Genomic DNA, 144,179 nt, shown 5'->3' on the forward strand with positions numbered 1-144,179 from the left:
TAACGCCCAGGCCTCACCCCATACCAAGTAAAATATAATTCCATAAGCCAGTGGCTCTTAGCTCTGGGTGCAGAGTAGTATCACCTGGTAAACTTATAAAACATACCAATGCCAGAACCCCCCCTCTCCAAGATTGCCATTCAATTATCAGGGGTGATGCTTGCGTTGGGTGTTAAACAAACAAACAAAAAAAACTCCTCCATTTCCTTTGTTATTATTTGTGAGTGCACGGCTTCCAAAATCTCAATTAACTTATTGCCCTTTCTGGCCATTTCCTTCTATATTTTCCTTCATGCTCCCAACCCCAGACCCACTAGGATCTCACATCCACTGGTACCTATCATCACACTGGCACAGCCACCACCACCACCACCACCACATACATACATCCCTTTTCACTTTCCTCACTGCATAGCTTAGAGGCCATAGACCATTACAGGCGTGCCTTGGAAGTATCGTGGGTTCCGTTCCCAGTCCACTACCATAAAGTGAGTATTTCAATAAAGTGAATCAAATAAACTTTTTAGTTTCTCAGTGCATATAAAAGTTATATTTACACTACGCTGTAGTCTATTAAGTGTGTAATAGCATTATGTTTTAAAAAAATGACATACACACCTTCATTTAAAAATGATTTATTGCTAACAAGAAATGCTGACCATTATCTGAGCCTTCGGTGCGTCGTAATCATGGATCACAGATTACCATGACAAATCTAGTAATACTGAAAACGTTTGAAATATTGTGAGACTTATCAAAAGACTTATGACATTGAGACACCAAATGAGCAAGTGATGCTGTCGGAAAAATGGTAGACTGGCTCAAGCTAGGGCTGCCGCAAACCTTCAGCTTGTAAAAAAAATAAATAAAAATAAATATAAAAATAAAAATAAAAAAAACTTTAAAAAGCAATATCTGTGAAGATCAATAAAGAAATGCAATACAGCGAGGTAATGCCTGTATCATAAATGCCCCTCTCTTCCTTCTTCTGTGCTTTGAAAAACTCCAAGCTTGATCAAATCCAGTTTCTTTCAGATTCAACTGTAGTCAAACAGCTGGATTTCACTGGAAGAAGACACCAGCCATGTTGACTGGTGACAGGGCTCACTTGGCATTTATGATAGCAGATCTCAAGGGCACCTTCAGTGCTGGCAGGCAGCCCTACAGCCGATGCCCTCCCCAGTCTTGTCCAGCCAGTGAACACTTTTTCCTCACCCTTCAAACCTCAGATACACCTTGGTCTCCACTATGTGCTCTTAGCTGATAACTTGGCTTCTCATTTCACTAAGAAAATAGAAGCGATCCAAAAACCCTGGTCTTCCGTGCGCACCACCAACCTTCCACACGGCCTCTCTCTGTACCCTCATGCTCTGCCTTTCGTCCTGTGATGGTGGATGAATGGTCTGCAGGGCAACCTAAGAACAGCACTCCCTTCCACTTGTTCTCTGGATTTCTTCCTAAGCTGTCACTCGAAGACTTTGTTCTTAGAATGTTCTCCTTTCCTTACGGTATCACTGATTTCCCTTCCATGTGGTTCATTGTGATTGGCACACAACTATGCTATAATATTTTTATTAAAAAATCGCTCTTCTGATTCCACATGCTTTTATAGCTACTAAATCATTTCTTGGCTCTGCTATAAAACAAAACTTGAAAGTGTTTTCTATATTGACTTTCTCCATTGCCCGATCCCCTGTTCTCTCTCAAAATTACTTCTATGAAGCTTCACCTCAACACCCTCCCCAGTCTCCTCTACACTGAAACACTGCCAAGGTCAGCAGTGAGCCTCACGTTGGCGAATCCAATGGTCAAAGTTCAGTCTGCATCTTTCTTGATTTCTGAAAAGCATTTGGCAAAGCTGACCACTGTCCTCTTGAAACATATTTTTCTCTTGGCTTCTGGGAACACAGAATTCTCTTGTTTTATTTTTAGTTCACTATCCTTTATTTTTCAATTACTTGTGCTGGATTCTCCGGTCTTCTAACATCTAAATTGTAGAGGCTTTGGGCCTCTGCACGTATCTCCTCTAGCTACACTTATTCCATAGCTTTTTCATCAAATGGACTTACATACCATTTACAAGCTTGATGACTCCCACATTTATTTCTACAGGCCCAGCCTCTTTCCTGCACTCGACTCCATGTCCAGCCACCCCTGGCTATTGAAGAAACATTTCAATCTTAGCATATCCAAAGCTAAATGCTTTGCTTTTCCCCATAAATATGTTCTTCCCTAGTACTTTCCAAGTTACTTTATGGCCAGATTATTAGTCCAGATGCCCAGATAAAATCTATGGAGACATCACTGACCTTTCCTTCCCCCTGCTCTCCAGATCTAATTCATGAACAAATGCTGCCTATTTTAGCTTCAGAATATATCCCAAATCTCTCATCAGTCAGGCTCAGCTTCAAGCCCTGTGGTTCAAAACAGCTCTATTCCCGCATTAGCATCTCATCCTGAGCAATACTGATGTGGTTTTGGCATCGTGGCTTTGTCATTTCCTCTGTGCTTGGCTTAAGGTGAGTCACATCACCTCTGAAGTAAAATTTCCAGAATTCAAATGTGTATATGCATATGTACATGCATGTATGCATATGTGTATATATGGGCATGTGAAAGATAGATGATGATGATAGATAGATGATAGATAGATAGATGATAGATAGATAGATAGATAGATAGATAGATAGATAGACACATATGGATAGATCCCAGGTATGACTGCTTACCATCTTTATCGTTATCCCTCATATCCAATCCACCATCATCTTTTGCCTAGATAATTGACAAATGCTCTAAATTTGTCTTTCTGCCTCCTCCCCTGTCTGCCTTCAACCTGAGCAGCCTGAGGAATCCTTTTGAGATGTAAGCCCAATCAAATCTTGTCCTGCTCAGATCCCTCCAGTTACTTCCCATCACACCTGGAGTAGCACCCAAAGATTTCATGGTGATCTACACAGCACTTCATGACCTTGGCCTGCCTATCTTTCCTGATCCCTCTTCCCCAGCTACAGAGGCATCTTTTCTGTTCCACTAACTCATCAGGCAAGGCCCTGTCTCAGTGCTTTGCAATGGCTATTCCCTTTGTCTGGAATACCCTTCTGTCATCAGCCTGCATTACTGATGCAGTAATGATGCAGATACCACCTCCCTTTATTAGGATTTCCTTTATGCCAGAGGAGCTGGTGTCAGATTGCAAGAAGCAACTTTGAGCTAATCCATCTCTTCCCATCTCTGCATTCAGTGACATCACGTTGGTAGCCAGAATCATCCACAGTGGGAGTGTTGACACCACAAAAAAGCAAGAGCTACAATTCAGGGCCCCTCCTATTTTTTCACCCTCGGGGCACACAGTGCTATCCAAAATAGTATATCTTTGAGGTCATTACTTGGTTTCCGATTTCTCCCTAACACCCATCTTTAACACTATATTAAAATGAATGTAAATGTTTATTGTTTATTTCCCCCACCAGAACGTAAGTTCCATGATGGCAGGCACTTTGTGAATAATTTTGTTCACCATTATATCCCCAACATTTAGAACAACGCATGGCAGAGTCAATACTCAATTAGTATTTGTTGATTGAACAAATGGTGGACATAATATTTGTACTTTAATGGTTGATATTTGCAAATTGCTTTCAATTATATTGTCAACGCTTTTTACTTATTTCTTTCCTTTCTCTCAGTTTCTATACTCCCAGGAGGGAGTTAATTTTCTTCTCTTCCCAAGATTCAAACATCCTTGGAAGTCAGTTACTGATGAGGATTCTCAAAGCCGGCCTCCTTATCTCTCCAACCAAAGGCTCATGATCTTTGCAACCTCTAACATGACCACATCACTCAGTTTTCTGAGTTCCGTGAGTGGAACTCAGTCACAACCCTTTACGACATAATTCTTTCTATCTATATTCTAATTTCTGTCCCACGAAAAAAATAAAATGGACCTATAAAGAGAAACAAGCAGAGAGGGATGGAGAAGATGGAAAATATTCTATGCAATTAAAAAGATTAGTTTGCTCAATTTGGGGGGGGGAGGGATTGAATTTTGTAGTTAAACCAGCTGTGTTCCTCTTATTTTCCGACATATGCCTCCCCATTTCAATTTTCTGTATCATCGTCTCTGCCTTTCTGGGAAAAGTCCTTCTGTGGTATAGAGTCTTTATTTTAAAAGCCATTGACCTAAAACTGATGCTGCTGAGCTGTTTCTGTTAATGGACTTGATGTAAATGGGGAAGAAAAGTAAGGATACTCACACTACTGGGCTTGAGGCCTCTGTTTCCTTACAGGGGCTCGTAGACAATCAATATAGAGGAGGCCTAAGATGTATTGAGGTAAACAACAAAGCATGTTGGGATTCCCTTGTATCATGTCAGCAGAGCCGGTAATTGCTGAGCTTTTCGGAAATGGACCTGTATCCACGAATGACTGTGCAGTCGTAGAAATTTGATTGTCAGAGGCTAAAATGCAGAGAAGGGCATTGAAATAAATTATTTCATCCTGCCTTCCCACTTTGTTCCAAAAATGGAGACGTAAGAAATTAATCTATTGTGTTTGGTGTAATTTTGTAAATATGAATGGAAAGATTTTTATTAATTTTCATAATTATTTGACAGGAAATGCAAGGGATTCGTTTCCTCTAAACTGGATTGTGAGACAACTAATAAATCGTACTGCCATTGCTTTCTGTCTCCTGTAATCCCTCATACGTCAGGAATGGTCTCAAGATTGAACAGGTGTTTCAATAATAGCCTGGAATTTGCTTTAAAATACATCTCTGAAATGTCTTTTCAAGGGACTTAAAGCTGAGACTCACACTCTAAGGACATCACACTGAAAAGCTGGAGGAGGCCTGCCCCTGGGCCCAGGCGGAGCGGGTGCTAGCCCCCGGGCCCCCCAATACGAGGGCTGAGAAAGCTCTGCTGTCTCCAAGCCCCCCGACCTTGGTAGACTCTGGCTACCTTAAATTCAATAACAGGAGATTTCCCTTGGACTTAACACTCTAAAAATATTCCTTTTTTTAAAAAACAAATTCTTTTTTTTTCTTTTTATTTATGATAGTCGCACAGAGAGAGAGAGAGAGAGAGGGCAGAGACATAGGCAGAGGGAGAAGCAGGCTCCATGCACCGGGGGCCCGACGTGGGATTCGATCCCAGGTCTCCAGGACCACGCCCTGGGCCAAAGGCAGGCGCTAAACCGCTGCGCCACCCAGGGATCCCTCTAAAAATATCTCTAACAGGATAGGTTACGGTCATTCCTTGTGTGTGTCTGTGTGTCTATACGTCTATGTGACTATCGATTTGTGTCTGTGACTGTGTGTGTGTGTATTTTGCGTGTGAGCATGTGTCTCTCCGCACATGCTCAGAAGGAGCTTATCAGAAGGAGTTTTTGATTCAGAAGGAAACCAGAGGAGGGGACCTTGAAGACTTTGAAGTGTGTTTCTGTGTGTGTGTGTGTGTGTGTGTGTGTGTGTAGAGATGTGCCTGTGTGTGTGCATGCTGACGTGTGTGTGCTTTAGGCGTATGTCTGTGAATGTGCATGTATAGTGTGTGTGTGTGTGTGTGTGTGTGTGTGTAAGCATGCACACACGCATGCTGGCTTGTCTGTGCCTTGGTCAGTCCCTTTTCTAGGAGCAGTTTCTGGGCCCCAGAAGAGGAGAGCTTGGGGTCCCCGGCAGTAGAATGTGGGTAAGGAACAAACAGCCTCTAAAAGGAGAAAGGATTTCAGAATGTGGGCCTCGGGAGGCTGGGAAGGGCCGTGTTCCCCACGCAGCTTCTCTGTTTCCTGCCTTTGCCCACATTAGCCCTGACAGGGTCTTTCAGACTTTTTAAATAGCTATTTTCTAAGCTTCGATTTTTAGTTTGATTGACTCTTTCTCCTAAGACTGCAAAGGCCAAACAAATTCAAAATATTCTTTTCGGTGGCTGTGTCTAAATTCAGGTTTCCCTAAATATACTTACTTTGCATTAATTGTCTCTTTAGAGAGAGGCCTTCTCTGACCACCAGACCTCGAACAGCTCCTCGCCCCCTTCCCGCATCCTGCTGCACTTTTCATTCTTCATCAGCATCACTTGATGTTTGGTTTGAATTTTGATAGTTTTGGGAGTCTCTGCCCACCAGCACGTGAGTTCCGTGGAGGAGCCCTGGTGTCGTCTTCTGGGGACAAACTTATTCCAACTTTCCCGCCCAATCCCGAGGGGCCCGGCAAGGCCCAGGGCGTACATCTGGACCAGCAGGGGAGGACTGTTATGGTAGCTCCAGGGCAGCCACTCCAAGGGTCAGGGAGTCTGAGAGGTTTTGCGGGGGCAGGAGGAAGACAGCATGAGGACATCCCAACACGTGCTTGCTCTCTACCACCTAGAGGAGACACTTCGAGAGATCGAAGCACAAAGTAACCTGTTTGATGGTGGTCTCTGCAGACAGGCTCTCTGGAATTGAATACTGATACCTACAGGCTATATGAATGACCTTGGACAGGGTTTTTAGCTTCTCTGCTCCTTAGTTTTTTAATCTGTAAAATGATATAAATATCTGTAAAAAAACAAAGACAAATAACACCTCTATGTGTTCTTAGAAGAGAATGATTTTTATATGTACATAAAGTTATATATATGTAATATATATATATTACATATATGCAGATGGGGCTTGGAATCTATAAGCACTCAACATACGTGCCATCAATGTTGTTGCCATTAATACTATTATTACCACAGCTCAAATCTGTAGTCATGATCCTGCTGCTACTCCCATCATACCCCATAGGCTTCTTGGGCCTGGAGAAATAATTTATTAGCTTTTTAATTCAATTTATGAACTATACTGAGGCTCTATTGTACAAGGTACAGAGCTAAATGCTGTGGAAAAATTGAACATAAAGCAAACATTGCCTGACATCTATTTATGATCCAGTGGGGATGTAAGACATACAAAAATACAAACCCAACCAAAGCAAGGCACCATTTGATAAATATTATAGGAAAGATGCAAACAAAGGGCTCTGGGAAAGACAGAGCACATTCATTGGGGGGTTTGTTTCTGCATTCACACTCAAATTAGGGTGGTAAGAGAGGCCCAACGGGAGGGAAGAGGTGGAAGGAAAGGACATTTCAGAGATAGAGCCACGGATCCTTTACACAGGAGTGTAAAGGAAAGGAAAACAACTGCGTTTTGAGACTGAAAATCTAGGAGGAGGTTAATAGAAAATAAACAGTCGCAACAACAAAGCTGAGAAAACTTGTTTGGGAAGAAAAATGACTCGTACTCCTCCAGATGGGTGCTGGACCCAACATTCATAAACACGTTCTCAACCGAATTTCTGCCTTGGCTGTGTTCTTCCCAACAAGACCATAGAAACATGGGGTCATATTGGTTTCCTATCCACCTCGGCTTTAATGTTCACTCATCATTTTGGCACTGATTTTTCTACTCCGATACTTCTGCCCATGGGGACAGTCATCTATGAGTACATTTTCTCATGGAGAGAGCTAACCATGCTTTGTAGATGAAAAAGCAACTTCTCCCACATTTCTCTCTAGTCAAAGTCAAAGGCATCCATAACCTCGCCAAACCCAAGGCCACAAGGGAGGCATTTTTAAGGCAGTCAAATCATGCTTGCCACAGGTCATTCTTACTATGTGGTAACAGATATTTGTATGGCTGTAATAGAGTAGGGAAAAATGTGTACTCGGTGGCTCAAGTACCTCCATGTCCAACTGCGTCGTGTGCTATTGTTAGTATTTTGGCCTAGAACAGAAAACGTATCGTAGAAATACCAGCTTACTCCTGGGTAAGACACTCAAGTTAACCTTTCTTTGAAAACATTGTTCATCTGGGGACACCTGGGTGGCACAGTCGGTTAAGTGTCCCACTCTCGGGGGAGGGGCAAGATGGCGGAAGAGCAGGGTCCCCAAATCACCTGTCCCCAACAAATTACCTAGATAACCTTCAAACCATCCTGAAAATCTACGAATTCGGCCTGAGATTTAAAGAGAGACCAGCTGGAATGCTACAGTGAGAAGAGTCCGCGCTTCTATCAAGGTAGGAAGACGGGAAAAAGAAATAAAGAAACAAAAGGCCTCCGAGGGGGAGGGGCCCCGGAGGAGCCGGGCTGAGGCCGGGCGAGTGTCCCCAGGACAGGAGAGCCCCGTCCCGGAGGAGCAGGAGCTGCACCAACCTTCCCGGGCGGGCGGAAAGGGGCTCGCAGGGAGTTGGAGCAGGACCCAGGAGGGCGGGGATGCCCTCGGGCTCCCGGGGACACTAACAGACACCTGCGCCCCGGGAGAGTGCGCCGAGCTCCCTAAGGGCTGCAGCGCGCACCGAAGCAGCTCGGAGGGGCTCGGGCGGCGGCTCCGCGGAGGGAGCTGCGGGGCGGGAGCGCGAATCCACCAGCGCAGGCCCCGGAGCACAGGGCGCCGGGACACAGCCCAGGATCCGGCCTCCCCCGGGACAGGCAGAGGCCGGGAGGGCCCAGGACAGCGAGGACGCTCCTGCCCCGAGCTGAGCAGATCAGCGGCCCCGCCCGGAGCCTCCAGGTCCTGCAGACAGAAAGCCGAGAGCCCCGAGCCCCCGTAGTTCCTGCGGAGGCTGAATCCAGGCTTCCAGAGTTGCCATAGCAACTGCTGCTGTTCCTCCTGGGTCCCACGGGGTAAACAACCCCCGCTGAGCCCTGCAGCAGGCAGGGGCAGAGCAGCTCCCCCAAGTGCTAACACCTGAAAATCAGCGCAGCAGGCCCCTCCCCCAGAAGACCAGCTGGACGGACCAGTTCCAGGGGAAGTCAAGGGGACTTAAAGTCTACAGAAATACTACCCCGTGTTTTTTTTTTTTTCTTTTCTTTTTTCTTTTCTTTTTGATTTCTGATTGCTTCCCCCACCCCCCTTTTTTTCACCTTTCTTTCTTTTTCTTTCCCTTTTCTTCTCTTCTTTCCTTTTTCTTTCCTTTTTCTTTTTTCTTTTTCTCTTTTCTTTCCTTCTCTCTCTTTCTCTCCTTTTCCCAATACAACTTGTTTTTGGCCACTCCGCACTGAGCAAAATGACTAGAAGGAAAACCTCACCTCAAAAGAAAGAATCAGAAACAGCCCTCTCTCCCACAGAGCTACAAAATCTGGATTACAATTCAATGTCAGAAAGCCAATTCAGAAGCACCATTATACAGCTACTGGTGGCTCTAGAAAAAAGCATTAAGGACTCACGAGACTTCATGACTGCAGAATTTAGATCCAATCAGGCAGAAATTAAAAATCAACTGAATGAGATGCAATCCAAACTAGAAGTCCTAACGATGAGGGTTAACGAGGTGGAAGAACGAGTGAGTGACATAGAAGACAAGTTAATGGCAAAGAGGGAAACTGAGGAAAAAAGAGATAAACAATTAAAGAACCATGAAGACAGATTAAGGGAAATAAATGACACTCTAAGGAAGAAAAACCTACGTTTAATTGGGGTTCCCGAGGGCGCCGAAAGGGACAGAGGGCCAGAATATGTATTTGAACAAATCCTAGCTGAAAACTTTCCCAATCTGGGAAGGGAAACAGGCATTCAGATCCAGGAAATAGAGAGATCCCCCCCTAAAATCAATAAAAACCGTTCAACACCTCGACATCTAATAGTGAAGCTTGCAAATTCCAAAGATAAAGAGAAGATCCTTAAAGCAGCAAGAGACAAGAAGTCCCTGACTTTCATGGGGAGGAATTATGGCCTCTCCACAGAGACGTGGCAGGCCAGAAAGGGCTGGCAGGATATATTCAGGGTCCTAAATGAGAAGAACATGCAACCAAGAATACTTTATCCAGCAAGGCTCTCATTCAAAATGGAAGGAGAGATAAAGAGCTTCCAAGACAGGCAGGAACTGAAAGAATATGTGACCTCCAAACCAGCTCTGCAAGAAATTTTAAGGGGGACTCTTAAAATTCCCCTTTAAGAAGAAGTTCAGTGGAACAATCCACAAAAACAAGGACTAAATAGATATCATGATGACACTAAACTCATATCTGTCAATAGTAACTCTGAACGTGAACGGGCTTAATGACCCCATCAAAAGGCGCAGGGTTTCAGACTGGATAAAAAAGCAGGACCCATCTATTTGCTGTCTACAAGAGACTCATTTTAGACAGAAGGACACCTACAACCTGAAAATAAAAGGTTGGAGAACCATTTACCATTCAAATGGTTCTCAAAAGAAAGCAGGGTAGCCATCCTTATATCAGATAAACTAAAATTCACTCCGAAGACAGTAGTGAGAGACCAAGAGGGACACTATATCATACTTAAAGGATCTATCCAACAAGAGGACTTAACAATCCTCAATATATATGCCCCGAATGTGGGAGCTGCCAAATACTTAAACGAATTATTAACCAAAGTAAAGAAATACTTAGATAATAATACACTTATACTTGGTGACTTCAATCTAGCTCTCTCTACCCTTGATAGGTCTTCTAAACACAACATCTCCAAAGAAACGAGAGCTTTAAATGATACACTGGACCAGATAGATTTCACAGATATCTACAGAACTTTACATCCAAACTCAACTGAATACACATTCTTCTCAAGTGCACATGGAACTTTTTCCAGAATAGACCACATACTGGGTCACAAATCGGGTCTGAACCGATACCAAAAGATTGGGATCGTCCCCTGCATATTCTCAGACCATAACGCCTTGAAATTAGAACTCAATCACAAGAAGAAGTTTGGAAGGACCTCAAACACGTGGAGGTTAAGGACCATCCTGCTAAAAGATAAAAGGGTCAACCAGGAAATTAAGGAAGAATTAAAAAGATTCATGGAAACTAATGAGAATGAAGATACAACTGTTCAAAATCTTTGGGATGCAGCAAAAGCAGTCCTGAGGGGGAAATACATCGCAATACAAGCATCCATTCAAAAACTGGAAAGAACTCAAATACAAAAGCTAACCTTACACATAAAGGAGCTAGAGAAGAAGCAGCAAATCGACCCGACGCCCGGCAGAAGAAGAGAGTTAATTAAAATTCGAGCAGAACTCAACGAAATTGAGACCAGAAGAACTGTGGAACAGATCAATAGAACCAGGAGTTGGTTCTTTGAAAGAATTAATAAGATAGATAAACCATTAGCCAACCTTATTAAAAAGAAGAGAGAGAAGACTCAAATTAATAAAATCATGAATGAGAAAGGAGAGATCACTACCAACACCAAGGAAATACAAACGATTTTAAAAACATATTATGAACAGCTCTACGCCAATAAATTAGGCAATCTAGAAGAAATGGACGCATTCCTGGAAAGCCACAAACTACCAAAACTGGAGCAGGAAGAAATAGAAAACCTGAACAGGCCAATAACCAGGGAGGAAATTGAGAAGTCATCAAAAACCTCCCAAGACACAAGAGTCCAGGGCCAGATGGCTTCCCAGGGGAATTCTATCAAACGTTTAAAGAAGAAATCATACCTATTCTACTAAAGCTGTTTGGAAAGATAGAAAGAGATGGAGTATTCCCAAATTCATTCTATGAGGCCAGCATCACCTTAATTCCAAAACCAGACAAAGACCCCACCAAAAAGGAGAATTACAGACCAATATCCCTGATGAACATGGATGCAAAAATTCTCAACAAGATACTAGCCAATAGGATCCAACAACACATTAAGAAAATTATTCACCATGACCAAGTAGGATTTATCCCCGGGATGCAAGGCTGGTTCAACACTCGTAAAACAATCAATGTGATTCATCATATCAGCAAGAGAAAAACCAAGAACCATATGATCCTCTCATTAGATGCAGAGAAAGCATTTGACAAAATACAGCATCCATTCCTGATCAAAACTCTTCAGAGTGTAGGGATAGAGGGAACTTTCCTCGATATCTTAAAAGCCATCTACGAAAAGCCCACAGCAAATATCATTCTCAATGGGGAAGCAGTGGGAGCCTTTCCCCTAAGATCAGGAACCAGACAGGGATGTCCACTCTCACCACTGCTATTCAACATAGTATTGGAAGTCCTAGCCTCAGCAATCAGACAACAAAAAGACATTAAAGGCATTCAAATTGGCAAAGAAGAAGTCAAACTCTCCCTCTTTGCCGATGACATGATACTCTACATAGAAAACCCAAAAGCCTCCACCCCAAGATTGCTAGAACTCATACAGCAATTTGGTAGCGTGGCAGGATACAAAATCAATGCCCAGAAATCAATGGCATTCCTATACACTAACAATGAGACTGAAGAAAGAGAAATTAAGGAGTCAATCCCATTTACAATTGCACCCAAACGCATAAGATACCTAGGAATAAACCTAACCAAAGAGGTAAAGGATCTATACCCTAAAAACTATAGAACACTTCTGAAAGAAATTGAGGAAGACACAAAGAGATGGAAAAATATTCCATGCTCATGGATTGGCAGAATTAATATTGTGAAAATGTCAATGCTACCCAGGGCAATTTACACGTTCAATGCAATCCCTATCAAAATACCATGGACTTTTTTCAGAGACTTAGAACAAATTATTTTAAGATTTGTGTGGAATCAGAAAAGACCCTGAATAGCCAGGGGAATTTTAAAAAAGAAAACCATAGCTGGGGGCATCACAATGCCAGATTTCAGGTTGTACTACAAAGCTGTGGTCATCAAGACAGTGTGGTACTGGCACAAAAACAGACACATAGACCAATGGAACAGAATAGAGAATCCAGAAATGGACCCTGAACTTTATGGTCAACTAATATTCGACAAAGGAGGAAAGACGATCCACTGGAAGAAAGACAGTCTCTTCAATAAATGGTGCTGGGAAAATTGGTCATCCACATGCAGAAGAATGAAACTAGACCACTCTCTTGCACCATACACAAAGATAAACTCAAAATGGATGAAAGATTTAAATGTGAGACAAGACTCCATCAAAATCCTAGAGGAGAACACAGGCAACACCCTTTTTGAACTTGGCCACAGTAACTTCTTGCAAGATACATCCACGAAAACAAAAGAAACAAAAGCAAAAATGAACTATTGGGACTTCATCAAGATAAGAAGCTTTTGCACAGCAAAGGATACAGTCAACAAAACTCAAAGACAACCTACAGAATGGGAGAAGATATTTGCAAATAACATATCAGATAAAGGGCTAGTTTCCAAAATCTATAAAGAACTTATTAAACTCAACACCAAAGAAAACAATCCAATCATGAAATGGGCAAAAGACATGAAGAGAAATCTCACAGAGGAAGACATAGACATGGCCAACATGCACATGAGAAAATGCTCTGCATCACTTGCCATCAGGGAAATACAAATCAAAACCACAATGAGATACCACCTCACACCAGTGAGAATGGGGAAAATTAATAAGGCAGGAAACAACAAATGTTGGAGAGGATGTGGAGAAAAGGGAACCCTCTTACACTGTTGGTGGGAATGTGAACTGGTGCAGCCACTCTGGAAAACTGTGTGGAGGTTCCTCAAAGAATTAAAAATAGACCTGCCCTACCACCCAGCAATTGCACTGTTAGGGATTTACCCCGAAGATTCAGATGCAATGAAACGCCGGGGCACCTGCACCCCGATGTTTCTAGCAGCCATGTCCACGATAGCCAAACTGTGGAAGGAGCCTCGGTGCCCATCGAAAGATGAATGGATAAAGAAGATGTGGTTTATGTATACAATGGAATATTACTCAGCCATTAGAAACAACAAATACCCACCATTTGCTTCAACGTGGATGGAACTGGAGGGTATTATGCTGAGTGAAGTAAGTCAATCGGAGAAGGACAAACAGTGTATGTTCTCACTCATTTGGGGAATATGAATAATAGTGAAGGGGAATATAAGGGAAGGGAGAAGAAATGTGTGGGAGATATCAGAAAGGGACACAGAACATAAAGACTTCTAACTCTGGGAAATGAACTAGGGGTGGTGGAAGGGGAGGAGGGCGGGGGGTGGGGGTGAATGGGTGACGGGCACGGAGGGGGACACTTGACGGGATGAGCACTGGGTGTTATTCTGTATGTTGGTAAATTGAACACCAATAAAAATTAATTTATTAAAAAAAAAAAAGAAATGATTAAAAAGAAAAAAAAAAGTGTCCCACTCTCGATTTTGGCTCAGGTCATGACCCCGGGGTGGTGGCATCGAGCTCTGTCTGCTTGTTCCTCTTCCTCTGCTCCTTTCCTCATTCATCCTCTATCTCCCTATAGATCTCTAAATTAAATAAAATAAAGCTTAAAATAAAGTTGTTCATCTGGACTAATAATGTTCATGTCTGAAACAGAACAAAGATCGCACTCCAAAAAAAAAAAAAAAGGACAAAAAGTCACACTGATCTTCTGCATGTACCTTTTGGGCTGTGATTATGGGGTGGGGGCTGTGTGCCAGCACCACAGGATATTAGCTTTAGAGGTAAAGCCTAATCCCACAATTCATAGATCAGAAAATGGAATGGGATGCACAAACAATGATTATTGTTAAGTGACTTACAGGGAGCACTGTGACAACCACCAAGATTTCTTGCACGCTGGAAATATTACTAATGAAAAAAAAGAGAGAAACCTGAAGAAAAGGGAAAGGCAAGGAGGGGAGGGAGGAATAAGGGGACCCATTATACAGAAAGATCTATGCCTAAGTACATTCTTTGCCAGGTGCCGAGCCTGAGCCAGGCTGAGACAAGGAGACCCCAGACCACTGAAGACCTCAGGACGCCTCAGCATGTGCTAGGGCAGGGATTCCCACAAATGGTCTTTGTCTCCCTGTAGAGCAGAGGATGTAAGTTAGGAACACGGGCTCGGTAACGTAATCATTTTTCTACCAACTTTTACAGCAATCCATGTCCCTCTTAAGCTTGCTTTCCTGAATTCATGGACTGGCCTCTATTTCCTGGTTTCACAGTCTTTTCTAAAATTGAAACAGCAAACTGGGAGTTCCTGGGGTATCTCTTAAAGACCTTTTCCACCTCTGAATTAATGGATCTGAGAGAAGTCAAGTCAGGGCTCTCTGTCCTGTGCCCGTAGGAGATTAATGCAGAGGCACACCATTGCCTGTGCAAGCAGAGTTCACCCCTTATTCTTATTCTCCCACCTGACTGCGACTCCTCTTCCCTTCCCTGACCTGTTTGAATGTGGTCTCCAGGATTAGCTTCTGGGGGGTCCCCTCTCTCTCTGCAGAGAAGATCCTTAGCACACCAGGAAGACCGTGGACAAAGGAGGCCATGTCTACATGTAAGCTTCACCAGCGTCCCTGTATGTTTTTCCCAGGACCTCCTCATTAACCTCCAAATGATCATGGACATAAAAACCATGTGCGAAGGTAGGTTGACCCTCTTCGAGGTGCATACGGCAACATAATAGAACACAGCTGTTAAATATCAGTATCTGTAAAGACCAAAGGACCTAACTATTTAGGTATTTGGGAGGTTGGCTATAACCATAGTCTCCTATTATTGAGGAAGACAGAAGTTGCTTTTTCTTTCAGATTAATGCTTTCTAATTCCCAGTCTACTTCAGTGTAATGCACAGGAGATTTTCCGGGATAAATAATTTCTAGAGACATTAACCTACCTTAACATCTCTTCCTGTGATAAAAATGAAACAGCCTATATCTTGACAATGATGTTCTTTTGTTTAAAGCAGAACCGAGTAATTTGCTTGGATGTGGATTTTAGTTCTGTATAAGGGGGGAAAAAACAGCCTAGCTGCTTAATTCCACATCAGAAAAACAATGAAACTGGTTTGTTCTTTCTTCATGGAAGCAAATGTCCTTTTTATACCTGCAATTGTTCTGGCTGGCCCACTTGCTCACTTTCAGGGATAACAGAAAAGGTGAAGTGCAGGTTTGCAGGACTGGTGAGCTCTCCCCTAATCAAAGATTGAATCAACCTGTTACTCTATTCAAGGCGTAAAGATTTTATATTTTTGCCTTTTCTTCCTTGGGTTTCCTAAGTCAGCTTTCCATATGGCTTCTGAGCTTTCTCACACTACCCACTAGGATTCTGTATCCCTTTTAGCTGTCAACCCTACCCCATGGCGGATTAACAAAGGTCATAATTCTTGGTCACTCTTCCCATGGAACTGAGTCCATTCTCCTGTTTTTGAATCCAAACCACCCTTCCAACTTGATTTGGCCAATAGAATAAGTAACTTTCAACATTCTTTCCAGAAAGAACTTTAGCCAGCTCTATAAGTTCATGACCTACCTGTTCTTCCACGTTATCACAGGCAATAGTTTCATTATTTTCTACCAGTACATACCTGGGTCCTTTCTTCTCCAACTTCCAGAAACAATTTTCCTGCTGTACTTCTTACCTTCACTAAGTCTCCTCAAGGCCCTTCCAGCTTCTGCTTGCTCCCACTCCCAAAGCCAACACCACACATTTATCTTTTTTTTTTTTTTTGTCATGGCTGCACCATACTTCCAGCACCAATTCTGTTTCAACTATTTATTGCTATGGAACAAACCACCCTAGAACTTGGCTGCTTAAAAATAGCAACTTTTAAAATTCTCTTTCACAGTCTGTGGGTTGACAGATGCAGTTGGATGGTTCTTCTGCACCGTGATCTTACATTGGGAGCGTGACTGGGCTGGAGACTGCAAGATGTACCCCCTTCCCTCCAGCCCCCACCCCCTGCGCCCACACACGCACCCATACCTGGCAGGTGATGCTGATTGTCAGTCAGGGACTCAGCTGGAATTGTCTGCTGGGGCACTTACGTGTGCCCTTCCCATATGGGTAGGGATTCCCCAGCCTACTGGCTGGGGTCCAAGAGGAAGTAACCCAATAATGAGTGTTCTAAGAGGGATAAAGTAGATGATTCTAATGCTCTTAACTTGCTAGATCCAGAACTATCACAGCATCCCTTCTACCTCATTCTATAGATTAAGGCTTAAACAATCACAGTTTCAGGGGATGGAAAAGAAACTCCACTTACTGGCAGAGAATTTGTAGCTTTATTTTAATAGGCCCTAACCTTCAAATGCTATTTTCCTTGTGCGTGCTTTTTCTAGTTTTACCATACACTTTCTTTCTATGCATGCTCTCCTTTCCTACATTATCATTCCAGACATTCCACCCCACCCCTTCTGCTCTGCTCTTAGATGATTGAAAGACTTATATCATCTGGAAACATCATCAGTCACTAATTCTCTAAATATAAGATTACATTAAAATATGTTGGATATGGATAAAACAAAACTGTTGCCAGCGATAATTGTTGAAGCCAGGTAATGGGGGCATGGAGTTTGCTCTACTGGTTTCTCCACTTTCAAACATAATATAAATTTCCAATGGTAAAAATTAAGAGAGGGGGATAATATTAGGGATTGGGATGTACTCTCATGTTATAATCTTGGAGAAGCCCCTATTTAACAGGCAACACTCTTAGCAGCTTAATGACTTTTAAACAAGTTTTCAGACTCTTGGAATACATAGGATATAGATTTAGTCACAGGAAACCTAATTAAATTAATGGACTTACCTGGTTTGGATAATATAGGACTCATTTAAAGTATGTAATTGCCAAAACCTTAGGAAGCAGAGCTGTGCAGTTCAGATAGTAATAGAAACATTTAGAGTAACAAAAAATGTCTGATTAAAACTTTATTATACAGGCTAAACTTTGAGTTATTTTACATATAGAGACTTAAAATGACCTTCATAAGATGCAAGACCTGATATGTGTCATTTATCCAATATGCTTAAGAATACCACCTGGGACATCATAAGTACCATGATGGTATCATCCGCTCTCATTATCAGCAGCAACATGAGGAGCAAGAAGTAACATGGCTGAAACTGGCCACTGTAGCTTGGATGGGACTCTAATTATTTTTAGATGCAATAGTGGAACAACAGAGGGCACAGAACAAGAACAGTGACTAAAGAACACCCAGCCTCAAACAAGGGCATTTGTGACCTTGGGAATTCCATCCAAGTCACAGGGATGAAGTCTTGTTAGGTAACCCCAGACTCCATTGCTGTGATTTCTACTTGTTAGTTGTAGTCTGTTTAGCTCATAAAGCTTGTGATGTCAACAGAAGAATTAATTGACAGGAATCACAGCAATACTGAGAATCATTGACCTGTCTCTCCATAGAGCTGCATGTCCTTCAGGCTCTTGTTGGGCCATGAAGTTGCCAATGCCTTTGGATATTTTTCTCCTTTGATTTCATCATCCCTGTTGGTGACTTGATGGAGAACAGAAGCCTAGAACATTGCAGTTATTTTCTTTTATATAGTTGTTTATTGATTCTCTCCTCTATTAGAATATGAGTCCTATGAGGTCAGGGCCAATCTCTGGCATGTTCTGCATAATACTTCCAATATTTAGACCAGTGCCTGACATATTCACTCAACAACCCTATGAAGAATGACTTACAGTTATTACTAATGTCCTGACTTCAAGAAACCACTTTGGGTAATAGGCTCCCAAACTGGACGGATAAAATCTATATGTATGCGCCATCTTGCTTTCCAAAGTTAATGATAGATGTTATCTTCCAAAGTGTTAGCTGAATGGGGACCTTTTCCATTTGGATACTCTGCACCTTACAAATAATCAAGTAGAGTATCATCAGTTGAATGGCTTCATAATTTATCCTGGCATGGGCTTCACTTAATTTGGTAAGAAAATAGAATTGTATTTTACAAGGACCCAACATAACGTATTTGACCTCAAAATTCTCATCAGTTAATATCTGCCATATACCCAAAATTAAGTCATGAATATATATATATGTGTATATATATATATATATATATAATTATTCTTCTTTCTACCTTTATTCAGACAACCAAATATTAAGAGAAGTTGGTTGTTGAAGTCATTAAATAATTAATCTAGGTCTATAGTGAAACATATCTATGAATATAGTTTGAAAAACTATAAAAAATCCAAAGCATAGCACAGCCTTTTAAAAACATACTAGCAATAAATTTTTATATAATACAGTCATTGCCATGATTTTAGCTTGCCCATAGCTCTTAATATTAACTACTGGTCATATCTTTATAGTGTTCTATATCTTGAAAAAGGACTTTCATACAGTCATTGCCCATTTGGTCTTCACAATAACCCCACACCTCACGCATTGTTTCTTTTCTGTTAAAACTGTATCTTGGGTATAATTTTTTCTGTTCTTCAGAAGAAAAAAACAAAAAACAAAAAACAAAACTGAGCACTGGGTTTCCTAATTGATTTATCCTAAGGCTGTGAAGCTATTAACAGTCTTAGAGATTCAAATGTAAAAAGTTCCCAGGTGTCTTAATTCCATGTAATATACATGTATTTCTTTAAAGATTTATATATTTATCTGAGGGGGGGCAAAGGGAGAGGGAGAGAGAGAAAGCCCAAACAGACTCCCCACTGAGCACAGAGCCTGACATGATGCTCTATTCCAAGACCCTGAGGATCATGGCTTGAATCAAAACCAAGAGTCAGATGCTTAACCAACTAAGACACCCAGACACCCCTGTAATACACATTTTTGGAAGCATGACTCTATGCATGTTATCAGGTCGTTACATATCAAGAGAGACAAAGGTGATTCTAAGGTTACTGTCACTCGGAGACAAATGCCACTTGGACTAAACAGAGTTAAACACAGCTTACTCCTTAGAACCTATAGAAGGGAGACCTCCTCTGACTCAATTTTCTTCTTTCTGAATGAGTTTTTAATCACCCCACCCCTCCAGATTAATTCACATCTGTTCCTGACGTAATGCTGTGGGTCAGCCTGGGTTCTGTCAAAATGAAGGCGGTATTACCAAATCCCAAATTACAGTATGTTTTACTAACCAGTTTTATAGACTAGACATTTCACTCAGGCAGAAAGGAATTCCCACTGCACTTGAGGGGTAGCAGAGCCTCCAGAACAGGCTACTGGTTCTGCCTGGCTCGCTCTTGCCCCCCGCCTCCACCTACCCCCAAGACAAAGGAACAGGAGAAATCTGGTGAGAGATGAAACCATGAAACTGACCTTCTTGATTTTAATTTCCCCTCATTTGTGGGCAAGAGCAAGTAGATGCCATGACCTTTTACTGTGTTGTAGCAGGGGCTTCGAATCTAAAAATAAAACCTTCTAAAAGACGGAAAATTAGTGTCCTGACAGTAACAGAGCGAGAATATACAAAGAGAAAGAAGTCACTTTTCTATTTTGTTTTGTTTTAAGGCTGTGTGCTTTATAAAATTCTACGGAGTTAATGTAAATGTTCATGCAGTTGAACTTCTTCATTTTTTTTTTCTGGCTTTACTTAGCAGACTCACATCAAAATACGCTATTTTATTTCTTGTACAATCCCGTCAGCTTAGTCACCATTCTGGAGAAATAATTGAAAACCAGTAAGTGAAGCAGAAGGTAATTAAGGGAGGATACAAAACTACCAACATGATAAAAAATGCAGGACATGGTCTGAAGCCTATTACAAGCCTGTTTATTCATGCATTAAAAAAATTGCCAGTTGCATTTTTTCATGAGCATGTGTTTATGTTTGTGTATAATAAGGGTCTGAGAATTATGACCTAACATCTGTAGCTGCTGTAATTTTGTTTGCTCATTCATCTATTTCTTGACACACCCCATAGTTACTGCATGGCTAGGATGTCTCAGGTACCCTTCTAGGCACAGAGATGCAGCAGAGGATGAGGAGGGAATATTCTCTGCCTTCCTGCTCCTTATATCATAGTGCAGGAAACAGGAAATTAATAATCAAATGAGCATATGTGACATAATTTCAGATAGAAATAGGTGCTACAAAAAAAGTAAAGTAGGATAAGAAGTTAGAAAGCTAGTGGGGTGGGGTGCCATTTTTTTAGGTCAAGTCAGGAAAGGTTGTCTGAAGGAAGACCCTTGAATGGGGGTAAAAACTAAGTCTGTGTGCTGGAAAACACCACAGCATGTCACAAGTGGGTTGACAAATGGACACGGCACACTAATGTTGACAGTCAGGACCCAGGACTGAATTCCTTAATCAGCAGGATCTCTCCGGGTACCTCCCCTGCAAGAAGGAATTCATGATGAGAGAAATAATTTCTAAGTGCAAAAACACGGAACAAGGGCAATGGTTAGGATGTGACTGTTGAGCTCAGCTTGGTGTACTCACACTCCACAGCTTCCCCTCTGGCTCCGCTACCCGAGGGTTCATTGATTCCAGAGCATGTGTGTGTGTGTGTGGGGGGGTGCTGCAGAAAGAGCACTATGCCATCCATGTCCCTAAAAATTTCTCTTTCACATCCACAGTTGGTAAAAGAAAGCATCACTCGTGTAGGGAAATTTCCTTTCATTTTATTTTGGTACCTGGAGTAACTACTTCATTTAACTTCAGAAGCATCAGTATGATGGTTGTGGAAACAGGTTGGCCCTCTCTGACATCCTCTTGCTCTCCTTCTTCTGTTCACAGGACCCAATTTTCCTGGAGGTGAACCCATTCAGGGTGGGTCAGTGGAGCAAAATCCACTTTCTGTAATAGCAGCAATTTTTTTTTTTGGACCCAGTCAGAACAAAGATGCCTCCAACAAAATAATCAGTGAAGGATGGACATGTGATACAAACCAGACTTGCTAAAATCCTCAGCAGGATGTTTCTGTAGGAGCCGTTAGGAAAATCTATCTTTGTCTAACCCCAATAAAGCCAAAAAGAGATGGGTGTGATGCTAACCATTGCCCTTCATGACTGCCCTTGGAGTGAGAGTGTGACAAGGGAGAAAGAGACAGAGTCCCGATGGCATCTGGGGACCCCTGGATCCAGCTATATCTGAAGACTTATCTGCCCATCCATGCTCTCGGTACACAGATCAATAAATTCCTAGATTTGTTTCATCAGGTTTGAATTGGGTTACTGTCATGAACGATTGAAGAAGACCCACATCAGGAGCATCAGGAAACCAAGGAAACGTGAGCAATGACAAGAAATATGTCAAGGGGATTAGCTGCTGGCAAGTCAACAGAATGGACCGTGCTGGAGAACAAAGGAAATGCTTATAAGAAGGAGAGCTGTGGTTATCTGAGTTCATGTGTCAGAGGCCCCAGGAATGTCATGGAAATCACAAGAAATGGCATTCCAGGGTTCTGCTAAGAGCCCGCCACTAAGTGACTATAGTTTTATCGTGTCTGTGAGATTATACCTCTCCGACTGGTGTGACCTAGGCAGCCGGAGTCCATATTGTTGCTTGAAAACACTTTTTGTTTGATAGTTCACATGTTCAGAAAGGGACAGCCCCAAGTCATGGGGTAGGACTCGCATTCGGGGCACATTCGTTTTGGCTGCCAGCGTATCACCCCTTTGCCTTCCCTGCAGACTTGCGAAGGTGAAATCTGGGTACCAGGAAGATGCTTCAGGAGAAATAGGGCAATAGAAATATGAAACACTTCCTGAAAGCTGCACACGGAAGCAAGGAGGTAACTTTGATTAATTTTAGCTGACTTGTGCATGTGTTTCCTGGAGTATTTTTAGCACAGGCTGGAGACATCAGCTGCTCTGCTGTTCTCTCTTGCTCTGAAGGAAGGCAGTTCGGCCTCACCTCCTGTCCGTGGCAACATGGCCTCCTCGAAATGGAGCTCAGGCCAGGCAGTCCCGCAGATTACCCCTGGCCCTCCTGCCAGAGCAGCTCTGCCTCTCTTTCCTTGATGGAGAAATTGCCCTCTTTGCACAATGTCTTACAATAAATGACTTTTCTCAAAACAAGAACACTGGTAGCAATAACACACGTGCTTTCTACAATGACACCCACATGCTCCCACGAGGAGGAGCACAAGTCAGAGAAGAGACTCTTTGAACTCCCCTCAAATCTTTTCCTTTCCCTCAGCTCCAGATTCCCTACCCCGAGCTCCTACCCTGTGTCGTGTACGTGAGGGTTCAATGTAAAAACTGCACCTGGCAAAGCAATGGGGGGGAAAAAAACACAAAACAAAACATGGGAGATGGAATGGGGATGAGGTGGCAAATCCTCTGGGGATAAATCCACGGTGATTCTGAAGGAAAACATCTGGTGTCAAAAGGTTAATTCTCTGAGACAAAGTAGCACATGCAACTGGTACAGGACTCCTACAAAAGGGGCACGAATAACCCATCTTTGTTTGGATTTGACTTGTCTAACTGAGCCTCTCTCTCCCCTCCACCTACAATCGTAGACTTTTTCATGAGGTTATTGTCGCAACACCGGAGAAATCATTTGGCTGTTCCCACTGCGACCGGGAATGTGGTTCCTGGGGTACTTCAGCTGCGTGACCAGCCACCTCAGAGCATGGAGGAGGGCTCCCTCTCCTCTTCACTCTCCCAAATATGAAAGGAGGGAAAGTTCTGAATGTCACGGAGTCCTCTCTCAAGAGGACAAAGAACACAGCTTCTCCGAGTTTCCTACGGGCATGCACACAGTTAATTTAAACACATTCAAATTAACAGACTGTGTTGACTGAAGGGTACATTTCTCTCTGTTTTGGATAAAAACTAATTTAAATGTGGTGGTACCAGGCTGTGAGCACATTCCTACAATGAAGTAAACAAATGTTATTGCCTTCACTTAGGGAGTCTTGCCCAATTAGGTTGATTATAGTGATCACAGAGATGTATCCTGAATGCACAAGAAAGTAGTAATGCTCAGATTTGTTATATAATATTTATAGACTCTGTGGTAAAGCTTTAGACGAATTAAAATACACAATCTTGTATTTCCACGGGCGAGGAGGAATGTAATCCACATGTTTGCTAAAAGCAAGAGACAGAGCCAACAAATTCCTCGACATTTATGTTGATAAGACCTGCACTGAGAAACTGTAAACTCCTGCTGTAAACCTCTATTTTAAACAACAGAGACAGCTTCCCTCTGTCACCTGGTAGTTCAGCCCCAAATCACAATTTGGGCTTTGCTTGACTTGAAAAACTGCCTCTTTCATTATTCTCTTAAATGGATCCACTCATGAAAGCACACGTCATATGAAAATGACCTGGATATTACATTGTATTCCGTCCGAATATTTTTCATCCCACCCAAAGTGTGCTCAGCAAGCTGACTGACTTCGCCATCTCAAGGAGTAAGTAGGGGTTTTCCCATTTCTGTGACACCTAAAGGATGTGTCAAGGTCACAAAACAAGACACAATTTTAGAAACAGCTCTCCATTTTAACAATGGAAATCTATTCATATCCTAACCAGATTAGGAGAAAAGCGCGGGGTAATAAAGGAGCAGTGAGGCACAGTAAACTTCTGGATGAACACTTCAACCTCCCTGGGCTCCATTTTTTCCCATATGAAATGATAGAGCCGTTGGGGGTGATTTCATAGATTTTTGCCAGTCTTAACCATCTGGGTCTTTGCTTGCTGACACCCTGATGCTGGGGGTGGCAGCCAGCTTGGGGACTCAAGGCTGAGAAGGCGAAGCTGTGACATGCCCTGTTCAGTATGACAGTCATTCATAGCTCTTTGAAAACAAGAATAGAGTGTTCTTGAGAACAGGGATACCTACAGACGAGATTGGGGGAGCTGTAGATGAATGAAATGGGAAAATATTAAAAGAAAATAATTGCTTTTAAAATAGACATTTATTGCAACTATTTTCTTGCATAATACGTGTCTTGAGGGAGAATTCGTTAAGAAACAGCTCTGTGGGTCCATCGGTGTGTAAAAGCTAAACTTGGTTGTGGAACAGAAGAGAGTGAGAGGGCATCCGTCCAAACCCTCCAACCCTCAACACCATCTAAAAATGCGAGGCAGTAACCAGCATCAAAAGAGACGGTTTCCTGGCCAGCCATGCAAACCCGATATCTCTGCTGCCTTTTCTACTTTCTAGCTGTGTAGAGTGGGTCAAATGCCTTTAACCTTTCTGAACCTCAGCTCCTCAGAGTGATGACTGTGTTTATTATGTGTTTGTATTCGTCAGTGACAATACATACATTGTCTTTCATCTTACTTGAACTATGCAGTCGAAAAGATTTACCTGTGTCGACTCCGGAGCATCCACACACTCAGACTACAGATGAAGCCAGACCATGGAACACTTTCTGGTTTCTAAGGAAGGTGGAACGTAGGAAGAAAGAGGGAGAAGGTGGAAAGCCACCAACCTTAATAGCATTTGGCTCAGCCTCAGACTTCCTTTTGTTGATGGCATCCCTCATTGATTTGTTGCCTGGCCTTCCTGCATTTATAACCTGGAGCTGGATCGCTAACAGATTGTAGGGTTCTGATGTTGGTATCAAAACAGTTTGTTTGTTCAACCGTTCCTTCATTTATCCAATAACCATCTACAAGCTGCCAGAGACAAGGAATATAGTGATGATTCTGGATAGATTGTGTACTAGAAATGTTCAAAACATAGTACACTGGTTCTCAAATTTTAGATGTACATGAATCATTGGAGAACTTGATAAAATATAAACTTCTGAAGATCTTCCCTAGAGATTTTGATGAAACAGGGTTGATGGGGGCCAAAAATTTATATTTTTATCAGGCTCTCCAGGTAACTGCTGCAGGCAGTCTGAAGATTCCATTTTGAAAAATTCTGACCTACTCTTTGTTCTCCCTTTTCTATGGCTAACGTCAACCAGCTTCCCTGGAACCCATGGTTTCCAGCTCTTTCCAGGGCTTACTTCCTACTCCATGTGTCTTCATTCTGCCCAGGTTCTTGCCAGCTCTGTTGCTTGACTTCTGTGCACATCTGCTAAGCTGCCCACATGCTGGCCCTGAAAATCAATACAAAATTACACAAAGAAGAAATAATATGTGGGTTTGGTACTCTCAGAAACAAACTGGATTCTAGAACTTTGGAGGATATACACTACTAAACCTGCGACTTATCACAGGACACAGTAAAGTAGATTGGGTAGCAATCCGATGAATTGGGTCAGTGTGAGTGGTTCACTTAAGTGGTACAGGTCCCAATGTGTTTCAGAGAATTTTTTAGACCTGAACTGACCTTGAGGAAAATAAAACTATCTTTACTTGCTGTCATTTTGTATTGTCACTTTTCATGTAAAGGCACAACTAGTGCTTTCAATTAGGAGCCACTAGTCCATAATGCTTTATATCATTTAGATAACACAGAGAGATCTAGATTCTATCAGCTTGAGGACCAATTATCACACCTAAATATTTCATGGTACTTAAAGAAGTATAAAGAGGGATGCCTGGGTGGCTCAGTGGTAGAGCATCTGCCTTCGGTCCAGGGCATGATCCCAGGATCCGGGATCAAGTCCCACATCAGGCTCCTTGCAGGGAGCCTGCTTCTCCCTCTGCCTGTGTCTCTGCCTTTCTCTGTGTCTCTCATGAATAAACAAATAAAATCTTAAAAAAAAAGAAGTATAAAGAAAAATGCTCAGGCTAATCAAGTTAATCAGGTTAATGCCAGATTTTGAATTGAAATAATTTTTTTATTGAAATAATAAATCAATGCATCCACAAACCTATATTGAGCACATGCATAGGATGTGTACCTGCATGTACCTAAGTAAACTATCCCATGGATAGAAAAGCACAGCTGGAAAATAAATTGGGGGAAAAAATTCTGATCTTCGAGTATTTTGTTTGATTCATTCCTTTTCATAATTGTAAAATGCACATGGGAGTGGGATTTATGATCCCCGTGCAATAGAAAAGCATAATCTTAAGTTAAGGAAATGATGGGACCAACTGCTGGTTTCTAAAATGTGGTGAGGATGTGTATTTAAAGAGGACCCTATCAGGCCTTTATTCTATAAAATAGCTAGACAAATAAATCTGAGGCATCTGAGGGTAATGGCATCTTGAAAGATAATGGATATTCAATCTGGGAGATGGGAAGGAGATAAAACCTTGGCTAGGGTATGTTAAAAAAAATTCAGACTGTCTGTTAAACTGCTGGATAGACTAGTCCCTATAAATTTTCAAATGAGAGTGTCCTGGGTTTCATCCAGGAGGCTTTTGCAAATGAGATACACACTGCTAAAACTCTGTGCAGTTCTTCATAAATTTTAGGGCCAGTTCATGTAACATACACCTCATGCCTGGGGTTAATCACCAGTAGTTCTTGGCAGAATGCAATTTTTAATACTCTTAAAGTAAATCTGTGAAAAAGTAGAAAAATCTCCACTAGATTTTAAGTCAGAGATGGATAGATTCCTAATCCTGTCCACTATGAGATAGTTTCCCAATGCTAAAAGGGAAATTTGTGGTAATTTGTATTAGCATTTGTGTTTGTTTCCAAAAAGATTGTACTTAATCTATTTCTTTTGCTGAGAGCATCAGTCGTCAACCCACCGGTCATGGGGGTTCAGTGTAATGACTTAATTGTTGTCACGTATTCAGTTAGTATCACTATCCTTTGTACAATTTCTAACATTTAAAGGAAAAGCAATTTTCATAAATATGTTCCCTTCAAAAATGTATTATTGTAAAAAGGTCAAAAGGGGGTACGCACATATGTTTCCCACTTCATAGTTTGTAGGAGGAATAAATGCAAAATGTCTTCCTTCCTCCCTGTGTTCATGCTGTTCTGTGTCCATGTGACTTCGCTCTTTCTCCTATTAAGGGGTGAAATCTCTTTCCCTAATATCTTGATTCTGTACCTGTGACTTGCTTTGTCTCAAATAAAAACGGTTGAATGGGTGATGTGACAGTTTGGAGCCTAGACATCATGAAGCTTTCTCTCCTCTTCTTGATCTCCTGACTCTGCTTTTAGATGAAGTCATGGCCAGTTGTTTAGAGGATGGGAGACTAAATCAAGGAGATCCCAACCTCCTCAACCAACACTGTCCTAGACAAGCCTGCAGGCATCTGACCCCCAAAGATGGGGAGAGCCCAGCCACCATCCACAGGAACTCTGTCTGACCTGTAGCTGGTCGCAAACATAGGAGAGTATCTGAATCTAGAAGATGCACCCAGTTGACTCACAGACTACGTGCCATGGTAAAGCTTATTGTTTTAAATCACAAAGTTTTAAGTGTTTTTGTTAAGCAATATCTCATCGATATTAGTTGGTTACCTTAAAAAAAGTGAAAGGAAAGAAACAAAGATACAACTTTCTCTCCACGAGAAGCAAAAATGTCTATGCTGTGTTTTCAGACTACCCATCATATGTGGTGAGGGCCAGTGCTCATGTTTTCTTAGCTTTGGTTATAAGAAGTACTCATGGTGGGGCACCTGAGTAGCTTTGTTGGTTAAGCATTAGATTCTTGGTTTCTGCTCAGGTCATGATCTCACAGGTCATGAGATCAAGCCCCAGGTCAAGCCCCTCATTGGGCTCAACACTCAGCAGGGAGTCTGTTTGAAGATTCTCACCCTCTACCCCTCCCCCAATTCCCACAGCATGCGGATGTGTATGTGTGTGCGCTCTCTCTCTCTCTCTCTCTCTCTCTCTCTAGCTCTAAAATAAATATGTCTTTAAAAAAAAAAAAAGAAAGAGGTACTCATGGTGATGATGACAACAGCACTGAGATATTATAAACTAAAATAATCCCAAAGAAATGTGGGTGGAGTTTATGCAGATAGGAAAAAATTTTGCATGCCTAATGATATTTCCTAAAAGGACTTTCAAATCTGTACTGTACAGTCAAGCCGCTCATCTCATTATGCTATACATTTCATTAAGCTATAGGCTTCATTAGACACTTGAATCAAGAATCTCATTACACATTACAGACACACATCTCATTATGCCATGCATCTCATTAAGCTCCCAGCCAAGAACAGATGTAAAACAGACAAATTTCAGCAAGGCTTTGATTCCAGCCCACATGGCATTCTCATCAACAACGAAGCAAGGGTGGACCAACAATTGGGTGATTTTTGAATGACACTTGACAAAGAGGAACCAGCTCAATCAGGCTCTATTAGACAACCGAGGAGAAAAAATAGCTTGGTGTCAAATTCCACTTGGCCGTCCACTCTAGGAATGTGTTTCTAGTGTCAATCAGGAATCACCTATCAGTGAGGAGCCGGAGATGGGGTGGAACAGGGCATGTGTCTGTAACATTGCAATCATCTGTCATGAGGCAGACATTCACCAAAGGGTAGCATCAATGTCACCTTCAGTTTGGCTCCAGCAACTGTATCTGTTCTGTGTCCCCAGTGGTAATCAGTCATTTGGCATCTTCATGGATGGGTCCCCTGATGACATCCCTAGTTAAGCAATACTTCTTTGGTCCCAGAAGATAAAAACCCAACTCACAGGAACTTGTGATTAGAATGTTTTCAGGAGCCCAGAGCTGAGACTGATTTCAAGCTTTACTATATCTACAGGCTGGGAAACATCACTTGGATACTGATGTCTCCCTACCCCTCATCTCAGTTCTGCTTTGCTTTATGTTGGCTTTATGCTAAGCACACTTCCTTCATGCAATGGTTGCAGGTGGCTCTAAACTTCTGTCATCCTCACAGCTATTCCAGCAAAAGATAATGCCTTGAGGAAAAGATAACCAAATCCTAGAGGATGATTCTCATTTGGGTCAAGTGACCATTCAGCAACCCATCTGTCTGTATCAGGGGGGATAGGATAATCCCAAGTCATATCCCCTCCCCTACATATAAATAGTCATGAACTGAAAATGGAAGGAAGGCTGGACACCAATGGGATGCCAAGGAAACAACAACAAAACCCATATCTGCTTCTGGTTTGTTTCAGGGATTCTCATATGTCTGGTAAGGACTGTGCAATTTATGTGCACTCTGTGAATTTGAGTGCCTTGTCTTTAGTCACCAGGAAAGTCCTTGTCACTGATATTTAAATAAGTGATCTCTTTTAAGTCATCCAGGGGCTAGATCAATACCATAGATATTTCTTTTCTTTTTTTTTTTTTACCATAGATATTTCTTGTGATGCCACAATATGTAAACAAGAGTTATTCTGGGGAATTTATACTGGAGTAAGCCACCTATAGAAATTTGATTTCCATGTGCCATCAAGTCTTCTGTTTTGAATGGCTAAAATATTTCTTTTAATGACTGGCTCATGCCTCAGTCTCTATAGAAAGGTTAAATTGTGAAAATAAAAAAATACAAACAACAACAACAATAGGAAGAAGCAAAAGGGATAAGATAGAGTTCATTTAATTCCATACTCAAACACTAATGGCATATTGAGTACCTTTCTGATAATGAGTTTGGAGCAGGAAAAAGTAAAGGAGAGCCCTCAGGAATACCAGATCTTTGGTAAGAGTAGAAGGGCAGGTAATAAGATAGGGAATACAGAGAGGGGCAAGGGGAAGTGAAGAAGGTCAGACAGTACTGAAGGCAAAATTCTTTAATTTCGTGGTTTGCCTAGGGCTGTCCCCAGGTGACACTCCGCAACTCTGAATAAATAAAAATTTTATCCAATCTGAAAGGATAATGATGTGGATAGATAGCACTATGAAGTGAGTCTAACCAGAACCAGTGATTGCAGAATATTTTTGCTGGACTTTTCTAGACAGTCTCACACCAACAAGACTGGGTTATCAATACAGTCTTGACCTTATGGGTCCTTGTGAAGCTCTTTGCCTGTAAAACATTATAGTTTAAACGTTCCCTCCACATTCCTTTGAGATGAAGTGCTATATCACCAATTGTCCAAAGTAGACAAAGCAGGTTCCTTTTCTAGCTTAGTAGAATTTTTTTTTCCTAAAAAAAACATTTAGCTGGAAGATGTCAGAGCAGAAAAGAAGTTGGAGGACTGTGATGGGTCAAATTCTAACTTTGTGTAGTAGTGGGTTCCCTCTGCAACCACGTTTTACTGAAACCAAAGGAATGAACTATGTCTAACTTGGCATTGAGTTTTACCCCTAGAACACCCTAGAACTTGAGGAATTTTATACATTCATATTAACAGAAGCAGCAAACTTCTCACATACTTAAAAAATTTCATCGAATCTTATTTATTAAAAAATAGGTATAAGAAATAACAAAGTACAAATAATAAAATTTGAAAATGACCCTTCTTTTCCTTTTGTTTGATATGACTTGTTTGGGAGCTTCTTTAGTAGTATTATTCCAATTAAAAAGGTGGGTCTTTATCACATCATTCCTGAAAGCAAAGGTCGATTGGTAAATATTTAGCTCCCTTTCGTGGCTTTTGGAAACATATCCTCATTTTTAGGTCTACTCTCCACCTACAGGTGATCAAGAGAGCGAGTTTGTGTGTAGTTAAAAATCAAGGATACACACCCTTAATAGATATTTTATCTCAGATTCAGAATCAGAAGCAAGCTTTCTTCCCCTCTTTGTCTTATAAGCACAATTTTGAAACCACAGACTGAGATTGTAATTACAGAATAAAAGATAAAAGTCAATTTGTTTGCCTATGAGATTTGCCTTCCACATTTCTTAATACAAGAACATGTGATTACGAAAATCCATGCACTAACCCATGTAGATGGGCTTTGTGATGTGAGTTAATGATAATGACAAGATAGCTCACAGTCCCATTTCTAAATAATGCTTAGGATATGATTGTCTTTTTTAATTGTCATAAGGAAGCTTACAATGAGATCTATCCTTCTGACAAATTTTTAAGGGTACAATACATCATCTTTGACTGTAAGTACAATGCAATAAGGGGATTCTTCTTTCTCCCTTTTTCCATTTTGTTTATGGCAGGAAAAGAGTAAAGGAAAAATTAGGGACTATACACCTAGGAACTAATTTCAAGGCAATAGTGAGAGCCAAAAGGGTGTTGGAGTCTGATTGTCAACCTTATACCTTTCAGAAGAGCCTGTAGCTCAGAACAGAGACACAGTCACCTGGTGGTCCATGTGCTTAAAAAAAAAAAAAGTGAGCCTTTGACAGAAAACATACACTGTCAGGGCGTGAGGTCCTGTAACTATGCAATGTCTACTTCTCACAACAAGCCCAGGGTGACTTCCCTGTTTCCATTTTTTTTGTGTGTGAAACTCTTGGCACTTGGTTTTCATTTTACATAAACTATAAATAATATTTAGATATTCAGAGCTAAAAAGATTTGCTCACTTGGCTAAGGTGATAGCATATGTAGACTAAAAAAAAAAAAAAAACGTTTTGACCTTTGGGTGCAGTAGAACTTAAAATGATATTGTTACAACATGGCAGGAAAAGCATGATTTAAGTGTAAATCTTTTATCTCCAAAGCCATAAAAGACTATGCCTTGGAGGTATGAGAAAATGCAAGCTCTAATGTGGAGCATATAAAAAAAATTAAAACATTTAGTGCAAGCACCAAATCTGCTTTTCTGAACTGCATTTTTTGCCCATAAAATAGAGTCTATATTATTTTATATATATTTAAAATGAGCAGTTCTTTAACCATTTCATCGTAGGCTCCTTGGCCTCTGATTCTAAAACTCAAGACATCCCTGCTCCCGGCAAACCCCACCTTTCTCCTTCTCCTAACCTCCAAGCTTCTGATACACCTGATGCCTGCCCAGTAAATGTCCTCAGGGGCAGAGCTGCCTCCTGGACACTGTCCAGTCTGGCTCCCACCCCCGGGAGCAGAGAGCCAGGAGGGGCAGTGGCAATGTCAGTGTCGAAGGTCATATTTCCATTTTTACTTTCCTTGACCCGCCCCATAGTTTTGAGAGAGAAGAAATAAAATCTTGCAATTTGGATCAAGCCATAGGTAGAACTGGGTTTATGACAGGTTTGTATATGGGCCACAGATTGGACACAGTTGGAACCGAGGACTCTGCCCAGATTCTACGTACCGTTTTCCATATGGCTTTGTTGGTGCTGATCATACTTTTTCCAAGCCCAAATACACCCTCCCTTTTAGGAATATTTTGCTGTTCCCTTGTGTTTTCACTGCCTGCTGGTTCATCCACTCTTGGCACAAGTTTTCCCGCATTTTCCCCTGATACTGTGTGTGGACCAGACAGAAATCTTCTCTCCTTGCCACCGAAAGAAACGAACGTTTTGTGCGGCCTTGAGTGGGGTCTTTGTTCTCTGGAAGCAATTCGAATTAGGAACCGTGTCTTTTGTGTTCTCAGAACTGACACATAATCGATATTTGATAAGTTTCTTGAGTGAACAAATGAATGGATTTCACATACTTTCAAATTCTAGATTTATTTCTTTAACCCTTTGTACAACCTGCAACTATGTAGGACATACTTTCAAGCACTTCTTGTTTCTTCCTCGTGGAGTCTTCACGGATGCTACGTCTTCTTCCAGCTTCCCCCACGCCCCAGGTTAGAAGTGGTCCCGTCTTGCAAACTCTCACTGCACCCACTGTTTTCCTTCCTAGCTCTAGTGCAACTCATTAAATGATGGCATGCATAATGGAACACGTCTTAGTTTCCCAATTAGACTGTAAGCCCATGAGAACAAAAAATCATATTTATCTTATCCCTCGTATTTACAACAAAGATAATGTTAGATGTATGAAAGACATCATATTATATTTGTTAGGTGATAGATAAAGAGTCAGTCAATGGTTTTTGAGGTGTATGTTTGTTTGTTTGCCTGGTTTTGCCTAACATGCCTTTAGCCACTCCTTCAAAATCCCCTATAAGTTTTTCCCCCAGATCCCCAGTACTGGCCCTGTGTGTTTTTCTCTGCTCAGTGTTCTCCATGTCTCTACTTACAACCCTTTAGGGAGATGCTATATCATAATATTCACACATGTAGATTCAGGACAATCTCAATAAATTCCTTAATATGTTCCCCACCTATATTCTTGTCCACCCATAAAGCTTTCCCCTGAGCACTATCCTTATAACAATTAAACATAGCCCCGAATATTTTCCTTATCCCTGGCACATACAATAATATACATCACAATTATTCTATCACTTGATACTGTAAGGGCATCAACCCTGTCTGATAGGCATTGCCATTCCATTCTGTAGTTAAGAAATCTCAGGTCCATAATAGATAGCAGGTTAGTCATTGATTCCACGTGTTCCAAGGCTTCTCGGGTCCAACATCACGTTTTTTCCTGTAGTGCTTTCTTTTTTTTCTGTTCAAGTAATCAGAGTCTTGAACTAGACTCTGATTATCTCCAACTGAGACTAAGAAACTTTTTCATTTCTAGACTATTTTCTTCTAAATCTTTTTTTTTTCATTTTTTCTTTGTCTCTAAGTAATATTCATCCATAGAGCTGTTAAAAGTCCCTGTAGTCATGCTATGGGGATTTTAAAAAGGAAATTCCCCAAAGGCAAACTACTCAACAAAATTATTTTCTATCAGATATAATTAATAGATAATGATTTTAATATATAAACATCATATAAAATAAATATGAAAATTCTTATATCTATAATTAGAAAAATAGTTAAGAACAAATATGTAATGAAAGGAGAAATATAGTAGACTAACAAACACAAAGAAAAATATTCCTTTATTATTAGTAGTCAAAGAAGTTAAAATAAGAGCATAGTGAAGATTTGTTTGGTTGGTTGGTTGGTTGGTTTTGTTTTTTTAATGATCATAGTTAATGTTCATACTGTCTTCTGAATATTCTTGTAGATGTTTGGTCAGATAGTCACCACTTTCCACATCTTACATCAATAGCTGTAAAAATTCCTAATAACCCTATCATCTTCATTTTAGGAATGTAACCTAAAGAGCATTACAAATTCAAATAAAATGTCACATGTAAAATTTTTCTTCACTGTACTGAATCAGATCTTTGACTGAAAAAAAAAAGAATTTTAAAATGGACTGTGAATTATATAATTGTGTTGCATCAACATTAACGTTTCAGATTTTGAATTTTTTGTTGTTATGCAAGAGAAAGTTCTTATTTTTAGGAAATGTACACTGAGGTGCTCATGGGGCAAAAGGATAGTCTACTCTCAAATAGTTCAGAGAAAAAAGTGTGTGTGTGTGTGTGTGTATGTGTGTGTGTATGAGAGAGAGAGACAGAGGGAGAGAAGGAATAATAAAAAATGGGTAAAAGCAAACAATGGAGGTTATTTGTAATATTCTCGCAACTTTTTCTTTAAGTTTGAAATTATATCAAAATTAAAAATAACAGAAATGCCCTTCACTATATTATTTATAAAAGTGAGAAAAATTGAAAACAATCTACATGTTAAAAATAGGAGAAAGACTAATTAGACTATGATACAGCCATGTAATGGAAAATAAAGACATTAAAATTATTTATAAAAATTGTTAAGAAAAATGGAAGAATGCTTACAGTACAGAGCAACATAAAAAGATCTGAATAAAAATTGCAAGGACAACATATTAGCTATGTAAAACCAACACAAATTGTTGATTGTTGGTGGGATTACTGGTAATTTTTCTTATACGGTTCCTTATTTTTCGTATATTTGAAGCAATAAGCATGTGTGAATTGTATTTTTAAAAGGGGAAATGTCAATTCCTAGTCTTCATTTCTTTTCATTATCTATCTTTTTATTTGCTAAGAAGAAATCAATCACCTTGTCCCATGAAGCCCTTCACTAGAATAGCAAGATTAGGGTTCAAAGATGTAATAAAATGCTATGTCTGGATGGAGTCTGTCTGTGGATGTTTATCCACACCATGCTTTCTATTCACATTGTAGATGCCTAGTGGGGGAAAGTACATGTTCATTAGTATTTCCTAATAGCTCAAAATCACGTGGAGTAAGCTGCTTCTTGAGGTTTTCATTCTGAATCCTTGATGTGTAGGATAGGAAGCACCAACTTGTAGGACAGGAAAAACCTCAGTTTGAAATCTGATTCCCAACAAGCCATATGACCTTGAGGAAATTTCTAAGTCTCTCTGAGCTGTGTAGTTTCCTCACTCATAAAATTGGCTTGTTAGCACCACCTTACAGAGGAGCTGTAGAGATTTCATGGGATAACGCATGTAGAGAAGGGTGCCTGGCGCACCCCAGCAGGGGAGACATTACAGTCCCTGTTGATATTACCGCTTGATTTTTCCCATTCTTGGAGGTTGATAGGGAATGCATTTCTAACACTGTAACAGATGAAGGAGAAAAACCCAGCCTCCAAGATGTGCACACCTATCTTATCTCTTGACTCTTATTTTTCTGTCATTTAAAACAAACAAACCAAAAAAAAAAAAAAACACAAAGGGGAGTAAATGAGAATACCATCATATCAATACCCTTGAAATCTCAACAAGCCTTGTTCTATCTTGAAATTCAAAACCACTCACTCACCTCTAAAGGAAGAGTGCCCTTATGCCTTTATTAAAGATCAGGCAATAGAGAAATGCCACAAAACCAACCAGAGTATCCCTCTTTTTCATTTTTCCCTGTATTGCCATTCATAGGGAAGTGACTTGCTGAAAATCTCCTCCTTTTGGACTTTCAAGTTTTTGTAACATACTGTTGTTTTCTCCAGAGGATTATACCTGAGTCCACCACGTTTTCCTGCCAAAGCAGGACGACCTTGCTGCTGAATAAGCCACGACATAGTGGACAGAGGCCATGGGAGAGGCAGCAATTACTGAAGGCTTCTTCCATCCCCAGCAGTATGATGCTGCTCCTCTTGCAAAGGTTGCCCGGGTGAGGCTTCAAGGATCTGGAAACAATACAAATTTAAGAAACAAAAGTGGAAAAGCATCAGAAGCCCTTTGACTTCTCTTCATTTCTCTGTACAAAAGAGTAAAAATTAATTCATAATGTTTCTTAAACAAGAAATAGTATAACCATTCAACCTTCAAGAAGGCATAAGTAATATTTAATCTGCTAGTATATGAGATCCCTTCTTACTTCTTTATAACAGCCATCTCCTGAAAAGAATACATTTTCAGTAAACTTTCCAAGAAGCAGACCATCCTGGTGCAGACCTATCCAAAATCAGGTGTGAAAATTGTTCTGGGACATAAGCAGGGCAATTGAATCATTTTAGTAGCCAAGATAGTGATATGAATGGGATTCCTAAGCCCAGACCGTGTTTCCAGCTTCCAGGGCCCTCCTACCTCACCAGAAATTCCAACTCGCTCCTGGCATTCAGGCTCATCCCACAAATCCCAGGTTCCTGTCCTCTTACAGAGCTCAGCTGATAGTCTATAAATCCCCTGTAAATATTAGCTGACAATGATGTGCTTTCCTTCTCCCCAAGGACATTTGCATCTAAGAATAAATAAACTTTCATGTTTCAAGCAAATGAAGCTATAAGGATGGAATAATCAGCACCGAGCTTGAGATTTAAAATTAGTGTTCACTCATTCCCTGAACTTGATTCTAGGTTTGTGTCCAAATCTCAAAGAATTTTGAGATCTATTTTTTAAATAAAATTGAGAAAAGGCTTACATTTTAGTCAGAAAGTATTGTACCTGGTGATAAAATAGTCCGGAAGCTATCTTCAGCAAGGTCTACACAGGGCTTGAGACAGGGGGAACCAGGAATGCTTGAGTTATAAGAGAGCACAGCTACTTACCGCACAATTTCACATCTCCTGTGAGCATTATTAGAACCCCAAGGTGGGTGCTATGTCCATTTTACAGAGGAGTATGCTGAGTGCAGAGAAGTCCATTGGCCTGGCAAGGGCAGGATAAATAGTCGTGGTAGAGCCACTATTGACACAACACCAGACTTTTATCTGCCAAGTCTGAGCTCGTTTTCTGGACCCGTCGTGCACTCAGCCCACGTCTCTCATACTCAGCTAAGTGTCCATATGCTAATAATAAGATTCAGTCTTCTCAGGATCAAGACCCATCAACTTGGCTTAAGTGACTCAAAAGTTTCAGGACAAATCTAAACTGAATCGCTATAACCCAAAAAGTGTCCCAAGCCTTCTCTTTCCTCCTCTCCAGGAAAATGGAAGGTGAGACGAGGAATGAATCCTGCTTTCAACTAGCCCGGCAGTCACAAAGACCACTGGCTCGCCTATCTCCCCCACCCGGCCCTCTTGCAAGAGAAAACCAACCGCTGAGGTCTTGGAAAATCAGTGACTTATAAGCGATGCTTAAAAACTATAAATAAGGGGGAGCCCAAGTGCTTCGGGGGGGGGGGTAAGCATCTGACTCTCGATTCTGGCTCAGGTCATGATCTCAGGATTGAGAGCTCAAGCCCTGGATTGGGTTCCATGCTGCACAATTAAGATTATCTCTCTCCCTCTGCTCCTCTCCCTGCTTGTGCACTGTCTTTCTCTGTAAAATAAATAAGTAAATCTTTAAAAAAAATAAATAAATCAAGTAAAAATAAAAATAATGCTTTTTCAGTTACTTCCTGTGTAAAAAAATAAAATAATTCTCAAAACATTATGTGATGAGGAATCCGATTTCCCCGAACTCCCTGGAGCTAGATCTTGAATGTAACTTCATCCTTTAAAACCTGCAAGGGTCCATTTACTTATTCATTCAACAAACGCTAGAAACCTGCAATGATCTGATGTGGTCCTAGGCCACCCGTGATACAAAGACAGAGGCCACAAGGATCTTGCTTTCAAGTCCTGGTCAAAGAGTCAAGGCAAAGAGAACCTCGGGAAATATGGGGGAATCACCTGTCCCAGACCTAGGGGCATGGAATAAAGTGTGCTGCCCAGGGGCGGACGCAGGTGCACGAGGTAGCCAGGTACGGAGAAAGCCAGGAGGACTTCTGGGCACAGGGATCCACCACAGGAGAGCTAGAGGCAGGAGGACTTTTGAGGAACCGCAAAGGATTGTGGGGAGAGGTGAACCAGGAATGGGAAACTGAGGCAAGTAAAATAAGCTGCAATTTTTGAATCTTTTCTTAGGGCCATGAGGAGCCACTGAGAACTTCAAAGCAGATACGTAGCATATCAAATTGCACTTTAGACGGATTACATTGTAGGATCAGAGAAGATGACAAAGAAGGACACCGCTAATTATAGGATGGCAAAATTCACACAACCATTTTTTTGTGGGGAGAACATGTAAGAGGAAAGGAGGCTGCTTTTCATCATGTAGAATGAGACCTCATGCGTTTATATCCTGCTACCAAGGCAATTAGCCTGGGTTGAACTAAAATTTACCTTTGCATTGTTGTGAAAACAAAAAAGTAATTCAAGCAAAATAATATCATGTAAATGAAACTGTGATGAGATTGTTTTTAAAGAATAAACTATTTTCCTGATTTTGTTGAACCAGTAGAGTATCCATTTACTTATTAAAAATGTCCTTGGATAATTACAAATGAGTCTCATTTATTCATTAAAGCAGACCTGACAGTTCAGTGATCTTAAAATTATAGACCAATGTGTGTTGGGGGTTCTTTTTTTTTTCTAAAGAAACTAACATTTCAATAATTTACACTGGCCTCTCTCCAACGTGAGGATTTACCCTACCGGCTTTAACTGATTTACTCATGACATTAGCAAGCAATTTTGGAATTGTGTAATCAAAATCTAAATGGATGTTAATAGCCCCAAAGAATTAATATGTCTGCTACAATGTGAACAATTTTTTCCCTTTACACCAGTAGATTCTGGTTCAGTGATTATTAAATTCTGGATTATTTGTAGGAAAAACATTATAGGAACAAAGTTGCCTTTTAGATTTGCCTTTTTTTTTATTTTGTTTATTTTCATTGGATCACTCCCATTGATGGTAAGTCATTTATTTCTCCAATACTGGGCAGAGCTATGTGTCAGACACTGTGCTATTCATCACAAGGTCCTGGATAATGAGGACTCAGCTCCTGCCTTCAAAGGGATCACCACCCTGGTGAGGGATATTGGGATACAAGCAAACCCCTATTAAATGATGCAATAAATCCCATTTTGGAAGTTTACTTCAGAGCTTATGGGAATACAGAAGAGTAAGAACCCAACTGTCCAGAGGGTGAGGTTAGGGAAGGTTTCCCGGGAGAGGTGATTTTGAACAGTCTTGTGACAAACCAGCAGATGACAGGCATTTAGGGCAGAAGAAATGAAGAGGAAACAATACTGAATGTGTTGGAGAAAGTGTGATTAGTAGGCACCGGACAGAAATGTTCCATGTAGAAAAGAAAGGAGAAAGAATGAGAGTGTAGGAGAGGCATTCTTGTCCCATTCTTGTACCCTGTAGGCAATTGTTCAACATCTGGACACAGATTCCGCGCTGACCACCAGCTTCTGTAGACATGGCATGCTGTTTACTCCCAGAAGGTGTTGAACATCCTGATCAAATGACAGGGAAGTGAGAGATTCTGAAGCCTGATGTCTGCCTTTACATACTCATTTCACTCTAATAAAATTGTATTCAGCACATCTACTCGAATTGCTTTTGTGGTCTTCTACATGCTCACTCAGGTAAGAGAGAGGAAAGGCAATGAAATCAAACACCAATCATTTTAATCACCAAAAAAAATTAACAAATAGAATTTGAGACAGGAGGAAATGAGGTAGGAAAATCTATCCAAATGCGAGAGTGTGCACGCATGTGTGAGCGTGTGCGTGTTTACTTCCTTTCGTCCCCATCCACTGAAGCAGAAGTAGAGTTTTGGAGACACCAAGGAGTAAGGTGTGCACCACAAATATGCAAGGGCGAGCAGTTTCAAAAACTTGATTTGAGTATCAAGAGCAAACATTGGAATATGCAGAGCATGTTGAAATTTTAAATCTAAAAGTGGGGAAGAGTTCAGAATGATACAAGAGTTATTTGCTTATTTGCATCTTCTGTGGGAAGAAAAGGAAGGAGACAGGAAACAGAGTGTGGGCTTCTTGTTCCTACAGCGAGGGCCCAGGTTGTAGAATCAAAGCCCCAGAAGACATCTGGGGATGACAGTATAGAATTTAATGCCAGGGAAAAGGGAGCTCCCTTGGGAAAGTCATGTCATTCTTAGAAGAGTCAAGCTCCTCTGCAAGAGAGAGAAAAGGTGACAGGGCACAACTGAGGGAAGGAGGGCCTGAGGGGGCTTCCCATTTCTCCATGGCCATGGAGCAGCTGGGTAAAGCAGGCAGAAGGGATCCAGAGGAATCTAAGAGACCAGAGTCTAGTGGAGGCTGGTGATGGGGCAAGAAGACAGCGCTCGAACCCAACATGCATGGACTCAGCAGGAAAGACAGTGACAACCGAAGCAACAAACACAGGTAAAGGATGAGACTGGACCCACAGGACGCATCAGCCTCAGAAAGATGGCAGGTGGGAAGATGAAGCTGGACCCCTAGAAGGCTGCCCTGGTCCCAGAAGCCAAAGGACTTGGGGGAAGGGAACACTGAATTGACTGGGTAGCTCCCCAAAAGTGAGTGACTTTGAAAGCACAAGTGAGGGAGCTGCCTCAATTCATCAAAACCACGTTATCTGACGCAGCAGAAATGGGATCCCGGGGGCTGAGGAGGATTCAGTCGCTTAGAAATAATGCCAGTCCCATTCTGTGCCCCTGAACTCATCACTGCACGATGTCCCCTCCATCCCACCGACTCCATCATACAGGAGGCGAGCACCCAAAGAGCTCTTCTCTAAATAAGAGTGAAGCATCAAGGAGCTTCGCTGGTCAGAGTAAGGTCAGAGCAGACAGCTCTGCTTCGGCTGCCCCCATGAGACAAGAAGGTGTGAAGCGGTCCGGGCTGGGAGGAAACCACCAAGCCTGAGTTCACTGGAACTTTCCTATACTCTTCATACTGGATTAGCCTCTAAGGATGGAAACTTCCCCTGGGGAAAGCTCATTCCCCTCCAATTCTGGCTTCCTGATGGGATAGGGAAGCGAGGGGGGAGCTGGAGCAAACAGCCACTCAGTTCTCTGTGTCGCCATGGGGGCTCTGGGTGGAACATTACTTGTCCCAGCCCTCCGAGGAGTCTTCCAAGGAGTGTATATAATTTCCTAATGGCCACATCTACGGTGACTCTCATTACAAAATTTGATAAAACACCAGTGGGAAGACCAAGGAGGAGTCCAGCCCTGTCTTAAAGGACATGAAGGGATGAGCAAAATGTGCAGTGATCCTAGAGGGTCCCTTCAAATCACACTTTCATGATAAGCCCAGCTGGCAACAAATACCCTTTCAGTGGGGTACAAACTAGGCCATTGCTTAATGCCAAAAGTGCCATACAGAAAAATCCTGTCCCAGTCTCTAGATATCTAAACATATTGGGAAGAAAAGTGTCAAAAAAAAACCTCACATTGCCTCCAAACTATACGAGAAAGATTGGTCCATTGGTTGGCTCTAGAAAGATTTTTTTTTTCAATGTAGTCATTGTGTTTAACTGGAAAAAAACAAAATTGATCTCTACAAGTCAGGACCTAGAAACAAGTGTGTAATTACTAATTATACACTTAGGGGTTTATTCTCCCCTAGATACACATGCCCAACTCCCACCAAAATTAATCTGAGTCACATTCAAGTGTAGAGGGGAGATTCAGCTTCCTGGCTGTGACTGCAGGAGTAATGAAATTCTCTTATAAGCCCGTGTTGCCCCATAATCATACGACAATATTGAAGCTCAAGTTTGTTAAGTAGCAAAGACTCAATACAACCATTCACTGTGAAGCTTTCCCAGGAAAAGACCCCAGTGTGTATTGAATATTTTAGTATTTTCTTAGAAGCGATTAGTTTTTTAATTACTTTAAGTGGGGGGTGGGGAGGACCCTTTCGTAATTATTCAGGTAAGAGGGAAGTTATAACCCCTTGGAGTTGGAGGCAGAGTAGAAAGTTGGGTAGAAGCAGGATTTTACCAAATCCTTAATGTTGTCCTGTACTTTCCAAGCACATTAAATCAAGGATTTCTCAATAAATGATGTAACGACATAACAGGCAGCAAAGTGCGTGAGGTCAGGTCACTGCATGGCATTACTTATGACGGAAAATTGGAGGACGGTAATACTGTAGAGGAAGAGAACGTACTATACTTTTAAAAATAGAAACCTGAATTGCTACTCACTGTACTTAAGCATATTTTTAAGTTATTTTCTGCTTATAGATTCACACTTATTGGAGGGAAATTGGAAAATACAAGAAAAGAACAAAAACCCTTCTTCAACTCCACCACCAGGATACTATCAATGCTAATATTTTCCATTTTTGACTACTTTTAATACGCTTTTGTTTTTACAAAATTATGATTCAGAATCTCTACAGTTCTGTCTGGAACTTTTTGACACTATTATTTTGCATTTTTATTTTATTTTGCCACATAATCTGTGAAGACATTATTTTAATCAATTTGATTATTAGAAGGAAGATTTTATTTCCTCTCTCCTGTCCTATTAATAGACAATTGATTGTGATCCACCATTGTGTTCGTAATACCATATTTCAAATGTCTGAGTATTCCTCTACAAGCGAGATTCCTTACAGGCCATTTTTGTAGGTTTTCCTTTTTTTTTTTTTCCTTTTTTTTTTTTTTTTAACTTTTCTGCAAAAGTAATGTAAGAGCCCGAGGAGATACTCTGTAAACAGCAACGTGTCAGTCCCCTTGCTAGCTTCTGGCCCCCCATAATCTTCCTGAGATAACTTCATTACCAGTTCCTTATGTGTTTCATCACAGAGACTGTGTCACGAAATGTTATTTTAAAGATTTTGACACATTTTTACCAACTTTTTTCCCCAGGGCATTTCTTGTCCCCCCCCCCTCTGGCCACCCCCTCCCTTGGTACCAAGACTGAGCTCCTCGATGGGTGCAGAATGTAACAGTGATGGATGGCACTATAATAGTGTTTCTCTTTACCAGACCGCACACTTGCTTTCTCCCTCTTCTTATTAGAGGAGGCACGAAAGAGCCAAGGATCAGGGCTGGGCCAACCGTAGAATGCGCTTCCCAACACTGATACTGGTTCAAGGATGGCCACTTGACCCGCGTGGGCGATGAAGAACCTTGACAACATTTACACAGTGTGTCAGGGGTAGATGAATCTGGCTACCTGCTGGCACTGCATTCCTGGGGCAGCTTGTAGACAGAATGAAGCCAAGTCCCAAGAAACAGAACCAAGAAGTAGAAGCCAGCACCCAGCGGCGTCATTTGAACGCCCATAGCAGGTAGTGATGTCAAGTCACTCAAGCCATCAAATTCACTTTCTTTTTTTTTTAAGACTGGATTTTTAAGTAATCTCTCTACCCAAGGGGGGCTCAAACTCACCACCCCAAGATCAAGAGTCACATGCTCTTCAAACTGAGCCAGCCAGGCGTCCCCACATTACCTTTTCAAAACTAGTAGGAGGTATGGTTTTATCACCTGTAACTGAAAGAAACTTGACTTGTATAATAAGAGAGACCTTTTTATGTGTAACAACAGCTTGCAGACTGCAAAAAGGGGGGACCCAGACATCGCCTGGAGGCCAGAAGCAAATGCAGCTGAGGAAGCTCCCGGGAGGATCACCTCTCTGAAACAACACACAGGCTCTCACCAGTGACTTGGGAAGTTGATGCAAAATTTCCTGCAAACTATGTGCGATGTGGTGCATCGTGTGCATGGGTGTTTGTGCACGAGGGAAGACAGGCAAGTTCTAGCAAACATGCCATCTGGTGCAACCTCCAGACTATTCCGCCTCTGGCCGTTCAAGTAAGCTCCATGGGGCTTGTTATTTTCAGAGGAGTTTTATTTTTTTTTTCTTTTCACTTGGATTTGCCTGAATTAGAGAATATACAGTAACTATTTAGCAGGACTGAGCTCCAGAAACACAGATTTCAATATAATTCAAACAAAGCCTGCATTACCAGGAGGGGGAACACCCATCTACATCCGAAATAGAAACTGGTCCTCCCTGAAATTTGTGCAAAGAAGGCCCAGGAACGAGTAACATGCATTCATCTCCGGGTGAGGTGGCCAGTGCTTGTCCTCGGACCGGGGGATGATGGGCTGAGTGGAGGAAAAATCAACCCAAGTCTCTAAAAGATTGAACGCATCTGCTTGCGCGAGCGTGCACACCCACGCATGTGCACACCCACACACACACATCTGCTCACATCTGTATGAGCACAAATGCTCACACGCTCACATTTAAATACACACCAGCCTTGCTGAGTCTGTAGCCGCCACCGTGGTAACAGCGTTCACTGTGGGAGAGGAAGAAAGGACTGGAACCTGCCCCCCAGCTTCCAATGTTTCATCTGAACTGGAATTTACTCTATCAAAGAAGGAACATGAAAAATGCGCTAGCATTTTGTCATTTCCTGACAATTATTAGTTGCAACAAATCCCCAGGTAATTTGGACTCATTAATGCTCAGATGCCTATAATCTATTTGCTCTATTCAGCTGAGCTATTGAGTGTTCGAAGATCTGAAAGTGTCCCCACCCTCTCAAATCTCTGCTTTCTGTCTTTTTGATATGAATTGTAGGAGTAAAGTAAACAGAGGGCTCTGTTAGAATTTCCTTTTCTACAAATGAGCCATAAAATTCTCCATTAATCAGTCCTGGCTCCCAGGGGCCAGTTTGCATTGTGGAGGTTTCCTTTTCCTTTTCTGATCCCCATTTTGTGGAAGAGATTATTCAAAAGGAAAAAAAAAAGTCACACAGTAATAAGCCCCAAAGAATAGGCTTAGAAAAGCCAGCTTGGTTTTTTTTTTTTTTTTTTTTTTTTTTTTTTTTTTTTTTTGGTAAGCAGCCTTTGGCCTGAGCCAGATTCTCATCATCAAGCACCATTCAACACTTTATAATTTCTCTGTTAAAATTTCTCTGTTCGCTTTCAAATATAAAGTATTCTTCTCCCCTTCCCAGAGGGTGTGGTGCTCCTATCTACCCAAACAGGTACTGTAGGCAAGCTTTTACCTCCATAAAAACATGACCCCCCCACAACACCCCCCACCCCAGGATGTCTGGGGCAAGAATTCACGAGTAACCAAACACTGGAGGAATTTGTCCTGGGTTTGGCATTTCGGGGCTTCCCCCACCTTGATGTCTACACTAGGTGTCGATCCCGACAGTTTTTGCATTTATCTTGGGGGTACTTCTTGTAAAGGACAGGGGAGGAAGTAGGTATGGGGCTTTGAGCGTGTGCGAGGAGGGTGGGCAAGCTGAGCCTTTGGCTGCTGCCTTCGCATTGGGCCGCTCGCAGCTTGCCAAGACCCACCTGCCAACGTGCATTTTTCCCATGAGCCGGATTTCTTACCTTTAGCAAGTCTCTCCCACGCAAATACAGGCGCTGCAGGAGTGTTAGCAACAGATAGGCTATTTTCAGACATATATCGTTATGAGTTTTAAGTGTGCTAGCAGAAGAGATTGCGCAAAAGTTGGCTTCCATGCAGCTATAACAAAAGAGCTTTCTTCTTTGGTTTCAGGCTGCTGGGTTTTTCTGGTTTGGGGTTTTTTGTTTGTTTGTTTGTTCTCCTTTTTTTAGCATCTGAACCACCCCCTTCCCCCCTTCCCTTTACTTTCCTGCTTCTATGTTGTCCTTTATTTACACTACGCATAAAACTTCCATAAGTTGTCTTAAGGGATTTCTTTATTTTTCTCTACCTTTTTCTTTTTTTTAAGCCTGTCTTAAGGGATTTCTTTATTTTTCTCTACCTTTTTTTTTTTTTTTTTAAGCGCAACTGTTTGTCTAACCTGGGGGTTGGGGGAGGTCAGGAGTGAACAGAATAGCCGGCAGAGCTTTTTTATTTCTAAAGGAGAGTCACCCCAAGGTTAACTTGGAAGCCAAACAGTTTTAAAAGTTTATCTCACAAAAGTTGAAGCTAACTGCTGTAGCGTGGAGCTCCTGTGTAAAATATAGCTGTTTCTCCCAGAAGGACCCCACTGTTGATCTGTGAGATGGCATCTAGCTCTTTAAATAAGCTGAGTGTGACGAACCAGGAATCCTTCTCCCTTGGTCATTAATGTTGTTTAGATATCACCCTTGGTAAATTAAATACCTTGGTCTGAATTGATTAATTGCTCCATAAATCTTCTTCTGAGAAAGTAGATGGGCCTCATAATTATTCTTCTATTTCACGCAAGCTCCTCCAATAACAGTGCACTTCTGCACATAAAATTCTGGACCGTCTGGACTTGCATTTGAAGTGACTCACTCACACCTAGTGAACCATTCCTCTCTTTCCGAGACGACAGAAGTGTGAGTTCCTCGAATCATTGAAGTCGTTCGCACAAACATGTTGGATTTTGCTGACATACCTTAAGACTTTATTAGCCTACCTTATTTTATATGTCCTACAGGCTTTGGCAGTTTTGCACATTTAATTGAAACACATTGGCTTCCATAAAAAAAGCGCTTTGCTTAAATCAAAAAGGAATTTCTCATAATCTCTGTGATATTAACACTTGGCCGTTGGACAGCGTCCGCTGCATCCCGGAGCGTCCCGTTTATGCAACTCCGTCCTGACTCAGTATCTGTTTCAGTCGAGCTGCGTGAAGTCTCTGGCTTCCATGCACACGGGGAGGAAGGCCAGGCAGGTAGGGGGCCGGATGCCACGTCCAAAGCGGAAGGCTAGAGAGACCTCTTGTCACCCAGGAAAACCATCGCGGAAAAAGAGTGAACAGAAGGCCCCCGCCCGTGATGGGGGAGCCTCTCTGGATGAGAACCTGCCAAGAGTGGCTCCGTCCTGCTGCCCAGGCCCCCCTGACTTACCTGGTTTCCAAGCAGTTTAACCCCGACTTCCTCTGCGCTGGCCAACTACTGCTGAGATTCTCTGCGAGGCCAATCACATTCCCCCCTTCTTTGGAGCAAACGACGCATTTGAGGACTAACGTGCACAGCCCTGGCCTGATTCTCTGGCATGCCATTGGAAACCAGAAGCGATTCCTGCTAGGACAAGGTGGCCTACTAGGGGTAGGTGAAAATCTCAGATAATCCGCATTCCCCATGTAGCCATTCTACTAATTCTTTCCTTATTGATCTGCACAGGGAGTAGCAAGGCTGTTCTTGGGTAGCAAGCAGGGTTGCAAACATACTCACGCCCCACTCAGAGGTTCTGGGGAAACACAGCGCCTTCTTTTCCTGTGGGTGCGTGAATCTTTCACATCCACATCCACATGCCTGCTGAGAAGTTGGGAAGAGGACCCTAACTAGAGTGCCAGTCAGCAATTTAAACTCTTTCTTTAGGCACTAGGTAAATGTTCAATTTATCAAGTAGTTTCTCAAGGATCTGGGGAAGGGGGCCGTGTATCACTCACAGACTAAGGATTGAGGAGACAAGATGGCAGAGGGACTTAGGGGCTGGACTGTTCTCTAAGGAAGGGCCTTCCATGATTGGATCCCTCCTTGGATCCAACTGAGCCTTCCATGATTGGATCCCTCCTTGGATCCAACTGTTTCCATGATCCCTAAGGTGGGGTTCTTGGTCCCACACAGTCCCTGGACCAGGTGATCTGCCCTGTGGGCCTCAGCCCCTTCTCCCTGCTGAGGCCTCCTCCTGGACAAGCTCCCCAGTCAGTGCTAGGAGCACACAGGAACTTTGGATGCCTCCTCATTTCTCTGAAGTCACAGAAGACTCCTAGGGCACCCCATTGCCCCTGTGTTTGTCCAACTTTGTGGGCTCGGACCAAGCTGCCTCAGAGCAGGATGGCAGCAAGGGGCAGTTTCAGAGTTTGAAGTTCAGATGATTTTGAGGGCTTCCTTTAAGGAACCCAAGGGGAAGGTGGTGGTGGGATGCAGTATAATAAATAAAAAATTGGGTACAAAGTTTAATATCAGTGTAAGTGAAAAAAGAATTAAAGTGGATGGTAAAACTTGAAAAGTAGCACAAACATGATAAAAACCAAGAAAAATATCATATTTTTGTTACATTGTTGTCTGACACACATCTATAAGATTTCCCTCCATAATTTTGGCCGTATGCTTTTTTACTGCCTCCTCATATGGCAATAATTGTTCTCATTTTCCATAGAGAGAACACAAATAATACTCAGTTTTGATTGACTAACATTTGTTTGTAGTGTTGATAATTTAAAAACTGAAATTCATCTTTGAAACATCTTATTGAGCATGTCATATAAATTTGTAGGCTTATTGTCCAATTTCTTTCATGTACAACTGCTAACATTTCAGTGTACTTCAAATTCTCTCTCTCAATGACTAAAAATTCTTTAACTGATAACACTGGTTAACCAGTTTGTGGTTGATTTTCTTGGAGTAGTCCCATATTTGAACTCTTTCATTTTCAATGTCGGTATTTTATATTACATTAGCAAGAACTGTAATTCTTTCCAATGTGTTTATGTAATTAATGTCTCCTCATTAATTGAATTACCAAAAACTCCAAGAGTCTCTTCATTATTCTAATACCAAATTCCTTTCTTTATTTTATATGACTTGGGAAAAAAATGTATTACAATTTGTTTCTTGCTGGTGGAAGAATTTCTATTGAATTCATAGAAATACATGAAAATGGTTCATTGTGTAGCTTATTTATAAATCTATAGGCTGTGTTATTAAGCAAATTCCTGGCAGGATAGAATTTCATTTTTCAGTAAATGTCAATGAAATTGAATCCTCCTTCAGAATTTTGCATGAAGAAAATAAATAAATAAATAAATAAAATAAAAAATAAAAAAATAAAAGAATTTTGCATGAAGGATGACAGGAAAAGTTTTTTTTAACAAACTAACTTCTGGTCCTGCACCTTATACACATTGTTTCTCTCTTTGTCATACATTACCCATACTGAGAACCAAAATATGAGAATTTTCTGGCCATACATCATGGTATCCCAATACCAGGTAAGTCAGTGTATTGTAAACCTGACCTTTATAATGCAGGATGTTTGCAAAAACTTACCCTTGCATGAAATAACTGGGGACTACTAAATATAATTTTAATTTTTTTTTAATTAAAAAAATTAAAAAAAATGTTTACAATGACTTACAAGCAGGTATAGCCGGTTCCTCCAGAAACTTTGCATGTGTTTAAGAAAAGTGCGCAAATTAGAAAAATGGCCCCTAAAACCTTTGTTCGGCTGATACTCGTCCTGATACTGTATTCTAAGGAGATAATCAAAAATCTAATCTAAAATGTGTACATATTCCTCACAGTATTGTTCACACCACGATAGTAGCCACAGCAGCTGACACTTAGTTGGTGCTTACTACATGTGTTTTTCAAATGCTTTATACAAATTGACTAAGTTAATTCTCATGCAACTCCATGAGGTGTGTATTTTCATTGTGCCCATTTCATAGGCAGGGAAGCTGAGGCACTGACCTTGATTAGCCAAGGTCTCACAGCCTAGAAGGGGTACAACTGGGAATGAAACTCAGGCAGTCTATGTGCAAAGATTGTGTACTTTACTTTGCCAAAAGAATAAATGAACTAGAAACCATGTGTAAGATTGGTAAATATAATAAGATGTAGCTGTATAATTATCAAACACTATATTTCCTAAATCTATAATGATATAATAAAATCTTTGTTTTGATAAAATAAAATAAAAATTTTAATAAATTTAATAAAATAAAAATGTTAAGTGCAATGCTTAGACTCTGCATCATAATTGAAATTTAACAACTGCACAGACATGCGTACACACACACACACACACACAAAAAGGTTAGAAAGAAATGGCCTAAATATTAATAAAGATTCGTTCACAATGTTCCAATTACTAGATGATTTTTATTTTCTCCAACACATTTCTTCTTAGTTTATACCTTTTCTTCTGTGATCATGTTTTTACTTTTATAACCAAAAGAAAGATCATTTAAAAAAAAAAGATAAACTTTTATTTCCCAAATGCTAATTAAATGAGTACATAATAAGCTTATTAAAAAGTATTAATTGAAGTTTCTAATTTTTTTCTTACCAAGGAGGATTTAGAAATTCCCCCACAGACATCCTAATGCTGGAAAAACCCTGTTTACATAAAAAGAATGCCTTTAATTATTTTTACTGATTAAAAAAAAATACTCAAAGACAGAAAGAACTGCAGGATTCATGTCTGTACGAGCTGACTGAGACAGCTAACCTGATTTGCTGGAATTCCTGCCAAAAGTAAGGAAACGTGATTATGCATTGAGTTAAACCAAACGTAAGTATATCACCAGGCTTTTTAAAAATTACATGAAGACTCTCTTTTCTGTCTTTACAGAAAGCTTAAAATTGGGGGGCACTTCTGAAAGTGACCGTGATAACCTGTGAAATGGAAAGACAGCATAGAAAATTGTGACTTCACCCAAAAATCTCTATCAGTCTGGAAGGCCTTTGGCCCCGCCGGACACGCACATCTGAGCATGATGTGCATCCATGCATCAGCCTCACCACCGCCCTGGGAGGTCGGGGCTCTGCAACGTGCCTCTGGACCTTGTGCAAAGGTACAGGAGCCCCATGGACCTCAGCTTTGCTGTCAGTGGTTTCTGCGACCCGAGGGCACCTGCCGTCCAGCAGCAAATGACCCGCCTTCTGACCTGTCCTGGGAGGCTGTGTGCTGCTCGCCACGTTGCCAGAACACCTGCGGCCTTCACCTCACTCTGTGTCACCGATGAGGCAGCTTATCGTCCTGCATCATCACAAGAAGGATGAGTACAGTACAAGAGGACAAGGTGAAAGACAGAGACCACGTTGACCTAATTTTTATCAGAGAATATTGTTATAATTGTTCTGTTGTATTATTAGTTGTTAATCTCTTGCTGAGCCTAAGTTAGAGACTAAACGTTGCCAGAGGTACCTGTACAGGAGAAAACATGGTCTCTATGGGGTCTGACACTCGCCCGGGACTCAGATGCCCCCCACAGGGGTCTCAGGACGCACCCCCAGCCTCCAGGAGGGGACTTCTGTGTGCAGCTGTGAGGCAGCAGACCTGGGCTTCAGGCTCGGGCATTGAACTCCAGAGCCTCCTTCTCCTCTTTTTTTTTTTTTAAAAAAGATTTTATTTATTTATTCATGAGAGACACAGAGAGAGAGGCAGAGACACAGGCAGAGGGGGAAGCAGGCTCCCAGGACCCTGGGGTCACACCCTGAGTCGAAGGCAGGTGCTCAACCGCTGAGCCCCCAGGGGCCCGAGTCTCCCCTTCTTAAACCACACTACCTCAGCCACAGAAAGGGCAGGACGCCCCCCACGTTACCCAGAAAGGCACCCACTGTGACCTGGGTTTCTTCCGTGGGTCTGGCACCTAGGGAATTGGTGGGAAGCACCAGAAACCCAGACATCAGCATATTTTTTTAATTCAAAATGGGAGCCACCTGGGAACTGTGCTCATGCAGCTCTCTCCACCTTTCTGTCTGCAGGAAGGTTGAAGGGAACGCCTCCCTCCTCACGGGAGAGAACCCACCAATGAAACAAGGAGACCTGGCTGTTCTCCTCGGTGAGCCGTTTGAAGGGCAGACAACTCCTGGTTCATCCATTACCACGTAAATAATTAAACACCCCAAGGCTGCACCAAGGTTGGGAGGCCTGCGGAGGCGATGGCTGTAAACATCCCAAGTGGAGACTTGGTCAGTCATGAGCTCCTCCTAGTGGCTCCTGGGCCTCCAGTCAGGCCGCTCAGCTACTGTTGTCCTTGAGGGAGGGGACCTCGCTGACTAATGGCCACAGTGTCCTCTGAAGTGACAAGACCCTTCTTCACCCCTCAAGGCACAAGACACCTGGGCTCCAAGGGAGCTGCATCACCCCTAAGCGTGAAAGCTGAACGGATCAACAAGACACACGGCATAACCCGGACGGAGCTCGGGCCAGGGCCATCTGTCGTAGTCGGGCCACTCCTCACCCCTAGCTCTGTCAATAGAGCCTGAGCACAACTGTTTTTTTCTGTTGAAGGGAAGTAGAAATAGGAGTGACCCAAAGAGACAAATAACACGTTTAAGTTTGACTTCAAATCGTATTTTATTCTTGCATGTGAATGAAGACACACCTGCCATGCTTAAGTTTAAAGACCTCAGATGAAGTAGCAAGGCCACACCTGTAGGAAAGAAAGAAAGAGAGGATGGAAAGAAAGAAAAGGAAAGGAAAGGAAAGGAAAGGAAAGGAAAGGAAAGGAAGAAAGGAAAGGAAAGAAAGAAAGAAAGAAAGAAAGAAAGAAAGAAAGAGAAAGAAAGAAAGAAAGAAAAGAAAGAAAAGAAAGAAAAGAAAGAAAGAAAGAAAGAAAGAAAGAAGAAAGAAAGAAAGAAAGAGAAAGAAAGAAAGAAAGAAAGAAGAAAGAAAGAAAGAAAGAAAGAGAAAGAAAGAAAGAAAGAAAGAAAGAAAGAAAGAAAGAAAGAAAGAAAGAAAAAGAAAGGTAAGTAAGTCTAGGAAGCTGCCCAGTTTCCCCTGCCTCCCTACTCACGGCCTCTGTGGAAACTACTCCGTATGCTGAATCCACAGCTCTCTCTCCGGCTGATGCAGTGATTCACTGTCCCCCACGTCTTTGCGGGATTGGGTGAAGAAGTCCAGTGTTTGAGGTTCCAAGGACATCTGGGCAATCCAAGTGGACAGAGGGAGCTGAGGGCTCAACAGAGCCCTACGTGTCGAGTGGGCCCCATTCATAAACTTGAAGGCGGGCTTGCCCTTGGGTAAACCTGAACTAAAATCACCTGCCCGTGGATAATGCAGGGGTATCAGCAGATAAAAGAGTCCCAACAATATCGAAAAATAATAATAATAATTAAGGAAGTCTCTTTATTCTATCAGAATGCAAGGATAATTGAGCAGGATGACATCTGAGCGACCAGTCGTGCCTCTCCGGGTGGGATCATCTATTGGTAGGTGATCCGTCACCTCCTCTGCATGAAGTAAACATCCTACCGATTTTAGCGGTGCTCAGCAGTCATTAAAAACCCCACCTCCTTCTTTCTCTGGAAGGCTACACGATTGAGACAGAAGGATTATTCCAGATGCTTGTCACATGCACCCCACCACCACCACCACCATCCCCAGCATTGCTTAGAGACACACATGCATGCACGTGTGCAGATACCAACACGCACATACGCCACCCCCGGGGCAGCTCTAGAGCTTCGAGAGTGTTTTGGGTTGTCTTGGGATCCCAGAGGCCCTCGAAAGTCAGCGGCTCTGCTGGGAGAGCTTCATTTAGGAGGGTGGCGTGCAGAAAAGCTACAGACTCTGGAGTAAGAAACAAACGTGGGTGAGTATCCTTGCTCTGCCCTTGACCGTTGCTTCCCCGCAGGCAGACTGACGGGGTCTGTACCCTCCAGGCTCCAGGCGCATGGCTGCTGCCCACCTCACAAGGCTGCCTGTGGCACTGGAGTGATCCCGCGTGTAAACTGCTTAACTGCGACTGCCACAAAGTGAGGGTTTCAACATGCTTAGCGTCCTGCTACTTTCCTCTTCTGGTCAAGTTTTGTTCTGCGGAATCTCAGGGGAGGTGGGTAAAGTGGACACGCTCCTGAGAATTCCGAGATCTCTGGGAATTTTTTTCCCCTCCTCTGGACAGTCAGTATGGTTGGTTCCTTTGGAATTTCATGGTAAGATCTTTTTTCTCTCTCTCTCACGAGGAGCATTCTCAGGTTTTGTGGATTAATATCACCCCAAAATAATAGGTCCACCTGATATATCCCCCAGCCTGTCTCCAACGCTCAGATCTTCTGGAAATCTTTAGCTCTTTCCTAGGTTCCAGCCGTATTTCCTTATTGACTCATCCATTCATTCAGTGGATACCACTGAGGATATGATGGCAACGGAGACAGGCTGGGTTTTGCCTTCATGGACATGACACCCTTGAGGAGGGGACCAATAGAAAAGAATTAAGTGGGCACATGAAATTAATTAAGCAGGATTTAATTATTGCTTGTGACACTGTGGCAAGTGTTATGATAGGGGCCACAGCAGAGAATAGAGTGAAGTGTTGGGGGGAGTGGTCGCCATCCTAGAAAGGATGGTCAAGGAGATGGGGGGCAGTTAGGCTGAAGAGGGGACAGGCTTCCGGGCAGAGCAGCAGCCGTTCCTACCCTGGAACAACAACAACAAAAATAACAAGGGCAGACAGCTCCTGGGGTAGCTGCTCAATCTGATCTTTGAAGAGGAAACCGTTAGGGACAAAGTGCATTGTCAGATTCTGTTTTCTAGATTCCCCTCGTGTTGTAGTCTTGAGCTTGTTCCTGGGGACTTAATTGCATATATAATCTTCTCTTTCTGTGCCTTTCTTTTATTCACATCTTCGTTCATTCATTTACTCGTCCATTCATTTAAAGTTGTCCCTAAGTCAAAAGCTCTATTTAACAAGCTAGATTCCCTTTACTGGAAAAATCAGAGATGACAGTGCCCGGACTCCTACTGTCTCGCAAGTGTGTTCTACTTTCTGATCTAGGCCGGCTTGGCTTAGCTTTGTTGGTCTTACTCGTGCCCCCTCGGACAGAAAGCAGGAGCCAAATGAATGGCCGGCCCCCCCAACCCCCGGTTCCTGGTCTCCCTCTGGGGAGCCCACGGCACACCCACCTCCTGTGGATGCTGCAAACCCAGGCAGGAGGTGGCCCGTGTGCTCCTCGCCCCCACCCACGAAGAGAACAGGACCTCTGCTCCTGCTCGACAGGGCACATGATACCTGTCCAGGCAGGTGTTCCTCTGGAGGTGAGCCTCGCGTTCTGCAAAGGTCCGTCGGGGGGAAAGGAGCTGTGTCCCCACTGGGCCCCCAGCCCCCCACCTCCACCCCCTCCCTGTTTTCACTAAGTCTTCAGCCAGCCTCTCCTGCTGGGAGGAGCTCTTCCCTCCAGCTGATGTTCTGGAAGGCACCACAATGCCTTCTGGCTCCTTTCCACCCTTCTCTTCCTCCTTCCCTCCCCTCCCTTCCAGCCACACAGGCTCTGTGCTGATGCACTAACGTGGCCAAGCTTTGGTACTAGGGGATCAATCAAAAGATCCCTGCCCACACAGAAGCCTTCTCTCCTGGCCTCCGGGAGGCTGAGGCTGCTGCCCCTGTGTCCTGCCTACTGAGCCTGAGCCCATGAGAGGCCGAGCCTGAGCCCAGGTGGAGGCCAAGCCTGAGCCCATGAGGAAGGCCCAGCCTAGCCCGGGTGGAGGCCGAGTCTGAGCCCGTGTGAGGCCAAGACTGAGCTCATGAGAGGCTGAGCCTGAACCCATGTGAGGCCGAGCCTGGGCCCAGGTGGAGGCCAAGCCTGAGCCCGTGTGGAGGCTTCCCCGGCCTCCGCCTGGCCCCGGGCCTGCGTCTGAGCACTCGGGGCTCGGCTGGCAGCTGCTGCTCGGGGCTGCCGCCGTGCCAGGTCCACAGGGCCCGGCTGATTTCCTTAGCCCTGGTCTGCTGAGCCCTGCTGGCTCCGCTCCGTGTTTGAAGGGGCTCCCAGTGGGAAGGGCTCCCCGAGGCCCAGTTCCAGCAGCTCAGCCTCGCAGCTTCGGGCTGAAGGACGTTGGACGGGCTCGTAGGACTCAGGGCACAGGAGGCTCGGACACCTGCAAGCGGCCTTCCTTGCAGACTGTACCTGCGGCCTTGGCACCGTCTTTCAGTTTTGATTTTTCAGACTATTTTTTCTCCTTTCTGTGAGAGGATGCTGGGCTCAAAGGTCCAGGGGTGGGATGCACGTATTTCATTTGGATTTCACGAAAGCTTTTTTTCCCCTTTTCTCTTTCCTTTCCTTTTCTTTTCTCTTTTCTTTTTTTCTTCTCTCCTTCCTTCATTTCTTCCTGTCTTTCTTTCCTCTTCCTTCTTCCTTCTTCTTCCTCCCCCTCCTCCGCATCTTCCTCCTTTTTTTTTTTTTAATTTTATTCATTCATTCATGAGAGACACAGAGAGAGAGGCAGACCCAGGCAGAGGGAGAAACAGGCTCCCTGCGGGAAGCCCGATGCGGGACTCGATCCCAGGACCCCGAGGTCGTGACCTGAACCAAAGGCAGGGACTAAACCGCTGACCCCCCCAGGTGCCTCCTCCTTCTTCTTCTCCTTCTCCTTCTTTCATCTTCTTCTTCTCTCCTTTCTGGCCAAATTTTCCTTTCTGGCCCTTATGTCCAGAAAAATAAGAAGCCCTCTCTCACTGTTTCCCTACACAAGTATCCTTTTTAATTTTCTGGTTCCATCTTACAGGCAGGAATACACTGACAATAAGGCTGCTTCTTCTAACAAATCTCAACTAATACCCACATGAAGACTGGGAAATACAGAAAACCACAGAAAGGTAAATTTAAAGGTCAACCACGTCTAAGAAGCAGGTGATAATAGCTATTCACAGGTCAGGGCACATCCTTACAGCTGTTGTCTTTGTAACACGTACACATTTACACATGGATGATATTTGTATATATGTAAAAATGGCATGGTTTTGCATGTTTTACAGTTTTTCAGATTCAATAATTTATAAATCTTAAAGACAGTATTATTCTTGGACCTAGAGATTTTACCTCTAGAGTAGACAAGTACATTGGAATGCATGCATTAGGGTATGCATGATGACCATCATCTTATTAGTCCCTAATCACAGATGACTTCAATCCCCAACAATGTGGGATTGGTTAAATAAATTCTGGGATAACTACGCAATGTAATGGTACAAGAATATTAAAACTGGTGACATAAATACATATGTATTAGTATACAAACATGGAATACTGAGAAAAATAGGACTACAGATGAGTATGGTAAATTTGTCCATATGTATTTTATCTTTTGAAAGAGTATCCAAAATATTAGTAGTATAGTAAGGTGTCCTATGACAGATATTTTTAGCTTATCTGATTATAATGGTATTTTTACAATCGATATTTATGCTCACGTAAAAAATAAATAGGAGAAATACATTAGGGATAATATTTTCCTATCATTTTTCTCAAAAATGGCAATTAATGGCAGGATACCACCATGCAGTCAACTGCTTCCCCATTTCAACTCCCTTATTTTATGGGGGGTGGGGTGGGAGGAGAGAGGGTGGCTTAGAGACAAGACGCACCTGACCAGTTGAAGGACAAGCGTGGATTAGAACCCGAGTCTTCCACTTCAAAGTTTTAGATCCGATGCTGCTTCCTAGTTGTTGTAACTGTAAGACCCTCTGTAATAGATTACAAGACCGCACTACCTGTGTGAGCGGGGGGAGGATGATAATACAGACACAAACGATGTCACGTTTCTACTTTTAAAGGGGTAGTTTGACATTGGCTTGTAAAATAGTCAGTTGGACTTTTACCTGGTCCCCATCACCATCCCTGTGAACTTGAAAAGCGTTTCCTAGTCGAACCTCATCGCAATAGTTTTCTACACCAGTTGTTCTCAAACTGTGCTCTGCACTGGCAGTATCAGCATCACACGTGAACTTGTAAGAAGTGCAAAATCTCTGGCCTCACCCTGGACATATGGAATCAGAAACCCTGGGGTGGGGCCCAGTTAATTGTGCTGCAACAAGTCCTCCAAGTGATTCTGATGCTCACTTATGTCTGAGAACTTCTGGTCAGTGTAGATGACCAGCAATGTCAACAGGAAGACCACAAGACAAAAAATAACCAACGGGAAAATTAGAGTAGTCTTTATGTCTCATTACTCTCCTTCCTCAACAATCCTATATAATTGTTAGGAATGTGGCTTCCAGAGTCAGGTTGCCTGGGCTTCAGTCTCAATTGCATCATATATTAGCTGCATGGCCTTCGGCAAACTTTGTAGCATCTTTGCGTCTGTTTCCTCATCCACAAAGTGGAGTGAAAACCAGAGCACCTGCCTCCTGGCACTACTACACATACAGATCTGACGAGGTGGCTCTGGTAAGCATACAGAGGTGTGGTGTTTTAGCCACTGTTATTATCACCCTCCAACCTCTATGCAACATTTTGAACCTGCCCCATCAGAAGCACTATCCCCTTTGCGCATCCCCATCCCCATCCCCATCCCCACTTATGGGTCCTGTTTGACCACATAGGTCTTCTAGATTGGTGATTATTTTCTGATATTCCACTCTGTGTTAATCGTTACTAGCTGTGAGTTGAATTGTGCTCCCTGAAAACATATGCTCAAGTTCTAACTCCCAGTACCTGTAACTCTGACCCTACTGGAGGTGTTTCCTCTGCAGATATAATCAAGTGCTGGCTTAGAGTGGCCTAATCCAATGGCTAGCATCCTTCTAGGGTGAGGGAAATGGACACAGACACACACTAGAAGAAGGATGCATGAAGCTGAGGGTGGAGTTGTGCTGCCCTAAGCCAAGTAAAGTCAAGGTTTTCAGTAACCAGCAGAATATAGGAAGGGGCAAGGACAGATTCCCTCCCCTCCAGAGCTCTCAGAGGGAGCACAGCCGCACCGATACCTTAACTTTGGACCTCTGACATCCAGAATGATGAAACAATATATTTATCTTGTTGTAAGCTGCCCAGTTTGTGGCAATCTGTCTCAGCAACCCTAGGGAACTAATACATTAATGATTTGATATTTGGGTCCTGTGGCTCACATACATACATACTACTTATCTGGAAGAAATGTTTTCAGCATTTACAATAATATAGAGATAGTCATATCCTTAGACTTCAAATCAAAAACCCTGGCTCTAAATCATAATCATTCTTAGCTGTGTACATTTGTACAGGTTCCTAAGCTCTCTGAACTTAGCCCTTTAACAGATGAGGTTGCCAGATAAAATATAGAACATCCAGTTTATATGAATTTGAGATAAACAACAAATCATTTTTAGTGGAAATTTGTCCCATTCAAGTATGTCCCAGGGGACATACTTATACTAAAAAAAAAGTTATTTATTTATGTGAAATTCAACATTCACTAGAAGTTCTGCAATTTTATTTGGTAAATCCGAAAATCCTACACTCACACGAAAATGTAGTTAATAATATCCAATTTGTACTCATTGCAAAAATGAAAGGGGGAATTGTATGTGAAAATGCCTGATACTTTTTAAGTGCTCAAAAAATGTAAATAATGATAAATCAGCAGAAATGATCTTTGAAAGACTCAAATAGAGAACATGAGCTACTCCATAGAGGGGCTTTCAGACCATCACTCAGATACTACTTATATCCAATTTTCATAAGTATGATTTATCTGGTTTAATTATAATAGAAAGGTTGAAGAGGTTTTTGTTTGTTGTTTGCCCATTTTTACTTTGACTGGAGGCTCGGGTGGCACATGACAGTTCATAAAATGGCTTCAGAGGTAGGGAGTAGTGAGGACATAAAAAATAAACTGGAGTGGGAAAGAAAAACAACCAGGAGGCGGTAAGAGCTGGTTGGTCCCTTCTTAGCCTGATTTAAGGGAAAGAGTTGGTACCTCTGAACGATGGACGGATCCCTTCCTTCAATGCTTGGTAAGGCAAGGAGAGAATAAAATCATACGTAGCAGCTAATACATGCACACACACGCACACACACACACATGATATGACATGATAATATGATATTATCGTATAACATATGTAATTATATATTTATGTCTGCTTTTTATAATTGGCCTTTACACTGCCAAATATATACAGTGTGTAATAATAATAATAATAATGGAATAGGTATGTGTGCATATGCATATACACATGCATACAATTGGCAGTAAAATATGTAAAGAATAATTATATAAAGCAGACACAAATATTTGGAATGCTTTAGTTTTGGGGTTAGTAAGTATAGGGGAAAAGTAACCCTATACGAGCAAGAACTCCCAACCATATCATGGTTTCATCAATCATAGTACAGTGATTAATGACAATAATTACAGCTCCATGTCTTTGGATAAAGGTTAACTTGTGTTTGTCATGCTGTCTTTGTGACAGTAGGGCTGTGGGTAGCATTTCAGAACTACTTCTCTCCCACACAAAAGGCTAAATAGGCCTGGGCACTACAAGAGCGACCTTCACGCATATCGACATTTAACTTCTCAGTAGATAAAATATTGGCGTATTTTTAAAGTGGCCATCTGGAGATATAAGGCCTTGATCTGAACATTTAATGTTCTAGCATTTCAGACCCTTCGGGAGCCCCTCAAGTGGCAACTACAGAATGGTTATTTATTTTTCCTTCACAGATATCTGGCCTGCAAAAAAAAAAAAATGTTTTTTAGATTACCAATATCAAGTCAAAACAAATATATTGAGTAATTGATTGATATTTAATAGAAAAAAGAAAAATAATATAAGGCTAAGAAGAAAAGTATCTTGAATTAGAGTCTAAAGGAGTCACATTGTTCTATCTCAAAATGCAAGAATCCAGTTCTAAATATGAATCTATTTGGAGACCCAAATATTTGGAGACCCCTTCAATAGTTATTAACTATTGAATACAAATGAAATAGAAAATATAGTGTCTCAACTCAAGAGCTTAGTAGAACAGAAAATACACATTCATGAGGTCATGTGGAATCATAGAATATTAGCCCCATAATAATGGAATTTTGCTTCTTAAGCCTATTTGAGAGCAAAACCCCCTTTTTTTATTTCAAGAAATCTCTACTAATATTTAATATAATATCCCTTGATAAATATTGGAATAGAAGACATCCACCACAATTGCTGACTTCTGCCTAACTTTTCAACATTATCTCTTGTTTCTGATGCCCAAACATTTTGAACTTAAGGCATGTGGGAATATTCACCTTTAAGTTTTTGGAAGCAATACGCCTTCAAAATGGAATGTTTATACCCCAAGGAATACACGAAAATTGATTGGGAATTTTTTTAAAAAATCAGATTTTCTATTCCTGTTTAATCTAAAAATTAAAATCAATTAATTTTACAAAAACTAACATACAGATTAATACTAGCACGTATATATGTCTATAAAATGTTTAATGATGATGAGAGCCTCTCATATAATGAGAGCCTGTGGTCAAAGTATACTTCTTGAAGAGTCTGTGCAACTAAAAGAAGAGGGACCACTGCTCTAACAGACTCCAAGGTGCTGTTTTTCATGCTATTCCCATTGTGTTTTTTGTGTGTAAGTTTATTCCACAGACCACATGCTCCTTAAAAGATCTTTGTACCCTGAGCCATTATAGTATTAGGGATTCGATAAAGGTTTGTTGAATAAATGAACAAGTGAGTAAATGAATTCCCAAGCTTGGATGGTTAGTCTGAATTGCAGACACAGTGGAAACCTGAGAGAGCAAATTCACCTTTCTACCAACTTAGATTCTTTCTGTCAAATTCATGCTCTTTCCCAAATAGTCTTTACCTTGCATCTGTCTGGTTTATTTTTCAGAGAGGACAACTAGACAATTTTCCCTTTATATCAATTTCTGTCTGGTCTTCAAAGTTCAGATAGATGAGAACGCAGAAGATAATCACACCTAGAAGTTATAAGCTATGGGAACATGTAAAATTATAATTATTTATTGAAGAAAAGATAATTAACTGACAGATGCCTTGCCCTAATTATAACACTCTTTCAATTACTTGGCCCGATTTATCAAGATCTCCAACTTCTCCTGATCATTTTCCTTCTCAAATTAGTAGGTGTGGGGGTATTTTTGTACTCCCTTCATTAGACTAATGCGCTTCTCTTCCTTGGAAGTTCAGAAATGATAGTTGAGGTTTGTTCCACTGCATAACACCTCTCCAGGCACTTTCCCATGTAAGAGAAAGGCTTGAGACATCTCTCGAGATTATCCACATTTGCATACACCCAGATTGTCCTGTATATGCCTTAATTATGTTGAGCTTTAAAAATATTAAATGAAGATCATATCTAATTTTTCAAACTAAAGACTGCAGAGAAAGAAGAGATTTGTGTTAAAGCAAAGACTCAGTATGGACGAGACCTACTGAAGAGCAAAAAATGAAAAGTCCCCCCGATGTTGACTTTTAGGTCTTGCAGGATGGGATAAATGAACCCACGATTGCTTGTCTTTAAATTTGCCTGTAATAAAAAGTAAATTATTTTTCAAGCTCCTTTCAAACTTCAGGGATGAGGACACTGGCTTTGTGTGAAGCCTGCCAAGGACACAGAAGAGACGTGGTGGTGATTTATATATTTGTTTGCATTTTATATTGTGCCACAGCCTGGAGAGAGGAGAGCTAGTTCTGTCTTGAATTATGACTTCAAGAGAGCATTGAGTTGTGGGTTGGTGAAATCACACCTGGAATACCACAGTCAAGTTGGGGCATCACAGCCCCAGAAAGCAGGCAGTAGATGAGTTGGAGGGAGTTCAGAGACAAGCAACGAGAGTGATAAAGGTATTGAAGACATAACTTACGTGGCAAGACTGATGCACCAGACTATCTATCCATAAGTACAGCTTGCCAGAGGGATGACTAAGGTGACGACATGATAATACATGAAACAACGTAAACAACCAAGCAGCAGGAAGACGGCTGCGGTGGGAGCCGCTCATAACTTCACACAGATGAATAATTAATATGTTCAAGGGCGAGAAAGGAAGGGTTAGTCTCAATATCAGGAAACTGTGCTCACAAAGGGCTTAATGAAACTGAATTTTTTTTTTTTTACCAAAATTACTTGATTGTTCTTAGATTGTGTGATATGCTAGGAAAGGAAGGGTAACAAAACAAAACAAAATAGAGCCCTGGGGAGGGGCGAGTAAACCCTCTGTTAGTATGCCTTCCTGGGACAGAGTCTTCGGGGGGAATCTGCCCGTAAAACAGAGCTAACCAGGATTATTTCTTGTAACTGTGATGCTATTGCCAAATCCTCCATGAACTACTCGGGGCAGAGTACATAAAAACATCTGACATTTTTATAGAACCCTTTCTTACAGGTATATAAAATAGTTGACATAAACATTTGAAGAAATGTAAGGAACTCAAGTGTCATAATACATCATTCTTTTTAGTATTGCTCGTTCCATAAAAATTGTTTGAATTTCATTGTGGATGGGACCATCTACAAGTTCTCATTTCATTAGGAAAGTTTACAGATTATTGGGCAGCCCGGGTGGCCCAGCGGTTAAGTGCCGCCTTCAGCCCAGGACGTGATCCTGGGGTCCCGGGATCGAGTCCCGCATTGGGCTCCCCGCAGGGAGCCTGCTTCTCCCTCTGCCTGTGTCTCTGCCTCTCTCTGTGTCTCTCATGAATAAATAAATACAATTTTTAAAAGAGTAAAAGTTTACAGATTATTTTTCTAAGTCGCTCACCTTTTTTTTAAAATAAAGTATGATGTTAAAAAACATACTTTAACCAAATTTTTTTTCCTCTTTTTCTCTCCTCCAGATACCCTTGTAAACTAGTGGTCATGGGGCACCTGGGTGGCTCAGTCAGTTAAGTGTCCGACTCTTGGTTTCGGCTCAGGTCATGGTCTCAGGGTCCTGGGATCAAGCCCTGGGTCAGGCTCAGCTCTGTACAGAGTCTGGCTTGAAGATTCTCCCCCTCTGCCCCCCCCCCCTGCTGTCTTTCTCTAAAATAAATAAATGAAATCTTTTGTGAAGGACTGTCTTAGGCTACACATGCTGCATGGTCTCTGTCACGACTTGTCAACTCTGTGGTGGCAGGAGACTTCTGCAATAGACAATGTGTAAGTGAACGGGCGTGGCTGTGTTCCCATACAATTTTATTTTCTGGCCCAAATTTGAACTTCATATCCTTTTCATGGGTCTATAAAATATTGCTCTTTTGATTTCTTCCAACCATTTGAAAGCACTTTTTATTGTTGGTGGTAGGGTCGTTTTGTTGTTGTTTTTTGTTTTTGTTTTTTTTAAATTTATTTTTTTTAAGATTTTATTTATTTATTTATGAGAGAGGCAGAGACACAGGCAGAGGGAGAGGCAGGCTCCCTGCAGGGAGCCCAATGTGGGACTCGATCCCAGGACCCCAGGATCACAACCTGAGCTGAAGGCAGACACCCTAACTGCTGAGCCACCCTGGGATCCCTGTTTTTGCTTTTTTTTTTTTTTAGTTCAAGAGTGGTACAGAAATGGACGGTGAACAACACTTTCTAACCTCGGCAAATGTATGAGTAGTGTTTCCCGTTCTATTTTCTATCGCATTATTTATTATACAGCTAAGCAGTTGCTTTAATTCTAAAGTTGACATAATAAGATCTCCGAACGAAGGGGAAGTTAGGAAGAAAAAGTCCTTCGGCCACAAATGGCCTGACAGATGTTTATGAAAAGCGATGGTGATGACTCTGATGCTGACAAGAAAAATATATCATTGTTATACGGGGTTACCCTGGGGCCTCTGTAAATTACCGACTACTTTTACTTCACAGTAATAGGTAGTTTCTCCCAAAAAGAAAAAGAGCAAGGACATAACAAATGAAAATGTTCTCTACCTACTCCATGCTTTTCTTTTTTCAGGTTTCCCCAAAAGAAAAACCAAATTTCTCCTTCTGTGCTGCAGAGAGAGGCATAGGAAATACAGCCGCTTCTGCAGCCACCAACACGTCCTTTCTGAGCATTGAAGCCACACAGACACTTACTTCTCGGAGGGTTAGGTGATCAGCTGACAGGCCAACTTACTTCTGAGTTACCAGAATGTAGAGGAAATGTCACTAAGATACGGACAGTCAAGCAAATCACAGCAAAATCACCATTAGGATTAATTAGGTCTTCCTATAGAACAGAACAGCCATCAAAATAAGCCCTGTACAAATGAGCCACAATCTCAAAAAGCACTCCGAGCTCAGATCGTCCTCTCAACAGAATTAATCCTTGAAAATGGACCTTTGGCTCACGTGGTGTCTGAGGTAGGGCACCATGTACCTTACTTTGTCAAGTAGAGAAAAGACCACTTTGGTCTCTGATGCTGTGAATTCACAGGAATAGGAAAGGTACACACATGGACGCGTGTATATGTTTGCCACTAAGTAGAGATTATTTTCCCTTTTAGCATCATACAGTTGAGTAAAAATAACTTGGGATTTCACCACTGCAAATTTTACTCAGATTGATGGGAGTAGTTTTATGTTTTTCAATGCCTTTTAATAGGTTTATGGCATCAAAGATGGCAACGTTTAATAAAGTCAATAAATAATTGCATTATAATTTTGAATGCGTACATGGCAAAAAAGGTAGAAAATTCACCCCTGGTGGGAGAAAATATTTTAGAGCACATGCATAAAAGAAAAGAGAAAAAGAAAAGCACCCACATTTTAACAGTTATTAGGCCAGTTGAATTATTACCAGTTTCTAAACCACATGGAGCAATAAGAATTTATAATAAAAGACTATTGCCTCTGCAAAAAAGGCGTGCAGGTCTTGATCACTGCCTGTAGCTTAACAGCATATTCCATACCACTCCAGATAGTCTGTAATAAAATGAGAAAATATTGTTGATTCTGGAGAAAATGCATATTAATTTTGATACATTGGTATGTGTTGTGAAATAAAATTTGATTAGTTCCCAGATCTCTAGGGGGAAAAAAAAGTGGAAAAGATGTGAACATAAAGGCATACTGAAATCGAAGAACAAATGGAATTGCAACACAAACTGTGACGGATCAAAACTGACACCATGAGAAGGTGTCCCAGAAAGTGGGGATCGGGAAAGAACGAAATGCACAAATCTAGAAGATCGAGCAATATGAATCTTCATATCTCCTGTGACACTTCCAGGTGATCAGGGCCAGGACCCTTAAGTTTAAGGTGAAGTGTATTTTCAGAAGGAAGCTTAGACTCATGGACTCAAAAGCCTGCATTCAAACCCAAGCTCTGCTGTGCACCGGCTGTGTGTCCTTGGGCAAGTTGCTGGAGCTCTCTGTGCCTTAGTTTCTCCATCTGTAAATGAGAACAGTACCTCCTCCATACAGTTATAATGCGGATTTCTTGAGTTAGTATCCGTAAGACTCTTAGACCAGTACCTGATTGAGAGTAAAGCTGAAGAAGTGTTTGACACTGAAATAGAAGCTGATCTTTCTTGACCCTTTCCAGCATCTTCTCTGTTTGATAGCGATGGCCCCGTCATGTTCACGGCAGCCCTTATGCCCACACTGAGTCCCTCCTCAGGCAACCCCTGCCCCCTGCCTGTCCCCCCTCCCCCGTCTCATTCACTAACCCCCCCCCCTTTCCTGTGGTCACATCTTGCTTTCCCCACATCAGCTTGCGCCACTTGATACGCTACTAACAATAACTAACATTTCCGACGTGTTAGCTGTGCTCTAGTCCTAACGCCAAGTTCTTCTCATAAAGCATCTCATTTCATTAAATTTAAATCGGAGGAAAGGGGGTAAAGACACTTCATCAGTTCAGGGTCAAAGAAAATAATGCTTAGAAAGGTAGGTAAATACCACAGGGCCTGGGAGGCGGACTCCTGCCCGCACACTGGGAGGCCCACAGGGTCCCAATAAAGAGACTGAAGGACCAGGGTTAGCAGCCCCCGTCCCCCTGCAGGGCCACGCTCCCTCCACCCTCCACCACCGATCAGACCGGGCCACTGTGGACACTCTCACTGTCTTAGGTCTGCATCTGCAATTTAACAAAGGCCTCTGCAAACAATAAATAAAGAAATCTTAGATAAATGCAAATAAAAATTTTAAAATGAATTAATTAGTTTAACATAATGCCAACAAAGGCTTCTGGCGATCACAGCTAACCTCTAGATTTCACTTCCTCACAAACGAATGGCAAAGTGTCCGGGGAGACAAGGGAATTCCACACAGGGCTCCAATCCTCTGTGCACCTCCTCTCCTCACCTCCCCTGAGGAGCTCATCCTTTGACTATCACAGAGCTGGGATAAATCTTTGATGGGGCCGGAGCCACAGGGATGTTTCCTTCCTTCTTAGTGGAGGCAAGACCTTCTTCTTCTTCTTCTTCTTCTTCTTCTTCTTCTTCTTCTTCTTCTTTTTTTTTTTTTTTTTGGCAAGACTTTCTTTTGCCCTAAATTGCAAAGTAATGCAGCTTGTTTACTCTGCATGGAACTTGATGCCAAGCAGAAGGGTGCACATGCCTCTGTGTGCGCTAGGACCAGGGGAGGGGGAGTGGGGGGTGGGTGAGGGACTCACTCTAATGAGAAGACGGAAGGTTGTTTGTTTTGTTTTTTAAGATTTTATGTATTTATTTGTGAGAGACAAGGAGAAAGAGGCAGAGACACAGGCATAGGGAGAAGCAGGCTCCATGAAGGGAGCTGGATGTGGGACTTGATCCCGGGACCCCGGATCATGACCAGAGCTGAAGGCAGATGTTCAACCACTGAGCCACCCAGGCATGCAGAAGACTGAGGGTTTTAAAAGAAGTAGTGCATGGTCTCTAACTCCCCCTGCCTCCATCCCACTCCCATCCTCACCCTTGGAATCTATGCCCTTGGTAGATAAACACCGATCTATCACGTTCCCCCCTCCTTTCACAGTTAACTGTGGATTTCTTACTGAATATCTCCCTGATGATGGTTTAGCTTTACTAGATGAAAATAGAACCCCTCCTTACTTATGGAGCGTTCTCCGTGATTTAATCACCCTTCACAAAGGAGAAAAAAAAAAATAAATGTCCCTCTTTGGAGGTAGGGAAGTTGCTAGCTGCTGAGGGGAAGAGGCAATCACAGTAGCAAAGATGGATGAGTGAATAAACTCAGGAAGTCAAGTGAGTGACAGTCCACACTCTTCATGTGTGACCATTTCTCCAATCTTCGCATTTTCAGGTTTTGAAGTACCTCAACTCTTCCCAATGTCACTGTGTGCTATAAAAGCCTACAGCTCATAAATTCCATTTAAATTTGGAAATGACTTCTCAGGCATGAGCCTTGAGATGGACAAAGTAAAAAAAAAAAAAAAATTAAGGAAATGCATATGACTGTCGTCCTCCCTGACCAAGATGCTGCCCTGCAGAGGCCACTAGGTACCAGCCACCATATACAAATGGGCCCGGCTGACCCAGTTTTATTTTTCTGCATTACTAATCATTCATTTGCTTGTAATTCATCATAGTGCGTTTAATTTTAAAATTAATTCCCTAGCTAATTTAAAGATTTATGACCAAGTCTTTGTCTCAAAAGCTGACTACGTTATGGGGGAAAAAAAAAACCTCAAATTGAAAAATAATTAATCTGAGGTTTGAAATCGTCTTCACATTGAGTTTGGATGAGTGCATTATCAGTCCAATAAACTGGGTCTAATTTTCAAATAAATTAGAAGAAAAAGAAAAGATACGCAATCATATTACATTTCCAGCAGGTCAGATTCTCAAGAGGCCAAACATGTCTTTAATTCTGGAAGAAAAATCACCTGTACCAAGAAGGAACCTGAAGAGAGGAACGACCATGATTTAAATGTCTCCGGCGTATCATTATGTGCCGTCTCTGGGGAAGGTGGAGTCAACCACATTTTATGAGGAGATGAGGAAATCGAGGCACAGAGCCATGATGTCAGCTACCCCAGGACACACCTGGAGGGGCCCATGATCCCTCCTTCTCATACCCATTGCCTGGCCCCACCGCATGCTCTTGGGCCCATTTTGGAGGGATCCAAGAACAGGTTAAGCTCCTTCTGACTTAGGGACTTGTTGCCCTGTTCTCTCCTCTTACCAGTCTTCTCTTGACTGCTTCTCCTACCCCGGGCTCAGCTTCGATCCCCGGAGGCCTTCTATGACTACTCCCTGTGAAAATAGAGCTCCCTCCTATCTGTTCTCAGCATGCTGTTTGTTTGCCTCACAGCAGTTGACTTTTGAAAAAAAATATGGATTTGCTTACATGTTTCCTGCCTTCCTCCTTCATTCACTCACTAGAATGAAAACTTCAAAAGGGCAGGACACTTTCTTCCTTTCAATAAACCCCATTGTTCAGACAGCATCTGGCGTGATACCCAATACATGAAAGGCTCCTGGTAAGTATTTTTTCAGTTGGATAAAGGGAAAGAAGAAAGAGAAGGAGGAAAGGTCAGAGAGGTGGACGGGAAGAAGGGACTCGGCCCAAATTCTGTGTGACTGTGGGGTGTTGGATTTGTAAAGCTCTGTGCCCTGGGTGGGAGAGCAGCTGCGATCATTTGTAGCCGGTAGGAGAGAGGAGTGAGAGATGTGTGATTTCACCGAGGGTGTAGACCATCAGCAAGGGCCACAGCGCGATGTCTGGGATTTGCTGTCTTGCAGGCCAAGCCTGAAGAGTGGTCTGGGCGCCGCGGACCCCCATTGCTCATACGTGGCCCTCTCTACCCAACGGCCTCTTTGCCTTGCTGAGGATGTGCTCAAGCTCCACCCTTGTGCTACCTCCTCCCCTTGAATGGTCTTCTTTATTTATTTCCTTTCATTCTCTTTTCTCTTTATTGCTGAGTTTTTAAGATGTTGGTATTTACCAACATCCTATTTAAATTATATCAAATGTAGTGTTATTTTAGTCTACCATACTTTATTATTCTCTATATATTCTACTAGGTGTTCTTCTTCTTCTTTTCTTTTCTTTTTTTTTTTTTTAGATTTTATTTATTTATTCATGAGAGACACAGGGAGAGGCAGAGACACGGGCAGAGGGAGAAGCAGGGTCCCTGTAGGGAGCCTGATGCGGGATCCGAACCCAGGACTCTGGGATAATGACCTGAGCCGAAGGCAGATGCTCAACCACCCAGGTGTCCCCTACTTGGTATTTTTCTTTTTTTTTAACTTGGTGTTTTTCTAATGAAAATATTTATAACTTTCATTTTGCTTCTTCAGATAATTGTTTGTATGAGTCAGCTCAGGCTGCCATAACAAAATACCATAGATGAGGTGGTTTAAACAATAGAAATTTATTTCAGACACAGTTCTGGAGACTGAGAGTCTGCGATCAAAGAGCCGGAATGGTTAGGGACTAGTGAGAGCTCCCTTCCTGCTTGCAGATGAACAGCTTCTCACTCTGTCTTCATGGCAGAGAGAGAGACAGACAGACTCATATAAATTCCCTTTAAAATTCAAAAACGTACAACCACTTACTCTCATTTTTATGCCATTACAAATATATAAATATCACCCAGTTTCCTTCTCTCCCTTCACCTCTCATCTCCTTTCTCCAGGAGTTATATAATTATTTACCAAGTACCAGGTGGTTTTATAGGCTTATTATCAGAGGGGACTCAGGCCACTTTTCTAAGGCTCTTCAGATATTTGAAGATCAGAATGCTCACATATCAAGTGAGAAAAGCATTTCTTTGATGCCTTTCCAGGTCATTCTCTGTAGCCACCACTGTGTTTGAACAATGGAAGTGTGAGAAGAGGGGAGGAAAGTAACTTAGCAAGATAAATACTCTGGCCTCTAACACTGTGCCTCTCACCATGAAAATATTTTTTAAAATTTTAAGTATTGCATGTTTGAAAAAAGCAATAGTTGTGCCCCAATACAGCATCCACCTATAGATTATAATGTTAACCAAACAATTCATGAGTGATCCAAAGTTTCCTGACTATTCAATATAAAGTGAGATTCTTTTTAAGTTAAAAACAACAAAATTCAGACAAAGTGTCTTGTATTCAGTAAGTACACAACATAAATGTGGAGTTGATTAGATATTATTTTAAGTCATTTCAATGACCAAATATCAGCAACCAGAGAAGTCATATAATTCATCTCGCAAAAAAAATACAGCCTCATTAATAATGGCTAAAAGCATAAACCATTAATTCCATGGGGTATTGAATTTATGAAGAGGTACAGATTCTGTAAGGGTAGAGAACATATCCTGCTGTGTTTTATTTTTTTCTCACTTTGTTTCATCATTAAGTATTTTGATAAACATAGCAATAGAAATGGTTAAACCTAATTTTTTAATAAACAACTAACAAAATAAAGCATCTTATTAATTACTAAGGTATAGTGCCAGTGTTTTAACATTACAAATAAAAATGGGTTTTATTTTTTTTCTTTCAAACACACAACTGGATAAAAAAGTAAAAATTCAATTCGACTGGGATTTGGGGGCAATGCCGTTTAAATAAACATCTGGATTTTCTTTTAACTAAATGCATTAGTTGCTTTTAAACCACATATAATGAAGAGATCTAAACAGTTTTTAAGAATATAGGAAACAGGAGGGCTTATATTAAGATGATTAGAAAGAAATGAGACCCATTTTTCTTGTGTGTTCTATAAGCTTACTCTGAAAGCAATTTAAAAACAGAGATTTTTTTAAAAAAATATCTTTAGCATCCATGGAACATACGCACATCAGGGTTCAAATTTCAGCCTCCAGCCAAAAATTGCCCCATGAGCTCAGGAAACCAACTTGAACTCACTAAAGCTTCAGTTTTCTTATCTATAAGATAATAATGGCATCTCCCACATAGATTTGGGAAGATTTAAAAAGACAAGAGATATAGAGAGTTTGGGCATGTATCGGCAATATCATACGTGCACGGTACCATCTAGCTGCTACCATGGTTACTGTCTTTATCATTATCATGGCCTAGTATTCTACTGGGCTTGTTAAAAATTAAGTATTTTTACTTGATATCATGAAACTTCCGATCTTATCTTCTTAATAGTATGATGGTAGTTTGTTATGGGCTTTAGACAGGTGAGCAGACTATTCGGACAGCCACAAGGAAATCTTGACTGCTACTCCTATGTGCAAATAGAAAGTATATGGGCAACAGCGGGAAAACATTGATGAGATGTGTTAATGATTTTATATTGAATTAGTAAAAGTTGCCACATTATAAACATTCACAGCAGTGAATTGATGTGGTGTCTGCAAATATTTTTATGCTCAGCATCTTGACTCTTTCCTTTTCTATTTGCAAAGGAGGAAAGACTAAAAGAATAAATGGTACAACTGGCTTGTTTCCGATGGGGACACATTAAGGTCTCAAGAAGAGCCTGCAAGAGGCCTTTGAATCCTTACTCAGTTGTGCTGGTTTATAAATCCTTAGGGATTAGTCGCTCATTGACAACTAAGCCTGGGAAATGTCTTGCATTTGGTACCAGTTCCTATTAATAAATGTTAAAATACTTATCTATAAAATTCGGTGCTGATTAGCCACAAATCCTGAGCAAACTAAAATCCAATTCTAAGAACAGCTTTCAAGTTTGGGAGGTTGTCTGTCTGTTTCACGAAAACACAAGGAAAAGCATTAATTGTAAAGCACATTTAAATATAAAGACTCCGCGTCCGCGGAGCATTCAGTGCTTCCTTATTGCATTTTCAGTAGGAAAAAAAAATAGGCCTTTCATGAAAAACAATCTCCAACTACTCCATTCTACTCAGAATTCATAATTATGCTTAATCTGCAGCTCCCTTTGGCTCGCTTACAGGTCCTGTTGGCAGGTAGTGAATGTAAAGTCATTTTAATGGGGGGTCCTCTGGGAATGGAGCAAAAGTTTTGAGCATTTACCATTTCACAGTGGAGTATGGCCAGCTGTTGGACATCCCAGGCTCAGGCCTGCAGATCCCCTGAAGCAGCCATCTGCATGGTCAGCTTCAGATCAGCAACCTAGAAAGGAAGAGGCTGCCTCTGAGCCAAAGGTGGCTCCAGGCTGAGAGCGGAGGCAGCTATGGGATGGGATGGGGCACCAGCTACAAAACCAGTCGGGAAAGTCCTCCCATGAGGGGGCGAGGCCCAATGTGGGGCCGCCCATGTCTGCTTGCCTATTAGCCAAGGGCTGCCCCAAGGGGAGTGTGCTCAAGAGAGTGAGGCCCTGGGAGATAGGAGATGCTTGTCTCCATCAAAGGGCCCATTCAAAGCTGCACTGTCTCCATCACCAGCCCCGGAGCTGCCAAACCGGCTCCAGTTACTATCCTATCTGAATACCTTAAAGGTATGGTTATTTACAGAGGAACCAGACAGTCTGAGAGCAAAAATGAAAGCATTTCCAATTATGTGTGTGTTAGGTATTGACATTTCGTTGTTTGTACATATGTGTATTTTATTTTATATTTAAAATAAATTTGAAAATAAATAAAATAAAATAAAATAATAAAGTAGAATAAAATAAAATAAAATAAAATAAAATAAAATAAAATAAAATAAAATAAATTTGGAGACTTAATGTTACTAATTCCAAAGAAAATGTTGTGTCTTTATCATAACCGTTCACTCATTTATTCATCTACTCACTCTCGTAAACAAATATTCTCGAGTGTTTTAATTTAAAATCACCTGTTCTTCTTCTTCTCCTTCTCCTTCTTTTTAAATAAAGCTGCTATCCAAGAGAAGTTTCTTTAGCTTTGTTTTGAAGACAAAAATCATTCATTCTAGAGCTGTCAGCATTTTACAAAGGTATACTCCACATTGCACTTTTATCTTGCTTTTGGGGAAAAGATTTTTAGGAACAAAATGTATTATATTTCACTCTTGAATTCTATTATATATTTTTATTATATATATAAACTCCCATATATGTGTGCATATATGCATACATGTACATTTATTAGTTAATAAAATTATTTATTAAGCATCCGTGATATATTGGGATGTGGACAAAATGCTGGGTAAGGAAAGAGAAATAGAACACAGCCAGACCTCCTGAAACTCTCCCAGTAGATGGGATAGTAAGCATGTCAACAAGGAGTTCAATGCTGGAAAATGCTAAAGGCTCCAATAGTAGTGTGCATTAGTCATAACAATAACTCAAAAGAAAAATGACCATTTGCACCAGGGAAGGTCTTAGATAGAATAAGATTCTATAGAATATATTTTTTGTATATTTTTTATTGGAGTTCGATTTGCCACCATATAGTATAACACCCAGTGCTCATCCTGTCAAGTGCCCCTCCCCAGTGTCCGTCACCCAGTCACCCTATCCCCCCGCCCACCTCCCCTTCTACTACCCCTTGTTCATTTCCCAGAATTAGGAGTCTCTCATGTTCCATCACCCTCTCTGATATTTCCCACCCATTTTTTTCTCCTTCCCCCCATAGATCCGACTGTTGTGTTTTAATTTTAATCAAAGTTAGTATGTTTCTGAATTTGTATTTACCATCTCTATTTTATTTTGAGCAAGCCCCATTATTAATTCATGATTGATAAGACTCACAGAGTATTAAATGGTCAATAATCACACTCCAATTCAGAGCCACAGAGCTCTAGATTGTTCCACTGGGAAGGCCAGAGAGCACGACTCCAATTTGTATGTTTCTACATGGAAAACCTGAGGACCTCACAGCGAGAGGGAAGATGTCTAGGATCATTTGCTTGGATCCTTAGGCACCTTCAGATTCTAGAGAGACCCAAACCGTTCAATATTCAATTAAAAAAAAGAAGAAGAAAATCCAGATTGAGAGAGCTTGTCTTAAATCATCCCCCAGGAAACTTATAAAAAAACAAGTTGAAAGGAGAGCATAAATGAACATTTTTTCATTACAGGAAACATGTATTAAATATTCTTAGGACCTAGCATTTTTTCATAATAATAGCTGGAGAGGATATATCTCCCACCATACACACACACACACACACACACACACACACACACACTGCTGAACAACTAACTCCAATCAATGGCAGTAAAATCTACTTGAGTACCTTCTTAGGTGGTGGCTATTAACCTGTCTTTGGAGCCCTTGTTTGTTTATTCCTTCCTCCACAAACATATACTGAATACCAGTATAGGGCCAGGCACTATGTTTGTGCCTCAAGTTCACAGTTAAATGGAAGATTCACAAGTAATTTGCTTTGAACAAAGTATAATATGAAATAGAAAAAGTTATAGCAATAAATGTATGAATAATGTCTATCAGTTTTACTTAATAGCAGAGCTATTGAATAAAATAAGAATCTCACAGGCCACACTGATATAAACAAATAAAGGAAAAAGGAAAGCCAATAAATAAAAAGTGATTCACTTTGGGTGAGACAGAGAAAAGTTAGCAAATGAGTAATCAATGCCCAAGATCAAGAGCAAAAAAGTGTGGTACATGGGACCCACCTGGTTTCAGGTGTTCCTGCATTTGCTCAAGACCAGTTCAGAAAGTGCAAGATGGTCTTCAGTAGCTGCTACTTCATTCTACTGCTCCAATGTTTTGATTCTACTCCAAGTCTGAATGGAGTTCTTTACTGTGGGGTATCAGAAATCAAAGAACAGCTGAGTAGAGTCTAAACAGTTTAGACTGAGTTTTATACAGGTGTCCAAAAACCTGTATCATAAACAGAGGTGCTATCATCTAATCTCCAACACTGTTTAGTGAAATATTCTTAGTGAAGACCTGCTCTGCTCTTCTCTCCATGACCTACTAGTCAAAAGGCTTCAGGCTGCGTCATGTTTTTTTCTTTCCTGAAGTATCCTTTCTTTGAGGTGCACGTTTACGTTCCAGGCTAAGACTTATCTCTCTCAGTAATGTTGCTAGGATCCTATTGCTATGGGAGCCCCTCAACATTTCCACTACATACAGCCTAGAAGGTCTTCACTCACTGCAGCTTCTTTCTGCTACTGCTGATTCCCTGAAGATCCTGTTCTGTACCTGGTTTGCCCCACATTCCTACACTCACTTTGTAACATTGCTGAATTACAAGGACTGTTCTTTAGATGGTCAGCAAAACTGCATCTTGTCTTATTATCAGTTGTTCTTTGCTTTGGGTCTCCTGAAAAACCAGTGCTGGAATTTGTTTCTCCATGACACCCAGGAACCCGTCACTCTTTGCTTCTCCTTTGTGGTGCTATCATTTTCCTTTTCCTATCTGCTTCCCACTTCTTGGCCCTCTCAGAGGGTACTTTTCCTTACCAGTCAAGGTAGTACTCAAAGTTTTTGTAGCAATGACTAAAATACATACAATATTATATATACAGTATCATTTGTTCATAACAACACTGATGCAAACATGTGAGGCCTTCTAATTTCATCTATTGTCATGCTCCCTCTCACCTAACACAGTTGAGCTACACTGGCTTTCTTTCTGACCAGACAGACATACCTGCCTTTGCATCTTTTACTGCTTGCTCTATATTCCTCACCCTGCCACCTCCCTCCCTCCCATTCCCAGATATCTGAATGACTCCCTAATTCTTATCTTTAGGATCTTAACTAGAAAGGTAAAAGCTACTATTTTTGCAGTGCTGGGTCAGGGAATGTAAAAGGCAAGCCTGTAAAACCTTATGGAGCCAGAAAGTAAGGAAGCATTCAAATGATGGGCACATCTCCAAAGGACATGAAGGAGCTCCCACTTGCCAAATCTGGGACATTCAAGTCATCAAAATAAATAATAATGGTGAATTGCTGAAACCCATTGAATGAGAGAAGAATTCCAGAGTCCACGTTGATATGAATAAATCAATTAAGGAAAAGGGAAAGCCACCTAGTAAATGTAGAAGAAATGATAAGATTGGAAAATTACCATTTGGAAATAATCACAATTAGAATTGATTCAGGCAAGAATCACGGAAACTATGATTAAAGAACTAGTGAGTGAAAGTCTGAGAAATAACAGGATATTTACAAAGTAGCTCCCCACGAGATACTTACAAACTCTACACTAAAGAAATGTGGTAGACACACCTTAACCAGTGACCAAAATTAACATCATTAGCAAAGGGCTATAGACACCATGTGCCTCTTGATATGATGTCCAGCATTACTTCCATGGTGTTCCTACCAAAAGTACATAATCTCAGTGTAATCAGGTGGAAACTGAAGGCATTCCATAAAGAGATTGGCTACTAGTCTTTGAAAATACTAAGGTCATAAAGCACAAGACTGAGAAAATGTTCCAAATTAAAGAATTTGAAAGAGAAATGACAACCGAATGCCACATGTGATCTAGAATGTTCTTTTGCCAAATAATAATAATAATAATAATAATAATAAGACAATTGATCAAAACTGAATAATGTTGATTGATTAGGCAATAATATTATATTAGTGCTAGTTTCCTGATTTTGATAATTAGTATGTTGCTTTGTAAAAGAATGCCCTTCCTTTTAAGAAATTCAGACTAAGAAATTACAGATAAAAGGGCGTCTGCCCTAAAATGAATAAATAGACATTTATATGTGTGTGTGCATGTGCGTTAAGAGAGAGAAACAGAGAGAAAGGAAATGTGCTAAAATTCTAATATTGGTGAATCTGGGCAGATAGTATTTACTAGTCTTGAAACAGTTCTGCAGGTCTGAAATTGCATGGAAATAAAAATTTAAAAAGACACGCGTGCGCACACGCATTCCTCACTGGCTACCCCGTCATTTTAGATCATTCTCTGTTTTGATGCTCTGTATTCTACTATTCATATGGTTTGACATGGCTCCTGATTCTTATGCAATTAGATTGTGCGTATATTTCCTGCCTTCCCTATAGAATGTAAGGTCACTGAGGGGAAGAAACTTCTATGTCTTACCTTCATAGAAACTAGAGCTAAAACAGTTCATGTCTGCCTCAAAGTTGTCCTAACTATCTCATTCTGTTTATCTTTGTCATGCTGAGCTAAGACAACCTCATATCCTAAATGGAAAATGGGAGGACCTTCTAAGTGGGTCTCTACTCCCATTTTTTTTTAACGTGGGAACTTTATTTGTGTGGTGCTTATTCCCAACAAGAGGACTCAATTCAGCATTGTGTCTTCAAAAAGTATCAGCGGGGCCTCTAAGGACATCTATATTCATAACTTCTGATCTCTTCCAAAAGGATAAGGGCACTTAATTGAATTAGGATGTCTAAATTTTGCAGCATCTCAGCAAGTAGGGGACCGTCCACCCAGGCACCTGAGCCAGCCTGGCCCTCCTCAGAGCATGCTGTCCTGGGGTTCATGATCTATGTGAGAGGCAACTGGTATCCCGGGCTGCTTCCCGCTCTGGCCAGGTCCATTCCTCTGGACCACCTAATTCTGTTCTTTCCCCAGTATAGTTTACATACCAATTAATAGCAATAGAAATCACTTTATAAATGAAAATCAGGTTTTAATAATTCCCTTTAAAACCTCATGTCTTTCTTTTAGATTTAGGATAGAATTCGAAACCTTTCCCATGGCCCCTTCTTGGATTTTCTTTTCTGCCATTCGCCGGCTTTCTTGCTCAGAATCACTTACGTTGCTATTTCCTGCGCCTTGAACACTTTTCCCACATTCTCCCTCATTACTCATGTCCCTGCTTAAATGTCCCCTCCAACATCCCCCTTTCTCTGTTATAAAGGGCCCTCTTTCCCCTACTCCATTAGCTTTGCCTCTTAATTGGAATCCTTTGAATACCTCTAAATGACTTCTTTCTTAGTATTACCTATAATGTTATTTAACCTGTATTTATAGGCCTGTTTGTCTCCCCTACCAGAAGGTAATTCAGGACAGGAATTTTGTCAGAATGTTCATCACTTTATCTCTCATTCTAGAGCTATCCTGGTTGATCAATTAATTTGTACATGATATGGTTTATAAGAAAAACGTTATTTGGTCATGCAGATGACTATAATATATTTCTCATATACATTTGGTCTTCATCCATGACTCCTGACTCCCAGCTCCCAGGAAGGACCCTTGGAATTTCCTGAGCAATAAGAGCAATGGGAGAATCTTTTGTTACAATATTTGCTCTCTCACCCTCAGTTCCTGAAATCACTCCAGAGCCATAAAAGTGAAATGAGTGACTTGCTATTCTTAACAAGCCCCTTTCTACCTCAACCGGGTTATGTGAATGAGGTGCCTTTTGGAAATCTCTGAGGAATGGGGGCTAGTTGCCAGGGGAACCAACCTTGAATAGAAGATTGGGACTCTCAGTCCCATCCTCTGATTTCCAAGGAGAGGAGAGGGATTGGAGGTTGAATCAATCACCAATGGCCAATGATTTTATCAGTGTGCCTCTATAATGAAGCCTCCATAAAAACCCAAAAGGAGAGGAAGTAGAACACTTCCAGGTGCCAGGCCCCAAGTTCCATGAGGACAGAAGCTCCTTTGTTCAGGACCTTACCGTGTGTATCTTTTTATGTAGCTGTTGAGTTGTATCCTTTAATATCCTTTGTAATAAATCAGTAATTTAGTGAGTAAACAGGTTTTTCTGAATTCTATGAACCATTCTAGAAAATTAGTAGAACCTTAGGTGGGATTCATGGGAACCTCTAGTTTATAGCCAGCCAACCAGAAGCACCCCTAACAACATGGGCTTGTGATTGACATCTGAAGGGGGTGGGGTGTGTGGGACTAAGTGTTTAACCTACAGAATCTGGTGCTGTCTCTGAGTAGATAGTGTCATAATTGAATTGAACCCTCAGATGCCCTGCTGGTGTCCAAGAATTGCTTGCTGGTGAAGGGAAGCTCCTGCCCACCACATACACGTTGGAATTGGGTCCAGGAACCTAATTTATTGTATTAAATACATCAGCATTTAATACCTCCTTTAAGTGGTAAATATAATAAGAGAATGCTTATAAATAAATATATAATGTCTTTTTTAGTAAAGCAATTTCTATATCCATCATTGTTGAACCCAGAGATTTTGATTAGTGGGCTATAAATGTATTAATGGTAATCACAACTGTTCTGTGAACTCTTCCCTGGTCTTATAATTGCAGACTCACACTAGGTTGTGAAGGCTCTGGGGGACCCATGAGGGCCCCATAGGTATAGGTTTCGTTTGATCAGAGCTACAACTCTGTACCAGTCAACCTGGGCTCAGACCAAGAAGTGGTCCAACCTGTGGCCACCACAATTTTGTGATTTCTACTAATGCTCCAGCATCTCTCAGAATATTCTTGGCATTCTGTGAGAGGCTTGTTATTTCGTCTTCATGGTTTGGGCTGGCAAAAATAGTTTCTGGGGAAAGCATCACAGTGATATAACTTTCTTAGAAAACAGATTACTTTATCATCTTTCTCAATTCCTCTTTCTTTTTTTTTATGATAGTCACACAGAGAGAGAGAGGCAGAGACATAGGCTGAGGGAGAAGCAGGCTCCATGCACCGGGAGCCCAACGTGGGATTTGATCCCAGGTCTCCAGGATCGCACCCTGGGCCAAAGGCAGGCACTAAACCACTGCGCCATCCAGGGATCCCTCAATTCCTCTTTCAAAACTTTTTCCCATGTTGGTGAGAGTGGGACAAAACATGTGTGCTTAATATTCAAAAGCCATGGCTTATAGTCAAACTGCTGCAATACTAGTGGGGGGAAATGTAAACCAGCAGCACCTGAAACCCCTTAATTCCTTCCTGCCCCATTACTTCCTTTTATGTACAACATATATCCAAGTCTCACAGTCCTGCTGAAGATCAGGTAAATACACAGTTACCCAAGGAGTCAGGATGGCATATACTGGAAAGAGTCCAATTGTAGAGTCATGCAGATTGAGTTTCTAACTCTAGTTTCTACTACTGTCCAAGTGACTTTGGATGAGTGACTTAATCTCATTGGCCTCTTGATTTTTCAGAGATTTTAACTTCTGCCTTAGATAGATTTGGGCAGGATTAAAAGAGGAAACAGATGTATGCCACCCAGCATGGAGTCTGACACATAGTCAATGCTCATTGCTCAGAACACATCTGTTGCGTTAGCCCAGCACGCAGTAAGCACTCGATAAATACTTGTGGATGAATGGACCAGTGAATGCCTATGAAATGTGAACTCTATGTGCCTTCCCCCTTGTCACCAATGCCAGACCCATTCCATTTCAAAATCCTCACAATAGTAATGATAATGTGCACTAGAATTCATTATTGTGAATTATTTAAATTTGCACCACTTCTACTCACATTCATCGCCAGAAAGGTTTTAGAGGTGGATTGGCTTATAGAGATAAAACAAAGACAGACAGACAGACAGACAGACAGACGGACAAAACAAAAAGAAAATGATGTATTTCTGTATGGTTCTGTTAGCAAAAATCTTGATTCAACTGGAAAGACAAATTCCCTGCATATGGCTCTGCCGAGGGAAAACAAACCACTAATCCACTATTAAATTAAAATGAAATTTCCAATCAATGTATAAATCTGGGACCATCCATCACAGTCACTTATTTTACTGAGTTCTTTGATATCTAGGACAACTTGCATAAATTGAACTGATACAGCAGGTCGTTATACCAACTAATAAAAGCATCATTCTTTCTAACCCCACTGTTTATGGCACAGACTTATGGTTATTCCCCCAAATTCATGTTTACTTTTTTCTCCCAGACACACAGCTAGACTACATTTTCTTTTTTTCGTTTCTTTTCTTTTCTTTTCTTTCTTTATTTATTTTTTTTGCAGTTAGGTGTAGCTGTTGAGTAAACTCTATAGCCAATGGGGAGAAATGAAGTATACCCCTTTCAGTTGTGGTCCATTGAAACTCCCATTACTCACCTCCCATGCTTTTCTTCTTCTTTCTACTAAAATGGAGACAACCTCAGAGTGACCTTAGAAGTTTCATGTCAAAAATGACCAGCCTCCTCTGAGCCTAAGTTTCTGAATGATGTCATGGAGATGCACCAGTAAACCAACTTCTTCGTCGGCCTTATTTAATGAGAAAGAAATAAACTATTGAATTGAGTCATTATAAATTTGTGAGTCAGTTTGTTATAGAAGTTATCCCGCTCTGTTAAGACATTGCAAAGAAGCCACCTGTCCTCTCAATCATCCCCACAGAAATGAAAGAATTGTAAAATCCACCAATGTCAAAGTGGGCATTCAACATTCACATAATCCTTAAATTGTCTTTATCTTAGAATTCCTTACCCTGAACACATTTTCAGACTAATTATAGGAATTATCCATCACTGTTTATTTCGCTCTCTCACATTTCATAGTGCCTCACTATATCTCGCATTCAACATCACTTTAGTTAATACTAAAATAAATGATATTTATATTCATTTCCATATTTCTACTATCAACTTTTAATTCTAAAACTGAGTTACTTCTTTAAAAATATTGCATCCAATACACATTTGAAAAACTTACATTTTCTTCCTTTATTCCATATGAAGGATTACTTGAGGACAGGGCCAAATTCTCTTTTCTATAAATGTTCAGCACATCATATAGTGCCTAGAATATAGAGGGCACTCAGTAAAAATCAAGCTCCTCCAATTAGAGAAATATAGTCACTGGAAATACATTTTTTAATCCTTTTAAAGATTTTATTTATTTGTTTGTTTATTTATTTGAGAGAGAGACAGAGAGGGAGAGGGGGAGAGAGAATTTGAAGCTGACTCCACACTGAGCCCAGAGCCCTACACAGGGCTCAATCCCACAATGAGATCTTGACTTGAGCTGAAACCAAGAGTCAGAGGCTTAACTGACTAAGCCTCCCAGGCACCCCCCAACACATTTTTATATCAACTGAAAGTTTCTATGCTTTTGTCAATCAATGGTGTATACATGTCTGCACAGCAATGACATAGGCTGTTTAAGAAATAAGGCAAGGGGAAAACAAACAAAAGAAATGACTTCTGCTTTAATGAGTTCCAAGAAAGACACAGCACAACAGCTGTACCAAGGTGGAGACTGTGACTCCATCAAGGGGCTCCTGCTTAACTGGGAAAACTCTACACTCTTTTGGTTTTGTGCCTGGTCCATTTGCACACCTTGCTAGTTCCGAGGCTATTCTTAAAGGCTATTTTAAGACTCAGCATCCTATACATCTGTTTTTTTTTTTTTTAAGAAGCTTTCCTAAGCCTTTTTGTTGCACAAAGAAAAAGCTGTTTCTCCAAAAATAAAGAGTTGCTGAAAGCCAGAAGCTTTTGATTTAGCGGAAAACTCCAAACTCATCGATTTTAATCAACACTAAGTTGGGAGATCTCAGGATCTTAGATTTTTGTACATTTCTTAACATCCAGTGTTTTAGAGAATATTTAATTAAATCAGCTAACTTGAAAAAAAAATAGACTCAAGGAGAAAATACAGAGAAATATCTTTAAGGCTTACATAGAGAATTCTTTTATTCATTGCAAAAGCTGTAGGTTCATGGGTCTATAATCCAAGAAAAATTAGTTCATTCATCTTTAACCCATATACATAGATGTGTCTCTCATATTCTTACTTGCCTACACTAATTCATAACTGTCAATCAACTTTTAAAACCTTGATTATGTTTAATGATGTTGGTGAGTTTCACCAGCCATGTTAAAAAATCCTCCTAAAAATCATCATATTTCCTTCAGTGTCAACGTTCTCCACCTAAATGTAATCTTGTTTCCAAAATGGCATTTCCTTACTTGGGGCAAGTCAGTATGAGGGGGATTATACAGGTTATGAAAATAATATTCACTTAAATAACTCATGAAAGTCATCAGCTAGAAGAATTGACCAATTTTAATCAGTAAAGACATGCAAATTTGTTCTAAAGTTTTCTCAACCTTTCTGGTAGTTTTGATAATTTTGTTTCCTCCTCTAATATGGCAGAAAAAATAGGTGCTACCATCTGAAATTTTTAAAATATTCTGAATATTGTTCAGGAGCTCAAACTTGACTACAGAGGACCTATAAATCTACTTCAACTGTACAAGTTGATGACCACATGTGGTAATGACAACATTTTCAGTCTACTTTTGAAATAAAAAATGATTACATATGATCTTTTATATATACATATATTTATTTATTTTGAAAAGTCTTACATTTTATTGATTTTTTTAGTTGAACAGTGAATACCATTGCACAATTTAAAATTTAAAATGTATTTTAAAAATTGTGGAATGAGGGGTACCTGGGTGGCTCAGTTAGTTACATATCTGACTCTTGGTTTTGGCTCAGCTTATGATCTCAGGGTCATGAGATCAAGTCCCATTGTGGGCACCTCAGTCAGCTCAAAGTCAGCTTCTGCTTGAGATTCTCTCCTTCTCCCTCTGCTTCCCCCGCCCTTTTGCCTCTCTCTATCTCTCTCTCTCAATTTCTTAAATAAATAAATAAATAAATAAATAAATAAATAAATAATAAAATCTCTAAAAACTAAAAGTTATGGGATGAAACATTTTATTCTTATCCTATTTCTAATTTATTTCCCCCACCTTCCAAGTACCGTTATTCATTTCTTACATATTCTTCCAGAGTTTCTTTATGCATATACAAACACAAAATAACTCATGATTTCTGCATTTTTGACACAAATGGTACCAGGATCCATGCACTCCTCTGTGTCATCATTCTCATCCTCAGCAAAGAAAATCCTGTGAATATTGCTTATGCTGCTTGAAAAAGTCTCTTCCAGATATTTTTAATAAGGATATTATTTGCAGAAGAAGATGACTATGAAAAATGAGCACATAATAAAAGGCAGAGATTGAAGTGACAAAAATCTAATTGCAGGGCAGAGGAGAAAAATGTTGGTGGACTAGGCAACCTGGGCAATAAGGAAGTTCTTCCAGCAGCTGCTGACTACCTTGAATGAGTCACTGAACTTAGGTTCATTTGTATAATTACTGTGAAAACAAGAAGCATATTTTAAAAAATTCCCTCAATAACAGGAGCCTTCCTACTGTGTGCCAGCCCACTGCTGAGGAAGATGGCAATAGACTAGATGGAAAACACCCTCTTCTTATGGAGCTTTTATTCCAGTGGGAGGAGTTAAGCATTGGAGGTGGGTGGTGAAGACAATACTTTAGCTGGTTCATGAGGAGACTGTGGGCAGAAAATATCTGGTGAGAAGAACCAGAAGAATTAAGGAGACAGATGAACATTGAAGAAGTGCTTAGGGCACTCTCTAGATCTAATAGGGTCTTGCAGTTCATGGCAAGGAGCTGAATTCTTTTTTTTTTAAGATTTTATTTATTTATTTGAGGGAGAGAGAGAGAGAGAGGCAAGCAGAGGGGCAGAAGGAGAAACAGACTTCCTGCTGAGCAGGGAGCTTGACTCAGGGCTCGATTCCAGGACCCTGGGATCATGACCTGAACCGAAGGTCTATGTCCAACTGATTGAGTCAACAGGCACCCTCTCCACCCACCATGGAAATTTTTAAAGAAGGAAACATGTTCTTTCCTCAACCACAGTGTTCATAAGTGAACTAATTCTTATGCTTTGGGGGATTTTTTTCTATGGAAGATTTTGAGACAGAAAAAGAAATCTAACCTTCATCCCCTATCTGCTGGGAATCCATCTTCCTGTTTTATAAAATGTTGTGATATTTGAATCTTAGTACTTCCTAGGTTTACTCTTATTGACTATCAAGTAAACTCTCCCCTGCAGTTTTTTTCAGAGAGGGAAAATTAAGAAGTAAAATTGCAGGGGCACCTGGGTGGCATCCAACTCTTGATTTCTGCTCAAGTCACCATGTCAGGGTTGTCAGGTTGAAATTGACTCCCAAGATGGGTTCCACACTGGGTACGGAGACTGCCTGGGATTCTCTCTCTTCCTCTCTCTGTCCTTCCTCCCCCATCATTTCTATTCATTAAAATGAATAAATAAATAAAATGTTTTTAAAAAAGTAAAATTGTGGATCAACATAAATGTTGTATAAGTTCATGTCTTACTTCCTTCCGATATTTGTGATCATAAGACCGCTCAGTAATTCTCTAAGATTCAAGAGTCACATTGAACAAGATCTCTTTAGAAAATCTAAACTTTTCTATTTTACTTCATATCTCAGCAAAGAAAATATTTCCATGAAATAAAATGTATGGGTTTAAAATGCTTTACTGCTCAGAAAGGATGATTTTCAGTTTGCTGATAAGATATACATCACTGGAATATGCTTATCATGTTGACAGCAAATACTCAGTTTCATACATCAGTCTGGAGTTACAGAGAATGCTATAACACCAGAGCAAAAGGAACTGGAGGCATGAATTCACCAAAACAGTAAGAGAAAGTTTAAAGCATTTTCTAACAATAGGAGGTTTTATGTGTCATTTGTGAATTTCTATTAATTTGATAATGATAAAATTCCTTTCTGCCACTAGTTTAGCAACTAGAAGCACTAAAATGATTTAGGAATTATATATATATACATATATATAAAATAAAAGTCTCTGTATTTTATTATGTGTTCATTATATTATATGAATTTTAGTATAATGAACACATATATTAAATGTACATTATATATTACATATATTACATTATAATGAACACGTTATATATATATTACATATAAATATTATATATATGTAGTCTTACACAGTATTCAGAATGTAAGATTAGTCTTCAGATAGAAGATAAATTTGAATATAATCCATCATTCATATAGCACCATGATAGTGTAGATAAAGAAATGACTAGTGTTCTATACAGCTGTAAGGCTACGTATGTGTTCATTGATTGGAACCAATATTTACTGAGCACCTCATATGCCTGTGTACGACAGTAGGTGCTGGGACACAAGGGGTGAACAAGACAACCAAATTTCCTACCATCATGTAACTTACATTCCAGAAAGTCATATATGTATTGTTCATGTGAACTACATATGCAAATTTGTCCTTTATTTCTTTTTAAAGCATATTTAAAATGAACATATTTCAAAAATAATAGTAGTCATTATTCTACCCAACTTCAGTTGATGGACTGAAATCTTTTAAGATAAAAAATATTTATAGACATATAATAGCTTATAAATATTTTTTAGCATATGTTCAATCTTTTTAAAGTATCTAAAAATTGTAACAAGTGGGGCAAATCTGAAATATCTTGTGACTTTCTTTTCTCTGCTCTTCCATGTGTTTAAAAATATATATATATGTATATTATCTTGATTATATATATATATATATATATATATAATCAAGATAATGACTATTTTAATACCAGGCACGAAGAGTGTAAAATAATATCTCTAATGACAAGTTCTGTTTTCATGGATTTGTTGCAGTTCTAGAATCATTTTCAAAAGTTGGGTTGTCATTGCTTTTTGTAATATCTTTGCATTCTGTGTTCTTTTGTACTGTCACCCTTTTCCCAATTGGTAGGGTGGGAGGGAGAGGATATACAAAAGGTTTTTTGTTCATTTAAAGAAAAAAATACTCATGTCTTCCAATGGTGATGAATTCTCTGGCCTCAGTCTAGACTACCCTATCAAAAAATGGTCACCTGATCCAGTTGCACTAAGATTTTTCTCTGGCCCCTGGCTTGGATCTCACTGTCACTTTATCAAAACTTCTCATACATTATTGGCCTGTAGTAGGTGGTGATCCCAGGTTATCAATGCCCTCAGTCTCATCTAAAGTCCCTGTGAGAAGTGCAGAGTCTGAAAGTTAAGTTTCCATCTCTTATGCTACTTGATGTCATACTGAGGATATATAAAAATACAGATGCAAGGGCAGGCTGACTTTTCTTCAGAACAGTTGGAACATCTAAATACATGATACAAACCAGTACTGGCGCCACAAAATGTAACCCACCTGAAGGCTTCCCCACAGTCAAACCAGAAAAAGAATGCTCGATCAGTGGCATGTCTTAATTTGAGGACTTTTCCCGATGACCTCCAAATGGGCTGGAGAATTGTGACAGAGCAGTCCTCTTCAGTAAGGGGCAGGGGCAGGTATTACCAGGATTGAGATGACAAGGGAAAGGAGAGCCATTACAAGCTGCAAATCAGATTTGTGGAATAAAACGGTGAGGGATGTAGGTATAGGTAACTACTGACTATTCACTATTCATGTAGAACATTTTTTTCCTTTCCCTGTACCTCACTAGTAAGACACTTCCCCTTCCCATTCATAAAAATGTCTCTTTATCCATTCACATGCATGAGATTTTGCTCTCTGTAAACCAGAAGAGGGGAGATATTGGCAATGGGGAGTTAGGAGGGAATAGAAAAGAAGTTCTGGCTCTGTTCTTCACTGTGTTCAGCCGAATCAGAGGCCAAAGTTGAAATTTTGTGTGGAGCAAGGCATAAGGTGAGCTTCTACAAGGCCTTTTACCAGAGTGAGGAGTGAGGAGGAGCATAAACCTCCCCAGCCCTACACAATGCAGAGTACCTGGCATTTGGGAGTTTTTATAGGCATCCAGGAACATTGGAGTTAGTAGGGGCCATGGCAATCGTCTGAGAGTCACCTAAGTAATAGGGACAGGGATGAACAATATGGGAGTCTGAGCCAGAGGAATCACCAAGGCCAACTTTGTGACAACTTATGCTAACAGGCCACCTGTAGTTTCCTGTGCGACATTCATACAAGTGCTCCCCCGAATAATTGAGGTGGCTTTGCATTTGGGGTGGGCCTGGAGTCTCCTGCTAGAATGATTGGCCTATCAAACCAAACAAGTGCAGACCTGGGGCTAAGCGCTGGTTCATAAAGGTGAGTGTGAACTACCACAGGGGAATTTAGATTTAAAGACTATCAGACTGTACTTTGAGAATTAAGTAAGAAAACTACCCAATTGGGTCATAGTGCAGACCTGAAAAATCAACTGAAAGCCATTAAATAAGGCTGTAGGTGAAAATCCATTTCCTTGCCTCCCCCTGTTTGCTTGGCCCATTGTCTTCTTCCAGCAATAGCATCAGTACAACCTCTGGTAGCATCTTTACATCTCTTCTTCTCCCTCTGCTTCTGCGGCCACATCACCTTCTCTGCTCTGACATTCCTGCTTCCTCTAATAGGGCCCCTGTCAGTATATTACTCCCACAAGGATGGCCCAAGGGTAATCTTTACATCTCAAGATTCTTAACTAATCACATCTGCAAAAGACCTTTCACCATGTCAAGTAAAGTAAACATACATACTCTGGGCCAGATACTGAACAAAACAAGTTCATATTATTTATTTGTCACCATAACTCTGGAGATACTTTAGTGTTGTTACAACTTTTCTCCCAAAATTCTATTTGCATACTGTACAAACATTACTCTAGATAATAGACATTGAGTCCATTTCCAGCCAAGTCCTTGTTGAGATTTCTCGATCTGGATATATCTGTTTGGCTCACAAAAGTAGAAAACCCATGCCATGTGAAAGGTTAAAGGAAACATCACTTTCTTAATTAGAAAAAGAGAATTCTAGCATGAAAGGTGACTAGGACAGGTTTGTAACTCTAGGTAGATTTTTTTCTAAAAAATATTTTATTTATTTACTTGAGAGAGGGAGCGAGCATGGGCCAGATGAGGGACAGAGGGAGAAACAGACTCCTCGCTGAGTGGGGAGCCCCATGTGGGGCTTGATCTCAAAATTCCAGGATCATGACCTGAGCCAAAGGCAGATGCTTAACTGACTGAGCTACCCAGGTACCCCACTCTAGGTAGATTTAAAACTTGAGACCTGGGATCCCTGGGTGGCGCAGAGGTTTAGCGCCTGCCTTTGGCCCAGGGCGTGATCCTGGAGACCCGGGATCGAATCCCACGTCGGGCTCCCAGTGCATGGAGCCTGCTTCTCCCTCTGCCTATGTCTCTGCCTCTCTCTCTCTCTATGTGTGTGTGACTATCATAAATAAATAAAAATTTTAAAAAAAATAAAATAAAACTTGAGACCCCCTAGTCTCACTCTTCCTCATTTCATCATGTGGCCTTCCAGTCTGATCTAGGTTTACAGCCAGATATTTTCTTATTCTTGGCAAAACCAAATTTCCCCCAGTTTGGGAATCAACTTGCTTACCTGTTTGTCAAATGAAAATGCAAGTTGGGGTTTCATATACTGGTTCATGGAATTAATTACACACGGTCACAAGAGTCTAAAACAAATCATCAACAAATGATATTGGAAACTGTAGGAAGCGAGTCTGTTAAGAGAGGAAAAATTTGAGAGAGGTGTGGCATAAAATTTACCTGAGAAAAAAGGCTCAGGGGAGACACTGTAATAATATTAGAAGAAAAAAGTTTGATTAAATTTCATTAAATCTTCCAGTTAATGTGAAAAGTAGTGCTGTAAGAGAATTCCCAGTAGAAAGAGCCCTGGGTAAACTAGATTTGTATTTGACCTCTTTTTTTTTTTTTTTTTTTAATTCTTCAAGAATGATCTACCAAAGGGTTGTTTGTGTTTTTGTTCTTTAATATTGGCCAACATTACCTTAAAAGGACAAAATTATGTAAGAGAAAAAGACCTGAGCTCTGCAGGCAAATTGCTTCTGTACCTTATCCCGCTGCCTAAGAGCATAGTGACTTCTGATGACATTTGTGATAGGGTGCATTGAGGCACAGGCTAATTACACTTGTGGTGAACACACAGCATAATGTATGAACTTATTCAATCAATATGTCGTACACCTGAAACTGATGGAACATTGCATGTCAACCATATTTTACAAAAAAAAAAAAAAAAAGAAAGAAAGAAAGAAAGAAAAGCAATGTGACTTAGATAAATTCTTCTTCTTGAGAGGGAGAGAATGCTTCCCGGATCACCCTGTAGCACAGCCCCAGGGGGCTTCTTTATTATCCGGCTCAGAGACTGGGGCAGCACACAGCTGCATCTGATGGGGCAGCTCTGATCCTGCATCTCAGTGATGACAGGGTTAAATGGTTTGTACAGCAGAGCATCTGGCGCCAGGTGGATGCTCAGTAAGTTTTAATCACTTTCCCTTCGTACAACTACTGAGAAGAAATGAGAAGTAGAAGCTTCATGGGGGCAAAGAGCTTTTCCATTTTGTCCATTCCTCTCACTGCAGTGTCTACAGCATCTAGGTCGGTATTTGGCGTATACGGAATCGAAGCAGGAGATCGTGTTATATTATTGTTCAATGAACAAAAAAGAAATGAGAGGAAGACTACCTGAACAGGATTAGCAAGATACATTTTGCCTTATCTATGGCATCGTGCATGACAATATAGAGGGGACAATGTATGAAACTTCCCTTGTGATAAATTGTCACAGAAGCAATTTTAAAATCACAGGCAGTGGTGACTTTGGACTCGTTCTTTCTAACCCGGGATCAGCAAACTATGGCTGGCTGCTTGTTTCTGTACAGCCCAAGAGATGAGATTTTCTTTTTCATTTTGAAATGGTCAAAAGAAATCAAAATAAGAATGATACGTGGAAATGACATGAAATTCAATGAGCAGTCTTCATACATAACATATTATTGGCCCACACCCACACCCACACCCACTTGTTTATATATCATCTGTGTCTGCTTTCGTGCCACAGTGGTGGAGCTCAGTGGTTGGGGCAGAGGCTATACTGGAAAGCCTAAAGCGTCTATTGTTTGGCCTTTTCCACAACTACTTCGTGGACGCCTGTCCAGGATAATATATTTGCAATATTAATGGGGGCCGAACAGAAGGACTGTGGAGAGCATGTGGAGAGTGTGTCAAACAGCTGCTAATAGTGATAGGAGGGTCAGTATTCTTATATAGAATAATAAAACTCCTCTAATACCTGCATGATATTATATACCAAATATCTGTATTTACATAGTAACATGGTAAAATACTATTTGACTTAAGACACGCACCAAAAGAAGAAACTGATGCTTTTTCTTCTTTTTTTTTAAATTTTATTTATTTATTCATGAAGGACACAGAGGAGAGAGAGAGGCAGAGACACAGGCAGAGGGAGAAGCAGGCTCCATGCAGGGAGTCCGATGGGGGACTCGATCCCAGGACCCTGAGATCACACCCTGAGCTCAAGGCAGACACTCAACCACTGAGCCACCCAGGTGTCCCGAAACTGGCGCTTTGACTCCAAACTGGTGGTTCTTAATCTTTTTGAGATGGGCTCTGTTAGGGGCTGAACTATGTCTTCTAAAGTTCATCTGTGGAAGCTTTAATCCCCAGTATCTCCTAATGTCAGTGTATTTGTAAATGGGATTTTTTTAAATTATTATTCATGAAAGGCAGAGAGAGAGAGACAGAGAGAGAGGCAGAGACACAGGCAGAGGGAGAAGCAGGCTCCATGCAGGGAGCCCAATGGGGGACTCAATCCCAGGTCCCCAGGGTCACGCCCTGAGCTCAGGGCAGACACTCAACCACTGAGCTACCCAGGTGTCCTGAAACTGGTGCTTTGACTCCAAACCAGTGGTTCTTAATCTTTTTGAGATGAGCTCTAAAGTTCATATGTGGAAACTTTAATCCCCAGTATCTCCTAATGTCAGTATATTTGCAAATAGAATTTTTTTTTTATCCATGAAAGGCAGAGGGGGGAGAGAGAGAGAGAGAGAGAGAGAGAGAGAGAGAGAGAGAGGCAGAGACACAGGCAGAGGGAGAAGCAGGCTCCATGCAGGATCAAGCCCTGGGCCAAAGGCAGGCGCTAAACCGCTCAGCCACCCAGGGATCCCTGCAAATAGGATATTTAAAGAGGTAATTAAGATTAAATGATACCATAGAGGTGGGCCTTAATCTAATCTGACTCGCTATTCTTATAGGAAGAAGAAATTTGGACGTACAAGGATACACCAGGTATACACGCACACAGAAAAAAAAGAGTGTGTGAAGAGCCAGCAAGAAGGAACACTAAGTGGAGGATCCCATGCCAACGCCTTGGTCTTGAACATCCAGACTTCAGATTGTGACAATATAAATTTCTGCCATTGAAGCCACTCAGTCTGTGATTATTTTGTTATGGCCGAACAAACTACCACCCCATGATCCCCCACTCAAAATTGTGCCCATGATATTTAAAAGCAGTCTCAGGGTTGGTCTCGAAACTCACATTATTTGGGGGCTCCTAGATTAAAAATTTTCCGTGGAATATTATCTGTTATTGTTTGCCATTAACCTTATGTAACTTGAGGTCGAAACCTGTTTCTTGAACAGATGTTTGTAAGTTCTGACAAAAGAGAACGAGCTTATAAAACTAACTTGAAAAACACATTTCTGTTCTTCTTTCCTTGAGCAGCCTCAGGAAGTCTATGCTTAAAGCAGCTCAACCAGGGAGGTCAGTGTAATCGACCCTGAGATCAGGGAGTGACAGATGTCTCAGCCAGAGCACCTTAACCTTGTACGGTGTTCCTGTATGGAGAACCTTGGGCAGTGTTCTTTCTGGGCTTAATAATTATCCGAGCTTGTGCATTCAAAGGATCTCATCTGTTAGCTTATTTGGAAAAAAACAAAAAACAAAAACAAAGCACAAAAAAAAAAAAAACCCTTCTTCCCTCATCCCATGAACCCTGCTAGCTTACCCTGCAAAAGCTGTCAGTCCTTTAGGTCAGGTACTAGCCTAAAAGAAAATCTACGTAGCTCTTCGGCTATCTCTTGGACATTCTGATGTTTTTTTTTTTCTCCTTAGTTGAGTATGTTTCATTCGTTTAGGACAGAGTAGGTGGTTAGTTAGGTGGGAGCTGGAGGCCAGGAGGCTGATTAGTAGGTTACACCACAGAAGCCCAGGGGCACAACATCCTGACTTTGTGACTTTCAAGACTCCTCCACAGCCTGGTCATGTGGCTTCCCAGGGCTCACAGATGGAGAACCACAGGCTCAAGGACTTGAGGATGTGCTCTCCTCTTCCACCTCTGCCCCCAGGTAACCCCTAGACCCATTATCATGCATTTGCTTTATGGTGTTAGCCCCTCCCCCCAGGGGGTGGGGGAGACTGCCTGGACTGTTCAGGTACAAACCTTGTAGGGTCAAAAAATCCCCTTCCCAACCTGTGGGAGGAGTTCTCCAAATGATTGGAAGCAGCCTCCATTAGAGACCGCTGGTCCGTGACCCAAGACCCTGGCTTGCAGAAGAAAGGACCCCCATCACCTCGGGGCAGTTGTCACCTCTGGGCCTGCCCACTCTTCCACCTTGAGAATGTACTGTCCCCAATAAACTGCTTTGTGCTTGCTACTTTCCTTCTGGCTGGCTTTATTTGAGTGTAGACCTTCATTTAAATCTTTCTGGTGGAATCCAAGAACCTCCATTGACAGGGTACAGGACTCTCTCACTGGTAACATTGACTTACCATGTTGGTTTTGTAAAATCCCTTTAAAAAGAGCCTGGTGCTCAGATGCCTCCTGTTACTTGAGGACTCTCACTTGCCTATCAGAATCTAATCATCTTTTATTTATTCATGACAGCCAAGCAACTGGGGCTTTATTCCTGTCTTTCTTCCCCCTCCCACTCTTGCTTTTTGATCAACAGTAACCTGGGCTCCTTTACAAATTTCTACTCCTGAATATTTTATCACTAGCTTTGATCGAAGGTCTTTTGATGTAGATTTTTATAATGTAATCTATCCTTGGCTTATTGTATGTTTTTATTATAATTTGCAAGAAGTCTTTTTTATGTGGGGCTTCACGGTAGCCACCGTCTTTATTTTACTGTCAGTTTTTAACTCACGTATGAAGTGCTGGAGAAGATGTTGTCTCCATTCTGAAGGGGCTAATTAGAGACGAGTTGGCAAATACCTTTACCGTACGATATTTCAATTTGAGCTTCCACAAACTTCAGGACCTCTCAAATTTGGCGAAAAATAACTCAGCATCATTTCTGTGCTCAAGATATTCAAGTCGAGGAGCAGAAAAGCTTGCTCGTTAGGAACGAGTAATCTGGAGGCAAACAGTACGGGCTCATATCTCAGTTCCCTGGGACTTACTACGTGATTTTGGGTAAGTTCTTTAAATACTTTGCCTCGGTTTCCTCACCTGTACAATGCAGATAATACTTGTGTCTACCTTGTACAGTAATTATGAGCATTGTATTAATTATCAGGGGGACTGGACGATAGCCGGGCACAGAGTAAGTGCTGTGGGCTTTGCTATGACCAAATCTTATGTGTATTTTTGCTTATACAGCACAGTTTTTATTGCATCGCCATAGCTCAAAGCTGATATTCTTGCCAAGCATCTCTGTTACTGGGGGTTGGTATTAGCTGAAATTGTTCACATGGTTCGATGTTTTCCTGAATCTGATAGAATCCAAGATACAATTATTTATTGTGAATTTGACTGTAATGAGTTCTGTAAAAAGGCTCTAGTGCATATGACTGATCCTACTCAAAAACATTCAAATTATATTAAAGTTATAGACATCGAAGAAATCATCCTCTGATATGGAAATCTTTCAAAGACTGATGTCTAAGCTCCAGTGCCTGTTGGTGTGAATCAGTTGTAAATTCCAATGTTGGGTTTTTGAACAATTTAAGATGCCTAATCAATATGTTTATAGATCTCTGAGGAGGGATTATATTCATCAAGCAACATTTTGAAAAGGTGACAAGAAGGGGTAGTAAACTTAACATGGTTCCCCGGTTGCATTAATTAGGTGGCTGTGAGCAATGCATTCCTCCTCTTTTTGATTTATTCTTCCTATAGGGGTAATTTTTTTCTTATAAGTGATAAGACTGGTTCCTCAGTATTCACAAATATTTTCTAGATAACTCAAAACAACAAAAACAACCCCTGAGTGGTCCTTCAGAGACAATGAGATGAATACTGAAAATGAATATAGAGGATTTCTGAACTCATAGTGAACTCATCATCTAACTATTTATAAGACTAGGTCAAATTTCACAATTGAAAAATATTCCCAAAATATTTCCACTAGGTTATTAAGCTTTTTATATTTTATGTTCTTTAAGATCTCTTTATGACTCCACTGTAAAACTGGAAAAAAAATCGATTTAAGGAGACGTATTTCTTCGTTATACATTGTAAATACTTTGAACAGTTTTTGTCATTGAGTGAAGCAATTGCTTTGGTGTTTTGAAATGTGTGAAGGAGAAAAAGTACAATTGTGGTCAAGTTCAGATCTGTTTGTTGTGAGACAGATTGGGTTTGGATGCCACCGCCACCTACTAATGGCCTTAGGCTAGTTTCTCAACCTCATTTAAGACTCAGTTTCCTTATCTGCAAAATGGGAATTGCAAATACGTCCCTCACAGTGTTATTATAAGGATGAAATAAATGGCCTATATAGAATCCACCAATCAACGAAACTGATGAATACAATCACCAAACAAAAATATTTATGAGCTGGAACTTGTGCGGCAAACTTGTAGTACCACTCAGAGATCACCTAAGGAATATACTGAATAAAACTGCAAATACTTATCCAGAAAAAAATAGCTTTGCACTGACTGTCATCCCTGCTGTCTATTCCCATCTACCATCTAGCCTCAGCTTCTGCCCCTCTCTGGCTTGATTGTATACTTAGGAATATTTAGCTGGAAATCAGTTGCAACCTTCTTCTTTATAGCAAGTGTCACTAACCTTCCCTGCCTTGCCAACTTCCCTCCTTTCCCTGGCTGACTGCTGGTAGTATGCTGGCCTTGTCTAGGCATCATAACCCAAAGACATGACACCCACAATGCCCTCCACACCCCCTGCCCCCACCAGACACACAACTCTCAGGTTGGTTTCATACCCTCTCTGCTCCAAAAGACCTTGTCAAAACTGACATATCTGCACTCTTCACATTGAGCAATGGGAGAGGCCCAGTGGTTCAGCATGGGGACCCTGAAGTTCAACTTCCTAGGTATAAATTCTAGCTCGGCCAAATACTTGCTGGAGCAGTTATTTAACTTATTATTTTTAACAAAGTATTTAGGGGCACCTGGCTGACTCAGTTAACTGACCGACTCTTGATTCCAGCTCAGGTCATGATCTCAGGGTCATGGGGTCGAGCCCCACATCGGGCTCCATTCTCAACAGGGAGTCTGCTTCTCTCCCTCTCCCTCTGCTCCTCCCCCTACTAGTGTGCACATGTGCTCCCTCTAAAATAAATACATAAATCTTTAAAAAATATTTATTTATTGTATATTTTTCTTGTTTTTACTTCCTTGTGCCAGTCTCCTCATCTATAAAGCAAAGATGAAAATTAAGATGTATCTAAAATATTCAGATGATGTGTATGCTTCCTGTAAAGTCAGCAACAATATAATAATTCATATTTTTGTGCCTAGGACAGAGTCTAGCAAATAGCATGAAGGTGTCTGTATGCACATACACACACTCTTGTTGAAACTAAACTAGAAATAAATGCCCATCCCTACGGTGGGCTCCTTCCTTCCCAAAGATATAAAATATTTTCTTTTGTGCCATGGATCTCTTTGTCAGTTTGGTAAACTCCATGAATCCCTTCTTAGAAGAGTGTTTTTAAATGCACAAAATGAAATGTGTTTAGGATTAATTATAAAAATTCCAGTCATATTGCAATGCAGTCATCAAGATATGTAAAAAATACATCTGTGACATAGTTAAATTGTGCATCCTTCCTATTAAACAACAAAATCTAGCAGCATCTCCAGCTACTGTAATTCCAAAGAAGTGATAAAATTTACACCATATGGTGAGATAGCTTGACGACTGTAACACAATAGGAACATAACTGGGAATGCACTGGTGACAAATCCAGTTGCTTGCTGGGACCCTCGTGGCATTTTGTTTTGAGGGTTCATTGAGGGAAATGCTAAATTCCCAGTACAGGTTACAGAAATGTCGATATAATGTTTTGCTGTCTAAATTCCTGGATTCTCTTAAGCCCAGATTAAAGTCCACAAATTTGAAGTTTGATTTATAAAAACCCATGAAGTCTATCAGCACAGACCACAGGGGAAAATATATGAAACTGTTGCTCATGCCTTCCTTATGCATGAACTCTATAGGGAAAATCAACCCCCACATGAGTGATGGGTAAGGGTAGACCAGTATGGTTGATTTAGCCGGACAGGTTGTGAATGCTCCAGAAACAAAATGGTCTCTCTTGGCCTTTCTTAATGCTTTCCTTCAAACAGGGTCCAATTTGGAAACTTCCTCTTTAATGGCTTAATCATTGTCTTCAGAAAACGTAAATATGATACTTTGACATTTGTTAGAGAAGAAATATGTCCCATTTACAGTGCTGGCACGGTGTCGAAGTGTGAGGCAATTTGCACTAGAGAAAGCTCTTTCTCCTTTGGGCCAGAGCCAGGAATCTTGATAATGCTCTCTTTTATATGAGTGAATCCTGGGCCATTGCTCTGCTAATATGTTCAACATCTTTTAATTCTAACTCTGCCTTTTTAATAAAATAGTAAAATCAAATAGGATCCCATATACCCAGTTGCTATCTTTTAGATGTTGTTAATGTGCATTATTTTTGTGTAGGGAAAAGACCCAAGTCAGTGAGCGGGACACTCAGTAATTATACCAATTATAACGTCTCAAATGCCCATAACTACATCTTCAGTAGAGAATGGAAAATCATCTGGATAATTCAAAGTTTATATTTTTCTTCAGATCGTTGAAATGAGACTAGAGTGCTTATTTGAACAAAAATGGTAACAAGGCATGAAAAAAGAAGATTCTGATGAACCCCTTCCTTGATAGGTGAACTTGAATAAGTTTGTTGTGCTCATTAGTAAAAATGAGGACGGTGCAACATTCCTCACCAAGATGTTGGGATGGTTAAGTTCGATATTTGGCAAATTTCAAAGCACCATGAAAATAGTAGTTCCTACTACTGGAATAGCCATATTATTTCCTCAGTTCCACTTTGTTAATAGAAAACTATTTGTATGTAATGGTAAAAAAATTATATAATACATGTAGGGTAAAAGCAATTTAGTTTAGAGGAAATGAAATAAGCACATTTCAGAAAATTAGTATCTTTTTGACAGATTGGGAACCACAACCAAAAAAAAATTTCATATAAGGAAATATTTGAATTGTTAATATCTAAAGTTATTTGTTTAAATGCTACCATAAAAATTATGATGATGCAAAGACTATACTGCTCCATGAAGACTGCCATAGATACTCTCAACCATTTACTAAACCAGAACAGATTGTCAAGTGTAAAGTTTTACAAGACATGTTTTGTGTTTGAGGATTGGTATCATATGCTTGGTGAAAAGAAGGAAAGCTACTTTAACTCAGCTGCTGGGATTTTTTTTTTCCAAAGATCTAAAATATCAAACTGAATTGGGCCATTGTTTAAAGTATTATTAAGGTCAGTTTTCACAATACTCAAAGGTTATAAGATCCAAGGAGCAATGCAGAGAGAAATGCTGTACACCAAGATTGTATACGTACAAAATATGTGGCCCATGAAATCCCGGACTAATAGGAAAAGAAGTTCCAAGTCCCCCAAAGGATGAAGGGTAGAAACTTGTCCTTAATTATAGCAGACATCTCTCTTGAACGGTCATTGTACATTGAACATTCTGTTCATTAACTTTCCATTCTACATAACGCTTTGGACTCTAAATTCTGGCTGATAGGAATAGTTCAGTTGCGAGTTTTGCAGTGTTGTCTTGTAGAGTTTTTCCTTTTCTTATTCAAAAAAGGGGGTATTTGTGAATAAACAGTGACAAGCTTAATAAAACTTAGAGATAGGAGAGATTTATGAGCAGAAATGAGAAGCCTAAGTGGTATTCCTATTGCTATGTGATTTCAAAAGTTCTCTTTTCCAACATGTAGTATTACCAAAACTTAGAATGAAAGCATGTAATGGTGATGCCATATAAATATTGTCCTAGAAATTACAAGTTTGGATTGTACTTCTGCACTGTGGATGTCGGAGGTTATGGTATACCATTATTTTTGAGCTACAAAACTTGCCATGCTTTAAAAGGGAACACTGCAATTTAAAGCTGATGTATTTTTCAAGGAAACGAGGATTCACTTCAAAAGAACACTTTGAGGTATGCACTTGAAAAAAATTTGAGGTTGTTTCCCCCATTAACGTGTGGTCTGATTTCTCACAACTCCTCTTCAAGGCGAAGTCATGTGGCCAGAGGCTGAAGGCAGGGCTTTCGCTGAACCAGGTGGACCTTATTTTTACAGTCTTACATCCAGCTTGCTGCCTGTCATCACATGGACTTAATGTCAGGAACTGACAGATTTCAAATATTGATGGGCAAATGGTGGTGGATTCCGAAACTTGGAACTTACCCAAAATATTCAAATCTCAGAAGTCTGCAAAACCAACCAGGAAAACGGGCTGTTTTATGAAATGTCCACGGCCTCCTATTTTCACATGGGATTTAAAAAAAAATGGCACGGGAGAAAACTGCCCTTTTGATATTTTGACTCATGAATTCTTTGAAGTTTTAGCACATGGCTGTAGAACCTGGTTCAGAATAGGTGATGCACTTCTGCAAGAGATGGAATAGACTTCTTCAAATGTATTTGGCACTTAAATATTTACTTGAGACTATTTTTTATTCATTTTGTTTCCCTGAATGCTTTTTTCTCTGTATTTTTCTACATCCATGATGTTCAAGGGAGAATATGAAATTCGCTCTGTACTTCAGAGAATGTCCTGACCTCTCAAGTGAGCCTCCTGTCTGTATGGCCTTGTCTCCTTTTGTGACAACTACACTACCTACAGTCATGTATGTCTCAAAGAAACCCATGTTGCTTTTTCGCTTTGTTGCCTACTGTATTTTTTTCTCTCCTAAGAGTTGAGGGAGGAAAGAAAAGTTACAATTGTGCTGGTCCTGGGTATAAATAGAGTGTATGTAGGTTCTCACACTAAGATCTTGCCTAGAAGGGTGATTTGATTTTCTTAACTATTCCGTGCTAACAAATTGCCCTTTTTTTATTTTAATTTTTTTTCTTTTACTTATATTGCAGAATAGTTGGATGCATAAGAAAACGAGCGAGCATCTCACACCATTAAAGTTCTACTCTGTGTGAGTGTGCGTAAGATATGGATACAGAACCAGGGTGTGTCTACTTAAAATTCTAATGCTGAAGAAAAAAGTAGATTTCAGGATTTGAATAATTTCATTTAGCCAATAAAAGGATAAATCATTCTGCAACAGCTATTTTTCCTTGACGTGACTTTGGATTAGGAATGCAGTCCATCTCGGAGCAGCACTTATGCAAATGCTGGCGGCCGTGGTGTAGCTGATCATATTAGAGCTGCGGGTTAGTGGATCACCTGTGTGGCAGTGATGAAAAGATCAGTGAGTTTTCACGCTGAGATGAAATGATGCACCGCATTGTATCATGTCATCAGCAAATGTCATTTTAATAGGACTACAAATCATCGTGACATCAACAATCTAAAACAAATCTCCCGGATATTTAAATACGCTGATTCTTCCCTGGAGGCCGATGTAAAATGTGAAACAAAACAAAAACAAAAACAAAAACAAAAAGGACTACCCAGTCAGAAAGTCACAGCATCTAAATAACAGAAGGTCCTATTTATTTTAAGCTAGAAATAAACCTATATGGCCAGAAGAAAAGTGATGTATGTGGTGGTTTTCATGAGACTATGGATGATTAATTCCCAAATCATTTGCAATCAACTCTCAACCTGTGTGCTAGAGGCATGGAGAACAGTGGTGCAGATTTGTTGTTTCTTAATGGCGGGATAATGGGGGTGTGTGGAGAATTTCAGGTCCGTTGTTCATTCCTCTTATCTCTAGAATCAGGAAGAAAGAGATAGCTGTAGGCGGTGAAGAATACTGCCCACAGTAGTTATCAGATAACCTAGACTTGTGTAATGCATTGGTAATCAACATGGCATTTTCTCATATTAGAATCATTCAAAAATGCCTGTGGTATGACTCAATAGCTTCCTGGTCATGATATCTCATATCTTATCTATAGGGATAGATACAAATGTATACAAAAATTGTATCTATTGTACAGCTGCATACAAACATAGTTATAACAAATTAAACAGCCTAGATTCCAGATTTTTCTAAACCCAAGTTCAATCAACCAACAAAAATCAGATGAGAGCTCAAGATTGTTCTAGAATGCTACGGTAACTATATACTAACGGTGGTTTCCTTTTTTAAAGGTCCATCCCCTATATGTTCCACACAAAAAAATAAAGACATACAATATAGTACATTTTAAACATTACAGTAGTATTTTAGATGTGCTTTTATCACTTTATTTCAAATTATTAGAGACTTAGATGAGAAAGAGGAAAGGAAGTAATAGAGTAGAAAATCAATTTGATATGTCCTTTGGGTGCCCTTTAGAAAAGTATATTTGGGGCAGCCTTGAAAACACTTATTGCTTAAGGAAGCCATACTATTGCCTTATTAAAAGTATGGAAAAGGCAAATATGAAGCCACAAATGCCATGATTAGAACAACAGAAAACTTCAGGAAAACCAGAAAAAGGAATCTTGGAAATGTGTGCTGAGATTTAAGCTGAATTGCCCTCGATGGAAGTTCAATTGGTGGATACTGAAGATGGCCACAGACATAATCCACCTAAGAGTATTCAGAGGCTTGCATCTTTGGAGGCTTTCAGAACACAAAGTGTTTATGATGTGTTCTGTCTACAGATGAGAGTCTGTGGTCACACTCTAAGCTGTTTTGAGTACAGAATTATTTCAGATTTAAAAAGACAATGCCATGTAAAATAGCAAAAGATTACTTAAAGCATAATTTGGCAGAGGTTTAGGGAGGAATGAAAATAGCTTATTTTTTTCTACCACTGAGGATTTTCCAACCTCCCTCACTTGGCAGCCTAATCATCAGCATTTACAGACACAAAAATAAAATATTCTCCCACAATTACAAGTGGGGTATCCATTATACGATCCCATATTTCTTTTCACTGAGAACACTTCAAAACGCTCCCCTTTATCAACTGCTTATTTAAAAATATACAAGTCTCTAGGGGAATACTCTTTTTGGCTTATCTCCTGTCTTCTCTTTCAAAATGATTTAGCTACTCTAGGAGCTAACGTCAGCTGCTTTCTCCCATTGATGAAGACAGATGTCATACTATACAGTGAAAATAAAAACAACATTGTTTGATTATCCTTTTAGTTCACCTTAAGGCCTAATATCTGACAACTGATATTCTTAACTTTTTTTCCTTCTTTTTTAGAAAAAAAGAATGAGAGCAGTGAGAGGAAGGGCAGAGGGAAAGGGAGAGAGAGAATCCAAGCTCAGCCTGGAGCCCAACAAAGGAATTGATCGCACAGTCCTGAGATCATGACCTGAGCTGAAATCAAGAGTCAGATGCTTAACCAACTGAGCCAGCCAGGAACTCCTGACAACTAATATTCTTATCTAACCAACTCATAAGAATTGATCAATGCATAATTTATTCTTAATATTTTATTCTTGATATTTTCCCAAGACTTGAAATATCCATATATATGAAGAATATATATGTGTATGTATATATGATATATATTACAGAATATATATCATAAAGAATACTCACATACACACACACATTTAAATACTGAACCTCTGGGGGGATGATTATTGAACAGAAATACACATTAACCCTAAATGCCAATACCCCCAGAACAAAACAATTTTGTGAAACTTAACTTTAGGGATCCCTGGGTGGCGCAGCAGTTTGGCGCCTGACTTTGGCCCAGGGCACGATCCTGGATACCCGGGATCGAATCCCACGTCCGGCTCCCAGTGCATGGAGCCTCCTTCTCCCTCTGCCTATGTCTCTGCCTCTCTCTCTCTCTCTGTGTGACTATCATAAATAAATAAAAAAAATTAAAAAAAGAAAATGAAACTTAACTTTAAGAAACTTATTTTACTTCATTTTAAGTCATGTCATTGGAACAATGAATTCTAAACTATGCAGGCTTGAGAGAAAGGCATTACCTAGATGGGCATGACTTTGCTTTAAGCAAGGATCTAGCATATGAAGTGCAGCTCATGGAGACTACTAGAAGGTGTGAACTCTCAAGGACAATTGTATTGAAGAATATGCTTCCTCAGGATTTCCTTAGGATTCTCCAAGTCAAGAGTGAAGTAGGAACCATGTCTGGATTGCTCCCTGTTGTAGATTAATGAGATAAAACTTCCTCAGAAGGCAGCCTAGGGTACCTCAGACTTTGCGATTTGGAGGACTGGAATTTTTTTTTCTTTAACTTGTGTGGGCCAATATAATGTTGCCAAGTTTTGATTATAGGCATCAAAGACATTGATATTAAGAACTACTGTCCATTAACATTATCATTTCTAAAATGCTTCATAATCAAGGACATGCGTTTAAATCCATATATTTTTTTATTATTATTTCACTAAAAACTGGTGAAAACTTGATTGTGGAATGACATGAATCCCTTCACCTGCCTTTGTGAATCATTTAGGTGAATGCACTCAAGCTCTGTATTCATATACCTGGGTCATTCACTCATTAATTCCTTCACTCCACAGCTTTTTTAGTTAGAGTACTTGTACCTGTCAGTTTGGGGACCAGGCACCGACAGAGCTTGAGGAGCCATTGCGGGCACCATTTCTACCCTACTTCACAGACTAGAAGGACATAGCCCTACCTCCTCTTAGCTGTGTGACCTTGTGCTAATTCCTGTTGAAAAACCACAAGCCTGAGTGGCTCTTATTCTTATATCTCTTAGATACAAGAATCTCTTAAGCTACAAGAATAAGAAAGTCCCATGACAGAACTAAGAGGCTAAGCGATGCCCAGCTGGCATTCACCAGAGGAGAGTGACTATCACCAAAGGTCATTAAATGTTGTCTGAACCAGGTGTTTTCCAGGAGGAAAAGGAGATGGAAAAGCAACAGATTGTCCTTAAGACATTTTGGGTGTCCCAGACCCCCAGGACACAGAAGACAGGGCCTTGACACCAGCCCAGACAGAAAGCTCCCAGTGCCATCAATGTCACATAAGGTGTCCACGAATCTCTTAAACACATCTCATGAATAATTTTGCCAGTTATTGGGCAGAAGTGCACCAAACTGCCACCTGGAACCCTAGGAAAAAAACCCAAAGAATTGAGATACGATCTGAATTCTATCATCATCAGATTCTGGAATTACATTCTTGTTAAGGATTGTACAGCTTAGAAGAATCTAATAACACATCTGACAAAAGCAATAGATTCAGGCAACAGTGTGGCCTGGAGGCGTGTGTTCCCACGAGTAGGAAGTTAAGATGTCACAACGTCTTCAGCCCTTTCCTGCACGTTAGCCTGTTAAGAACTGGTTGTGAAGGAGAGGTAAGGCAATGTCAAATTTAAATGTTAAATAGATACGTGGAACAGCATGGTTTTGGGTTTTTGTAAATTTTTTTACTCACTTCACGTGGGATCCATAATCAAGAAACTGACACTGCATTCCCCCAAATTGCACTAGGGCCCTTGACGCCCACTGTATTTTCACATACACAATAGTACAATATTGCAGACACCTTAATTTAATTCCCACAATAATGAGATTCTAAATGTTTCCCAATGAGATTAGGTAGGGATTCATTTTGCAATCTTCCTCCTAGGCCCTCCTTTCCCCCCCTCCATCACAGTACTGCCCACGGCTTTTGTCCCACAGCACTCTCACAAATCTGCTCATGTTTGTATGAATCTCACTCTCAGATTCTTCCTTTCTACTAAAGCATAATGGTCTTTATGGGTTCATTTGCTTTATGCAGGGCAAAAGTGCCAGGGCAAAAGGTAAGAATCTAATGGACAGCTTAGGGATCAGAAGTTTCTAAAAGTTACTCAGTAGGCAAGGTTTTGCTTCTAGGGCCAACCCAAAGTCTTCTTGGTGATTAATCCCTCATATGTACACTGCTCCCCAGCCTCCCTCTGCCCTGATGGTGCACCAAGCAGGTCAGAGAAACCATCTCACCTTTGACATTGGAGGAAGAAAGGAAGGAGGCCAGTTCTGAACACATAGGTAAGCACATTTCTTGTAAAAATCTTCAATCTTCTTCCTTCTGTAGATCTCATTGACTATCGGGGTGCCTAAGTGGCTCAGTTGGTTAAACACCTGCCTTTGGATCAGGTCACGATCTCTCCTGGGATCAAGCCCTGCATCACGCTCCTTGCTCAATGGGAAGCCTGCTTCTCCCTCTACCCACTTATAATCACTCTTTCTCCCTGAAATAAATAAGTAAAATCTAAAAAAAAAAAAAAAAAGACTTCATTGACTATAAATAAGGAAATACTTGGACAAAGAAGAAAAATAGAGCAGACCATATCTAGAACTCACCATTTTCCTTTGCTCCACCAATAAGTCTTTGGCTCTGTTTTAGAATAGCCAGATGGCTTGTGACCTCGACACTCGATGTAAATTCGGAGGCACTTGCTTCAGGCTGCACGTGGCTGGCTGTCCCTTCAAGAAAAGGCTGCACTTCTCATGACCACACAGTCCTGATCACTCTTCCTTTCCAGCATCTCTCACCCAAGTCCTTCTTTTCATTCCCAGTGTGCAACCCTTTACAACTTCACAGCTAGGTGGTTTCCATGGGTCCTAAGTTTCTTGCTCCCCTGCACACATACGTCCCCACCCAACCGTCAATCGACTTAGTACCATGAACCATGCTTAGGAAACAGGTAGCAGGTTCCTAAACAGTGCTTTTGATCTTCTTACTTCCTTCTCAAAAATACTTCCATGACACTTACCTACGGATTTAATAAAATCCAAATCTTAGCTTAACAACTTCAATCTATCCTTACCTGTTACTATTCCTTATATAAATCACTCTTTTTTTTTTCTTAAGGATTATTTATTTAAGAGGGAGAGAGAGAGAGAGAGAGAGAGAGAGAAAACGCATGGTGGGAAGAGGTAGCAGGAAAGGGAGAGAGAGTCTTAAGGAGACTCAGCACTGAGCCAGACATGGGGCCCGATCTCATGACCCTGAGATCACAACATGAGCTGGAACCAAGAGATGGCCACTTAACCGACTGAGTCACCCAGGAGCCCCTACAAATACCATTTTCCTTCCACCCTGGTCAGCTCAGCATTTCCAAACAGGTATTATGCTCCCCCTGCCCTGTGTCATTTGAATTCTTATCAATTTCTGTCTGTGAAATTTGTTCTCTACACCTTTCTGACAGTTAACAACATTGAGATGCAGTTTCTGGCACACTGACCAAAGTACTTTGCTGGGGATATCACCCTTCCTGTTGTTTGCTGACAGTCACTTTGGATGTGCAAACTATTCTTCACAAAAGCTACAAAAATACCATTATTATTATTCAGAATCTGGTTCAATGATATTTTGGGGAGTTCTTTGCTCCCTGACTTCTTAGACTACTAAGGTGTGTTTTATTTTGTTTTGTTTTAACTAATGTTGTTAAACATTAGGCTGAAAAAAAAAGTTAAAAAAAAGCAGAATGTGGTAGAGAAGACATTTAGGAACTCTACTATTCACAAATACTTACATAGTTACCTTTCAATGACCCCCTTGGAAGGTGGAGAACAATTAAGAAATGGTCCCCAGGTCTTTGCAAAGAGACCCAATACCTCTTCTTTAAAGAGTGGCAGGCGACTTGGAAGTATCAAGGCCAAGGAGAATCAAGAAGAAGCCAGATAGAAAACAGAAATCTAATCTGAAGGCCATGTAAGCAAGATGGTTGTGGGTGCTCTTAACTAGTAGAACCCATGCCCCACTTCACAACCTAATGAGAACCCATTGGGAGCAATGATTCAGGTTTATCAGTAAGAGAGATTGGATTCTGATTTGATCGCCAGCCAATGCATGAAACAAGCATTTCTAAATGAATAGAGGTGGAGAGAGAAGGTATTGTTGAATCCTTTTTCATTGATTAGCTTCTGAAGAAACTGGAATGCAATAAGGACTAAAATATACACAGTTCCTGTTGTCATGGATCCCTAGGATCTAGAATAATAAGTGTTTCTCCTGAGACAGGAGGGGTGAGTTCTTTTTAAAAGAATCTGGTGGCTAATTCCAGACCTGGGCCCCATCAACAAAATCCTTGCCATTTAGAGAAGTTAGAGTTGGTTGTGATGAGTCTTTATTACTGCAATGTAATATTTTCTATTAGTTGACCCTTCCACCCTGCTCCCTGTTTCTATTCTTTTATTGTTCATATAATGTGCACCCAGATGAAATGTGTAGGGTGTTTTGAAAAAGGAATGAGAAGGGAAAACCAGTTGTGTGAAACCAGCCACTTTTTCTTGAGTAATAGAATTTTCACTGAACATGCATCTTCGTATTACACTGTGTTTTGCACTTTCTATGAAACAAAAAATAATTCTGAAAAGCTTTGCAAACTTTGATAGATCTTCTTAATAGGTTTATTTAAATAAAGGAAGCTATATAAATAACTGAGCATACATTCATGCACAAACTTGTACATACGTCCATGTGTGTATATGTATACACATCCACAAAAACGCATGAATACCTGCACACATGCAAAGGTGTAGCTATTACACATACAGCTGGCATAGTCTTCAAGGAGGAGGAAAAAAAAACATTCTAAATATGCCAATCTTAGGTCATTTTTTTTCAAATCAACTCTTTTGTCTCATTGCCTTTATTGACTATTTAATAAAGATTTCAAACAAAGATCATATTTAATGTCAGCAAAAAAATGCGTGGAATATATGTACTCTTATATACTGTTGGTGGAAATAAAACTAGTGAAAACTTTATGGAGAAAAGTTGGGTGGTAGAAATCCAAAATCTGAAAAAATGTCATCTGGTCCATTAATTCCACAACTAGTGGGATCCCTGGGTGGCGCAGCGGTTTGGCGCCTGCCTTTGGCCCGGGGCGCGATCCTGGAGACCCGGGATCGAATCCCACGTCAGGCTCCCGGTGCATGGAGCCTGCTTCTCCCTCTGCCTGTGTCTCTGCCTCTCTCTCTCTCTGTATGACTATCGTAAATAAATTTAAAAAAATTTTTAAAAAAAATAAAAAAAAATTCCACAACTAGATATTTATCAAAAGGAGTTTATGAACATACAAAGATGTATTTTCAAGGATACTCATTATACTGTGGTCTACAGTAGAAAAAAATAGATCCTATCTAGTTCCAATAAAGTACAAACTGTGATAGTCATAAAATGCATGTATTTTGTGTAGCTATGCAAAATGAAGACATAAATGTGCATTTATTGGCATAGTAAGATGTCCGTGATACATTGTGAAGTGAAAAAGGAATCCTAAGCAAGGTAATAGTAATAGCTAATATTTATGTAGTACCTACTACAAGAAAGGCATGTATCCTTACACCTTATATTATGGTAACTCACTGCAACCTCATTGGCATCATCTCTGGTTTATCGGCAAGGAACCAAGCCTGGAGACCTGAAGTGATTTGCCAAAGATAAAACAGCTAATAAGTGATGGGTGTGACCTGTATATTTAGACAGTCCAGCTACAGAGACCACACTCTCAATCTTTTCAAAATAATACCTATTTTTGTATAAATACATGTGGGATCTTGCTCATATATTCATACATAAATGTTTTCTCGTGTATTATATATATAAGTAATATATGTAATATGTATTATAATATATAATGTATGTAATATATACATAATATATGTATATATTATAACAAACATAACATATATATATATATATATGTTTTTCATATATAAACATAAATGGGTGTGCTCCATGGGATAGTAATTCTCTCTTCCGGACCCAGCTGATGAGAACAGCAAATGAAAAGCTCCCAAGGGCCACAAATAGTGCAACCCATGTGTGGATAATTGAAAGTTTAATAAATTTTTTTTTCAGCTTCTGTAAAAGAGAGGCACCCTGGAATATTGAATTGTTCTTTCTGGCCACTGGATTATTACTTCTTACAAAATTCTGGGTGGTACCACATTAGCCTGCAAGAGCTAACATGGCATCTGAAAGTGCTTGACTCACTTAACCGTGGTTCCAGGCAGCTTTAGAAGCTGTTGGTCATGGCGGTTGTTTCCGGGCCCAACCAAAAGTAAAAATATTTATTTGTAATTTACATATAAGAGATTACAAAATACCTTGTCACATTTTAGATTTTATTTTCAAACTTAACCAATACAGTTTGTTTGCCAGCATTTCTTTACCCAATATCTTTAAGGATATTGAGTTGCTCAAGACAACAGAGGAAAACACAATTCTTGAGTTCATCTGCTCTGGATGGAATTAAACCATGCCTACTTCATGTCTCAGAAATGAGCTCTTTCAGGTCTCCCGGTAGTTCACACCAATAGTAACTTCCAGTTTTATGAAAAGGAATACAGTATATTGGATTTTCTGGCTATCTCCAATAGGTTAAACTTGAAAATCTCTACTATGGTAGAGTGAATGTATGTAAATGGATTTCCTTCCTTCTTCCTTCCCTCTTTCCCTTCTCCTCTTCCTCTTCTTCTCCTTCTCCTTACCATCCTACCCACTCTCCTCCTCTTCCCTTTTCTCCCCCTCTTCTTCTTCTTTTTCTTTCTTTCTTTCTTTCTTTCTTTCTTTCTTTCTTTCTTTCTTTCTTCTTCTTCTTCTTCTTCTTCTTCTTCTTCTTCTTCTTCTTCTTCTTTCTCCTCCTCCTTCTTCCTCTTCCTCTTCCTCTTCTTCTTCTCTCCCTCTCTCTCTCTCATTCTCTCCCTCTCCTGTCTTGTTTTCTTCCTTTCTTATTAAATAACTATGATTCAGTTTTCATACTGTCTCACAAGAACCGTCTTAAAAGTAGATTACACAATCCGAGCATAGCTCCCTTCGAGTAAATCTGTAATCCTACTCGTGCTTTCAGGAAAAACTACATTTTCAGGGACTGAAATCTTAGCCGCCACTACATGCTGCTCTTGCCTGAGGTCTGCGATTGCTTCGTTATTTCTCCCCCGAGGATTCGATGGATTTGGTTCAAGCACCATTGAACGTGATGCTGTATTAATTGCCCTGGAGGGTAGCGAGGCCTTTGAACTGTGGCTGTGAGGGATATTTTGCTGTAAGACATGTGTCAGCACTTGGCTGGTTAACTTTGGGGCTGGACTGTGCAGCATGCTGGGACGAAGGATCTGGAAAACTACTTTGCATCCTAATCTTACATCTGTTTTCCATCACGTGGTGAGATTGACTAGCCAGTCTAACAGGGAAGCATCATTCTGGAATAGCCGGAGTCTAAGTACAAATATTGTACTGTCAAAGATGATTAAGAATTTTCCATCGTTTTCTCAAGTTCTCCCAAATAGCTGGCACATATAGGTGAATGGGTGATGCAATGGATTAATTGCTTGACCTTCCACCCCAAGAGGAGTTGTCCGTGTGTAAATTATGTGTCAGCATTATGACATGAAAGCTTACATTGAAGATGATTCCTTGGCATTCAATGAAAATAAAACCACATTTCTCATCGGGCTAATTTTGAACCCATTTTAGGTTCCACATGCCACTCAGAGCTTATTCTTGCTCTGTTTAAATGCAGTTACATCTCAAATGGAATCAACACCTTTCTTTCAAAGAACACAGACTAGTTGATTCACCTGGAATTGTTTCTTCTTTCTTCCAACCTTCCTGAGTAGTAACTGCCATTTGCATTGCTACACATGGAGGTGACTAAGAAAGTTAGCAACTGCATGGGAAATCAATGGGCATAATTCCAAAATGTTGTAGAGCTGTAATTCTATTCTTAGACTTCGGAATAGCAGATCAGTGTTGTTTCCTCTGGATGTTACAGCCTCTCAGACAGTATTGGTCACTTTTGCTTACATAATTGAGTCTCAAGTGTACAGTGGATGCACTTCATGAATGTGCATTGTGTGGCTGAAAAAGAATAGGGCAAATGCTAAATATCTATGAAAATGTCCATTTTGTGCATCATTTGTTTTCAAAGTACTATAATGAAAAATGAATGTAAAAACAACCAGCGACTGTTTCCCACACGCCTTTTAGAAGCTGATCCTCTAAATTGCCCACATATCTCCTGCTTTGTGGAGAATGGAGAAGGCAGCAGAAAGCATGACCTGTGAAGAATGCTTCCGTTACGTGTGCAGGAGAAGAAGAGTGACTATGTCAGGAAAGCTCAAGTAGCGTATTATGCTTTTCTTTTCTTTTCTTTTTTTCTTTAAATTTTTACATTTTATTTTTAATTGATTGACAGATTGATTTATGGAAATGCCACCATATTCATGGTCGCAAAAGAGTTGACAGAGTCTGTGGAAAACTGTGTTGCTAGCCTTTATTTACCTTTTTTTCTTTGAAATTCTGGGTTTGACTGAGCAAACTCTGCAATCTGGGATCGTGCTCAGAAGGCCTGCGTCTGCTCAAGACTGTTCTAGAACAGATAGTCATGGAGAAGAGTCCAGTGGTTGGTTTTAAGTCTTTGGTGCATGAAGGGGCCAAGGCCTCTAGAGACTGGGTCTGTGGGTCATCTTCTTTCTCTGACCTTTTTGGGGGCCCTTATCCTCAATTTTGAGCCAAAGATTTTACTTGTTTGTTGTGAGTGGTTTGTTACTACTTCTGTCAACATGGACACATGCCTTTTTAAAGGGCTTGAAGTCATTTACTCAACTATTGGTTGAGCTCTCTCTGTGGGTATGCATATGGCAGAAGGCAGCTTAGGTCTGTAGACATGATCACCATATAAGAAACCATGATCTAGTTATAATATAAACTAGTGTCCAGTTTGTAAAATGAGACTAAAAATGTTGAGAGAAGTGAGAGAAAACACATATGAAAGCATTTTGTAATTTTAAAGCACCTAACTAATGTAAAATATCATTCCGAAGTAGAAAGAATTATTAAAAGAATCAAAGGAGTGCCTGGCTGGCTCAGTCTGAAGCGCACGTAACTCTTGATCTCAGGGTTGTGAGCTCAAGCGTAGAGATGATACTCAAGTAAATAAATTTTAAAACATTTTCAAAAAGAAAAGAAAAGAATTGGGTATCTGACAACAGGTTGACAACAATAACCTATAATCATAGGATCTATATGTAATTTGTGTTTTAGGATTTCCTTTATAAGCACCACTTATTGGGGGGAAAAAAAGCATAAATTTGAGTTGTGGCTCTACCATTTCTGGGGCAAGTCATTTAACCTGTCTGAACTGAAGTCCAAAGTCTCTTTGTTTGTATGTGGGAAAAAACCTCACTAATCCTGTATATTATTGCAAGCATCGCATAATAGCATATTTGTAAAAAGCACACCAAAAATAGTTGGTTAATCCTCAATAGATGGTTTCTGTCCTTCTTATTACAGTGATTGTGATTACTATCACTGTTACATTACTATTGTTATATGTTACTGTTACAACCAAAACACTGTTATTTCTAGCCATAACTTCTTTTTAGAAGAGCAAAGTCTACATTATGGCTAGATTTATGATGATTAAACTACTCATTTTCTATTTTAAGCAAGTGTGACTTTTTATGGAAACTTAAAAGCTTCTATAAAGAAAAAATATGTACATCATGGAATGTCTGACAGATAATTCTGCTTTTACAAAATATTTAAGTGTGAAGTACTAGAAATATTTTAAAATATTTGAAAGACTAAAATTTAGCATACTGTTCAGCTTTTCTCCCCCCTTCAGATGGTATTTCATTATTTTGTCACTGTAATATTTGTAGTCTGAAGTTGAAAGTATGTGGAGGTGGTAATGAATTCTTGGGGCAAATTAAATACATGTTAAATCAAATACAAAGTTGCATGTTAAACATATAAAATACATATTAAGTTAAATACATATACGTCATGTGTGAAGAAGACAAAATTTATGTATTTAATTTAATATGTATTTTTAAAGATTTACATATATTTAACATGTAATATGTAACGTGTGTGTGCATGTGTGTGTGTGTATGTATAACTTTTGTTCTAGTTGAAGTTTCATGGAAAGTTACCTATATAATTAAGAGCAAATGAGTTTCCCATCTACTCTTTGCTAGAGTACAACAGTATAGATAGATCTGTGATAAATAAGGTAAAGGTAATAATTTGTAAGAAGTAAGTATTTTGTAAAGATAACAATATAAAAAAAATCAGTATTGTGCACAAAAGGAAACGAAATGTTCATTAGCAAAAAGAATTGGAAAACCAAAAGGGTCAATAATTGAGTCATGGCTAAGGAAATCATGGTGGAGCCTAAGATTCCTATGCATAATTACCTTTATCATACAAAAAAGCACATTTTATTATTGGTAATACACATCTATTTTCTAATTATCAGTTTAACCAATATTAGAAGTAACTCTAGAGCCAATCCAGGAGGATCTGTTGATTAAGAGACGTCTGTGAATTGGAAGATGCTTTACATGAGTATAGACCAATGGCCCTTCTCCAAAGCTGCCCTCTGCGGCCTGGGGACATTTCATCATTCATCTTCATTAACAAAGTATTACTCAATAGTATGATAATTCTTTACTTCACAGAATACTTTTCCATACATTTCCCCATAGACTATTTCATCTAATTCTCTCTTTTTTAAGATGTATTTATTTATTTTAGAAGGAGAAAGAATATATGTGAGTGGAGGGAGGGACAGAAGGTGAGGGAGAGAGAGAATCCTCAAGCAGACTCCCCACTGAGCATGAAGTCCCATCATGGTCAGAGATCATGACCTGAGCTGAAATCAAGAGTCAGATGTTCAACCAACTGAGTCACCTGGGCTCCCCAAACACAACTCATCTAATTCTCATGACAACTTTAAACAGAAGAAAACAAGACTCAGAAGTTAATGTTTCCCAAGACCATGGCAATTTTCACATTCAAAGATCTTTTCTTTTACACTACAACTGCCTGTAAGATGGATCCCAACCAACTTTTTTTTTCCCTATTCCTCACCCACACACGCACACAAAAGACACAATAGTGGTCAACCGTTATGGTTATATTACAAGAATCGTAAGTGTTATAGGAATAGTAACTCTAGTGGATGGGTACGTGTGTGTGTGTGTGTGTGTGTGTGTGTGTGTGTGTTTAATATTTGTAAAGCATATGCCACTGTGTCTGGCTCATAATAGGTGCTATAAAAGTGTTTTTTAAACAAAAGCGAATAGAATTTTTTTTCTTGAGTAAAAGAATGAAACTGTTCATTTCACGTCTCAGTGTGGATTGACATAAAATTTAAGACAGTAGTATCCCACAACTTAAAGAAGAACATGGAAAAATATTTTATATGCCTGACTGCCCACACTCACACTGAGAACCAGATGTTCTTTATGGGAAAAAAGGTAGCACCAGATTCCAAGTGGGTAATAATTCTAGAAATTATAATGTATAGATCAACTTAGTTGACCTCTTACTGGTAAGCTTTAGAGGCTATTCTAAGATGCTTGACTTGGCCCTAGCCTGCCAACTCCTTCACAGTCTAGCCTTCTCTTCACTATCCCTGATCTTCCTGAGAATACACTAGAATCAACTTATCTGGAAAGACTTTTGCCATATCTTTTGCCCAGGTCTCCCGGAAAGCAAGGACCAGTAAATAGCCTGTCTTTATTCCACACCTGCCTCAAGTATGGTCATCAAGACAGGACACATAAATATGTTGGTCCAGCCAAACAATTCTTGTGAAAATTATCTAGTGCATTCCTATATCTTTTATCACTCACTTTGCAGACAGAGAACATCACTATTCTTTTTTGGCCACTGAAATCTCACCCAGCTATCAAATTCTAGGCCAAATCTCACACCTTTTTAGAAACTTAATATGGGGTAACATAAAGGGTCTGTTTTTAAATTCTAGTTTCTACCATTTACTGTCTGTGTGACCTTGAACAAATCCCTTCTAACCCTGATTGTGAATTTCTTCATCTGTAAAATGGAAAATACTTACTTAGAATTTGTGTAAGGATTACTAAAAATGGATGCAAAGCATATGCTTGAAGTTCAATAAATGGCATTTAAAATTATAATTCAAGGAAGAATTGACCTTTCTAGTACTTCAGAATTTATCTTTAGCATTCCTGGTTTCATACTGTAGTGGTTTAAAAAATATTCCCACAAATTCTCTGACCTTCCTTTCTTCAAGACATTAAGTCTAATTCTTTTCCTTTCCCCTTGTATGTGAGTTGAGTATGAACTGACCTTAATGGATTGCTTCTAGGGAATAGGATGGAGTGGAAATGATACTCTTTGATTAAGCAAGTCATAAAATACTGTAGAGCTTCTTTCTGGCTTTTTCTGTCATGATGTTTGCCCTTGGCATGCAACCACCATGTGGGGAGGAAACCCACACAACATGGAAAGCCTCACATGGAAGGGAACTGAGGCTCCCAACCTTCATCCTCTGCTGCACTCCCAGCTAATAGTCAGTACCAACTTGCCAGCCATGTCAATAGCCGTCTTGGAAATAGATTCTCAAGTTGAGCTGCTCCACTTGACACTGAATAGAGCTGAGATCAGCGTTCTATGCCAAACCCTGCTCAAATTATAAATTTGTGAGCAAAATAAATGATCTGGTTTAAAATCACTCAATTTTGCGGTCATTTGTAATACCACAGTAGATAAAATGAACAACACTTCCATTTGGTGACATGTTCCACATGTCATCATCTTATATGCAGATGTGCAAATCTCCTTGGATAATTTAAGCATCTGCATAAAACAACACTCAGAGCTTAGTAGTCTCTTCTTATTAATTAATTGATTCAGACATACTCATAAAACAAGGGACTTGCTTTTCACTTTGTTTATTTGAATTGAATAGATATTTATGGCTAGAAAAATAGGGCATTATAGCAAAGGTATTATTTAGCAATTTTCTCCTTTGAGATTCACATTTTGAAGTTGAGATGATCAAAACAACTTTTAAAAGCTGTTACTTATACTAAAAGTTGTATTTTACAAGACAGAAATTGCTAGTCACCCTGAAATATTTGGAAGAAAAATGTATATAGTATGGAAGGTTAGGTAGACAGTTGTGACATTATCCCCATGACAAGAACTGTCTTTTTCATGTTCCTGCCTTCTTTATTCACCACTGATTATGTGACAGATTGTTATCCAGAGTTTTTAAATGAAGAACAAAACATAACCCTCTGAATGGATTAGTCCTGAGATCTGGAACATGAGCACGGTCCCTTGAGTTTGGTATTTTAGAGAGTCAGAAACCCTAGACTCTTCAGTAAAGGAAGAAGTAGGAGGACGTGGGAGCTATTCGACTTTTATAAATTTCTTAATCATCTCTTTCATCTTCAGGGAAAAATGAAAACATAAAAATAAAATTCTATTCTTGTTTAAAAAGATAATGAAAATAATGGAGTAAGATGTGTAAGTAGACTCATATAAATATATGGTGGCCCAGTGGCTTCCAAAGGTTGGTTGATAGGAAGAAGGGGTCCAGGATAGAAATGCTGTGTATTCCATTGGGAAAAGTTTCTATTCAACCATGACAGCCTTACAAACCTGCTGACAGCTGTAGGGAGAGAAAGATGTTCCAGTGGTTCTAAGTAGCTTTTGCATTTTCCTAAAACCCTGAGCCAAGTTATTGAGTCATGGTCTCTTTAGTATAGCTAATTAAGGCCCATAAGTTGGAGGCAGCAATCTAGCTAATGCAGACAAAAGCAGAAATTGGACCTGAATTACCCTGGTGACTCTACTCAACTATTTCAGCTAGGTAAAACTGATTCTAGGTCATCATTTTTATGGAAAGATAGGGGCAAGTTGGCATCATTTACACCAAGGCCATTTCTTTGTGAAGATAAAAACATTTATTCATTGGAGGTCATCTATCAACAACTGTTCATTGGCTTGTACTTTGAGGCCTTACCCTCAATGATTACAAGTAGGTCGTACCCCCCTACGAGTATGGGGTAGGAAGAGAAGCAGAGAGTAGAAAGTGCATAGAATGACCATAACCTAACTTACAAAGTAACTGATGCTACAGAAGAGTTTTAAATGAACATCAGGAAAGGTAACATTTTGCCTAATTTTGAAGCTTTATATTATAAATCAAGCAACCCAGGCAATTAGATGGACTTGACCAAAAACTTGCTTTAGCAAATAGGATGTTTCCCCTCTTTTCTTTCTTCAACTGCAAAGTGAAGCTATAATTTAGACTAAAGAAGAGCTAAGCTCCATCTCGCCACAAATAGATTTTTTAAATTTTATTAAAATATACTTCAGACACAAAAAATTGAACATGTTTAATGATGAGTGTGGATTGTGATACCATCCTCACAAGCAAAGTTACAATTATATTAATCATTTCCAAAAAAATTTGTGTGTTTCCTTGCTTTTCTTATTTGTTTCTTATGCTTTGTTTTGTTTCTGTGGTAAGAACCTTCAGCACAAAATCTATCTTCTTAACAAGTTTTTAAGCGCACCTCACACTACTAACTATAGGCTCTCTGCTTTATAACAGATCTCTAGAACTTACTCATCTTGTATAACTGCAACTTTATGTGCATTGAACAACTCCCCACTGCCTTGGCAACACCATTCTGTTCTTTGCTTCCATGAGTTTGACTATCTTAGGTATATTAAGTATCACCTAATATCTCATATAGGTGGAACCATGCCATATTGGTCTGCCAGAAGTGTGATTGACTTATTTCACTTGGCGTGAAGTCTTCTAGGTCCATCCATACTGTCACAGATGGTAGGATTTCCTTCTTGTTTAAGGCTGAGTGATATTCCAGTGTATGGCTGTATCATATTTTCTTATCCATTCGTTTTTGGATCAACATTCGGGTTGTTTCCAAATCTTGGTTATTATGAATAATGCTGCAACCGATTTGAGAGTACACATACCTCTTCAAGACGAATATATTTTTATGTTAAGTTCTACTCAAGGGAGTTGAAAGAAGGTATAGATAAATAGATGATAGATAGCTAGATAGGTTTAGATAAAAATAATAAATTAACTCTACATAACAGTAATGAATATCCATCAAAAGTGTGATTATTCCATACTCTACAAAAGCTGAAGTTAAAGACATGTACTACCAATCTGGAACTTATTGTGCTTTTTAAAGTTAGACAATCTTGTACTGAAGCTAGTTTTAAAGAAAAAGAAACTAGTTAAACTTTTCAAATCCCAACTGTCAAACAATACATTTCTACTAAATTCAGAAATGTACTTTGGCAACCATTTACAAAGACAGCTTATTTGAGGGACACTTAACAAGTCAATTGCAGAATAAATCCGGCAGATGAAATATGAGTGCTCTGCCTAATTCTGTCTTATGAAGTTGCCTTGTTATAGATTTTTTTAAAGCATTCTTGGAATTTTCAGACCTTGAATTGATTTCCATGTTGATACTTAATCTGATTAAGTTTAAACCATCTGTCTATAAACATTTGGTATTTTTTTTCTCTAGCTTTGGAAAAATCAGATATGTGAGAAAAAAATGTAATAAACCAACTTGTAGTGATTTCATTATATTGTGGTATTTTAGGATCATGTATTGTTTAACTCATCTTAACAATTTATATTCTCTATGTAGATATATAGAGCGAAATACATGTGATTTAACCCATATATAATATATATATATATCATAACATATATATGATATACACACACACTCAAACATACCATCTATACTCGATGTAATAAAATGAACCCAGTTTGCTATTCCATTTTATGGAAACAATATGAACTTTTATTGAAGTTTAGTTCATGAATACCTTAAAAAATTTCCATAAATTTTTTTCTTCAGGGACAATGCTTATATATTAGACTTCTAGAACCAATGAGAACTAATTCAATTTTAAGTTACATTTACATTTCTTTTTCTCAAGTGCAAATGCAATTTTATTTTGTATAAAATATCATATAGATTGATGAGAATGGATATTAAAAGCTTTTTAATGTACTCCCAGTTTTCAAAAGAAGTAACTAAGATAGTACTTTTGAGTTTTTATTAAAAAATACATCTCCATATTAAAATGTCTTTAATTTTCTTATAAACTCATGGTTTTATTCAATGTTGATATGGCTGAGAAAATAATGCTAAAAATACTTTAAAAATAGCCAAAGATATATTTTATAGTGTGTTTGTATGTGAGGATGTGTATGTGTATATAAATAATTATTTCTATATCTAATTTGAAATATTTCAGAATATCTAAAGGCTGAACCTATGATGATTTTTTTTTCTTTTATAATCTGGCCCATGCTGAGGTCGGTTTGGTGGGTTATAAAATGCCTTCTGGGTGGAGATTGCTGGCTCCTTCTTGGCCTAGAAAAAGTTATAGCTTTAAAATCGTGTTTAAACTGGTAGGAGTCTTTGATAATGGATAGGTTTAGTCTTTCCTAGGAAGAATGGAAGGCAAAAAGATTATTCTTAAAGACACTTTGCAAAATAACAACCTGCAGGCTAAGAAAAGTCATAAAATTGAAAACATTGCCACTCAACTAAGTAAAAATTACTTCACTCCTCTCTAAGAATGTTATTTGTATTTATTCTCATATTAGAAGGAAAAAATAACTACCACCCTCTGCACCAATAATGCATCTTAAGTAATTCCAGTTTTTAAATGGTATTAACACCCACACAGAATTCATACCTCTATTTGTGAACAAACATTTACAAGGATCATTACTCAGAAGCCATTTGAAATATAAAATTATAAGTAAAAATAACACCCTCAATTTGTATATTTCAGTAATTTTACATGACTTTTTTTCATATTCACTTTGCTGTGTTTCTTTGCAGATCTACAGTACCAGCACTGGGAAGAGAAATTATGATCTCCAGTCTATTCATATAGAATTTACTGGTTTGACCCTAAAAGTTGTGCCTACCATAATTAACACTTAAAATAATTCACTTTCTTTTTTAAAAAATGGAAAATTACGTGTAAGAAAAGGAGAATATGACCAAGAGCTTTATTGTTTGGTTGTGCTGTCTCTAAATCTCTAACTCCAGCTTTATGCTCTCCTCTACTTAACTATCCTTTTTTTTTTTATTTTTTTACCTCCCAACATTTCCTTCTAGGTTTATATTAGTGATTCCAGAGTCGTTATAGTCTCTTGAAATCCGACCCTATATCCCTATCCCCCAACCTAAGCAGATGGCCTTTCTTCCTGCTTTTCTGGATGGTGCTGGACAGTGAACGGTTTTTCCACTGATGCACCACGTTTGTCCATCCTTGCTTTTAATCTTTAGTCTCTCCGGAAGATTCATCCTCTTGTTGCCTGTTGCTAATCCCTGCACCTGTGTTCTCTTCTTTGCTGTCCCTGTCTCATTTCCATTTTTTTCTACTTATTATGTACATGCTCAGATCAACGTAATTGTAAAAATAAAAACTTTCCTTCTGTCCTACTACTTTTTCAATGTTATATTTTTCTCTTACTGCCTGTGCATTAGCTGGCTATTTGATAAAGAAATCTCTTCTAGCTGCACCTCTTCACATATCCATTTTTCTTTTAACAAATGAAATATAGCTTCAGTCCCTCCCATTTTACTGAACATCACCAAATGACTTGAAATCACCTAATGTAGCCATGGTATTCCTCGGGCCTCGTTTTTTTAGCCTTTCTAGAGCATCAAATCCTGAGGGAGAGAAGCCACCTGTCTTCCAGGATGCATCTACTCCTCCCAGAGTACAGATTTATTTCTAGGAAGAGGCCTCCTGACTCTTGCATTTACATTTGGCTGTGGTTAGTTTTGCCAGTGGAATATAAGCAAAAGGACATAAGTCACTTTCAGGCCAAGGACTTTTCCAAGTAATCTCTCTCTCCTTCTCCCTCAGCCAATAACAGAAAGGTCCTATGAAGACTGGTGCTGTGAGATACAAGGAGCCTTTTTACCTGAATCACCCAGGAACCAGGACCATTCATCTTGGATTGTTTTGTGAGCAAGAAATAAACTTCTATTGTGTTAAGCCACTAAAAGACTTGAGTTTATTTGTGACCATGCACAGCCTATCCAACTGAAGCAGCAGACTAGGATCTTTTCTGTCAAACATTTCCTCCCAACGATTTTATGACATGTACTTTGGGCTCTTTCCCACTCTCTGATATCCCTTCCTGATCTCCTCTGAGTGTGCCTCTTCCAATTCCAGCCCCACAAATAAACTGGTTCTTACTTCAAAGTTTTTCTTCTTATCACTACCCTCTCTTCCTCAGTGTTCCTTTTCATGTATTCCGGACACAGCTGGGGCAACCACCTCTACAATCATGAATTCAAAGTCCATACTCCCAGGCTCCAGTATCACATCTTTATAATCCTACATGATTAGTTATCTTGGTTTCTTGAGCAAGCAAAGGACATTAATAGATTTTTAGAAAAATAGAAGGAGTTAAATGATAAACTTGGGAAATTTCAGAATCAGTGGATACCTCAGTTGGGGGAATTTGTGGTTCTCTTTATCTGCTGTCAGGATGGCTTATTAAAGACAATTTAAGTTCAGCTGACAATCTTTTTATAGCAAAACTTTCTTGGTAAAGAAGGCAGTGTGCTGATTTATTTACATTCAGGCATGAGCTCCTTACCTCACTGCAGATAGGCTCTATGATGAGCATGGGTCCAGAGTGTCACCACCAGCATGAAGCCAGCAGCAGCCTCTCCCCTAGACCAAGAATCTGGTTGGCCTGCTTGAACAAATTGTTTTGAGCTAGAATAGAATCATGTGCTAAGTTTGAGTGGAATTACAATCCATGAAATAATGTTCCGAATTATATTTTATTACAGGAAGTTACCCTGAAACTTGGATTTGATTATCTATCAGTGGCCTGAGGCTGAGCTAGAATATTATATTAGAACTGAATACAAAACAAAATATAAATAGCTCTATGTTTGGCTAATTATTTGGTGATATTATTAATAGTTAACATAACTAATTACTTATTTTATGTACTAGACAATCCCTTAAATAGGTTTATTTCCTTTATCCCTTTATTCACTTCTCACCATTAAGGGAGAAAAGTATTGTTAATACGCACCTAAAATACCCTAAAATAAACTCTAAAATAATAATATTAATTCTTTCTTCACTAACATGAAACACGATAGCTCATCAAACATGATCAAACAACATGAAACATCATCAAACAACATTAAAGCTCAAGAATACTATATTAGAATTGTAGTTGTCACAGAAACTCAACAAAATTCAACAACTGAAGAACACTATGAAATTATATTAAAGTAGCTTTATTCTTTCATTCGGCAAATACTTGTTATGCATTTGCTCTAAGCCAGATACTGTGCTTGGCACTGGTCATATATGGATATAAGGTTTGGCAATTTTCTTAAAGAAGCTTACAATCAGGAGGAGGTACTCATAAGCAAATTCAGAGAGTGCTGAGAACCATATTAGAAACATACAAGAAACTGACTCTGGCTGATTTAAGGAGAGAGATATTTATTGAAAGGACATTGAGCATCTAATAAAGTCACCAAGAAGGCTGAAGATGCGGCTCATAAAATGGCATGAAAAATGGAAGAAGTGGAACAAGTCTGGTGAGGACATTGCTGCTTCTGCCTCTTTATTCCAGATGCTGCAGCTTTCAACCTTGCATTATAGCCACCTCTGATCTAGAAACTGGATGTTGCTTGCAGCACTATCTTTTACCTCTGCCAGAAAGAATTATCTACTGTCCATGTTTCTTTGTGTAACTATCTCCTAATTCATATTCCAAAAGGAATGAATCCAACTGGCTGAACTCAAGTCACATGCTGATATCACATCAGAAAGAGAAGCTGGGTAAATAAATATTATGGGCTCAGGCATGTGTCTCCAAAGTTCATATGTTGAAGTCCTAACTCCCAGTTATATCATAATGTGACTGTATTTGGAGAGAGGATCTTCTCAGAAGCAAACAAATTAAAATGAGATTGTTTAGAGCGAGCCCTAATCCAATATGACTGATATCCTCATAAATAAAGGAAATCTGGACACAATTAGGTAGAGATGAAAGACAATGTGAAAATACAGAGAGAAGACCATCTACAAGCCAAGGAAAAATACCTTGGAAGAAGTAAGCCCTATTCACACTTTGATGTCAGACTTCTAGCCTCCAGAATGGTAAGAATAGAAATTTCCATTGTGTAAGCCACGTTAGGAGAGTCTCTGTACATAGGGTGGCAATTCAAATTCTGAAAAACTCAAAGGAAAAGAACAACGACACTGCCTGGATAAGCCATAATACACTTAACTGATGTCCTGTTAATGTATGTTTAGATTATTTTTCCATTTTTAAGAAATTCTAAGAAGATTTTTACACACAAATTGGTGGTTGAAGAAGATTATCAACTTATATCCTCATAATTTGTGTTTAAAAGTTGTCTGTTCCATATGCCCTTATTAGCACAGAATATTATCATAGATGAAACATACCTTATTTGCATTTCTTTGATACAGTGATATTGACTTCTCTGGATATCCACCTACCACTGGTGATGTGTAGCTCTTTTGTCTACTCCACATACTTGGCCCATTTTTGGATTGTTAATCAGCTTTATGTTGATATGAAAAAGACATTTTTATGTCAAACTGTTATTTCATTCTTATTTTTGTTTTTCAAATCAAGTAAAATAAAGTGTCTTTTCGTGTAAGACCGGTTTGTTCTTAGTTTTAATTATAGTCAAATGTATCAGTAGGTTCCTTTATAATTAATTCCTTTGCTTTTATATGTGATGAAGTCTATACTAAAATAATCCACACTTTCTTTCAGTTCTGAAATGTCACCAACAGTACATTTCTCCACGACAACTTTGGAAAGTAATGGAGGAATTAACTCACTTTTCCTGGTGTTACTGGCATGAACAGAATGGATGTAGGCTTGGAAAGAAAGAAGCTACTTGTCTCTACCACATTAACCAGTGGCAGCTTCTGTGCCTGTAGGAGTCTCTCTTTCAGCTGTTTCACATAAGACTTAATTAAGATCACACAAAACATCTGGTGTTAATAAATACAAACAGATAATTTACTAACTAGAATTACTTTTTGAAAGTGGTTCTATCTCTGGACTGCAAAAGAGAATCACTATGGACAGCTTTTAAAAATACCAACGTGTGGGCCCTGCCTCCAAAGACAGGGATTTCATTGTTTTGGGGCAAGCCTTAAGCATCATTATTCTTTTGAACTTCTCAGGTAATTTTTATATATGGTCAACATCGAGAACTACTGTTTTAAAGCAATTTAAGAGAAAAAAATTAAAGAATTTTAGAAACTAGGAAAAGTTGTAATCATATCTCTTCTAAATAATGGAGAAATAGTTCATGGGTAAAAATATCATTCTCTAGATGGTATTAATTTTCCCCAAACTGGTATATAGATTCAATGTAATCATGGTCAAGAGCTGAGCAAATTGTTAATAAAGTTTGATAAGCACATTCTAAGAATTTTATGGGGGAGAAAAGGACTCAAAATGACCACAGTGCTCATTAGCCTGGGAAATTCCTCTCCTCCTTCAGATACCCAGACTCGTGAGCAAATGTAATAATGAATATGATATAGCAAATCATCACATTGCAGGTCTTAAACTTACAAATGCTATATGTCAATAATATCTCAATAAAGGTGGAGAAAATAAAACGGTATAGTGTTGGACAGGGGAAGACAATTGGCAAATCAAATAAAGAAAACAATGCATAAATAAAATACTGATATATAAATAGAACTGTCACAGCAGGGTGCTAGGGCTAAAACCCAGAAATGGGGATCCCTGGGTGGCGCAGCGGTTTAGCGCCTGCCTTTGGCCCAGGGCACGATCCTGGAGACCCGGGATCGAATCCCACGTTGGGCTCCCGGTGCATGGAGCCTGCTTCTCCCTCTGCCTGTGTCTCTGCGCCTCTCTCTGTGACTATCATAAGTGAATAAAAAAATTAAAAAATAAAAATAAAAATAAAACCCAGAAATGTTATTATCTGTATGAAAAAAAATTCCCATATCAGACAATAAACAAAAATTACTTCCAGATGATAAAGGACATAAATATCAGATGAATTTTAACAATTTTAGAAGTAAATGCAAGTGAATATTTTATGATCCTACATTAAGAAAACATTTCTTAAATAAGACCTTAAAAAGTGCTAATCATAAAGCAAAGTTAATGAGATGATCATTTTCTAAAGTAAACAACATACCTAAAAATTGACAAAAAACATGAACAACTATTTCCAGAAGGGTGAATTCAAAGATGTTTAATCTTATTTATAATCTAAAAAACATATATATCAAGATTAAAATTGGAAATCATGTTTGATTAGCAAATATCAAAAAATCTAAAGATTTCAACTTTTGAATGTCTTATACTTGCTGATGGAAATATAAATTTGTTAACCCCTTGGGTGGTGGTGTAGCATTATATTTTTTTCTTATCTTATGACTGCAATTTTATTTCTTGATACAGACCAAAGAAAAATTTGTCTATCTGTGCTTTAGGATACATACACAAGATTATTTATAGAAAAGGGAATTGTAGGATGACCAGGGTGACACACAGTAGGTTGAACATCTGACTCTTGGTTTTGGCTCAGGTCATGATCTCAGGGTCCTGACATTGAGCCTCAAGTTGGGTTCCAAACTCGGTGCAGAGTCAGCTTGGGATTCTCTGTCTCTCCCTCTGCCCTCTCTCTGCTCAGGTGTATGCACTCTCCCTCTCAAATAAATAAATAAATCTTTTTAAAACACTTCAAGATTGCCTATTAATGGTAAATATTCAAAGAAATTGTGATGCAATCATACAAAAGAATATTATACACCAGTGTAATTAATAAGTAGTGACTTGCCACAACATGCATGAATAGGAGTAATTACATTGACTGAAAAGCACAAGTCCCAGGAGACTATATAAAGCATGGTCCTTTTAATAAAGCTCCAAAGCAAACAAAGGTAAACAATGTGCTGTTAGGCACACGAATCTGGGTAATTAAGCTAAATATAAAAAAGAAGGGAATGACCAACACAACTGTGAGGATAGTGGTTACTTCATGAAGGATTAGAGAGATGACACTTGGGTCAATGTAAGAGTATTGGTTATGTTTCAGTTTTGGGGTGTTAGGTGTCCCTATAGAAACAGATTACATGAACCAACAAGAAAGCTATGCAAGCATAATCAATCAATGATGATTGATTATGAGCCAAGGACCATGACTGACACAATTCTGTGGACTATCTAAATTAAGAAAGAATATATAAATTCAGTACATTTTCCAATGCTGCTTTTTTAAGATTTTATTTATTTATTTGAGAGAGAGAGAGAGAGAGACAGACAGACAGACAGACAGAGACAGCAAAGCGGGAAAGAGAGAGAGAGAATGAGCTTGGGGGGAGAGGCAGAGGGAGAGAGAGAAGCAGGCTCCCCAGTGAGCAGAGAGCCCAACATGGGGCTCGATCCCAGGACCCTGGGATCACAACTCAGGCAGAGGAAGGAAGATGCTCAGCCAACTGAGCCACTCAGGTGCCCTTCCAATGTTGGTTTTAAGATCTTAATGACACCTGAGAGAGTATCAAAACTACTGGCAATTTTATTTATATCCTTGCTGGGATTGAGCCTAGCAGTCAGTTTAGATCCATCTGTATTTGTTGAAAGGAGAAGATATTTACATTTTGCTAGATGCATCCTTTAAGATGGTTTTGGTTGAAAGTAACAGGACAGGCATACACAAGGTCTTGAAAGACAATGAGGAACTTCTATAACTTGAAAATTCCAGTAATTGAAGCTCAGTCTCTCTGTGTTAGGATTTCTCCTCCAAGTCTCTGCAATTCTTCAGCAATATCTTTCTCCTTTTATTTAGCTGATGGCTTGTGAAGTTAAAAGTTGCCTCAATGTCCCTCCTCCTGCCCACTTTTTGTTGGTCCTTTACTCAGTTTCCCTGAATCTGCCCTACACCCACCTGCTTCAACATTTACATCAAGCATTAAATCTCATGATGGCAACCTCAATCCCCTCTCACACTCCTCCCATCCTGCGATGGTTCACACCTTCCTGTTGACCCAGCTACATTCAAATTAACCAAGAAGTGTGCTTCTTGCATGTCCAAAGCCATACCACCCTTAACTCCCAGTAAAGACTGCTACCCACAGGTCCTTCAGCTCTATCCTGCGCTCAGCTGGAGAAACCGCATTTGGAGTTTTTAGGTACTTTCTGTTGGGCTCTCTGAGTGTACTGTACCTTTTCAAGGACCTATGAGTATAAATAAATCTTTTTCACTTGCATAGACCTTCCCACATTGATATTCTATGTCTTCACCAGAGAGGCCATAAAATAATTAATTAATTAATTAATTAATTAATTAAGCAACCTGATTCCTCTTTACAAAACAGCTAGTTTTATGCTCAAATATTCTTTTTAAGTCTCAAAACTAATATCCACACCTAATGCCATCCAAAAGGAAGAGTCCCTAAGCCATAAACTAAAGACCCCTTGCAGAAAATATCATACACAAACTCTGCAGTATATAAGGCCATGCTTATGCCAATTCCTGTGGCCAGTGGAAGGGAGTCATACTAGATTTGCTTAAATCAATACCTTGAATCAAGGGTTGGATGAAAGGTAACACGCCTGTGCATCATGAACAGCTGGTGATATATTAAGAAGGAGGGACAGGGAAATACATGCCAGGGAAGAAACCAGAGTATCCATTGCACTTGCTTAGAAATCAATGGGAAATTAACTACTTTTTAAAATACCAGATAAAGGGATGCCTGGCTGGCTCCGTTGGTAGAACATGTGACTCTTGATCTCAAGTTTGAGCCTCACATTGGGCGTAGGGATTACAGAAGAATTAAAAAGCCAACTCAAAAAGGTACCAAATAAAAACATTTATAACAGAATTTTTTTTTCTTTTTTTGCCAGTTTATTTTATTTTTTGTATATATTTTATTGGAATTCGATTTGCCAACTATACTATATATAGTATAACACCCGGTGCTCATCCTGTCAAGTGCCGCCCTCAGTGCCCATCGACACCTCACCCCATCCCCTCGCCCACCTGCCTTGTTCGTTTCCCAGAGTTAGGAGTCTCTCTGTTCTGTCTCCCTCTCTGATTTTTTTTCCCCACTCATTTTCTCTCCTTTCCCCTATAAGCCCTTTCACTATTTCTTATATTCCCCATATGAATTGATTGTCCTTCTCCAACTGACCTACTTCACTCAGCATCACACCCTCCAGTTCCATCCACGTCGAAGCAAATGGAGGGTATTCGTCGTTTCTAATGGCTGAGGAATATTCCATGTATACATAGACCACAGCTTCTTTATCCATCATCTGTCGATGGACACTGAGGCTCCTTCCACAGTTTGGCTATTGTGGACATCGCTGCTATAAACATACATGGGTATCGTAGCCTTCATTCTTTAGGAATCCCTTTCCTAGCAGTATCGTGTAATTCTGATTACCGGCTCTCTCTTTTTTATTTAATATTCTGAGGCAATGAACCTGAGTATCAGAACCAGCATTTCAAGTCAGCAAAGTAATAATTATGCAATTTACTTTCACTAGCCAAATGCAATGGAATTCAAAAAGCCTCTCTTAACTTAAGACGCTTTAATAATACTAATTTTTTAAACCATAAAACTAAGTACACAGTGTTTAAGGAGACAATTCATTAGCCTTACAGATGAGTTAGTAATAAAAAGCTGCTTGGCAAATGGGAAAGGAAACGAATCTTATATACTTACATTCCAGATTTCAGTGGAATTTTTCCCATCACAGATTATTTCCCATTACTTGATCCTCACAAATAAATGTTTTCTCTAAATAAATAAATAAATATTTTCTCACTGCTTTAAATCTTGGACAGATTATTGCTTTATACTTAAATAACCACATTTACGAATGCCATCTGCATGAGGCATGATGGTCCACCGTCAGGTAATTAATGCAATAATATGACTCTGAGTACCATTATGTCGTAAGTGGTTGCTGTTCAAGGAACTTTTGTTGCTTTGACATCATAAAATGATAGTGTACCACTTTTCCTATTTTTAGGATACACAGGCAATAGTAATAGAAATGAAATGTCAGCATACTTAAAAATGTCTGTGCAAACATTTCAGTGTTATTGTTCTATACTATCACTCTTACATCTTCCATAGTCAGAGTGGTCTGCAGAATAATAGCTCCCAAGGATGCCCATGACCTAATCTCTAGAACCTTATGCACATATGACCTTACACGGCAAAATGGCTTTTAGCTAAAAATTACAGACTTTGAGATGAGGAGACGATCTGGGTTGTCTGGGTGGACCTAACGTAATTACATGGGTCCTTAAAAACAGAGAATCTTGCCTGGTTGTGATCGGAGGGTGATCTCTATAGAAGAGGGATTAAAGAGATGAAAGCTTGCTGGCTTTGACGATGAAGCAAGGGGTCCTTGAGCCAAGGAATATGGACAGTTTCTAGAAGCTGGCAAAGGAAAGGCAACTGATTTTCCTCAAGAGCTTACAGAAGGAATGCAGCCCTGCCAACACCTTGATTTTAGCCCAGTGAGATCCAGGCCAGACTTCTGGTCCCCCAAACTGTAAGATAATGCATATGTGTTGTTTTAAGCCACTCATTTGGTAGTGATTTGTCTCTGCAGCAAAGCTATGGTATCTGAAGTATATTCAAACTTCTGAAACACATCAAAACTATTTCCCATTTAAGTGAGGTTTTACATTCTGACATTTGTTTTTTATTCCTTGTCTAAATTCCTGATTCTTTAGTTAGAAAAGAGATAGGATTTTTTAATAAGATTTACCCTTTTTGAATATTCTTTATTTCTCAGTATAACAAAATTAGTCATAATTAAGTAACTTTGACATGCTCTTGCTCCACTGGGTGTTATACCCTATGTTGGCAAATTGAACTTATTTATTTTTTTAATTTTTATATTTTTTAGAGATTTTATTTATTCATGAGACACACACACACACACAGAGGCAGAGGCACGGGCAGAGGGAGAAGCAGACTCCCTGCGGGAAACCTGATGTGGGACTCGATCCCAGGACCCCAGGGTCACACCCTGAGCTGAAGGCAGACTGTCACCCACTGAGCCACCCAGGTGCCCTGGCAAATTAAATTTAAATAAAATATTTTTTAGGTAAAGGGGAAAAAACGTGGATAAGATGAAATTCAAGTGTCTCAGGGTGCATACTTGGGTATATATGCATACATAAAACTATGAAGAAATGCAAAGAAATTTTTACTTAAAAATACAGTGGTTAATTTTGGAAGGGAAGAGAGAGGAAATTGTACCTGAAATGGACAAATTCAACAGTTTGCAGAGTGACTGGCAAAGTTCTAGTTTGTGATTCAAGATGTGGTTATAATGGTGTTTGCCTTCTAGTTCATTAAACTATAAGTTCTATATATTTTTGTTTACCTTGGTTTTACTCTACAGTAAAAAGGCTATAATAAAAATTAATGTTAATATAAAAAAATAAATGCTCTTTCTCTAGTTCCTCCTGAAGTTGACGATAGCATTTGATTCCATTTTTCTACCATAAATTTTGAAGTATACCCCTCTAAGGTACAAGAGGCTTCTAAAAAGCATGAATCAACAGGGAAAGATGAACCACAGTCCTAACCTGGACCCTTTACTGATTTTCCATATGGTGGAAAGAACAGTCCTAAAATCACAACTAAATCATTGTGGAGTAGAATCTGCTCCAACCAGATGATGTAAAGGGACCTTACACACAGAGAGGCACCACCTGGGCTGAGGCTGATGTTGACCACAATACCTGCCAAGTATGCCCGGTTGTCGCTGTCACCTGCTGAAAGCTGCACCCCATCACCTTGGCTCCCACTTCATTTCCCACCTCACCCACAGACTCGGTTTACAGGAATGTCTATCCCCAGCGTTGCCCTAGGCACACCCTGTTTGCTATTTCCAACCTGTTTAGGTTTCCTTCTAGAAAATGTATGCAGAAGGGTGCAGGTGTTTCACACACATCTGCATAATGTCGCCTGGTATATAGCTGTCTTCAGGAGCCTGTCTACTGTGGGGTATCATGCAATTCTAATGCCTACCAGGCTAAAGGCAGCTGCTGTATAGCCCAATTCTGCAAGAGCTGTGGCTTCCTGCTTATACATAATAACACACTGGTTTACATCCAAACATATGCATATTTATGTGTATATCCTACTGTACAGCAACTGGAAGAAAAACACTCAGAGACCCCATAGAAGTCCATATACACCTTGCTCTGGAGAGACAGAATATACATATTGATGCTACTTGGTGAGCCTGCTAATCACCTGTATCAGGGCAGAAACCATAGACCTGCCTACGTATGATTTGATTCATAAAACACCGTAAATTTTCCCTGGTAAAATAACATTGCTAGACTTTTCTGATTATTATAAATAATACAGTTCCCTTGTAAATAACTGGCACAATACATAAAGTTAGAAGAAAACCAACTTTTAAAAAAAAATCACAGAATCTCATCACTAAGGTAGCCACCATGCCCCATTGACTGATTTATGCACAGGCACGTGTAATTCCACATGAAAGAGGAAATAAAATACTGAAATCACTGGTATTGTTGTGGAAATCTTTTAATTTTTTAATTCAGTTTGTTGTTACGGTCTTGGTTTCTACTTCTCCTCTTTCTGATTTTCACCTTTCTCTGTGAGGATGTGGTCATATGTATGTGCGCATTTGCATGTGTGCTTGTGTGTGCGTGTGTGTGTGTTTCTTCTTTTTTTTTTTTTCCTGCAAAAAGTGGAGATTCAGAGGAGGTAGGACATTTACTTTGGAAAATACTTCAATAAGTTATTGAAATGCAAAGTTTAGGCAGATGTCGAGTATTGATTGAGGGAGGAGGGTTGCTCTGCCTAGAGAGAGGTGATTTGGGGGAGAATTAGCGGCTTTCAGCTGCAGAGGAAATAGGTGTGTCTGGTCTGAAAAAGTCATGCTATCCTCAATCCCAGCAGGATCACATGGGAAGGAAATGTGGCTAATGAGCATTTCCTCAAGACCCAGAGAACCAATGGACTAGGTCAATGGATAGCTTGTATTTTATGTCGTCACCCATATTATGCTGTGCTGTGACTCCCTTTTATCACCTACAACCTTCAGTGAAAATCTACTACACGGTGGGTGGCCATGTGACATTAGGGGAGAGAAGGACGAAGGGTCCCACACAATGAGGAAAACATGGAAATCATGGCCATGGCAGGGCTGCCCTGGAAAATGTCACAGAGGCAGGAAATCTGAGTGACTAGAAGAAACAGTGTCAGAGAATCCTGAGCAATGCTGGAAAAGGAGCGGCACTGCTGACCATGACGTGGGGCTGGAATTTGAATACAGAAGGAAAACGTAGCCACGAGAACTCTAGGCAGAAAATTTGGATCATAATTTCTTTAGTGTTAATTTTCCAAATAAAAACACAAGCCACGGGCTAAATATGTTTAGCCCTTTGAACATCTATTGATAAGTTACTCTTCAAATTACACTCCCATGAAATGTGTATGTAAATTCCTGTTTTAACATTTCCAGTACAAAGCTGGGTCTTCTCGCTGTTAATTTGGTAGGTAAAATATTACATATGCTGGTAGATTAAGCTTGCAGTTCTTTGACCTCTACTGAAGTTGAAAGTCTTTTAATTTTTTTCTACTGTGAATTTGGATTTCATTATACTAAATTTTATCATTGGGTAGCATCCACCTAATGCACATATCGACCTACAATAATATCATACAATTTTTTAACTAATAATTTTGTAAATGTAATAAAAAGTAATTTTAATAAGGACCAAACCCATATGATATAATGAGAACTAGGTTTATTGTAATCCACAACTAGCTTAAATGTACTTATCTATAACAATTGATAAATGACTTTTCAAAGAGCATTAAACTTTGTATTAGTTTCTCATGAGTATATGTTGGAAATTTAGAAGCCTTGAGTTATATCTGTCCTGGTCAAGTTGGAATTTCTTTTCTCGGATGTCATATTGCGCCCTCTTTGGGTCTGCATTAGAAGAAGGGATAAGTGAAATTGAATTCTGTCCCATTTGCTAGAAAAGATGTCTTCCTGGCTAGGGTTTGGGCCAAAAAGTGGCTCTTCCACTGCTCCCAAACCTAAGACACTGCAGTTTCCTATAACTATTCTCTTTAGATATAGGAGGCATTGGTTTGCTAGCATTGCTATAACAAAATAGTACAAATTGGGTGCCTTAAGCAACAGAAATGTATTTCTTATAGTTCTGGATGCTGGAATTCCAAGGTCAAAGTGCTGGCAGGATCAGTTTCTGGTGAAATCTTTCTTCCTCAATTCCTGAGAGTTACCTTCTCATTGTGTCCTCACATGGTCTTTGCTCCATGCATGGATACTCCTGCTATCTCTTCTTCTTATAAGGGCACTAGTCTTATAGGATTAGGGGCCACCCTTAAGACTTCACTTAACCTTAATTACCTTCTTGAAGAGCCTGTCTCCAAGCAGTGACATTGGGGTTATAGCTTCAACATATCAGTTTTGGAGGGACACATTCAGCCTGCAAGACAAGAGCTCAGATTTTACTGTTATGTCATCTCCTGTAATATTTGGGCTATGCTATATAGCAGCATATTGTTCAAAGAGATACAAAGTGGGATTCCATTATCCCAAATATAGTGTAGAAGTGGCATTTCTGGTTTTCAATGGGAAATAAATAACTTCATATTGAGGCATAAATCAATGGGATAAATTAACATATAATTCCAGGTTGAGCGATGAAGTATTAGAAACAATAGGTGTGCGTGTGATAAATAAAAGTCTGTATGCAAGGTAGTAAGCAAAATCATAATCACCATTAAAAACTTCACCCAACTATTCCAAAGCCAAGCATTTCAATGTTAAAACTATAAACTGAAAATGGTTTAAAGGATTGGGCCTATGTCAATATGTTGGTGTACTGAGAAAACCAACCATCAGCAAGCATTGCACCCGGGAGATTTACTGTTAGTTCTTCCGACATTTATACAAGTCTTGTCCTCCTGCTCCTTTTTGTTAATGAGTTAGGGGCTTCCCAGCTGCAAGGCAGCTTTGAAGTTACATTTCTTCTTAGAAGCACAGACCTCATCTAGAGATTTCTGCCTAAATCCTCTTAGACAATATGGTGCTCGGAGCTTTTGTTCTATATAGCCATTCCCTGATGGGATGAATGAACTCAGGACCTAGCAACCCAGCTGGGTGATTAAAGCCCCTCCCAGTGCAACCAGATACCACCAGGTGTTGGAGGAAAGTGGGGAGAAAGAGTGCCCCTCCTCTGAGAAGGAATCCTTCTTACCAGCCGTATTCTCATTAGGAAGCATCACAACGACATACATCAGGTCATGTTATTTATAGATGTTTATTTTTCCCCTTTGAATACCATTTGCCACCTCATAGGACTCTTCTAGAAAAATAAATAGCAACAAATTGTTCTCATCATCTCTGAGCTTCTTTAAATATTGAACGCACCTTTTATTTTACTATTTAAAATAAAAATTGATTTGGTATTTCAAAGCCATCTGAGCACTTTCTGCAAAGGTCTTGTCTGTTATCTTTCTGTTTTATGAACTTTTAAGATCTCTAGACAATTCCAGAGTCTTTGAGTTATGTTCTTCAGCATGACTTTGGCTGCTGCCAAAAGAAAAACTAAATCATTACATATTGGCCTGAGAGGGCTGAATCTTACAGGCAGGCCGTTTCAAGGAGGATTTCTAATCTGATACAGTATTAGTGGAATAGATTCCTGTATAATTTGTTCTCTGAGGGTAAAGCAAAACTTTTTGTGCCCTTTTGAAATACCATTAAAGAAAGAAATAAAACCCCTTATAATCCTAATTAGGAACGCCATGGATTTGATTAAATTTCTAACTCCAGATGCTGTTTTCTATTGTTAATAATGTGTGGCCCTACCACCATGCTGCAGAGAAGTGACCCATCTTAACAATATCCTGGGACCATGATATGCAGAATGGAAAGGAAGCCAGAGCCTGGGGCCCTGCTGTCTGCCAATGACTCCATCTCTGCTTTTGGGAGTACCAGCCTGTGCCCTGTGAAGTAGAGCATCTTTCCTCAGAACGAGATCTGCTTTGGCTGAACCTCCTCTTTAGCTTTTCAGCAATGATTGCACCGCTTATAATAGGCTTTTGGCTTAAAGTCATTTCAGGTCATCTTGGGTTTTCTGCATATTTGGGAAGGCAGTTCATACCAAAAGAATCTTTAGATCACCACTAAGGTTTTTCAAGGTAGGGTTTGTCATCACTGGGGCCAAATGTTTATTGGGCACTCCTAAAATGTGCTTTTCCTCCATTTATGCAATATTAGAGGTCCAAATGGGTTCTGCTGTGCTTGACCATCGTGTAGCCTAAACTATGATATTGAAAAACAGGTAAGTAGTGAATACGCAAGTCACGGAGGATTTTTAGAGCGATGAAACTATTCTGTATTATACTCACAATAGTGGATCCATGCTTACAAAAGGGATTTCTACAAGGGGCCCTGCACATTGGGCTGACAAAAGACAAATTAAGAAGAGAAAAACAAACAGCAGTTTATCCATGCATGCATCATGCATACCCATGGGAGAACTCGGTCTTGAGGGACTCGAAAGGATGGTTAGAATGTGGGGAGAAAAGATAGAACAAAGAAAAAGCTTCAAGGCTTCAAAGGGCAGCAAACTGCAAGAAGGTAAATATGTGGAGAAACTAATGGGGATAAGATCTAATTGGGAAGATTTGTTATGCCAATTATTCTGGTGTCCTCTCTGGGCCAATGAGAGTCTAGGATTGTCTCCTGTAATTAAGATCATGGTGCCCTCCCTCATTCCTATGGTTGTGCTCCTGACACAGAGCTCCTAACACCGCTGGCACTTCCTAAGTAATAGAAGTGTCTCTCAATACTGATTATGAGGCCCCTTTTGATTACACCTGAGTTTATTCCAATGTGATAACATAGGGTAGGACCCAGAGACCGCCTCAAAATAGGACTGGAGACCAGAAAAAAAGCAAATTATAAGGAGGTTGGAACTCTCAGCAATTCCCCTCCCTATCTCTGGGGGAAGGAGGGGCCTAGAGATCGACTTCTACAAACTATTAAAAGATGAGATTGAGAGAACTTTCCGGTTGGTGAGCACATCAAAGTGCTGGGGGGGGGGTGCGCCCACAGAGGGTAGAATGTGTGTCACACCACACCCCCATACCTTGCCCTGTGCAACTTTTCCATTTGGCTGTTCCAGAGCTGTATCTCTATAATAAAGCAGTAAATGTCAGTTAAGTGTTTTCCCGAGTTCTGTATGCTGCTATTCTAGCAAACCATCAAACCTGAGGAGGAGGAGGTAGTGGGAACACCGGATTCATTGCCTGTCAGTCAGTAGCACAAATGGCCCTGATCGTATATGACTGGCATCTGAAGTGGAGGCAGTCTGATGGGACGGAGCCCGTGAGTGTGTGGGTCTGAACCTAACTCCACATATATCGTGTCAGAATAGCTTTGAATTATAGGACACCCACTTAACGTTGGAGGTAATGCAATTGAGAAGTGCTTGATAAAGTAAAATTTTACATATGCATTAAATACAACACTGATCTCATAGTTTTACAGCATCAAAGACAGAGAGCAGAAGGCTCCTCATGTTCTATGAGCACCCCTAAATCAAGAAGGAAAGCAAGGTACAAATCAATGTGGCCATATTCAGGTAGGTAGGATGCAGTTAGACAAGTATTCTGTTTTTATCAAATTCAACCTAGTCTTTCTCAAGTATTGGCATTCAAAGACTATAGGTGCTCAGCTGTCTTGATGGAAATGGCGAGGATATACTGGCCATAGTCTCAGCATCTTCCAGTGCCTTCTCTTGCTGTAGTTGGCTCATAGGAATATCTTATACGCAAAGTTCACATGCAAGCAATTTCATAACCATTATTTCATTTGATCTTACTTACTACCAGTCCTGCTTCTGCATTTTGAGTGTGATCAATCAAATTCAGAACTCTAGGTGGAACTCAAAAAGGAATTTCTTTTTCTTTCCGATGTATATGTTGTCTGAATAGCTCATATACATACATGAACAAGATGGGTGGCCTCATTCATCCCTCTGATTTTCTGCTGTGCCCTTGCAAAACTGAAATTGTAATTTAAGAGGTATATTGCATAGCTTCAGAACGGCGCCACAGAGCATATTTCAAGCTCTATTTGCTCCTAGATTTTTAGCCCAAGGAGGAATGCAAATTTTCCTTAGTATTCCCTCTATTTATGACTCAAAAAATATATTCAGAAAGGTCTCTCTAGATGACCAATGATGAAAGCTGTTATTATTGTAGATGGTTGAAGTAAAGAAGAAAGGAAATATTCTTGATAATTCTAAAAACTTCAAAAGGGAGGAAAGAAAGGAAGAGTCATTCTTAGATTACTAGGGAATCAAATAGCATGCTTCTAAGGACTAATTCAGTAAAAATGAAATTAAAATAAAGTGAGACTACAAAATCTTCACATACAAAGGAAGTCATTGCTAAATTTCTCTCCCTCACATTTGAAAATCACTAATAATAGCCCCATGTCTGAGATGAGGAAAACATTGGTGAGGCACCATCGAGCTATGGAATCTATTCCATCAGATAAATAAGACAAAGTGCATCACAGATCTGGGTGAAAATTTTTATTTGTGGCCAAGTTCAAAAAGGGTGTTGCCTGTGTTCTCCTCTAGGATTTTGATGGAATCTTGTCTCACATTTAGATCTTTCATCCATTTTGAGTTTATCTTTGTGTCTGGTGCAAGAGAGTGGTCCAGTTTCATTCTTCTGCATGTGGATGTCCAATTTTCCCAGCACCATTTATTGAAGAGACTGTCTTTTTTCCAGTAGATAGTTTTTCCTCCTTTGTCAAGTATTAGTTGGCCATAAAGTTGAGGGTCCACTTCTGGATTCTCTAGTCTGTTCCATTGATCTATGTGTCTGTTTTTATGCCAGTACCACACTGTCTTGATGACCACAGCTTTGTAGTACAACCTGAAATCTGGCATTGCGATGCCCCCAGCTATGTTTTTTTTTTTAATATTCCCCTGGCTATTCAGGGTCTTTTCTGATTCCACACAAATCTTAAAATAATTTGTTCCAACTCAGTAACTTCTTGCAAGATACATCCATGAAGGCAAGAGAAACAAAAGCAAAAATGAACTATTGGGACTTCATCAAGATAAGAAGCTTTTGCACAGCAAGATAAGAAGCTTTTTACAGTCAACAAAACTAAGACAACCTACAGAATGGGAGAAGATATTTGCAAAGGACGTATCAGATAAAGGACTCATTTCCAAGATCTATAAAGAACTTATTAAACTCAACAGCAAGGAAACAAACAATCCAATCATGAAATAGGCAAAAGACATGAAGAGAAATCTCACAGAGGAAGACACAGACATGGCCAACAAGCACATGAGAAAATGCTCCGCATCACTTGCCATCAGGGAAATACAAATCAAAACCACAATGAGATCCCACCTCACACCAGTGAGAATGGGGAAAATTAACAAGGCAGGAAACCACAAATATTGGAGAGGATGTGGAGAAAGGGGAACCCTCTTGCACTGTTGGTGGGAATGTGAACTGCTGCAGCCACTCTGGAAAACTGTGTGGAGGTTCCTCAAAGAGTTAAAAATAGATCTGCCCTATGACCCAGCAATTGCACTGCTGGGGATTTACCCCAAAGATACAGATGCAGTGAAACGCCGGGACACCTGCACCCCGATGTTTCTAGCAGCAATGTCCACAATAGCCAAACTGTGGAAGGAGCCTCGGTGTCCATCAAAAGGTGATGGATAAAGAAGCTGTGGTCTATGTATACAGTGGGATATTCCTCAGCCATTAGAAATGACAAATACCCACCATTTGCTTCAACGTGGATGGAACTGGAGGGTATTATGCTGAGTGAAGTAAGTCAATCGGAGAAGGACAAACATTATATGGTCTCATTCATTTGGGAAATATAAAAAATAGTGAAAGGGAATAAAGGGGAAAGGAGAAAAAATGAGTGGGAAATATCAGAAAGGGAGACAGAACATGAGAGACTCCTAACTCTGGGAAATGAACAAGGGGTGGTGGAAAGGGAGGTGGGGGGGATGGGGTGACCGGGTGACGGGCACTGAGGGGGGCACTTGATGGGATGATCACTGGGTGTTATTCTATATGTTGGCAAATTGAACACCAATAAAAAAAATTTACTAAAAAAATTTTTTTATTTGTCTTCAAGTAAGCAAACAAAAGTCAAAGAATCTAAAGTTCTGGCCAGCCTTGAAGATCTCGCTACCAAACCCTCTATGTCTTGGGATTCCTATGAATTTATATACCTTAAAAAATCAAAGTAGCAAACAAACTACATGTATTATCAATGGAAATTCATTCAAATCATTCAAGATACATGTACTAGAAAAAACCCCAAACTTTGAGTTTTAAGAGTAGTTTCAAGTACCCAACAAAGTAATCAGATCCATTAATATTCCTCTACGTTGAGACAAATTGTCCATCTCAAAAGCTGTAAAGAGGCTACAGAAGCTTCAAGAAAAGTAGCCATCTGGCCTCAGAGATCCGAGTAGGCTTCTCTTCTGAATGATGATGGAAACTTTGTGTTCTTAGAGTCCTTTTGGGTTCAAATCCCGGCTTTGCCACCCATGGTCTGGAATGCCTAATTGATCATTGAATTCCATCTAGGGGATGAAATAAGATAATGCTAGTTTATAAAGTACTAATCAGCTGAACAGTATTAATAGCAATGGAAGAGAGAAGACTAGTTCATCCAGCCTTGCTCAGGAACCAGTCACCCATCTTAGAGAGTTTGGGCTGATAAAACAGAGCACCATAGACAGGGCAGCTTATAAACAACAGAAATTGATTTCTTACAGTTCTGCAGGCTCAGAAGTCTAAGATCAAAGTGCCACAGATGCCCTATCTGGAGAGAGCCCACTTCTGGGTTTGTCAGCAGCTGTCTCCTGGCTGTGTCCTCACTGATAAGAGAGGATGAAACAACTCTCTCGGCTCTGTGCCTTAAGGGCACTAATCCCATTCATGAGACCTCCACCCATATAACCTCCCAAAAGCCCCACTTCCTTGTACTGCCACATTAAGAGTGAGAATTCCAACATATGAATGTAGGGGGACCCAAACATTCAGCCCATCAACCATCTAAACTTAGCATGGCTGGGAGTCAAGAGGTGATATGCAGAACAATGTTGAACGTGCATGTACCAAATATCTACCAAGTGCCTGCCACATGTCAGGTACCATGCTATGAGCAGGATGTACAAAAATAAACAGAGCAGAATTCTTGTCCACAAAGTACTCATCATCCAGTGAGCATTTAAAGTCATCAGACAGATTTTTCAGAATTTCTTTTATGGGCTATTACTGGAGACTCCACTCAAAGGTTTGGAAAATACTATATTAAAAATAATAGCTGCTCTATATACCAGGCACTCTTCTATGTTTTATTATGTTCATTATGTTTATTGACTTTTAATTCTTGAATCACTTGATGAAGTAGTCGCTCTTATTATCTTCATTTTGTAGACAAGCAGACAGAGAGGTTAAGTAGCTTGCTCAAGGTCACACAGCAGAATGTTTGGGTACCTTGCCTTATAAATTTCTGGGAATATTAGAGTACAAAGGTTCCCAATGTTTTTGACCATGGAAACTTGTTTTCTTCTTAAGGAGCATTTCATAGGATCAATGTTTTAAAGGCAACACATGCAGAAAATTATGGCACAAACTAAAAATAAAAAATACAAATTTATTTTTTCTCTATTTTTTTATTGAAGTTTGATTTGCCAACATGTAGTATAACACTCAGTGCTTATCCTGTTAAGTGCCCCCCTTAGTGCTTTGCTGTATTTAATTGCCACACCGAAGACAAGGCTTGTGTCATTCATTTTGAAAAAGTTTCGATTCCAAGACTCCCTTGTAGCATCATCCTCCGTAGAATCTAGCCTTTGTGCCCAGGTATGATTCCCTCACTGCTAACAGGTTTGGGACTACAGATGGTAAACAGACAGAGCACTGGGAAGCAGAAGCTCCAGGCTGGATTTTCAGCACACCTAGTGACTGTAGCATCATGGAGATCTGGATCATTATTGAGTCATATAACTAAGAGGAGGAAAAGAAATCTGACAGGTCTTTTTTCCTAACAAGATCAAAGAAATTATGACAGATTGTGAAAATACAGCCTTATTTTTCAAGTTGTTAATTTGTCTTTGTGCTGCCTCCCAGATCAGCAGCTTGGGAAGGCCCTTTCACAGAGGGAGTGGAACAGATAGTTGATGGTGTCCTCTTGGCTGAATGGTTTCACCTCAGGGAGAAAACAAGGCTTTTATGGATTAGCAAGTGACACAGTACAAAGGGGGAAAGGAGCTTTTCAGAAATTTATTTGAAACCTGAGTTTTTACCATCACAATTACAGGTCGCCGTGGGTTTATTAGGTGTAGAGTGGGATAGGACAAAGGGGAATTTGGCATCACCTACACTCATCATTCAACCCAATGAATAATTCCTCAGTTTGAACATTCTTTATCCTCCCAAATATAATATCTTTAAAAAAACTCAATGACAAAATGGTCAGACTGTTTATTACCTTGAACAGATGCAAGCAGCTCCTTTTGTGCTTTATGTGTTCCTACTACACTTCTTAATAATGCTAAATTTCATAATTGTGCACTATGATTCATATAGTCCCTTTTCTGTACAACAGTTTAATAGAGGTCAAATTTGAGAAGGTTTTTTTTTTCTTTAGAAAATATTCTAAATGCATTAGCTATCTCCAACCAAGAATCACAGAACCACAATAGTAATTAATATTCATAGGTTCTGGTACTGTTTACCAAATAGAGATGTGAGGAGGTTAATAATGTTGATGGCGGGCAGATGAGAGGCCTCCTGCCTGATGACTCCATTCTCTCAAAGAAATATGAGGCAAGGTCATTAGCAAGTACCACAGGGACAGATGAGGTGCCCATCTGAGATCTGTGACCGGAAGTATAAAGTAAAAATAATCAGCAAGGGTGTGTATTTTTCTCGGGGAACATTTCACTCAGAAAACAAGCTATGAAGCGTGCAGGAGTTTTTTTTAACCAGAGCCAGGACTTTTCCGTGAGCATCTCAGGAGAGCATAAACACAGGGCAGTGATGTTGTATGGATAGTAGAATCTGGTTTGCTGAAAAAAGACAGAGACACGGAATCAGATGGCTAGAGGGAGACAGTGGTGGTAGGGCTCATGGACAGGACGTCTTATGAGGTCGAAGGTGCGACCATAAGAGTCCACAGCTGGGGTTGATGGAGGACTGAATCTTTGACCTTTCTCATAAATTCTCTCTACCTTGCCTCACGAGGCCAAAGGAAAATTATTATCCCCTTTCTGCAAATGGGTAAAGTGAACCTCAGAGGATTGCAACATCTGGTGCAAGATCACAGTGTAAATAACAACAGGAGCCAGGACTGAATCCAGGGCTTCCGGTTGCAAAGCTTGAACTCTCACCTCAAAGACAAGAATGTTTTCTAAGATGTTGCCTGGCATCCCTGCAATAGGTTTAGTCCCCTGCTCTTAAAGATAATGCCTTCTTTGGAGAAGTCCTAAGAAGCAAAAGCAAAAGAGCAACAGAATGTTGGGTAGTAAGGCAGCCCAAGACTAAAATTGAATCTCTTTGTAAATAGGGGAAAAGAAAACTGGGACACCCCCAAGACTTAAAAAATATTTTGAGTGCAGCCTCAGAAGGAGTCCAGTGTTCAGCTGTAGGCTTTCCTACCAATTAGCAGGAGAGCAGAACAAAGCCGGGTTACAGGTGCCTGTTACAGCCCATGACGATGAGGCGGCACCGTTCCTACCACATGTCTCTGGAACGTGTCTCTCAGTTTAGGGGCCTGAGTTTCAAATCACTTCTGGTTCTTAAGGTTACCAGGCATCCTTGAGAATGCACGTGACAGGCATCTGAGCAGAAGCATGTGTCATTCCTTCCCATCGAAAGAGATAATAGCTAGGCTACAGAAGGAATTTTGCTGAAGGAAAACAAGGCCTATTTCTATTTAATGTCTCTTGGGAAGCAAGAAAATTTCAGGTAAACAATTTCTATGTAGATTGTGAATCTTGCCCAACTAGACAGATCTTGGCAAATAAATATAACAACAGATAGAGCACACAAATAAGCCAGCAAAGCTTTACAATCCGTTCAGTGCTTTTATTTTATGGATGCAAAGTTTTATTTATTTATACCCTGCCTTATTTTTCAGTAGGAGTTCTGAGGTATAAGAACTCTTACTGTAAACATGGAAAAATATAAATAAGGCTGCAAAACCGGAACCAGGGAGAGCATCCATATGCATAGAAAATAAAGATAAGTCAGAAAAAAAGAAAGTATAAATATACAGGCTAAGGAGCTCACCTTCATTGTGATCATTGATCTGCAAATGTGTTTTATAATTTAAACTTCCTGGTAGTGAGTTTTGGGGGCTGGGGGGGGCAACTAAGCAATCCCTTTAATAACTAATGTTTATTCTTTAAAACAGAGTCTTCACATCTCTGAACTCAGAGTTCTTCCCCTTGGGGTCTTTTCTCTAATTCCTCATAATGCAGCTGCAAACCCCCTAACTCAGCCCACAGTTGGCCCCCATTTGACATCACCAGAGGACCAGTGCTACCCTCAAAAGCATAGGAACAGCAAAGTACCCTTGCTCAACAGGTGCCTTGGGAGTTGTTCAGTCTGGTCGATGCCATAATTATCTCTCTTTTGTTTTTGTTTTTATCACTGGTGGTGGTGGTTACTTAGTTTGTGGGTCACCTTTCCCAATACCTGGATCTTCTGGTTTTGGGGTCACCCTCCTGATTCGT

The sequence above is a fragment of the Nyctereutes procyonoides genome, unplaced genomic scaffold, assembly GCF_905146905.1.
Source record: "Nyctereutes procyonoides isolate TBG_1078 unplaced genomic scaffold, NYPRO_anot_genome, whole genome shotgun sequence".
Classification (NCBI taxonomy): domain Eukaryota; kingdom Metazoa; phylum Chordata; class Mammalia; order Carnivora; family Canidae; genus Nyctereutes; species Nyctereutes procyonoides.